This window comes from Carettochelys insculpta, chromosome 27, assembly GCF_033958435.1.
Source record: "Carettochelys insculpta isolate YL-2023 chromosome 27, ASM3395843v1, whole genome shotgun sequence".
Lineage (NCBI taxonomy): Eukaryota > Metazoa > Chordata > Testudines > Carettochelyidae > Carettochelys > Carettochelys insculpta.
In genome coordinates this window covers 2,744,067-2,884,961 of record NC_134163.1, presented here as the reverse complement: position 1 = coordinate 2,884,961, position 140,895 = coordinate 2,744,067, and the positions used below count along the sequence as shown (strand labels likewise).

The 140,895-nt window shown below is 47.3% G+C and overlaps 2 protein-coding genes across 8 annotated transcripts; one reads left to right on the top strand and one right to left on the bottom strand.

Annotated features, from left to right (window-relative positions):
* Positions 1-31,057: 31,057 nt before the first annotated feature.
* On the bottom strand, positions 31,058-38,786 carry LSM7 (LSM7 homolog, U6 small nuclear RNA and mRNA degradation associated). The gene is made up of 4 exons (XM_074978313.1): positions 38,757-38,786; positions 37,011-37,101; positions 33,476-33,547; positions 31,058-31,454 (listed from the first exon to the last, which is right to left on the bottom strand). The coding sequence occupies exons 1-4, from the start codon at positions 38,760-38,762 to the stop codon at positions 31,312-31,314; spliced, it is 312 nt and encodes a 103-aa protein (XP_074834414.1). The 5' UTR covers positions 38,763-38,786; the 3' UTR covers positions 31,058-31,311.
* Positions 38,787-38,911: 125 nt separating this feature from the next.
* SPPL2B (signal peptide peptidase like 2B) lies at positions 38,912-136,753 on the top strand. 7 transcript variants are annotated; one of them, XR_012642639.1, is made up of 16 exons: positions 44,310-45,271; positions 63,626-63,745; positions 71,589-71,771; positions 81,102-81,191; positions 88,062-88,201; positions 89,203-89,345; positions 93,356-93,452; positions 93,730-93,846; positions 112,850-112,931; positions 116,880-116,954; positions 117,089-117,151; positions 118,628-118,727; positions 121,561-121,638; positions 123,887-124,047; positions 126,951-127,551; positions 127,867-136,753. XR_012642639.1 is itself a non-coding variant. In XM_074978225.1 (15 exons), exons 1-15 carry the CDS (start codon positions 38,984-38,986, stop codon positions 127,275-127,277), a joined length of 1,836 nt encoding a protein of 611 aa, XP_074834326.1. In that variant the 5' UTR covers positions 38,912-38,983; the 3' UTR covers positions 127,278-136,753. The 7 variants fall into 7 exon arrangements, 5 of the variants coding, with proteins under 5 accessions (XP_074834326.1, XP_074834327.1, XP_074834329.1 ...); XR_012642638.1 differs by having other exon boundaries at positions 126,951-129,761; positions 130,957-136,753; XM_074978225.1 differs by lacking the exon at positions 44,310-45,271 and adding an exon at positions 38,912-39,043 and having other exon boundaries at positions 126,951-136,753.
* Positions 136,754-140,895: the final 4,142 nt, after the last annotated feature.

Sequence of the window (140,895 nt, the reverse complement as noted above, 5' to 3'; positions counted from 1 at the left end):
GCTGCCACAGATCAACAGCTGCACAAATGAAATGTCGACAGCGCTGCTCTCCGGGAAACCAGACTGGCAGATGCTGGGTCAGGCAAAGAAACCATCTGCCCTGTCCTCTGGAAGGGCTTGGGTTTGTAGGATTTGCTGTTGGGAACAGTTTGCTGAAGTCTGTCAGTACACCCAAAGCTGAATCGGAACGTATTAAATCCTGGAAGCTCTGCACCAAGTCAAGATATGTCAACTTCGTCGGCGCTTGTGCGCCCGCATTGGTGTCATTTTTGGCCATTTTTACCTCATGTGCAGTGTGAGACAGAGCAGAGTCACAGAGGAGGCTGGGAGGGTAATGCTAATTTTCCATTTTCTAAACAATGTAATGACTTGACTGTGAGGACTTCTTACATTGTGTGCCTCAAAGTTTCAATAGTGTTAAGTGCAAAGCACTTGGGTGAGTGAGATTGAGAACTACCTGTGCACCTAATTGTGTTTGGAGTCACACTGCTGAATCCTTGCTAAGGGGTTATGGAAGAGCAAGGGACCCATCTGACTTAACTCCCAGGTGATAAACCCCTAATTGTAGGAATACGGCGTTTGCTTTTTCTTGGCTGGCCCTCTAAGAGGGAAGAGACAGCAGGCCTGTTCTCTCCTATAGACAACCTCCCAACCTTATGTGAATTCTCACCAGCAATCACAGGCTAAACCAGAATAACAACAATCCTGGAACTTTTCCTTCCAACAAGCCCCATTGTTAACTTTGTCCACATACCTATTCTGGAGATACCATCACTGGACCTGACCATGTTATTCACGTAATCACAGGCACATTGTCCTATTCCTCAACTAACATCCTATATGCGAACATGTGCCAACAATGCCCACACACCATGTATGGAGAACAGACTGTAACACTCTTCGACAAAGAATGAATGGACACACAGCAACAAGAAGTCCTGTGGCACCTTACAGACTAACAGATATTTTGGAGCATGAGCTTTAGTGGATGCATCTGACGAAGTGGGTCTTTGCCCAAGAAAGCTTATGCTGTCAGATATCTGTTAGTCTATAAGGTGCCACAGGATTTTGGCTACCTCTCTGATCCTGGACGCTAAACAGACGTCAAAAAACTCCAAACTCACAAGCCTGTGAGCCAGCACTTTAATGGAGTGGGCCATTCTGTTAATGACCTGAAAGTCTGTGTTTTACTGGAAAGGAACTTTTAACAATTGTTTTCAGAGAGGGTGCTCACAACTCTCCTTTATATTCAAATTCGACACATTAACACATAGTTTGAACTGGGAGAGCAATTACCTGGCCCATTATAAGGACTCTTTTACATACTTTGGTTTATCTAACTCTTGACTCCCCCACCCCATGGTCCCCTCCTACTGCCCGTCTGCTCTTCTGATTTGCCAATCTTGATAACAATTTTTCTGATTTGTCAACCCTGATAATTTTTGGACATCTGTGCTTCAGATACTGAGTCTGTTCTGGTATGGCTACGATCTGAAGAAGTGGGTCTGTCCCACGGAAGCTCATCCCCTAATCCATTATTTTGTTAGTCTTTAAAGTGCTACTTGACTGCTTTTCTGTTTTAATGCCCAGGGTGGCTATTGGCCCCCAGTCTTGTGCCAAGAGGACCATATAAGGTATCTAATGAAAGCTAATCATGCCCTGAATCTCTGTATGCTTCTCATGTCTGTACCATGTACGTAGGTAAAGTAATAAGATTTTAGATGTGTAGCTGTATTTGAAAATATTTCAGTGCTGAGCTTCACAATAGGAGGTGTGAGCTCAGCCCCAGCCGGGACATTGGGCTGAACAATTGGGCAGAAGCCAGGTGCTCAGACACCAAACCCACATTCCAGATGCTTGGGACTTGCCAACAGATGCAGCCCGAGGGTCAAGTGAGCTGGGCTGAAAGGAAGGAACAGGTCCATTTCCGAACTCTGAAACTGTCTCCTGGGACTCGTCCAATGGCAGTTTGCCACTACACCCACCTGAGTCAGGCGGGGGAGGCCCTCAAGGCACTACGGAGAGCAGAACGGGCTTTTGTCCCTGCATTGAGAGAGAACATGAGAGACAACATGAGAGAGACCCAGGCTGTGGGCGTAGCAGTGTCCATCTTGGATCCTTTGTCTTTTGGTCTCCAAGGGGCCATGTGGAGCAGGTGGACCCCAGCCAGGTGGATCTCCAGTGCTTTGACAGCTGCACCTATGGAACCTGCAATGAACTTTCAGAGACTTTCAGGAATCAGCAGATAACACCTCTGGCTGCACCAGTAGTTATGGCTGATGTGTGTCAAGTATTGCTCCAAGAAGTCTTTTTGCTACCACTGTTCTTTCTCTTGTATTGAGAAATCTTTAGAGATTAGATCTAAAGAATTGGTAAGCATGTTCTATGGGTAAGATCCAAGTGTATATTGACCAAGGGCTGGGGCTGGGCCCTTTGCGGTCTGGAAGAATCTGTGAGGTGTTGGGTGAAATAGGCTTAAGAGCCTCTCACCTTAAGTTGGGGGTGGCTGGGCTGGGCTGGTACAGCTGCTGGGAAGGCTGTGGGTTTGCTTGTGTGGTGTCTGGCTGGCCAGTGGGGCTGGCAGAGTTGCGGTTGTGGCTGGCAGGATTTGCCTCGGTGAGAAGGGAATCCCAGCCGGGGGCTGTAAGTCTCCTGGATTTTAAGCAAAGATACCCTGGATTGATTTCTCTAGCTATGCCCAGAAACCCCGTCCTATTACAATTACATTCACATAACATGCTAGTGCTGTATTCCCAGTAAACGCAGCGTTGTTGCCTTATCGGCGTGTGGGTAAAGAACTCTCAGCCAGGGACTCGGCTCGGCAGACTCTGTGGACAGTGCCTGGCTCAGTGGGGTTCTCCTCTCCTTTGGTTAGCAGTACTGCACGTATCGCTGTGTGAATTCATGTCAGACTGCTGGGATCAAACACGCTGTGTCTAGCTCCGACTCTGTGCTTGGGCGAGGGGACAAACCGCCCTTACAGGCACCCAGCAGATAGGGTGGGATTGTCCCAAGTTACCGGGCAAGGGCTCCAGCTGGTCAGGTTGCGTTATTGATGGAAACCCCTAGGAACTGGACCCAGCCCTTCTGGCAATCGCCTCCCGTTGCTAGAAGGGTCACGCGCAACCTGAGCGGGTGGGTGCAGATACAGACACACGCCCTCTCAGGGGTGCCCTCTGTTTTGGAAGTTCAGTTCTGGTACCCCTAGGACAAGGAGACATGTCGTTCTGTGATTCTAGACTGAACAGTCCCCGAGTGGGGCGACCCCAGGGAATAGCACAAACTTCCAGAGGGGCTGGCCAGGGGCAGGACATCAGCCCTGCAGGGAGGTGATGGCTGTGGCAGTGACATCACACAGGCCTGGGGCAGGACCGTAGCATATTAGGCAAAGTTGTGGGGGAGGTGGTGACCTCACAGAGAGACTCTGACATCAGCCAGGCAGAAAAGAGGTGCGAGGCCGGGATGAGCTCGGAGACCCCTGTGGCTTTTGCTTCAGCAAGTCTCCCCCTCGAGGTCTCTCTGTGCGAGGGCTGAGAGCTTTCTGGTTGGCGTCTGCGAGCGCCTGGAGGAACCTCTGCCGAGCTTTCTCCATTCCGTCACGTGCTTGATTCTTGATTTTTCCTGTCCCTTACCAAGTGGACATCCCCATTGAGCAGGTGAGAGCCTCCAAGGGGTTGGGAACCTGCTCAGTCTGCTGCACCTGGGGCCGGCTGGATTCAAGGCCTGGTGAGCACTTGGCTAAGGCGGCAGAATGTCCCTCCCCACCTGGGGCTTTGTCGCTTGGAACCACTAGGGCCGTGGGGGTCTCTCCTCTTTGGTTTCTTTTCTCCTGTGACAAAGGGGAGATGCTTCTGTTTGGCCATGACGATGTGCCGACCTATTCTGGGTCCCGTGGGTGCACGTGAGGTTTGATACAGCGGGGGGAGTTGCGTGGCCCAGGACCAACCACCCCACCGCTATAGCAGCCTTATATAGTGTAGCAGCAACATGTGATTCAGTGTATCTACTTTAAAACCTGGGTTTCCACAGTATTATGAGTACCAGGAGCAATAACACTCCGATTGTGAACACCACAATGCCCTGTGGCTGTTCTAAGTCCCAATAATTCTCTATACAGCCCCAGCTTGTCCAGCTACTGGTATTTACCGATAGTGACAGATTCATTTATTCGTAAGTACAACGACTTAACACTTTTCTTACATGTATTTATTTATTTGGCATAGGCTAAACACTAGGTTACATATAGCTGTGTATAATTACAAGTGACTTACCAATAACAGCCAGTGCTCCCACATCTCACCAACAACTACGTTAGCGCGGCCCTTCAAGTCAGAGATACGGCTTGGTTGGGACCTTTCGCGGTGGTGATCAGGCCGGGGTCTGCTGTCTGGACTGGAAGTTGCTAGCCTCCGCCTAGTGTTCAGGAGCCCACCCCCTTGTCCCTGCTAAATCACCTTTTATACTGTTTTATAATTGGGGTTCGATACCTGGCCAATTAAAGCATTTGTTACCTGATTTGGGTTTTCTATCCTCCCGGCCTGTCAGAACATGTTACAAGATTTCCTCTGTCCTTGGTCATTTTCGGAACCTCCCCCCGAGACCCTCTGATATTGCACAACCAAGATGTTCTCTCTGGGGGGCTTCCAGCTACTTGCCCCAGCTGTTCTCTTTGGGGACTTCCTATCCAGTTGTCAGGATGTTCTCTTTGGGGACTCTCCAACTACTTGTCAACTTTCTGATTTCTTTCTCCTGGCCTGGCTTCAGCCCTTCCCACCGTTGTACAATAGCGTTCCAAGATGGAGTGTGTGGTCATTCTGCCTTGCGAGTGAGGCCCGGCCACCAGGTGCTCGTGCTCCCACAGGCCACAAAACATTTGGCAAAGTATTTTCACCCTGGCTGGGGTTTGACGTAACAAACTGGTTTGTCAGAGTGGAATGTGGGGACAGAAAACAGGTTCCATGAAAACGTCCCCACCCAGATGAGGTGAACACAAGGTACGCCTGTTTGTCATGGGTCAGCTGGCACTGGGTACTGTGGGCAGACATTACGCTGGGCTGGATGGAGCTTTGGTCTGACTGTTCGTAGGTTCTGAAAAGCATCTTGGACTCAGGAGATCTGTTTCCCCGGAGCAGGCAGAGTTACTTCAACAGTGGTTGGGGTTCCCAACGCTTTTGAATAGACCAGGCCCCTGGACAAATGGTCTCGTTACCCCTCCATCTGTGGGCCTGGCCATTAAGGAGAGGGGGTCCCCTCCCCCAGAGCTTGTTGCTGCTGGCAGATAAGGGCTAGGAGGAGTCCTCCTCTCAGCCCAGCCTGAGGCAACCTGCCGGCACCCCAAACTCCTCCTCCTCCTCGGGCCAACCCCAGAGCCCCCACCCCACGCCAGAGCCCTCATCGCTCTTTGAGGGAGGGGTCAGTGCTGCACCTGCTCAGGGCCCCTGCATCCACTCGCCCAGGTGCCTGCTCCAGAGCTCTGGCCTCTCCCTAGCAACATGGGGTATCACTGAGGGCCCCTGGCTGGGCTACAGTGGGGTTGGTGTGGGGCTGAGCGGGGAGAATGCTGCAGTGCGAGCCTGGGAGACATCTTCCTGCATGGGTGGCTGGCTCCTGCTGTCTGCTGGTGTGTGGGGTGCAGGGACTGGAGGGAATTCTAAGGGGTGGGGGCAGGCAACTTTCCTTGCCCCTGTCTGGTGTGGGGACAGGGAGCAGCTGTGACGGGGAAGCTGGGGTGCAGGATTGGGGCGGGCGGAGGAGGGATGAGGGGTGGGCTGTGGGACTGAAGTGCACCATGTTGGGTGAGGGGTTTAAACTACACCCACCTGCTCCATCAATCCTCCTGTCTCTCTCCCGTACACCCCCCACCCCCCATCACTGGCCTTGCAGGTTCCTGGGGATCCCCAACCCCCTCCCACAAATCAGCACCCTTTGAGAGTGGGACACTGTCGCCCCCGGGCCGTCCTGTCTACCATCACTCCAGAGGAGTGAGTGTGGGCTGCTGGGGCCGGGGCTCGCATGGCTGGAAGGAGGCGGGGGGAGGGGAGGCTGAATGAATGATGGCTGTTGTGTGGTGGGGTTTTGGAAATCTTCTGCGGGACAGGCTGCCCCAGCCCCCAGGTATCCAGCATGGCTGCCTGTCCTGCATGTAATTTACCAAAATGGGGGAGAGCACGAGGTCCCCACCTCCCTGTAGGTGGGAACTGGGAACCCCGGCCGGGGGTGTGAATAGACTCTGCAGCTCCAGGGGATCACTGGCTGGGAGCAGGGAATCTGGAAGCTGGGGACACGGCAGCACTGAAAGCTTGGAGCCGGCTGGCACAGACAGCCCTGGCCAGCAGCCCCAGCCGTGTGATCCCCAGCCGGGGTGTAGGACCCCGCAGCCCCACAGCTGGGAACCGACTTGGGCATGGAGCTCTGGCAGGCAGCCCCAGTTTCCAGGGCCAAGGGACCCCACAGCCCAGCAGGCTCCTGGACTGGGAGCGGGGCACCCTGCAGTACTACGGCTGGGAACCACCTGGGGCCCAAGGCCCTGCCAGCAGCCCCAGCTGCAGGTTGAAATTTCCCTGACAGGTCCCACAGCCCCCTATTGCGCAAAAATCTCCCGTGGGTGGCAGGACTAGTGGAGGAAATTCAGGAGCGTCCCACAACCCTGTTCCAAGGTGACAAGCGCTAAGGAGTCCAGAGACTGCCCCACACCGGTAACTTCTAACCACCCCTGGAAGCCAGCCAGCCCTGCCCCCTGCGCCTGTCCTGCCCTGTCTGCGTGTCCTTACTTCTCCCATCCGGATGGTGTTCTGGAAGTCCAGGATCCAGCTGTCCAACTCCCAGTCCCGGCACCACAAGTCCTCTGCTTGGTGGATGGTGAGCCCTGGGAGAGACACACCCGGGTCATTCTGCTTGCAGGGTGTGAGTCCTTCCCCTCCCACTGATGGCTGCTCAGTGGGCAGAGCCCTCCCTGCATCCCGGCCCTGTCGAATGGCAGGGGGCACAGCAGGACGGAGACAGAAGTGACACATCCCCCCTCCTGGCTCAGTCTGAGAGAAGTGGATGGAGGTCCCAGCACCCTTCAGCGATCACTCTCGGTGCACCCCTGGGTCCCATGGCCCAGCTGGGTTCCTTACCCCTGTGGTGCAGCAGCAGCTGGTAGAGTCTGTACACACCCTCCTGAGCCAGTCGGTGGATGTGTGGAGATGGGTCTCCAATAAAGAGGGGCAGATGAGCTGCATGGTGGCCCAGCTCTGGGAACTCGGCTGAGTTCTAACGGGGAAGAGAGAAGAGGGGACACCATCAGCATCAACTTCTCAGCTCCCAGTGTCCCTGAGCCAGGAGTCTCCTTCCCTCTGCCCCCCGCAGGACTCCGACTCTGCCTCGCCAGCAAAACACTCCACGGCGCCGCCCCGGCAGCACCTCCAGCCCTGGCAGGCAGTGCTGGGCTCGGAGGTCACTTACGTCAAACGCCGGGAGGGTGGCGGCGACTCTGAGCAGGGCCGCGCTGCAGTGGAGGGCCCTGGCTCGCTCCTGGGGCACCCGGGACACCAGCCAGAAGTCCAGGTGCTGTGGGGGGAGGAGGCAGGTCAGGATCACTGGGCAAGGGCCCGTGCTGTGCAAACCAGCCCGGCCCCAGCCCTAGGGGCTGAGATATTTTGCGCAGGGTGGAAGAGCCGAGGCTGGGATGGCAGAGCTTCACAAGGGGTTTGTCGCCCCCAGGGATCTCAGGTCCCATCGCCGAGAAGGGCTGATTCCCTGGGACGCTCCTGTGTCCCTCCCAAGGTGCCGGTGGCTCTTCTCTGAGCCCAGCTCCTGGCTCTCACGGGGGGGTTCAGACTCTCGCCCCTCAAGCCCATCAGGGGCTTAGTGCTCAGCAGGCCCAGGCAGAGCTCTGGCTGGGCGCCCAGCTCCTTCCTCTGCCCTTGCAAGAGGCTGGGCCTGACACAGGATCGCCCTGACTGACCCGACCAAGGCCAGGCCAGGGAGGGGAGCCAGCGAGGGGGACAGACGGGAAACGGAGCTGCTAGGCTCTCCTGACCAGTCTTCCTGTGAGCTCAGGGAAAAGGGCCCCTTCCCTGCCCCTCCCCTGGGCTCACCTCCAAGAGGTCATGGAGCTTGCCGGTGTGTGGGGACTCCACCAGGAGACTCCCCAGCATGAAGTCCAGGCTCTCCAGTAAGGTCTTGTTCAGAGCCTGCAAAGCAAGGGAGAGCCACGGCTCAGAGTGAGGGACCTGGGCTGCAGCCACCACAGCTGGGAAAAGGGTTCCCTGGGCGGCACTTCTGAGACCCCCAAAGACACGGCCTGGCCCTGCCCATTCCGCCCCATGGCCGGCAGTTAGCAAGGGCGCTGGGCTGGCTCGGGGACATGGGCCCTGAGCAGAGCTCTGCGGAGGGCGCTGTAGGCAGCAGGGCAGGGAACAGCAAAGCTGCTGTGGATGGGAGCTCGGCTGCCAGGCAAAACACCGGAAGGAAGGTCTCCCCAGGAGGGTAACGTGATCCCCCTGGAGGGAAGGGTCCAGCCTGGCAGCCTCGTCCTTCTCAGACCCCCGTCTGTCGCTGGAGCTCCAGCCAATCAAGGGACTGGGGAGCAGCGGCCACTCCTGCTCCTGGCAGGTTGGGGTGGGAGGAGGATCTTGGCTGTCCTGCTGGGTGTCCCAGGTGCACACAGCGTGCAGGGCAGTGCGCAGGAGGTGGGTTTCTTGCTCTCCCTCCAAGGCCGGCTTCATGGTGCTGCCGAGAGGGAAGAGCTGGGATCAGACTGTGCACTGTGGAAGGGGACAGGCATCAACACGGATGTGAGACCCCAGGGAATCGGCACAACCAGGGCGACGTTATTGGAGTCTGATGTGAACATTGAAAACCTTGTTGCAATCGCTCTTCTATGCGCGCACCAAACGCTGGGCCAAGTGCTCCGAGGGAGGTGTCTGTGGAAAGCGTATGAGTCCCTGATTCTCCCGCCGCTGCTGCTGAGATGTGTGTCATTGTGGGGTGTGAAGTTAGCAGTGGTGGCTGTGCACTTGTGTTGCAAACGTTTGGGAGAACATCAGCAGCCTTGGCCAGTGTGCTGTGAAAGGGCGGCTACTGATGCCAACAGAAGCACTTCATGGCAATGCAGCTCGAGTGGTGCCCATCTTCATGTGAGGCACTTTGCCGGGACCAGCATGTCAGTGACGGCTGCTGCAGAGTCCTGCCCGGACAGGTGAGTTCCTCGTGCGACAAACAACATCTTGGGCGGTACTTTCACCCCGGGAGACCAACGGACTTCCCTCCACATGGGCAAGTGTATGAAAAGGGCCCGAGAGGTTCCCCCATTTGCCTTCGTTCCAAGTCATCGCTTGAGTGGGGAGGGATCGCTCAGTGCTTTGTGGGGAGCTCAATCCTGGAGGAGGCCATTTAGGGGCCTGGGGCAAAGAGATTAAAACACTGTCTGTCAGGGAAGGTGTTTGGCCCTGCTGAGAGGGCAGCGACTGGAGTCGATGACCTCTCGAGGTCCCGTCCAGCTCTGTGAGATATAAGCTCTACATGTAGGGAGCGTGTGAGCTCTGAGGTGAGCCTACCGGGACCGATGACCCAGCCTAACAAAGGATGAATTCCAGAAGCTTACACGACAGCCAGTCCTTTTAGCTCTGCTACCTGCCCCAGGAACTTTGCATTGGGGTGTGTGACTGGAGTCTTTTGAAATTTGTTTTTCAAGCTTTTCTTTCTTTCTTTCATAATAAACCTTTAGGCGAGGGCCACACTGCAGCCCTCGTTTGAAATCACGTATGTAAATTGTGTAAGTTGTTCCGAGCTCCCTTATTTCAAACTCACGCTGCCGCCGGGGTTCGACGTAAGTGCTTATTTGTAGCTTCTCGGTAACTCGCGTGCAACAAGGGCCAGGGGGACCAAAAGCCGCCCTTGGAATAGCGGGTGTGTTATTTTGAAACCAATAAACCTCCTTGCAGGAGGGATAAGGCCTATTTTGAAGTAAGCCCCAGGGCCTCCAGCGGCACTCTTTCGAAACAGGCACTGTGTGCCTCGAATGTGATTTCCAAACAGCTGGGCGCCATTGCAAATGCCTTTTGTGTGGAGGGGTATTATTTCGAAACAAGGCCGTAGAGCAGACGCAGCCTAAGTGCCCGTTTAAGCAATTCAGCGTGGAGAAGGGACGTGCTCTGTGTGAGTGGCGTGGTGCTTTCAGGTGGAGGACCCCTAGACTTGGGCAGCACGTGGCCCTGTTTTCGGGTGGCAGGAGATGTTTTGTCCAAGCATCTCCCAGTTGGGCATGTGCCTAGTCAGGGAAAATGGAAGCTGAGGCCGTGAACCAGGGAATGCCAAGGCCTCCCACACAGACAGTGGCAGGGCAGGAGCAGCACTTCTCGCCTAGAGACTGCTGCTCATCTGGATCTGTCCCCAGGAGGTATCTCCTCCCCAAAGCCCCCAGAGCAGCTCTGGAGAGAAGGGAAGAGCCCAGTCAGGAGACAGAGCACGTCCCCGGCCCTTCTGCCAGAGGAGCTGCCTGTGGGAGGAGGGTCGACGGGGGCAGCGATGCCCAGCCTGCGACCAGAGCACCCCGGGGAGGAGTCGGGTGAGAGGGGCTCAGTACCTGTGGCTGCCCGCAGCCACGAGGGCATTGGCCAAGACTGCAATGGATGGAGGGTCTCCAGGCTCCTCGTCAATGATCTCCTATGAGACCCCGAGGAGAGAAAGGAGCGTGTGAGATTCGGGACCCTGGACACATCCCCGTCAGGAGGTCCCACCGCCAGCGCCCACCCCAGCCAGCAGGATCCCCCCGCCCCCGCCTCCTGCTCCTCCGCTCCCTTTCTGCCCAGCACAGGGGGCCTCCTCCCCAGGGTCCTGCCTAGCTCAGCCCCTTCCCCTTCTCCCCTTCTCCTGTCAGAACTGCCCCATGCAGCCCCTTCCCAGCTCCCAAGCTGGGACCAGCTCCTCCCTCGTCCCCAGCTGCCCCCTCCCCCTGCAGCCCCTCACTCTCCCACTGCCCACGAGCAATCAGGCTCCGAATTTCTCCTGTCTCCTCCCCAGGGCTCAGCCCCAGCAATCCCTGTCTCTGTTGCAGCCCCAGCCCCACCCCAAGGGCCGGGTGTCCCCTCCTTTCCCCTTACACCGTCTCGCTCACCACGAGCCTCTCCACCACGGCCGCCATCCAGCAATGCGGCTCCAGCGTGTTGTGGCCTCGCCTCTGGGCAGCCAGACAGACGGGGCCGATGGCCTGCAGGAACCGGAGCTTCTGCACCTCGTACTGCGCCCCCAGGAGTGGGGAGGGGAGAGACAGCCTGTTAGCCTGCGACCTCCCTGCCCCACCCACACCAGCGGCAGGGCTTAGGCCTCCACAGGGGCAGGGGGGAACCGTCCAGTGTCCAAGTCCCCAGCAGTGCTACAGCAGCAGGGGCAGGGCCCGGAGTGTCGGGGGGAGATCCCAGTGGGTGTGTGACAAGCACCCTGTCTTGGGGTCCCACATCCTGGAGGGGGAAGGTCCCCACCGGGGTGGGCGACCCTCAGGGCCCAGTCCCCCTGCAGGGGGTGGGGACGCTGGGAAGGCGTGGGACGCTCGGGCTCCTGCCAGCTGGGGAACGTCTGCACCTTTTCTCGGTCCTGGAGATGCTCTCTGATATCTTGCAGAGCAGCTTCCTCCAGGTCGCCATCTCCCCACTCAGCAGACTGCGCCTGCTCCACGTTGGCCGAGCCCCTGGGGGCCCCCGCAGTGCGGAGGGAAGGGGACAGGGTGACGCCAGCTGCCAGGAGGGCTCCTGTCGGCCACCCATTTTGACCACTGAAGTAAGACTTGGTGACCCAAGGGAATTTAAATGGCCGGGAGTCTCCCTCCTGGCCCCAGGCATAACCGGTCAAAGCCACAAACCGCCCCCCCGTCCCCAGCCTTAAACCCCTCGCAGCCCCACCCCCCCAGCCTTTAACCCCTCACAGCCCCACACTGACCCCCACATCCCCAGGCATAAACCCCTCATAGCCCCACACTGCCCCCCCATCCACAGCCTTAAACCCCTCACAGCCCCACACCGACCCCCACATCCCCAGGCATAAACCCCTCGCAGCCCCACCCCCCCCAGCCTTAAACCCCTCGCAGCCCCACCCCCCCAGCCTTTAACCCCTCGCAGCCCCACACCAACCCCCACATCCCCAGCCTTTAACCCCTCACAGCCCCACACCGACCCCCACATCCCCAGGCATAAACCCCTCGCAGCCCCACCCCCCCAGCCTTTAACCCCTCACAGCCCCACACTGCCCCCCACATCCCCAGCCTTTAACCCCTCATAGCCCCACACTGCCCCCCGTCCCCAGCCTTAAACCCCTCACAGCCCCACACTGCCCCCCACATCCCCAGCCTTTAACCCCTCACAGCCCCACACTGCCCCCCGTCCCCAGCCTTTAACCCCTCACAGCCCCACACCGACCCCCACATCCCCAGGCATAAACCCCTCGCAGCCCCACCCCCCCAGCCTTAAACCCCTCACAGCCCCACACTGCCCCCCATATCCCCAGCCTTTAACCCCTCATAGCCCCACACTGCCCCCCCATCCACAGCCTTAAACCCCTCACAGCCCCACACCGACCCCCACATCCCCAGGCATAAACCCCTTGCAGCTCCACCCCCCCAGCCTTAAACCCCTCACAGCCCCACACTGACCCCCACAAGCCCAGGTGTAAGCCCCTCGCAGCCTCACACCGCCCCGCCGCCCCCAGACTTAAACCCCTCAGAGGCCCACATCGCCCCCGACCTACCTCGCACGAGCACTGTTACTGTCCCCGCCGCATTTCACCAGGCTGCCACCCCTCCTCCGCACGGCTCCCCCAGCCCTCCTACCTGCCCCGCCACGCTGCAATGGACTCCATTTAATGGGTTTAACGTCCAGATCCCTCCTGCCGGACGTTAAACCACTTCCACTGAGTTCTGTTTCAGTGCTGCAGGGCAGGGACTGGGAGCTGGAGGAGTGAGCGGCCACAGCAGAGGGAGCTGCAAATGGCTCCTTAAAGAGACTCACGCGGCTTGGAGCTGCCCAGCTGGCGCCCCTTAGGAAATCACATGGCGACCCATGTTGGGTTCCCAACCCATAGGTTGGGAGTCCGTGCGGGTGCTGGTTCTCCCCCGGCATCTGGGAACCAAGTAGCTGCAGCTGCTGCTCTCCGCTCACCCCCGAGCTTCGCAATTTCCCCAGCTGCAAGGCAGCTGTGTGATGGCTGCAGGTGTCAGTGGGTTCATGGGGCTCAGGCCAGACACCCGATCCCCCAGAGCACTGGGAGAGCCCCATGGCCCAGGATGTTCCCAGCCCCCTCCCCAGCCCTCCCTCAGCCCAGCCCGGCTCCTCACCTGGGACAGAGACGCTGCAGCTGTCGGCCTGGCTGCGGCTGGAGTCCCAGGTGCAGCTGTCCCATGGCGAGTGGGACTGGGCGCTGGGACTAGGACCCTCCAGCTCCTGCTCTGAGGAGGCTGGAAGATCCTTAGTGTGCGGGCAGGGCGACGCCCCCAGATGGGATTGGGGGCTGGGCTCCTGGGGCAGATGTTTCCCTCCACACAGGAGGCCCCAGAGCCACACTGCCCGTCTCCCCTCCTGGTCCGGGTCCCGCCTGCCCAGACGCAGCCTGGGCCTGGCCGGTGCCTCGCCCGCCTCAGCGCCCGCGCTGGCAGCGGGTTTCTTCCGGCAGCAGACTGGGAGCTTCCAGCCCTTAACCCAGCCTGGAGCTGCTTCCCTGCCTGCAGGGCCAGAGGAGCCGTTCTGCTCCTGCGGAAGGTGGGGGCTGCTCCGCGCAGGCTCTGGCGCTGGGGCCACCTTGAGCGTCTCCCTCCTCAGCACCCTCAGGAGCCTGGCCATCCTGGAACCCAGCGGGGAGCAGGCGTGAGGCTGGGTCAGGGCAGCCCCTCACTGATGGGCCTTTTCCGTCCACCTCACCCCTCCCCCAGCCACAGCAGCACCCGCCCCCCATTTCCTGGAGAGTACCAGCAACATGGCCGAGCAGCAGCTCACTGCACGGGCTTCTCCCAGCCTCCCCCTCAGCACCTCTGGGCTGCAACCCCCGGGGAGTCTCCTCCTCCTAGAGCAGTGGGTCAGCCACAACGACCCTCCATCCCTTTGCAGAAGCAGACGCTCCTCCCATCCCCACCCCACCCCCACCCACACTAGAGACGGAACCGGACCCAGGAGTCCGGGCTCCTCCTGGGACACCCGTTCCCCACATCAAAGCTCCAAGTCACAGGGCATCCCATGACCCTTGTTTCCCACTGATTTCTATGCACAGCAGCCCACAGGTTCTCGCCTGCGCTCCCTCCCTTTCCCAAATGCCTCATAACAATTTGGAGCAGCCCCAGAGGCCGGACTGATCCCTGCCGGACCTGCCGGGGCCCCCTCGCACCTGGACTGCCAGACATGGGGAAGCAACGAGGAGCCCTGCGGCACCTCACAGACTGACCGCACTAAGCCCTAATCAGTCTCTCAGTCTGCGAGGTGCCCCAGGACTCCTCATTGGTTTTACAGATACAGATTCGGCGTGACCATTTTTTCCATCTACAGTGAGTCATTTTAGTCACGTTCAGGCCTCCTTAGTGCTCAGGTCGTTGAAACACCGATTTCTCCTTCACACAGGGTATCAACGCTCCTCCCCCAGGCTCACTACCCCTTGGAGTTAGCGACACATGGGGATCCCGAGGTACAGAGAAGGGAAGCCACCCCTGGGTCCAACACAGAAAGGGGATGGCAGAGGCAGAAGGAGAACCCCCCAGTTCTGACTTCTCTTCTACCTGACGTAGCCCACGCCCTCAGGCAGGGACGGAGCCCAGGACACCGAAGGATGAAAATTCATTGCAAAATTACATAGTGGCCAAAGAAATCCATCTCCCCTTTGTCCCAAGGGGTGTCATTGTCTTGTGGCACACAACGAGGAGACAATGGGATCGAGGGAATTCCATGAACTGCTTCAACCTGCTCTGAACAACGTCAAACTAATGAAATGGAAATGACGCCAAATCTTCCAGCTCTTCTCTTACGTCACAAGCTGAGGGGACAGAGCGTGAGGGGACACCTCCTATTGTGCACTGCTGCAAGTGCCACTCTGCAATGGATGCCTCCCTCGCTGCCACCCCGCACCCCCTGAGGTAGGCAGCAGAGGGTTGTGATCCCCACTTGAGAGAGGGAGAAATGTCAGCTGAGAAAGGAGCAGTGACTGTTGCTAGGTCACACAGCCAGGCCATGGTGCTGTTGGGAAAAGTGCCCAGGAGCCCTGACCTTCACAGCAGCCATCCCAGCTGGAATTTCGTACGTTCAATGGGCAGAGGACAGTCCCCCCAAATGAGCTCCAAACCATCTGTTGGTCACTGCGATGACTCAGCGAGAGTTCTAAGAGAACTGGAATGTCTGAGAAACTCACAAAAAGCAGTCAAGTAGCACTTTAAAGACTAGCAAAATAGCTTATTAGGTGAGCTTTCGGGGGACAGACCCACTTCTTCAGACCGTAGCCAGACCAGAACAGGCTCAATATTTAAGGCAGAGAGAACCAAAAACAGTAAGCAAGGAGAACAGATCAGAAAAAGATAATCAAGGTGAGCAAATCAGAGAGTGGAGGGGTGGGGGGGAAGGTCAAGAATTAGATTGAGCCAAGTATGCGGATGAGCCCCTATAGTGACTCAGAAATTTCTCAGTCATTATAGGGGCTCATCCGCATACTTGGCTCAGTCTAAGTCTTGACCTTACCCCCACCCCTCCACTCTCTGATTTGCTCACCTTGATTATCTTTTTCTGATCTGTCCTCCTTGCTTACTGTTTTTGGTTCTCTCTGCCTTAAATATTGAGCCTGTTCTGGTCTGGCTACGGTCTGAAGAAGTGGGTCTGTCCCACGGAAGCTCACCTAATAAACTATTTTGCTAGTCTTTAAAGTGCTACTTGACTGCTTTTGGTTTTGCTAGTGTATAGACTAGCACGGCTTCCTCTCTGTTGCTGAGAAACTCACAGAACTCTAGAACTGGAAGGGACCTTGAGACGCCATTGGGTCCAGTCCCCTGCCCTCACAGCAGGCCCAAGCACCATCTAGATTCTCGCTGAGAGATATTTATCTAACCTGCTCTTAAGTATCTCCAACAATGGACAGATTCCACAACCCCCCAGGCAATTTCTTCCAGTGTTTAACCACCCTGACACTTAGGAAGTTGTTCCTAATTTCCAGCCCAAACCTGCCTTGCTGCAATTGCAGCCCATTGCTTCTTCTCCTATCCTCAGAGGTCGCACAGAAAAAAATTTCCCTCCTGCTTATAACAGCCTCGTAGGTGCTTGAAAATACCTGTCATGACCCCTTTAAAACTTCTCTTTTCCAAATTACAGAAACCTACTTTTTTCAGGTTTCCCTCATAGGTCTTCCCTTCTCCTCTGTTAATTATTTTTGGAGCTCTTCTCCCTGGCTCTCTCCAATTTCTCCACATCTTTCTTGAAATGTGGTGTCTAGAACTAGCTCCAACGCTCCATTTGAGGCCTAATCAGTACAGAGTAGAGGAAAGAATGGCTTCTCCTGCCTTGCTCACAGCACTCTGGCTAGCGTACCCAAGAATGATATTTGCGTCTGATAGGCGGCTTGTGGTCCACTCGGACTCCTAGATCCCTTTGTGCACTACTCCTTCCTAGGCTGTCATTTCCCGTTTTGTGTGTGTGCCACTGATGGCTCGTTCTGAAGTGGAGGATCTGACAATGAAGTCAGAGAAGCACCAACATCAGTGAAACACGGCCTTGCTTCTGACCTCCTGCTTTGGTCTCGCAGGAGTGCAAGGACCTGTCGTTTTACCCGTCAAAAGTCCCTGCTCAGCCAGTCAGGGAAGAGACTGAGAGGTGGGGTGGGCAGAACAGTCGCACTCAAGAGCCCAGCGCGTGGCCCAGGTGTCGGGGGCGACCTCTGTCAGAGCACTATTTCAGCCCCACCTTTAGTGGGTTCTCCCACAATGGGAGCAGCTGCCTCATCCCCTGAGCTCCACTCCTGGTGTGGGGAGGGGAGCAGGGCAAGAGGACAAAAGAGGGAAGAAGAGAAATGTGGGAGAAATGGAGGAAAAGAGAAACCAACAAAGAGAAACCCCCACGGCACAAGGGACGAAGCCCCGGCTGGGGAATGTCCTTCTGCCACCTTAACCTAGTGTTCGCCAGGCCCACAATCCAGCCAGCACGAGGTGGGGGAGACTGAGCAGGTTCCCCGCCCCTCGGAGGCTCCTTCCTTGTCAAGGCGGACGTCCAGTTGGAAGTCAGATCCGATAAAGGAATAAATCGCCAACCAATCGGGTGACGCGAAGGAGAATTCTCTCAGTCCTCTCAAAGAGAGATCTCGAGGAGACTGACTGAAGCCAAAGCTACAGGGGTCTCCGAGGTCATCCTGGCCTCTCAGCCCTTTTCTGCCTGGCTGATGTCAGGGTCACCTGTGAGGTCACCACCTCCCCACCACCTTTGCCTTATATGCTGAGGCCCTGCCACAGGCTTGTGTGATGTCAGTGCCACAGCCATCCCTCCCCTGCAGAGCCGATGTCCGGCCTCTGCACAGCCCCTCTGGATGTGTGAGCTGTTCCCTGGGGTCACCCCATTCAGCGACTGTTCATTCTAGGAAGCCAGCTGGCTACACAGTCAAACCTCAGAGGCTGCTCCCTGAGAAACACTCAGTTTTTCATACATTACAGACTTCCTGGGCTGGAGGAGAATTAGAGCCTCTAATGTGACCCTCCGCATCTCACTGGCCTCCTGCCTGGCAGAATCGTTGTGTGTTATGCAAACACATTCACAGAATCCTAGCATGCTAGGGCTGGAGGGGACCTCAGGAGGTCATTGAGTCCAGCCCCCTGCCTAAAGCAGGATCAACCCCAACTAAATCATCCCAGCCAGGACTTTTTGAAGCCGGGACCTAGAAACCTCTGGGGATGGAGATTCCACCCCTTCCCCTCTGTAACTTGAGAGTATTGTGAACACGATGCTTGCACAAAGTGGTAGATACAATTTGTACAGCTTGATCTTGCACAGAGTGCTTAGATGCAGTAGTATTTCTTCTTTCCTGCCCCTGTTTCCAGTGGTAAGTTGACTTCCACTACCAGGTACAATTAATTCATACACACGATATACAAGAGCAAATCTTAGTCTCCTATACTTAAGTTTGCAACTCCAGTAGCAAGACCCCAATCCTTCTTGAACCCTCCACCTTTGTGATACTAGTAACACCACGTCTTAGCTTGTTTTTTCTCATGACTTTCAAACATCAGCTGCTGAATGTGAAATGATTTTCTACAGAAAATCCCATGTTATGATCTGAACAAACATGTGACTGATTATTTCGATTCTTGTTTCCAATAGCCTGTTGGAATCCAGTGTCTTCAGCAGAGCTGTGTGTAAGCAAAGCAGTTTGATGTTCAGCACTGTAGAGTTTGTATACAACGTCTTTGCTGAATGGAGGGAGCAGGAATCAAGAGCAAATTAGGCAGAATGGTGAATGGAGTAAAACTAATAAGGTTTTTCACACCAAAATGACCTGGGGAATTTCACCCATTTTTCTTGGGTGCATCGATCACCCAAGCGTGCTCACAGAGGCAATTTCTTTGAACCAAAACCCACCCATTATTTTCTGGGAAAAAAACACCCTCTCGGGTTGGGAGGCACTATCCACTGAAAGTCAGCTCACATCTGTGTCCATGAAACTAGGGAAGGTTCTTAAGAGAATGGCATTTCCTTTCATGTGAACTGCTCAGGAGCTAACCTGGAACCATCTTAAACTAGCTTCTTGCTAGAATGAGAGTGCATCGCTGGGCTGGGTGTGACTAGTATTCAGGAATCTGGTATCTTCTGTGCTATTTCCCCAAAGCACTTGCCTTGACTTTCTGCAAGTACTGAGGCCAAGGATTCCGTAGTTGAATTAAAGATTTAATAGGGACAAGTGGTGGGCTCTGGGGCTGGGGTACAGAGGGCGTGGGCTGCAGCGGCACTGGGGTACAGGAACTGTGCGTAAAGGAAGGAGAAGGTTTCTGAGGGGCTGGGGTACAGGCACAGGGCTGGGTTCCCAGGAGAATGGAAGATCTGGGGCACAAGAACTGCAGACAACTAGAGGAGCAGGTTTTGGGGGGCTGAGCTTCAGGGAAAGGTTTGGGGCCTGGGCACAGGAGAACAGGGAGCTAAAATACAGTATAAAACAGGGGAACAAGGGGTATGTGGGGAGGGGCTGGGGCAGGCTGCAGAGGAAGGAGGGAGCAGGTTCTGGGAGCTGGGGTGTAGGGCCTAGTGCGAGTGCTTGCGTTTCCTGCAGTGGCCTGAGGGAGGGATCAGTGGGGTTGCGATAGGGTGGGGTTCTGGACACAGCTAGAGAAATCAATCCAGGATACGTTTGGTTAAAATCCAGGCTACTAACAGTCACAGGCTGGGATTTCCTTCTCACTAAGGCAAATTCAATCAGCCTCCACAGCACCTCTGCCAGCCCCTTGGCCAGCCAGAAGCCACACAAGCAAACCCACAGACTTCTCAACTGCTCTACCAAAGGAGACCAACAACCCCCGACCTAAGGTGGGAGGCTCTTAAGCCTGTTTCATCTAACACTGCACAGATTGTTCCACACCCCAAAGAGCCCAGCCCCAGCCCCTGGTCAATATATACTTGGATCTTACGCAAACAACACGCTCCCCAATTCTTTAGATCTAAATCCATCAGCCTAAAGAAGACAAACATACTCGGTCAGGATGTTGCTGAATCTCCATCAATCAGCATTGACAACTATACGTTAGAAGTCGTCCACGAGTTCGTTTACCTCGGGTCCACCATCACTGACACCCTGTTGTTGGACACTGAGCTAAATAGGAGGATCGGAAAAGCGGCCACAACTCTGTCCAGACTCAGGAAGAGAGTGTGGAATAACAACAAACAGTACACTCACACCAAAATGCAAGTCTACAGAGCCTGCATCCTCAGCACCCTCCTTTATGGCAGCGAGACTTGGACCCTGTATGCCCTCCAGGAAAAGAGAATGAACGTCTTCCACTTGCGCTGCCTCAGGCGCATCCTTGGAATATCATGGAAGGACAGAGTGCCCAACACCGCTGTCCTTGAGCAAGCTGGAATCCCAACCACGCACACGCTCCTCAGGCAGTGCCGGCTCCGCTGGCTTGGCCATGTCCACAGGATGAATGATGGAAGGATTCCAAAAGACATCCTGTATGGTGAGCTAGCCTCTGGCAAAAGACCTCCCGGACGCCCCCAGTTGCGTTACAAAGATGTCTGCAAGAGAGACCTCAGAGAGGTAGACATCGAGCTGGACAACTGGGAAGAACTAGCAGACGACCACGGCAGATGGAGGCAGGGGTTACACAAGGGTCTTCAGAAGGGCGAGATGAAGATCAGACAGCTAGCAGAGGAGAAGCGAGCACACAGAAAGCACACTAAGGACTTGCCAGACACCCACTACATCTGCAAGAGATGCAGCAAGGACTGTCACTCTCGTGTGGGTCTTCATAATCACAGTAGGGCCGTGTCTACATGAGCCCCAAACTTTGAAATGGCCACGCAAATGGCCATTTCGAAGTTTACTAATGAAGCGCTGAAATGCATATTCAGCGCTTCATTAGCATACGGGCGGCAGCCGCACTTCGAAATTGACGCGCCTCGCTGCCGCGCGTCTCGTCCCGACGGGGCTCCTTTTCGAAAGGACCCCGCCTACTTCGAAGTCCCCTTATTCCCGTGAGCTCATGGCAATAAGGGGACTTCGAAGTAGGCGGGGTCCTTTCGAAAAGGAGCCCCGTCGAGACGAGACGTGCGGCGGCGAGGCGCATCAATTTCGAAGTGCGGCTGCCGCCCGTAAGCTAATGAAGCCCTGAATATGCATTTCAGCGCTTCACTAGTAAACTTCGAAATGGCCATTTGCGTGGCCATTTCGAAGTTTGGGGCACGTGTAGACGTAGCCTAGATGCTGTAAATGAAGTCCTCAATTGAAACTATAAAGGGCGCAATCCATAGTCTATGCAGACTGAAGGATGCCTACTACTAGTTCCTTGAGGGTCCGCTCCCACCTGACTCAGGTGGGCTGCTGTGGCAAACTGGTGTTGGATGAATCCCAGGAGACAGTCTCAAATTGGGCGCATCCAACTGACAGGTCCCAAGCATCTGGAATCTGGATTCGGCATCAGAGCACCTGGTTTGCACCCTATTGTTCAGCCCATTGTCCTGGATGGGACTGAGTTCACACCTCCTGTTGTGGAACTTAGCACTCAAACACATCCTAATACAATGAGGAAGCCGTGCTAGTCTAAACACTATCAAAACAGAAAGCAGTCAAGTAGCACTTTAAAGACTAGCAAAATGGTTTATTAGGTGAGCTTTTGTGGGACAGACCCACTTCTTTTTTCTTTTTCTTTTTTTCTGATTTGTCCTCCTTGCTTACTGTTTTTGGTTCTCTGTGCCTTAAATATTGAGTCTGTTCTGGTCTGCCTATGGTCTGAAGAAGTGGGTCTGTCCCACAAAAGCTCACCTAATAAACTATTTTGCTAGTCTTTAAAGTGCTACTTGACTGCTTTCTGTTTTGATACTTTCTAATACAGTAACAGAGAGAGAGCCCTGCTTGGCTATATGCTATCAAATGTTTTGACTTTCTAATACAGCTACAGAGCTAAAATCTCTAACTTGACCTGCATACATGATACAGACATGTGATTACCACACACAGACCCAGGGTGTCTTTAGCACTCCTTAGACACCTCACACCGCCCCTTGAGCAATCTTTGGAGCTAACAGCCACACTGGGCACAAAAATGGCTTCAAGATCCAGTATAAAAATCTGGCAACATGACACCCCCCAACCCACAAAATTGATGCAGGAAGGGATGCCAGTAACATCACTGAATGCATCTCAGGGCCTTCCCAGGCTTGGCTCTGGGTCACTCCAGCCTCTAACCCAATACTAGAAGTACTAATGTTCACTCTGAGTGGTGTGTGGAAACCTTGCTTGTCCAACAGAAGCTTTACCAGTGCAGTTACAGGCTCAGTATATCCTGCTACCAAGTCAAAACAATGCTCATTTAGAACAATAGTGCATGGGATCTGCTTCTGCAGCACAGCTCCCACACCGCCCACGAGCTCATGCCCAGAGCTGCACAATAGAGCAAATTTATCCCCACTTTGTAGGATCTGGCAAAGGTTTGGAATTTAGTTACCATCCAGTACGTGTACATAGAAATGTCTCCCGCAATGTATGATCCTTGGCATCTAGCCATACAAGCACATAGCTGCACGCCTCAGCTTACCTCAGCAACCCTAACCCTAACCCTAACCCTTTCCATACCCCACAGTAGGTTTGGAATTCTTGTTCTCATGTGAGAAGTTACAAGTCTAGTTACAGGCAACAGTGACATTTTAGGATTACAAAGTCCTTTTGCATACATCTCATGCTTATACATCAGTGTCAACATGTTTCATGGTTCTTTCCAGACATCACGCATGTTGTACAATTTTACAGCTTTTGGCAACAGCAACACATCAGCTACAACAGCTGACGTTAGCAGCAAGAACAAATTCATTGCATTTGTACATTTACATCATCGCTGACAAAGACAAACAGATGGAGCGCTGGGTTGAGCACTACTCCGAGCTGTACTCACGCGAGAACGTTGTGGTTGACGCAGCCCTCGATGTCGTCGAGCTCCTACCAGTAATGGACAAACTGGACCAAGAGCCGACTGTGGATGAACTGAAGACAGCCATCGACAGCATTGCATCAGGAAAGGCCCCTGGTCAGGATGGTATACCACCAGAGGTAATCAAATGTGCCGCGGACACACCTCTGGAACCCCTGCATGAGCTACTGTGCCTGTGCTGGAAAGAGGGTGAGGTTCCACAGGATATGCGTGATGCTAACATTGTAATGTTGTGTAAGAACAAAGCAGACAGAAGTGACTGCAACAACTACCGTGGAATCTCCCTCCTAAGCGTCACTGGTAAACTGTTCGCTCGCGTCATCCTTGGCAGACTCCAGAAGATTGCTGAGAGGGTATACCCCGAATCGCAGTGCGGATTCCGTGCAGAGAGGTCTACCGTTGACATGGTCTTCTCTCTAAGGCAGCTGCAGGAGAAGTGCAGGGAGCAGAGAAAGCCACTCTACATAGCCTTCATCGACCTGACCAAGGCTTTTGACTTGGTCAGCAGGGATGGTCTGTTCAAACTGCTCCACAAGATAGGCTGTCCTCCACGGTTACTGAAGATGATCCAGTCGTTCCATGAAAACATGAGAGGAACCATCCAATATGACGGCGCATTATCGGATGCTTTCAGAATCAGGAGCGGCGTCAAACAAGGATGCGTGCTTGCTCCGACATTGTTCAGGATCTTCTTCGCACTCCTCCTGAAGCATGCCTTTGGATCTCCAACAGAGGGCATCTTGCTGCACACAAGATCTGATGGGAAACTGTTTAAACTTGCAAGGCTGAAAGCGAAGTCTAAGGTGCGAGAAGTCCTCATCAGAGACATGCTGCTCGCAGACGATGCTGCTGTAGTGTCTCACACAGAAGACCAGCTTCAAAAACTGCTGGATCGGTTCTCCAAAGCATGCAAGGACTTTGGGCTTACCATCAGCCTAAAGACGACGAACATACTCAGTCAGGATGTTGCTGAATCCCCATCAATCAGCATTGACAACTATATGTTAGAGGTTGTCCACGAGTTCGTTTACCTCGGGTCCACCATCACTGACACCCTGTCGTTGGACACTGAGCTAAATAGGAGGATCGGAAAAGCGGCCACAACTCTGTCCAGACTCAGCAAGAGAGTGTGGAATAACAACAAGCTGTACACTCACACCAAAATGCAAGTCTACAGAACCTGCATCCTCAGCACCCTCCTTTATGGCAGCGAGACTTGGACCCTGTATGCCCACCAGGAAAAGAGGCTGAACGTCTTCCACTTGCGCTGCCTCAGGCGCATCCTTGGAATATCATGGAAGGACAGAGTGCCCAACACCGCCGTCCTTGAGCAAGCTGGAATCCCAATCATGCACACCCTCCTCAGGCAGCGTTGACTCCACTGGCTTGGCCACGTCCACAGGATGAACGATGGAAGGATTCCAAAAGACATCCTGTATGGTGAGCTAGCCTCTGGCAAAAGACCTCCCGGACACCCCCAGTTGCGTTACAAAGATGTCTGCAAGAGAGACCTCAGAGAGGTAGACATCGAGCTGGACAACTGGGAAGATCTAGCAGATGACCGCAGCAGATGGAGGCAGGGGTTACACAAGGGCCTTCAGAAGGGCGAGTTGAAGATCAGACAGCTAGCAGAGGAGAAGCGAGCGCACAGAAAGCACAATAAGGACTTGCCAGACACCCACCACATCTGCAAGAGATGCAGCAAGGACTGTCACTCTCGTGTGGGTCTTCATAGTCACAATAGATGCTGTAAATGAAGTCCTCAATTGAAACTTTAAAGGGCGTGATCCATAGTCTATGCAGACTGAAGGATGCCTACTACTAGTACATTTACATTGCCTTGTGTCATACTGCCAGCTGGGTTTAATATCCTTGGAACTCTGGCATTTTGGGGCTAAATGGCTGAGGCTTTTGTTTGCACCATCAGGTTCTAACCTCCCCCCTTGCCCTGTGGGGTAGAACTCTGAATTTCCTTGCTGTCTGGGTGTGCACCCCCTTCTAACAGTGGCTATAGCTAGGGAGATTCTTCTCTTCCAATCAGTCCGGAAATTTGCATTTTCACAGACTTCAAGCTGCTTCCCTGTGAGTTTGGGACAAAGCACCCACTTGAAGCAATTTCTTTCTAACACTTTCCGGCCCATAGCTGCTTTGTTTTGCCACCTCCAACTTCTGTTCCTACTTGGAATCAGCAGAGGAGTCCATTAAAAGAATACAAGCGCCCACAGTGTCTGGAGATGGGACATTACTTGCCCACTCCTGCCTTTTAGAGAGAGATCAACTGCACAGCTGTTCTGCTCCACATTCTCAGTCACATAATCTGCCCTTTGAACCTGCTCACTCACAACAGCAACCTGGAACAGCCCTGCATTCCCAGTACGCTGATCACACACAGTCACTTGGTCATTACAGGGCTGCTCAAATTCCCTTACAGTTTCCACTATCCCTGGACCACCTCCTACCTCCTGAGAAACCTTTACCCTGCCTGCTCTTGACCCTTCCAGAGCACAGCCAGTGGTTTCACATTCAGGCAGGCCCTGGCCATCAGGAACTGAAACAAACTTCTCCACAAAGGGCTGGCTCCCACAGACAAGCACCTTTCCTGATCACTCTTCCTCACCTCACTCCCATTTCCTGTAGTCCCCACAGACTGCTCAGGAAAACTTTCAGGGGAATTCTTTTCCTCCAGACACCAACTCAGCCTTCTCTGGCTCCACTGCTTCCTTGAGCCACAGCCAACTCCTTCTGGGTTTCACTAGCAGCCAGAATGATTTCTGGCCCATCAGGTGGATTTCCCCACAATTCCCTTTCAAGCAGACAGCTAGTACCACTAGCCCATGATTTTCCAAACTGGGGGGGTGTGAACTTCAGGGGGGCATGAGGTGACCCAGCCCCCCATCATTCTCCCCACCCCAAGAAAGAGCCAGTCTTTGCTTCTGGCTCTCAGCCCCTGCCATTTTACCTGGGTGATCCAGTACAGTTGCGGCAAAGACCCACGTGGAGCTAGCTGCCTCCTGCAAAGGGGAATGAGTGCAGAGGACGACGATGGGGTTAGATGAGAGGCTGGGGATGCCTGGCTTTGTGTGGGGCGGGAGGGGTTCAGGCAGGCGGCTCATGGGGCTTGTGGGGCTGGGCGGCTGGCTGGCTTGCGTGACTTGCAGGGCTCAAGTGGCTGGGGTTGGCAGCTGGCCTCTGCAGCATGGAGCTCAGGTGGCTTGCCCTGGCAGTGAGTGCCTCTGGTGGCTCAGACTGGTGGGTGGGCAGCTTGACCCGGCAGCCTGGGGCTCGGGCTGGCAGACAGGTGGCAGGCCCTAGCAGCACAAGATGGTTGACCCCAGCAATACGTGGCTTGTGCCTCTGGCCTGGACAGCATGAGCTTGGGCAGCTGGCCCCAGCAGCATGGGGCTCAGGTGACTTAGACTAGCAGGTGGGTGGCCGGCCCCAGCAACATACAGCCCCAGCAAGGTGGGGCCCAGGTGAGCTGGTGGGTGGCTGGCCCTGGCAGCACGAGGCTTGGGTGGGCAGCTCAGGAGGCTGGCCCACAGCTGATGAACAGTCTGCTGGTCCTGGAAGCACAGGGCTCGGGCAGCCAGTGAGCAGGTGGCTGGCCCCAGAAGCATGGGGTTTGGGCGGGCGCCTCTGGCAGGGCAGGGTAGGGCAGGGCTCAGGTGGGCGAGTGGCTAGTGTGGGCAGCTCTGGTGGCTAGCATGGCAATCAGGCACCTGGCCAGGTGGGACTGCATCAGGCACCCACAAGGGGCCAAGAAAACTATCTACACTCATTTTTAATTCCAAACAACATTTTATATCAAGCTTTTGTGTTTATTTTAAATTATGAATTGAATGTTTTGTTAAATGGTGGCATGGATGATGGTAAAGAAGAGGTTGGGAGGAGCATGAGGGTTTCTCAAAAATTAAAACGGGTGTGTGATGCCAAGAAGTTTGGGAACCACTGCCCTAGACAAAAGGTTAGGATCACTTCCCCCCCTTCTGTTACAAGCTTTCACATTTCCATCAGACAGCATGACTCCAGTGCCATTCTGATCTCCCTGGGTCCCAGCTAGAGCATGACTCTGGTCAGATAGAGTCCTCTCACCTACTCTGAGCAACACCTCAGCATCACGCAAAGAACAAGCACCAGAATCATCTTGGTTCTGCAATTCCCTGCTGATACTAACTGGATTAGACCGAGTTAATGCATCACCCTCCCTAGAAGACACAGAATTAGGAGCATTTCCTATCTGGGCTTCAGCTGAACTCAGATCCAGCTGCGCAATCTTGAGCCACCACAGGCTCAGAGAAAGGACTGACATCCCTAGATGCCTGTGTGGAGGAAGGACCACACCACTACAATAGAAGGTATTGCCTAGCTGGAGGTGCTTTGTACCTCAGTGAGCATTGCACCCATTACGATAAGGAGATTCTGTGTACATGTCCATATAACGCCTTGATGAATGTGAATAAGGCACAGAGAACCAAAAACAGTAAGCAAGGAGGACAAATCAGAAAAAGATAATCAAGGTGAGCAAATCAGAGAGTGGAGGGGGGGGCGGAAAAGGTCAAGAATTAGATTGAGCCAAGTATGCAGACAAGCCCCTATAATGACATCAGAAAGTTCCCATCCCAGCACAAAACAGACATCAAAACACTCCAGATCCACAAACCAGTTAGTCAACATTTTAATGGAATGGGGCATTCTGTCAATGACCTCAAGGTACGTGTGTTACTGAAAAGGAATTATCGCACCGTTTTGGAAAGAGAAACGGCCGAGCTGGCTTTTATATTCAAATTCAGCACATTAACACATGGTTTAAATCGGGATGTGAACTTTCTGAGTCACTATAGGGGCTTGTCTGCAAACTTGGCTCAATCTAGTTCTTGACCTTCCCCCCCCACCCCTCCACTCTCTGATTTGCTCACCTTGATTATCTGTTTCTGATCTGTCCTCCTTGCTTACTGTTTTTGGTTCTCTGTGCCTTAAATATTGAGCCTGTTCTGGTCTGGCTACAGTCTGAAGAAGTGGGTCTGTCCCCCGAAAGCTCACCTAATATACCATTTTGCTAGTCTTTAAAGTGCTACTTGACTGCTTTTTGTTTTGATAGTGTATAGACTAGCACGGCTTCCTCTTTGGTACCTACTGGTGTTTGACTGCCCATATCGAGCACTCCATCAAATTGAATGGGAAGCCCTGCTCCTCCCCATATCCATCTGCGTGCCTGACAGTCCCTCAAAGGGCAGTCAATCATTGATGGGATGCAGCTCCACCATACTCTGGCAATGACGGGTAACTGAATGTGGGATCCTGAACTGTGCAGTGGAAGTAAATACCTAGAGGAGAGTCTAATGGCCCTGCAGGTGAAAAATTGAGGAGCTGGTGGCCGAGGCCCAAAGGCACATCGGGATCAGCCGTCTGACGTACACACAGATAGGAGAAACCGTGGGCCAAGCTAGGTCCAAATACTCCCTAAACATTGCTGTATTTAACCGGGGGGGTGGGGTGGGGGCTATGGCCCTGTTAGGTTAGAAGAGGGACTATAGGATAAAATTCTGAAGTAGGTCACACTTGCTAAGAACCACTGCTCCAAAATGGAGTCTGGTAAGCCCACTCGCACCCCTGCCCAGCCATGTGGGGAGGTCATCCCAGATGATGTAAACACCCTAGGTAGCCACATTCCAGGAAGGGACCCTGCAGGGAGGGGAACTGGACTATAGTTAAAAAGGCAATTGACAGGATTCTTTCACTACCTTCTGCTTTGATTCTGTAGAGATAACACACATGGTCATGTCCATGAGAAGATTACATCAGGATGCCAGATGAGACATCACCACTTCACACATTAACATATAACAGATGAGACATCACGGCTTTACACATCAGTGGTGACAACTGCACTGTTCAAAACAACTTGTTTATAGATAAAATGTTCTGTAAACTGCAGAAACTCTCTAACTCCCAGATTGTCCATTAATTCATCTGGCTTGCTCATTTCCTTACTGTCTGCTCCTATTCTTTCTTCTGCCTATCAGCTCTCCATATAACTAATCATAACTTGATGCCTGTCAAGTATCAGAGAGGTAGCCATGTTAGCCTGTATCTTCGAGAACAAGTCCTGTGACACCTTATAGACTAACAGATACTTTGGAGCACAAGTTCTCGTGGGCAAAGACCTGCTTCATCAGATGTATCAGTCAGTACATTCTGGAACTCAATCAAGTTCAGAATCACTCTGCCAGCTGGTTGTAATAAACCTTTGATTGTTTCACATACAGTACCTAGACTTTATTCCAATACTTGGATAGGATTTTAACTTGACCCTTAATTGCAACCTGCATCAAAGAAACCTTCTTTGGCTTCCTGCACCTCTCCTGCCTCTGGTCTAATTCCACTCTCCTTTCGAAGGACTTAGGCTCACATGCAGGGATTGCATTTAGAGACACCCTGATATTCTGCACAGACAAGCAGCTAACTTTTTCAGACTCACGGCCAGAGAAACTTCCCCCTTGGCTATTGCAGCACAGGTTAGTCACAGGCATTTCTCAGAGCTACACACATGCCCTTTACCAATCACCCTGTTACATACAGGCAATACAGACACAAGAGTTACATAGATACTAATTTTTAGACACAAACAGAGTCCATACTAGAACAGTTACACACTGGATTTCCAGGGGACTGCTGCTCTTGCTTCTCCTTAATGGCTTTGATTGCAATTCCAGGGCTCGAAATTCAGTGTCCATTGTTTTCATAATTCGAGCATACTCTGCCCTTCTCACTCTCTTGCCTCTTGTGCCAACTCGGCATCTCACTTTCTCAACTTGGCCTTCCACTATCTTGCCTCATGTGCCCAGTGTGGCTTCTTCCACCTTTTTTCTTTAAACACAGGCTTCTTAGTTTTCCCTAATATTCCAACTCCACATTTTCTTCTCTCAACTTAAACAATTTTGCATCACCCATTGAACCTGCACAATACCACGCCTGCAACAAAGCTCCAAGTTAGAGCTGCAATTCATTTGCAAATCTGATACCATCAGCCAAGGACTGAGCAGAGACTGGGAGTGGCTGGACCATTACAAAAGCAGTCTCTCTGCTCTTGATGTTCACACCTTTACCTTAGGTACTGATAATAGGCCACATCCTCCCTGTCTGAACTGACTCTCTTCTTGACTGGGACTCTCTCCTTTTCGTAAGCCTATATATTGAAACCCTCCTCTGGAACCCCTAAGTCATGCATCTGACAAAGTGCATCTTTACCCACAAAAGCTTATGCTCCAAAATATCTGTTAGTCTATAAGGTGCCACAGAACTTCTTGTTGTTGAGGATAAGTCTGATATTTGGCGATAGATTCCAAACTCCCAGCCCATTTTCATAAAAGCAGAAAACTGGAAGGAACCTCGAGAGGTCAAGTCCAGTCCCCGGCACTCAGGGCAGGACCAAGCCAGTGTTCTCCACTGCAGAAGATCTGTTGTAAAACAAAACAAGGACTGGAATGTAGAGGTCATGCTGCCCCAGTCTCTTTCTAAATAAAGTTCAATCTGCAACTTCATACTGGATAAACACAAGCAAACAGCTAAACTGAGGCGCACATCTACGTACTTGGGAATGGATTCAGAACCTGCTAGCACCCCTCTACCTCTCACAGAGAACTGTGCGAATGTATCTGCCCTTGCCATTCTAAATAAGCTAGGCCTTTATAGACGAGGGCATTTCTGCAGTGTCTGCAGATCAGAGCCAGCTGCAGTACAAAGTGCCTCCAGACCAAGAGACATTATCTATTAGCATGACATTTGCAATAATGTTTCTTTAGCAGTTAAGAGCTCTTTTCTGAGGAGCCTGGTTCAGACAGGCACTAAGGTTTCTACTACCTTCTACTGTGAACTTCACTCTATTCAAACTGACAGTATGGACTAAAGTGACCCTGGGTATTTTGTGCATGGAACTCCACCACTTGGGTCACTCTTCCCAAAGATGTCTCCAGGGATGACTCACTTTACAAATTCCACCAAAGCCAAGGTGTGGAATGAGCCACAGATGGATAAATTCCCTTCTTAGTTCTGCAATTCATGCCAACAAGGGAGTATACAGGGAAATGAATTTGAGTGCAAGGATCAGAGTGGGGGGCAGGGAAGAAATCACTAGCATTGAGCCTGAGACGCTCTGTGAAATGCTCCCTTCCTAAAAAAAAATGCAATGGGGGGACCCCAAAACAAACGAGAAGAACTCAGACGTGAAGCAGAGCTCTGTGTAAGCTTTTCTCTCACTAACAGATGTTGGTTCAGTAAAAGATATTACCTCACCCACGTTGTCTCCCAACTATGAAAAACCTGTTTTCTAGTCTTCCAAGACCCAATCGTCATGCAAGCCTGCTGGCTACCACTACTATTAGTTGCAGCCATTTCACACCCAAATTAGAGAAAGGGATGCCTCTACCATTAAGACTTCAGTTTGAACACTGACTACAGTAGTAATGAAGGTTTTCTTTATTGAACAAAATTAGAGCTTCTTTTGTAGTCATTCTGTATTCCTACCACCACACAACACATGGCAAATGGTAAAGTAAAAAAGTCCAGGTCCTTCTGCCTTTTATAAAATGAACATTTAAAAAAAAAAACCTATTCCCTCAAAATGGGAAATTTCTCAGACATTGTTCATTATCTCCAATGATTTGCAACTTTGAGGCTCCAGTGACATTCCCAAGAAAATATTAACCATCCTGCTGTTGAATGAAAGGGTTTGGAATAGCTTCCATTCCATCCTGTGGACAAATAAGAACCACAGATGTTCCTCTGCAAACCACCAGTCCCAGCTGACGGGTATCCTCTGTTAATTTGTACTGGTCATCTGGATCTGAAAGAAAAACATCCAGGAGGGCTTAGGGTTACAATGACAACATAAAGAAAAACAGAATTCAGCCAGCTTCAAAGACTTATGCAACTCCCCTCTGCTTCCACATTTCTCTGAATTTTATAGAAAAGCAGTTAAATTTCTCCATCATTCTTCAGAGGAATGGAAGGGACCTCAAGAGGTCATCTAGTTCAGTCCGCTGCCCTGATGGCAGGATTAAGTATTATAACTTTTGACTCCTGTTAGTATCTCTTGATACTCACTTTGTTAGGTCTTCCTTTCTTTCTGTATTTAACTCATGAGCACATCAGCTATTCTCCTATATCTTTACATTAGGAAGTGTCTACAAGCCACCATGTTGGTTCTTAACCTCAAAATGACCTGTATTCAGGAATTTCAGGTGACTGAGGATTTGGCTGTATCTAATTATCCTTTGGACCTCCGAACTTGTGGGAACTCAAGTGTCCATAGAAAAGACCTATCAAAACAAACAAAAAAGTCTGCAGATAGCTACCCCCAAGACTACAAAAGATTTTTAACTCATTAAAAACTGTTTCCCAATGCTCTTAGTAATACAGGTTGAACCTCTCTAGTCTGGCATGCTCATCTGGCAACTTCCATAATCCAGCAGGGTTTTAGTTAGCTGGCAACCACTTATCATGGCTGTGGGCAAGTTTCCCATGGTCCCATAAAGTTTGTTTGAAGCCATCAGTCCTGGCTCTCGTGCTGCTATTTATTTCTAATTTATGCCTAAGTGTCTTCCAAGATTCTAGTAAGCAGTGTAAGTGTTGGTAATGCTACTAGACAACACTGACCTCCCATGGCCCAGCCAATTCTCTTGTTTAGCATCAGTCAGGTTCCAAGGTTGCCAGACTAGAAGGGTTCAACCTGTAGTAACAAGACTACATATTCCTTTTGGTGTCCACATGACAAAAGAACTCCTCAATCCCTAAATCTTTAGTTTCAAAAGACTGTTCTAGGCAGATTCTAGCACCAATTTAGACTAATCCAAAAACCACAAGACTGATTTTTCCATCTATAAATTCCTCATTCACTCACCCAGTATTCATGCATATCCCTAGCATTTAGTCACAATGAAATAGGAAACATCGGAATCCTTAACTTCTAAATGATAGGAAGAAAACAATGGAGTTAAACTGCAGTCAGGGTTCTTTTGGTTGGATATTAGCAAAACCTTCCTGTCAGGTAGTAAAGTACTAGAATAAATTGCCTAGGGAGGCTGTAGAATCTCTATTGTTGGAGATTTTTAAAAGCAGATTAGGTTTGTCTGTCAGGGATTGTCTAGGCAATTCTTACTCTTGCCTTCCGTGCAGAGCTAGATGACCTCTTGAGATCCCTTCCAGCCTTACAATTCTATGACTAGAAAAATAGGGGAACATTCTCTTTTCTGGATATTGCAAAAAGAAATGCTACACTCCTCTGTTGTCACCACTCTTAGCAATTATTTTTAGCTTTCCAGATTTATTTTTTTAAATCTACTTCTGAAAAAATAAAAATAGCCTCAAACTATGGCCAACTAAATAGGTGATACTTTGTGACTCAAACACATTCTTTTGAACTTGTGTTAGATAGGTCATGAGCATTGTAGCATATGCTAGAATAAAAAGTGAAGATCATAACGTAGCAAGAGCTTTGTTTTTAAGCAAAAAGGGGAAATAGAGATCAGCTGTAGTGGACAACCTGTTTGTGCTGGAGGGTAATTTAACAAGAGTGCCTCTGTGTTCATAAGATAGGAATTTTCATAGAAAATTAATGGAGTATCAGTAGGCACAGGATGTTTGCCTCCATTAGGCTTCTTTCAAAATCCAAGCCTGAAATGCTAGAGACATTTGGGGGAGGAAGTAATATCAGGCAATTAGTTGCTGTGAATCAGTGCCAGCAGTAGAGAGGTGATCTGCTCCGTTGCAGTGGCCCCTGGTTATTCAGTTTGGAGACTAGTGTGAGACACCATGACAACCCAAAATCAGCTTCCATAGTAAGCTTTCAGACAGCATATGACATACCTCTCATATATTCAATAGTGCCATCAAGCACAAGGTTTAGAAGAGGGTCAAATCCTTTCAAGACTCCGCTAGCTGAAGGTCACACAAAAACAAAAACACAATTAGAAAATACAACACCCATTGATTTTTACAAGACGGCAGCAACAGGAAAAAAATGCCAAAGACAAGATGTAAGAAAATGACAATTTTCTAGATTCTACTCCACCCCCATACTAGGATGGGCAATCAAATGGGAGCAGTCACCAAGGCTACGTCTATGCACAGGGAAAACTTCGAAATGGCCATGCTAATAGCAAAATTGGAGAATCCTAATGAAGCACTGAAATAAACATTCAGAGCCCCCTTAGCATGCTGCTGGCTACACCACTTCGAAAGTGCCACATTTTGCTCACGCGCAGCTCGTATACATGGGGGTGCTTTACGAAAGGACCCTGCAAATATCAAACCCCCTTATTCCCGGCACTTTCAAAGTGCCGCAGCCAGCAGCATGCTAATCAGGTGCTGAATATTCATTTCAGCACCCCATTAGTATTCTCCGATTTGGCCATTAGCATGGCCATTGCAAAGGTTCCCCCTAGTGTAGACACAGCCTAAAAACTGCTTGGTAGGGGACTGTGGGGAATGGAGGCTTCCCTTCTCATCCTGTTAAGACGTCGTTAGTGAAATCAGCATTCCACAACTTGCTTCTAGAACTTTCAGGTTATTCAGACAATTAAACAAAGACAAAGCCATTTCAATTAGCAAAACTTTCACGTTCTAGTTGTGCGGTCAGCAAATTAGTACAACTTCTCATTCATAAAATGACCTGTCCGTATGCCTCCTGGAGCAAAAAAGTAGTTCATAGAACCAATCATAGAACAATAGAGCTGGAAGAGACCTAAGAAGTCGTCAAGTCAGCTCCCTGCCCAATTTAGTTGTTTGACAGAAGTCAGAGTAGATTATGGAAATTTATCAGCCCAGACACATTGTGGTTATAACATGACCAGCACCGCCACCACCACCACAACACAAAGTCCACATAAACACCCCAACACATCGCATATAAGCTCTTGCGGCACAGGCATTATTTTCACGTGTATACACTGTGAAGAGGCAAGTACTCTGTTAATACTAAAGTAGACAAAGCGATTTTACAAGGCTGGGCAATGAACACGTTATGCAGAATCACATGGGCTAACATCCCCACCTTGTAACAGCCTCTTTCACAATTTGCATTACCACAAACTCCAAGATCTCTGAGTGTGCTAAGACTCTGTTGTGTTACGTACTGTAAAAAACAGAACAAAACAAAAAAAAAAACAATCGATCCCCCCAAACAGTTTATAATGTAGGGCAGACAAAGAGAGTACAAGAAAAGACATGGACCAAATAACAGCCAGAACACTAGACAGTGGAATCAGTGCACTACTGGGTTAACCGTTAATACTAATAATAAAGAAAACATTAACATGCATCATCATGAAGGAGTTTTACGGAAAGATTTGAAGCAGGATGACGGGATGGCTTTATGGGGGTTTCTGGTGAGTGCCTCTCCCGTGTGAGGAGCAACATGGAAGAAAGCATGAAAATGTTTGCTTGAAAAAGGCAACAGATAGGTGAGGAAGGCTGGCGTCTTTGGATAATGGAGGTGAGGGATGTAAACATTTCAATACTGAACGAGAGACGAGACATAAACTCACAATAGGCTAAAAAGGCGTTTAAAGTAAAGACAAGATGTTCGATGTATTACAGAAAGGGGAGTAATAGCTGAGGGATTACAAAGAGAAGGGCGACATGGTGAAAGCAGTGAGATGTGAGAATGATTTCTGCAGCAAAATTGTGAACGGACACCTGGCAAAACTGCATATTTCAAGGGAAAAGATTAAAAAAAAAAAAGATGCTGTAGTAACTGAGACTTAAGATGAAAGCCTGGACAAAAGCTTAAAAGGTGTCATGCACAAATAATCTCTAGTATTTAGACAGTTCACCTATATCAGGGTTGGCAACCTGCTGCTCTTTAAAGAGTCACTTGCGGCTCCAGAGACTACCACTGCTGAATCCTCTTGCAGCTCCCTGCCCTGCCACACTGAAATAACAAAACTAAATTTAACGGCCAACAGAACAGTCAGGGGGATCTGGCCATTAAACCAATTAAATTTAGTTCCATTATTTCAACGCAGTAGGGCAGGGAGCTGCCTCTGCTACAGGTGGAGGAAGCGAGCAGGAGAGCTGCGGGGAGAGGCAGCCAAGTCTGTCCGTGTCAGAGCTGTGGGGGTGGAGCAGCAGCAGCGCACAGCTGGAGGAACTCTCTGGTTGAGGCAGGTTAATCCTGGGGATTGGGGCAGGGAGGAGGGTGAAGGGGGTTGTGGCAGAGAAGGGTTAAGTTGGAGATCGGAGGGTGAAAGTAAGGTAAACTTTCTAACTGATACAAAGTATTGTGTGTGCACAGTTCTTAAAATGGGGGTTACAAAAAGCACAGTTTGATGTTATTTTTTAAGGACTGTCTGTATCATGTGCATTGCGGCTCTTGAAGCATTGATTTTTGTAACTGAATTTGAAAAAATGGTTTTTCTCACTATTTTGGTTGCAGACACCTGACCTAGATATAAAATACTTAGTAGTTTGAGTAAAAAATTAGGGGTCTGTCACAGGCAGAATGGTGGTATTATTTGCAATGCCAGAAGTAAGGGGACTGGAGAGAGTTTGAGGGAAAGACTACAAACTCTTAAGTATACTGAGCTTGAAAGGATGGATGGCTAGACATCCCTGAGGAGATGTCAGAGAGACAAGCAAAGCTTTTGGACAGAAGAACACAAGTTGAGGGTAGAACTAAAGATCTGTCTCTACAACGACTCTCAGTACAGGTTGAACCTCTCTGGTCCAGGACTCTCTGGCTTAGCAACATCTGTGACCCAGAAGGACAACTGATGTTGCTGGACTAGAGTGCTGTGGGGGCTGGCTGGGAATCTGGAGGCAGCCTGGAGCAGAGCCACAGGAAACAGAGCAGAGATGTGAAGAAGCCATTAGTGAGGTGGGAGGAGAACCAAAATATTTGAAAAAAAGCATGGTTAATTGCACCAAAGATGGCCGATGAGGAGGAGGAGAATGGAGTACAGGTTCTGAATTTTGGTTAGAAAAAGGTCATTAGAGATTTTGGTGAGAACAGTTTTAGCTGAGCATAAGGGATGGAAGCCAGAATGGAGTTTCTTGAAATCAAGGAGAGGAACTTCAAACAGCAATTGTAGACAGACATTCAACAAGCTTGGAGAGGAGATAAAAGGGAAACAGAACAGTCATTGGAAACAAGACAAGGAGACAAGGGTGAGATTTTTAAGATGGAAGAAATGGAGATTTGTTTTGTGATGGAAAAGAACCAGAAGAGGTTAAGTAGAAGAATGCAGGAAAGGGTGTTACTGGACCACTGGTGTTAATGGAACACATGGAGAGATTTTAAGAAAACAAAAAGCACTCAGCATTATGGGTGTGGGATTCATTATATTGCAAATGCCTGATGACTTTAAAACTTACTTAAAACTTATTTTTATTTAAAACTTACCTTCCCTACCACCTTGGAATTTTACTCGAATTGTTTTGTCAATGTATTTTGAGAGATCCAAGATGCTCTCTTTCTTTTTCTTCTCTTTATCCTAGGAAAAGGAAACAAAGACAACAGAACTAAACAGTAAACCAGAATCATCACTTGGTTACATGTTTAGTCAGTTCTTAGCACAAAGAGGTCCTGCAATATACTTAATTATACATTATCAATAGTTAAAAAATGGCAAAAGTGGTCTTTCTTAATTAGAAGAGAGCTCCTCAGCATACCTCAGGTACATTCAAATTATGGCTTAACCCACAGAAACGGAAAGTCTCCATAAACTACCATTGTTTGGCTCTAGATCAGGGATTCCCAACCTATGGGTCAAGACCCAAACATGGGTCACCATTAGATTTTCTAAGGGTCACCGGCTGGGCGGTTCTGAGCCATATGTGGCTCTTTAACGAGCCATCTGCAGCTCCCACTGCCACCACTCACTTCTCCAGCTCCCAGTCCCTGCCCTGCCCTGCCGCGCCATGCCATGCCATGCAGAAATGGAACTAAATAATAGGGTTTAACGGTTTAATAGGTTTAATGGTTGGCAAGAAGAATCCAGTCATTAAACCAATAAAATGAAGTCCCATTTCAATGTGGCAGGGCAGGGAACTGCCCATGCTGCAGGTGGAAGAAGGGAGTAGGCGTGCTGGGGGGAGCTGTGTGGAGGAGGTGGTGGCAGTGGCCTGGTGAAGAAGCAGTTGGGGGGGCGGCAGCAGCAGCAGCACTCATGAGGTAGATGGGAGGGTGCTTTGGGACTGCAAGGGATTTAAGCCTGTTGGCAGTTTGGGGATGTGAAGACTTTAAGCCTGGGGAGAATGGGGGCACATTTTGGGGCTGTGAGAGGTTTAAGCATGAGGGTGGTTTGGGGCTGACGGGGGGTGGGGGGGGGGGGAGGATGAATCAAGATTTATATAAAAAAATTTCCAGGGAGAACCTCCCCCCACCTCTGGTTTTAACTGCCTTGGGTCACCAAGTCTTCCTGAATTGTCAAAATGGGTCATCATTTCAAAAAGGCTGGGAAGCGCTTCTCTAGATGAGCCGCTGCTTGACTTTTAGGCCATGCAAGATGCAACCGGTTTCCTTAGGTAGGGCCTTCAAATTAAAGAATACCAAAAGCCTCCCCCAACCCAGGCCTACGCATTATCCCACCACTCAACACACAGGCCAAATGGAGGAAATAGTCAATAACACCTTTATACCCAAACTGAGCCGTAAAAAACGCCCTCCCCAGCCCCCGCCGCGGAACGGCAGCTTCAGGGCCGAGAGCGGCGATTGGCAGTGACAGATCAGGAGCGTCTCCGCAGCGCAGGGGCAACCTAAGGGCGAAGGGACTATGGGGGTATCGGACTCGTCCCCAAGGTGAGGGCTGGCCCCAGGGCGCCCCTCAGGCGCTCGCCAGACTCAGCTTGTGCTGCCCCAGACGCCGGCCAGACAGCTGCCATTCTCGTCCCGCCGCCCCCCGGCTACAGCCGCCGCCGCCGCAGGACCCCGGATCGCTTCCAGCACTTAGCCAAAGCATCAGGCCCGCGGCGCTCCGAGGACAGCCAGACCCGGGCACCGGCCGCCGCCTCCTCCCCCCGCTCAGGGCTAGGAAGCTCCGCAGGCGCGCGGCACAGCCAGAAGCTGACCCGACCCAGGCCCAGCACTCGGGGCAGACACCTGGGGCCGAGACATCCCTCGCCCAGGGCCAACTCTCCCGCTACTCACCGCCATCTTACGCGCCGCAGAAGCCCCAGACCTCTGCTCTTTCACCCGCCACTTCCGGAGCTGGGTCACAGGCCTGCCCGCTGATTGGTCACTGCCCTCTCGCTCCCCCTCATGGAGGCGGGACTTCCGGGGCGCAGGTGCGGGTTGCTGGGTAACGCAGCCGGAGCGGTGTGGGCTGCACTTTGCTCGGGAACAATAGAGGAGGCTGAGGCGGCGGCGGCCTCGGGATGGCGGGGGTGCTGACGAGCCGGGCCCAGCCCGGGCTGCTCCTGCTCCTCGTCGGCCAGGTGAGTCCCTAGCTGCATGTGGCGGATGCCGCTCCCTTGGACTCCCCAAGGCGCAGGCCCAGCCCGGCCGTGGCAGGGAGCGGCTGTGTCCTTGGCTGGCAGCTCCCGCCCGGCACGGCGCCTGTGTGAGCGGGTGCCCGACGTTTGTCCTCCAGCCCAGCCACCCGCGGGCGCTGCCGAGGCGTGTCGGGGGCCCAGGGTCTGCTCCGCACCAGGCGTTGGTAGGAAGCGAGGAAACCCCATCTGTGCAGTGCACGCAGGTAGCGGGGTACCCTGGAGAGCTCTGCGCAGTGGCGATCAGTGCAAGGGCCGCCTTCCTCCTACACGGCACTAATAAAAGAACAGCACGGCTGGGCCCGCGCTACCGCTTCTCCAGCGATCGCTTGCGTCTCTCGGCTTTGAATAAGTCCCGCCGTCAGCCACAGAGCGCGGACAGTGCTGTGCTGGCGGAAGGGTTCCTCCCCGATGTAGGTCTTGGGAGGCGATTCCTTCAGTCAACGGGAGAACCCCGACCCGTCAGTTTAGAGTGGCTGTAGTGGACTACAAACGAATTCGTAAATTTGTCAGTCTTTAAGGCGCTACAGGACTGCTTGTTGTTTGTTAGGGTACTTCAGTGCAGCTGTGCTGCTGTAAGCTCCCTAGCGTAGCTGTAACCTACATGTCAGACAGAGGAGGGACCATGTCCACGAGTAAGCCAAACTGGGCTTTGGTAAGTCTCTTGTCTGTCGTGCCACGTATATTTTGGGATTTCCCACCACTGTTTTCTTAAGGGCAGTGCACGTTACACATAACAACATAGTTTAGGATAATCCAGTTATGACACTACCTACACTGTAGTCTTCCTCCTTCTCATGTAAGTGCCCTATTAGACCAACATAAAAACTCCACAGTTATGAGAGTTATAAGGCTGATATTGTAGCTGTGTGACACGGTGTCTGTGAATACACCGTGTCCCTTATGTTGATTGTCTTCTCAATTTCACGGCAAATTGACAAAGTGCCTGGCTTCTTTGGAGAGCTCAGTGGCTGGCCCTTGCTCCAGGCCAACCTTATAGAATCATAGAATTCTAGGGCTGGAAGGGATCTCGGGAGGTCATCTAGTCCAGCCCCCTGCCTAAAGCAGGATCAACCCCAATTAAATCATCCCAGCCATGACTACGTCAAGCCAGAACTTAAAAATCTCTAGGGGTGGAGATTCCACCACCTCTCTCGGTAATGCATTCCAGTCCTTCACCACCTTCCTGGTGAAATAGTTTTTCCCTAATATCCAAACTACACCTCTCCCTTTGTAACTTCAGACTGTTGCTCCAAATCCCAAATAATCCCAAATCCCTCAGTCTCTCCTCACAGGTCATGTGCTCTAGCACTCTAATCATTTTCGTTGCCTTCCACTGGACCTGCTCCAGTGCATCCGCATCCTTTCTGTACTGGGGGCCCCAGAACTGGATGCAGTACTCCAGATGTGGCCTCGCCAGTGCTGAGTAGAGGGGAATAATAACTTCTCTAGATCTGCTGTAAATGCTTCTCCTAACATACCCCAATATGGCATAAGCCTTTTTGGCCACAAGGGCACATCGTTGACTCATATCCAGCCTCTCATCCACTATAATCCCCAAGTCCTTTTCTGCTGCACTGCTACTTAGCCCGTCAGTCCCCATCCTGTAACAGTGCTTGCGACTCTTCTGTCCCAAGTGCAGGACTCTATACTTCTCCTTGTTCAACCTTATCGGATTTCTTTTGGCCCAATCCTGCAGTTTGTCTAGGTCACTCTAAATGCTGTCCCTACCCTCCAATGTATCTACATGACCCCCTAGCTTAGTGTCATCTGCAAATTTGCTGAGGGTGTAATCCATCCCCTCATCTAGGTTATTAATAAAGATGTTGAACAGTATTGCCCTAGAACCGATCCTTGGAGCGCTCCACTTGAAACTGACCACCAACCAGACACTGAGCCATTGATCACTACCCATTGTGCCTGTCCATCTATCCAGCTTTCTGTCCATCTTACAGTCCATGTATCCAATCCATACTTCCTTAATTTATAGGCAAGATAGTTGTGGGAGACTGTATCAGAAGTTTTGCTATAGTCAAGGTATAGCCCATCCACTGACTTCCCATGTCCACAGAGCTAGTTAGCTCCTCATAGAAGCTAATCAGACTGGTCAGGCACGACTTGTCCTTGGTGAATCCATGCTGACTACTCTTGATCACTTTTTCCACTTGTAAGTGCACCAAAATGGATTCCTTGTAGATCCCCTCCATGATTTTTCCAGGGACTGAGTTAAGGCTGACCTGTCTATAGCTCCCTGGATTGTCCTTTCCTTTTTTAAAGATGGGCTCTACATTTGCCTTTTTCCAGTCATCCGGGATCTCTCCTGATCTCCATGAGTTTTCAAAGATAATATCAAAAGGCTCTGCAAAGACATCTGCCAATTCCCTCAGTACCCTGGGGTGCATTAAATCCAGACCCATGGTTTTGTGTGTGTCTAGCTTTTCTAAATAGCTCTTAACCTGTTCTCTCCCCCCTGAGGGCTGCCCAGCTCATTCCCATTCTGCGTTGCCTAGTGCCACAATCTGGGAGCTGACCGTGTCCATGAAGACTGAGGCAAAAAAGCATAGAGTACTTCAGCCTTTCCCACATCTTCTGTCACCAGGTTACCTCCCTCATCCAGTAACGGCTCCACACACTCTCTGATAACCCTCTTATTGTTAATATGTCTGTAGAAATGTTTCTTGTTGCCCTTCACGTTCCTTGATAGCTGTGATTCCAATTGTGCTTTTTGTTTTCCTGATTACTCCCCTGCATTCTCCAGCCATATATTTATAATCCTCCTTACTTCTTATACACATCCTTTTTGAGTTTAAGCTTGCTAAGGATTTCCCTTTTAAGACAGCCTGGTTGCCTACCATATTTGCTTTTTTACATGTGCATTGGGATGGTTTGTTCCTATGTCTTCAGTAAGACTATTTTAAAATATTGCCAGTTATCCTGAACTCCGTTCCTCTTTTTAAAAAAAAAAAAAGAAAAAGGCAGGCAGTCAAGTAGCACTAGTACTTGACTGCTTGTTGTTTTGATAGTATAAGACTAGCACAGCTCCCTCTCTGTTTCTTTTCCTTTCCTCTTCTTATTAGTTTCCCAGGGGATCCTGCCTGTAAGTTCCCTTGGGGAGTCAAAGTCTGCTCTTCTGAAATCAAGTGGGGGAGTGGTCTGTATTTTACTGGTCACCTTTCTTCCTTTTTCAGAATCCTAAAAGCTACTGTCTAATGATTGCTGCATCCCAGGTTGCCGCCGACTTCTGTTTTTTCCACCAGTTCTTCCCTGTTTGTGAGCAGCAGGTCAAGCTGTTGGGAACTTGTTGGGAACAGTCTTGTTGTGAAAGCAAAGAACTGGAATTTATAAGATTGGGGATCTCTTTAGTTCTACCACAAGTTTCTTGTGGGGGCCCAGGGCAAATAATTGTATTTCTTTGTGCCTGTTTTTCCCCTGTCTTTGAAAAATGAGAATATCCAGTTATTCGCATGTTTAATTCAGTAACATTTGTGAAGGATTTTGAGACCCTGCCACAGAAGGTGCTAAGTAGATAAACATATTTGAAATGGCATCTCATTCACAGATTAATGTCCTGTAAATAACTACAAAGGACAGATTGATCAACAGCTACCAAAGGGGAAGTTGTGGGAAAAAATACACAAAGAGCTTTGCACCACTAACGCTGAAACTACAGCCCATCACATATCTGTGGACATCTGCAGAATTTATTACTGGTTAGGATGCTTAAGGTAATATTGGACTTTACCCTTGGATTCTGGGAAGACTCTGCAAGGCAGTATGGGAAGGAGGTGGGCAGCTGTCGATGGGGAAGGAATGGGTTAAGCATCAATGGTTGTGCACCAATTCGAGACTTTAAATGGAATTTCTTTCAACTTTTAAGTTTATTATTGTATTTTGAAGCCTGACGTAACTTTGAGAAGATACTGCCATTGTCTTTATCTAAGCTGAATTTTAACAAGTTCAGAATCAATTTCTTCACCTTACTGTATCATTAACTGAAGTTTTTCGTAGTGCACAATAGCAGAGGACCAAATCATGGAAGTAGTTAAAAACTGAATATGCAGCTTATCTTTGTCTCACATGTAGATGTAGGTACAGGCCTCGCAACTTTCTTACTGCCCATTTTGGAATCTCAAAGAACACTAATTGTAGACAGTGTTGTGCATATTTTCCTCCTTTTGCAAAGAGTAATAGTTCTTGCTAAGCTCTGAAGTTGAAATTTGTATGATACAATCAGTGTCAGCTACAATTCAAGTGCTTTTGATTCACTGAAAGCATCAAAAGTGTTTTATGGAAATAAGGTAAAAAGAATCAGGAAAAAGGGACAATAAATGGAGCTTGAGTCCATGAATTACAGTGGGCCTTGGAGGCCTTCTCAATATGGGATCTGATCTTTATGGAATTAACCTAACACTCCTTTTTTACAAATAACAAACAGTCCTGTAATACATTAAAGACTAACAAATTTATAAGGAATTGAGCTTTCGTGGGTAAGATCCATGTCTTCAGGACTGCTTGCTATTTGTGAAGCTACAAACTAACACAGCTACACCACTGACACTGCATCTACACTATGAGATAAATTCGAATTTAAGACAGTTATCTTGATATTAAGGTGTCACTGTCTTCACTGTAAATACCATTAGCTCGATTTAGGGAGCTATAATATTGATATAATATCGTTGGAAACAGGTGGGTGTACCATCAAGTTCGAATTTAAAATTTCAAATAAAGGCCAGTGTGGAAGCTCCATGTCTTTGAATTTATTAGCCTCCAGAAGTGTCCCACATGTATCCCACACAGCTACGTATGCCATGTTTGGCCGCTTCCCTCTCTGCTGCTCTCCATCCAGGTGCACAGGAAAAAGGTCACAGGAAGCTGGCGAATTACAGATTAAAACTGAATTCATCAGCACCCAGGCATGCAAATATAAATGGCGCCCACAGAGAAAAAATTCTTTTTCCCATTGCGTTGCACTGCATCGGTAGCCAGCACACTGCATCGGTAGCAGTGGCATCAGTAGCCATCTCCTATAATCATAAGCACTCAGGGTAGTGATCTACCTAGTAATTATCAGGCTCACAAGAGCGCTCCAGCGTGGACCAATCAGAAGATGCTGGATCTTCTTACAGTTCGGGCGGACAAATCAGTGGCGAGGAGACTTCAGGTGGCTAGGAGAAATGTGGTAATCTATGATTACCTGTCGCACAGGATGACTGCCGACAGTTACTCATGGGACTCTACGAAATGCCGGGTGAAGGTGAAGGCTCTGGCAGGCCTATCGCAGAATCCAGGAAGCCAACCAGCAGTCAGGGTCATCTCCACAGACCTGCTGCTATTACGAACAGCTGCACATGCTTATTGGGGGTGACCCCACCATGGAGCCTGGTATTAATTATGACACTTGTGGGGGCCCTGGTCTGAAGTCCGGAATGATCCAAGAGGAGCTGGGGGCCCAGGAGGAAGAGGTCAATAGGGAGAAGGAAGGGAGCAATGAGCAGGGGCCCAAGAAAGTTCTTCCTGATAGCCCAAATCTCTTCACCCTAAAGCTGGAACAGGTCACATCTCTGCTTCCCCAGGCCCCTGGGACCAAGCTGTTGTGGTGAGTATTTTATTTTGAATGCTAGAAGTGAGTTGTGGGTGGGTATGGGTACAGGTTTTCAATGGATCTGTGCCCCTCAGAACAGTATGTTAATATTTCTGGGGATGGAGCACTTCTCCTTTTTGGAGATATCTTTGAAGGCCTCATCCAGGCACTTGTATTTTTTGCACAAGGTTTTTGGGCAGGCCTGAGTTATTATAGCTTCCACGGTAGCACACCTTGCCATGCCAGGCAACCAGATAGTGATCTGATGTCAAGGTGCCACACAGCATTTTGGCGAATTTTCCAGGCTTGTGGTCACACAGGGTAAGCAGGTGTTCTTTGTCGATATTTCTTAGTTTTAGGAGGGTGATGTTGTCTTTGGCAACCTAAAGAAGCATAGGAATTTGACTTGAATTGCAGGCTCTCCGGGCCTTCTCCCCTTCCCTGTCCCTTTCCCCTTGGCATTTCTCTTTACTTTACAGGGATCCCTCCCCACCCAGCCATCCATGTGGCTGGAATTGAACTCTTACCCTCGTCACGCGGCTGCTGGTCTCTGCGGACCCTGCTACTACAAACCGGCACGTGCAGCACAGGTGGGTTTGCCCTCTTTTACATAGCCTTTCTTCTGTGATGAAGGTTGTCCCAGTGACCACTGTGAACTATTTTTCTCCTGACCTGTCAGACAGCAGGAAAACCCCCCTCTCCCCGGCATTTCTTTTTACTTTAAAGGGATCACCCTCCACCCAGCTGTCCATGCAGCTGGAATGGAATACTTCCCCACCATCGCCTTTTGACACGTGGCTGGCAGGCTCTACGTGCCTTGCTCATTGCAGAGGATTGGGGCAAAGGCACTGTGGGATATGTGCCCCCAATGCGTTGCTTATGCAGTCAAACTTGGATAAGGCAATGGGGACACAAAACTCAACATGGAGAAATGGTGGGTCAAATTTCCAAAAGGTTTGTGGACGCCTAAAATCAAATTCGTAAGAACAAAGTTAAAAATTGAATTTATTAAATGTTGAATTTATCTTGTATTGGGGATGTAGTCGGAGACTTTTTTTTTTCCCCTAACCTCACTCTTTGGCAAGTGGAGCTAGTGCTAAACAGGGATATGTGTGCTCTTTGTTGCTTCTCTGCAGTTTGGACGTTACCAAGAGTCACAGCCCTTTGTAACAGGAGAGAATTAATGGCCCTGTACACTTGCATGACAGTGGCCCCCATGGTGCATGTCCCACTCCAAATTGATTTGCTACTCACCAGTAGAAATCTGGTGTTGCAAGTTCCCAGAGTATCACTGCCCCTCACTTCTCTACTGTCAGTGCAGCTCTCATTCTGGTGTCCTCTATGCTAGAATTCTGGAGCAAACTCAACATGTGGATCCTGGAATGTGCCCTTGTACAGCTGAAAGCTCTGCAACTGCTGCTTATCATTCTTAAAGTGCACTACCTTGCACTGCCACTAGTTAGGCAGGGCCTATACTAAAAGGGAAGGTTTACTTAAGATACACAACTCCAGCAACATCAATTACGTAAGGTAGATTCAATGTACCTTAATTCGAGCTTCCGCTCAGTCTCCGCTGCTGGAGGCCCTGTCAACTTCCCTTGCACTACTGAGGGGCAGAAGTACTGGTGCCAGTGAGGGTGCCCTGCGAGTTCAATTGAACATGTCCCTCCCAGGAGTGCTAACTTGGTCTCTGGAAGATCAACCATGGTAGCATCAGTCTTCCTGGAAAGAAGACCTGTCCTCAGTGTTTGCGTGTCAGGCCTAGAAGCTGGGCTCCACCATCTGCAGCTGCTCCATGAAAGCCAACAACAACTTTGAATTGGTTTTTACTATGTCCCTCAGCGATCTGTCCTCCGAGGAATAATCACATTCTCTACTTCTTCAGTTTTTCTTGCAGCTCTGTATGTGCTACAGGAATATGTGCAACCTGTGCTTGCGATGCTTGTGAGAATAGTGCAGAGCTAAGCAGGCTCCGTGCTTCTTTCAGCGATGACGGACAGTGAGGAGAGCCATGCAAGTTTGTGGAATTTTTTTTTTAAAAGCTGTGGAAAAATATGGGATACAGATAACATTGTGGGACAGAGAGCATTGTGGACTGGAAGTTCACCCCATGCTCTTAATCACCAGAACTAGGAGGTCTTTCTCCAAGCCATGATGATTTGTAGCAAGCCCAAATAGTGGAGGCTCACACCAAAGACAAGGTAAACAGCCCTGTAGCACCTTTAAAGACTAACAGTGTTGTTTATTAGATAATGAGCTTTTGTGGGAAAGACCCACTTCTTCAGATTTTGGAGCAGAACTGAGAAATCTGCTACAGTATCTGAAGAAGTGGGTCTTTCCCACAAAAGCTCATTACCTAATAAAATTGTTTGCCTTTAAGGTGCTACAGGACTGCCTGCTTTGTTTTGTGAAGATACAGAGTAAGGTGGCAACCCTTCTGAGACAAGGTTTCTTTATGCTGTTATAAGATGACCAGAGACAAACCCAGCATTCAAAGTGAGGGCATATGTTGATTTTATGCAATGCTTTTATACTATTTTCAGTACTATTTTTTATCCCTTACATCCCAGAGAGAAACTTTATTTGCAGTTGTTCCTGATGATTCTGTCAATTCAAGTACTGTCCTTTTGGATCTACTTGGAGTCCGTGAGATGGATGAGTTTTTCAGTGAGCCCACTACATCCTTAGTGTGCTGTTGAGGCTTCATCTGGGAGAAGGGTGGTCTTTTTTCAGGGTTTCTTTGTATGATGTATATATTTCCCATAGTGCTCTTAATAGTTTATCCTTCTCTCATGAGGGAAGATTATTCCCTGACACTCTATCTGAAACATAAGGATTACTATCATTTTCGCGTGAAGGTGTCTCATATCAGTAGAGACTGCTGCTGTTCATATGCTGTGCAATAAAACTAATGTGCAAACTCAAGTTTACCTGAAGAAATTCAACGTACTCATGCTGCTTTCCCTTATTTTATTAGTTTGTTTAACCTAGTAGCGTTCTGTATTCACCAAGACTGGTTTGATGAAAATGATGAGGCCATCATGAAGATCTTAGAGGAAAAACAGAATGTATTTCTGCTGTGGCAAAATGATCAGTCCTCAATCTCCAAGTGTGATCGTTTCAAACAGCTTCAGAGCCAGGCGCAAACGGCACTTTGCAAAATGCAAGATGAGTGGTGGGAGAGTAAAGCTGATGAAGTCCAATACTACCCTGACACCAAGAACTCCAAGATGTTCTTCAGTGCTATCAAAGCTATATGTGGACCTTCAGAGCCAAGTACTACACCTGTCCTGTCTGCAGATAGCATGACCCTTCTGAGGGAGAAGAACAGCATCAACAATAGGTAGAGAGAGCACTTCAGCAGCTTTCTCAACAGACCCTCCATTGTCGACGCTGTGGCCCTAGACCAGATCCCTCAGAAACCCACAATAGACAATCTTGACCTGCCCCCTACAATAGATGAGGTCAAAAAGACAATCAGCCAGACCAGGTCTGGCAAAGTCCCTGGGATGGACGGTATCCCTACTGAAATTTTCAGAGTGGCAGGACCAGTGTCACTTGCAGCTTTTTGCAACATCTTGATCAGCATCTAGGAAGAAGAAGACATGCCCAAAGACTTTAAAGATGCCACAATCATCCCGGCCTTCAAGAACAAGGGCAACAAAGCTGACTGTGGAAATTACCGGGGCATTTCCCTTCTCTGTACTGCTGGGAAGATCTTGGCTCGAGTCATCCTCAACTGTCTGATCACCAGCATCTCAGAGGCTACCAGAGGCACAGTGTGGTTTTTGCCCAGGCCGCAGCACCATGGACATGATCTTTGCTGTTCGTCAGGTCCAGGAAAAGTGCATAGAGCAGAACTGGGATCTGTACGCTCTCTCTACAGACCTGACCAAGGCATTTGACGCCGTCAACAGAGAAGCCCTGTGGATTATCCTGGCAAAACTTGGCTGCCCAAGAAGATTTGTTAACCTCATACGCCTGTTGCACGATGACATGACTGGCTTTGTTCTTTCAAATGGCGAGTCCTCAGATCCATTTGAGGTATCCGATGGTGTGAAGCAAGGGTGCGTGCTGGCCTCAGTGTTATTCAACCTCTTTTTCATGTGCATCCTCAGCCACACAGTTAGGGACCTGGACCATGGAGTCTACATAAAATACAGACTTGATGGGTCACTTTTCGACCTTTGTTGTCTGAATGCTAAAACCAAGATGCTTGAGAGGCTCATCCTTGAAGCCCTTTTTGCTGACGACTGTGCACTGAGGGCACCCCAGGAACCTGAACTCCAGCTCATCGTCAACAAGTTTGCTGATGCCACTCGCCTCTTTGGTTTGACCGTCAGCCTAGGAAAGACCAAGGTACTGTTTCAACCTGCTCCAGGATCTGCTGTTTTCCCTGCTTCAATCTTTATTGAAGGAACAGAGTTAAAAGCAGTAGAGGAGTTCAAGTACCTTGGCAGTGTGATAGCCAGAGATGGCTCCCTTGACAAAGAAATCAATGCCAGAATCTGCCAGGCCAGCCGGGCACTAGGACGTCTGAGAGCACGAGGGTTGAATCAGCACAATATCCGACTGTCCACTAAACTGAAAGTGTAGAAGGCTGTAGTCCTGTCTAGTCTCCTGTATGGCTGTGAAACCTGGACCTTGTACAGAAAACATATAAAACTGCTGGAGTGCTTCCACACACGCAGCCTGAGGTCAATACTGCACATTCGATGGCAGGACAGAGTTACGAATCTGGAAGTCCTGGTCAGAGCAGAAACCACGAGCATTGAAGCCATGATTCTGAAAGCCCAGCTTCGCTGGACAGCGCGCGTCATACGAATGGAGGAGTCAAGAATCCCTAAGCAACTCCTCTACGGTGAACTCTCCCAGGGCAAAAGGAATCAAGGTAGGCCTCGCAAGAGATATAAAGACTGCGTGAAGGCCAACATTGCTCGTGCTGATTTAAAACCAGATGAGCTAGAGCAGCATGCAAAAGACCAAACAGACTGTATGACACGCGTATGACAACTTTGAAGAGCAGTGATGCATACGCCTCATTGATGCTTGTGAGAGGAAGAAAGCAACAGCAGCAGCCGCACCAACAGAGCTAGGACAATTCCCTTGCCCCCACTGTGAATGCCCATGCTGTTCAAAGCTTGGTCGTCTCAGCCACATGCAAGTCCACAACCGATGAGCCTGTGAAAGCTCGAGATGTTGTCGTTGGACACGACGGACTACCTACTGTTCTGTATTTATTTACTTGTTTAGCCTCTGCTGCTGCCTGATTATGTACTTCTAGTTACAAATGAGGTGTGTGTTTGACTGACTGGTCAGTTCCTAATTCCACTGTTTGTAATTCTGAGGTTCTGTTATACTGTGACAAAGGTTAGAGAGGTTGACACAGCCAGAAAGTTTTTGGACAAGGGCTTTGATGTTGGGGAGAGGGTGAGAAAATAGAACAGAATGATAAGAAAAAAAGAGAGTTAGAAGAGGAATTGGTCACAATGAATAGGAGTGTGTTAGAAACTTCTTAAGGGCGAGACAAGAAGAGAGTGTCAGTGAAGGGGAGTTCTTGGAGGCAAGGATAGGTTTATGAATTCGGCAAATCTGAGATTGAAAGAAGGTAGTAAAGTCTTCTCATTTTAATTGTCCCCACTGCAGGTGTCACTTGGACCCTTTTAGACTGCTGTGTTGCTTTGTATTTTGGTACTTTGTGCCACGTAGACCCAAATTGGTTAGGCCCTGGCTGATCTCTCACATTCCCCTTTTGTACATGTGTGTGACAGTTGCGTTCTTCTGGAATGCTTTTCTGCCCTGGGTTTTACCTCCTGGAAACAGGAAGGATAGCATGGGTATGTATTGGGAAGTAGGAGTCTCTGCACAAGGATCTCTTTCTTCTTGCCATCCGTTAGAGCTGGTGGGTCCTTTATTTTAAGGATGCCCTGAAAGAAGAGTGTGTTCTCACTGTACGGCTTAATTTAGATCGTAGGTACCCAAATTGGGGGAGCCAGCCCCCCCCCGTCAAACCTCCCGCCCCAAAAAAGAGCCCGCGCTGGCGTCACCGCCTGCAAAATTGGAGGTAGCGCCAGCTTCCTGTGCTATGGAGGGCGGGAAGTCCCACAGTTACACGCCAGAGCCGGTGTCTCAAGAAGTGCTTGCACTACTTCCCCTCCCGAAACATTCAGCACGCTTGCTGTACAGCTGGTTGCCCGCCCAGCGACTTCCTTCCTTCTGTCGGCTGCTTTCCTGCACAGGGGAGGGGAGATGTTTGTACTTAGAAGTACTGCATGGGATCTTTATGAGGGAAAAGGAAAAATGCTGCATTTATTGGTACCTGGTATAACAATCAACACTTACATGCGTATGATTTTATATACATACATATAATTCTCTCTCTCTCTCTTTCTCGGTCTTACACCTGTTACCAAAAGTTGCTCCCCCATACCCCCCGCCACTGCACTGGGCAGGTAAGTTGGACGAGGGAGGAGTGGAGCCAGGCTTCTGCTGATCCAGATTGGTGCTCCAGTGCTGACAAGGCAAACCTGGGAGCCCTGTGCAAGATGCCTTCCATTTATAGTGTCCTCTCTCTCATGCAGCTTGCCACCAGTTATCCATCTCATGCATATGTATAAGCTGGGAGAGCAATCTTATGAATATGCATTAAGACATCTTTGGTGCCTTCTGCGGTGTCAAGTACCGGAGGGGTAGCCGTGTTAGTCTGGATCTGTAACAGCAGCGAAGGGTCCTGTGGCACCTTATAGACTAACAGAAAAGTTTTGAGCATGAGCTTTCGTGAGCACAAACTGGTGTCTCCTTCACCTTCAAAGAGGTGGGGGTGCTTCCAGAAGCAGGCCCTTGCTGGTGACTCCCCAGGCGTCCATATGTTCAGTCTTCTTTCAGTGGGCCCGCTGCACAGGTTCCTTTGTTCTTATTGGTCCTGGATCCAGGTTTCCTCCTCCAACCTTTGCGAGTACCTGCAAGTGCTTGTGTTCCACACCTTATTCATTCACACCTCATTCAGTCAACAGGGCAATCAATTAAGCAATCCAAAAATAAAAGGTACAGAGATTTTCTTTACCTTGCTTATTCCTAGGAACTATTCTGTGAGACACACAAGGAGAAAAGCTTAACAGAGTTTCTACATTCTGTAGAATAGGAATTAATGCTATATATATATATTAAAAGGACTTCATAGAATATCAGAAACTTCATGGATTAAAACAAAGATTCTCACAGCAGGAGTGGGAGACTCAGATCTGCACCAGCTCCAACTGCTTAGGCTGCCGTGGAGAGTGAGGAGCAGGGCACATGAACTGTCCCGTCCCCTCGCCCAGACCCCCACGAGTACAGGTTCCCCTTCCATCCCATAAATAAAAACAATGCTGAAACGTTTGTGATGGACATATTTTATTTAAAAATGAAGCCTAGCCAGCAAGCCCCCAATCAGGACCAAGCCTCTGTCTGGCCACAGCATCATAACATCCTTGCATCCCGACACACCCCTCAATCCTGAGCCTCTCACGTCTCCAGTCTTCTGCCACAACACTACTGCACAACCCACACACTGCAAATCTTTGTCCTGAACCCCTCATACACACCAGTCTGAACTCCTGCACCCTCACATCCACAAGCCTGTGGTTTACTCAGCACCCCAACACACCCCCTCAACCCAATACTCTCCAGCCTGGAGCTCCCTTCCTGAGCCAGCAGCCCCTTCTCAACCCCTTTCTGCACCCAAATCCCCTCCCAGATCTTGCACCTTTCACCTCTTCCCACACCCAAATTCCTAATTCCCACCCCAGAGTCCATACCTCCTGTCTCAACCCAGTGAGGATAGGAATGGACAGGGCAGGGCTGCAAGAAAGGGCTGGGGTTTTGAGTCTTGCCCTGACATTTAAAAAGTGATCTTGGGCGTAAAAAGATTGGAGATCACTGCTGAAAAAACTTTTAATTTTCAAATTTCATACCACAAAATGCAAATACATATATTTTGCCTTTGGATGTGTAGGAATGCTAGTTTGGTCGGTGGGGAGACCAAAGAACAATGTAGGAGGCATTGGAACTTTTTCAAACTTTCTAGAATACACAGGGGAGTATTTGAGACTGTCCTGTTGTGTGAGTAGGTAACCAGACTTGTGCAGCTACTGGTGCCGGGGTATATATAAGGCAGCATGCATCCGTATGTAATTGTAGTAGTAAATAAATGTTCACAATAAATTTAATGGATGCAAGTTACTTTGATAAGTTATTCTAATCAGGAAAAAATTTTTTATAGATTAGTTTAATTAATTTATTTTGTCCTTGATTTAAGAAAAGGAAGTACAATGAAGACTACGTTAAGTATAGCATCACTGTCATGGAATAAAACAGGATCGATTGTCCTCAATGTGTACTATGCCACACAGCTCTCAGCAATGATGCCTTGAGACCTGGTCATCTTGAGCGACACTTGACAAAGAGCCACAGCACTTTGACAGACAATTCAAAAGAGTTTTTTGCTACTAAGCTTCAAATTTGAAATGCATGAAACTGGAAACTACTGGAGCTTTTCAACAAGCCTCAGCCAAAGCAGTAGAAGCATCTTATGAACTATCACGGCTCATCACTAAAGCCAAGAAAGCACAGATAATTGCAGAAGCTCTTGTGAAGCATTGCTTGTTGAAAGCAGCTGATATTTTGTTTGGTGTCGAAAGCAAGAAAAAACTGTCAGAAATTTCACTTTCCAACAGTTCTGTGAAATGTTGCATCAATGACCTGCTGAAAGATCTTAAGCTTCAAGTTGTGGAGGCAGTGTTGGCTTCTTTTTTCACAATTCAGTGCAATACTTTTGGTTGCTTGTTTCCATTCAATTAATTAACAGTGGAACTGTGAAAGAAGAACTGCATTTTACTAAGGAACTGGCAACCACATCAAAGGCTTCTGGTGTTATGAAGTCAATTTCTGACTTTTTGGAACAGAATAGACTTTCATGGGGAAACTCGTTGGTGTATGCATAGATCATTTTCTGGTGATGCTTGGCTCTTGCTCTGGATTTGTGACATTGGTGAAAGGAAAAAAAAATCCAGCCATAACCACAACTCACTGCTTCGTACACAGACAAGCGTTGGCTACTAAAACACTTCCAGTTCACCTACATGACTTGACAACTTTGATGGACAAATTCAACAATTTTGTGAAGAAAAGCACTTTAAATATGAGACTTTCGGTAGCTCATTGTGTGGATTTAGGAGCGGATCACAAAACTTTTGTTTCTTGTGGAAGAGTGGTGGCTTTCCAAAGGGGACATGCTTTTGAGATTATTTGAACTGAAAGACAAGGTGGAAATTTTCCTCAAACAACAGAAGAAAGAAGAGTTATGTCATGCATTTACGGACCAAATGTTTCAACTTTCACTTGCGTACCTTGTGGACACTTTTGAATCTTTGAACACCTCAATTTGAGGCTGCAAGGAAACAATGCTGCAAACGTTATAGCGCACCACAATGCCATCAAAGTGTTTTGTGGAAAAAATCCCACTTTGGAAACAAACACAAGCTCAGACATCTAACTTTTCATCTCTTCTGACATTTTCATCACTCACTGAAAATGAAGGTTTCCAAGAACTTTGTAAAGAGGATGTGAAGAACAAAATTTGTGTTTCATCTGGACTACGTGGCTGACGAATTCCTCTGCTATTTTCCAGACAATTTTTCTGGCAACCCCATTAATAAATTATTACACAATCCATTCAGCATTGATGTCACAGAATCACAGAATCATAGGGCTAGAAGGGACCTCAGGAGGTCATCTAGTCCAGCCCCCTGCTTCAAGCAGGATCAACCCCTACTAAGTCATCCTAGCCAGGACGTTGTCCACCCGGGACTTAAAAACCTCAAGGGATGGAGAATCCACCACCTCTGTAGGCAATGCATTCCAGTGCTTCACCACGCGCGTGGTGAAGTAGTTTTTCCTAATATCTAACCTACACCTTTCCCTCTTCAACTTCTGACCACTACTCCTTGTTCTGCCATCTGACACCACTGAGAACAGTTTCTCACCCTTCTTTTTAGAGCTCCCCTTCAGGAAGTTGAAGGCTACTATTAAATCACCTCTAAGTCTTCTCTTCTGTAAACAAAACAAGCCCAAATCCCTCAGCCTATCCTCATAGGTCTTGTGCTCCAGACCCTTAATCATTTTTGTTGCCCTTTGTTGAACCTGCTCCAGCAAATCCACATCCTTTTTATACTGGGGGGCCCAAAACTGAACACAGTATTCCAGATGTGGCCTCACCAGTGCCGAATAAAGAGGAATAACTACTTTTCTCGATCTGCTCGAAATGCTCCTCCTAATGCACCCCAGTATGCTGTTAGCTTTTTTGGCTATAAGGGCACACTGTTTACTCATATCCAGCCTTTCATACACCATAACCCCTAGGTCCCTTTCCATCATACTGCTGCTGAGCCAGTCAGTCCCCAGCCTGTAACAATGCTTGGGATTCTTCCACTCCAGGTGCAGGACTCTACACTTCTCCTTATTGAACTGCATCAGATTTCTTTTGGCCCAGTCTTCCAATTTATCCAGGTCCCTCTGGATTCTCTCTCTACCCTCCAACGTATCTACCTCTCCCCCTGTTTTGTGTCATCTGCAAATTGCTGAGGGTGCAACCCAGTCCCTCATCCAGGTCATTAAGAAAGATGTTGAAAAACACCGGCCCCAGAACCGAGCGTTGCAGCACTCCGCTTGAAACGGACCGCCGTCCAGATATTGAGCCATTGACCACTACCCATTAGGCCCGACCATCAAGCCAGCTTTCTATCCATCTTATAGTCCAAGGATCCAATCCATATTTCCTTAACTTATGGACAAGAATGTTGTGGGAGACTGTATCAAAAGCCTTGCTGAAGTCAAGGTATATTACATCCACTGACTTCCCCATGTCCACAGAGCTTGTTACCTCATCATAAAAGCTAATCAGATTGGTCAGGCAGGACTTGCCCCTGGTGTATCCATGTTGGCTACTTTTGATCACTTTCCCCTCTTCCAAGTGCTTCAAAATGGATTCCTTGAGGATTCCCTCCATTATTTTCCCAGGGACTGAGGTAAGACTGACGAGTCTATAGTTCCCTGGATTGTCCTTCTTTCCCTTCTTAAAGATGGGCACTACATTTGCCTTCTTCCAGTCATCCGGTATCTCCCCTGATCTCCAAGAGCCTTCAAGGATAATGGCCAAAGGTTCAGCAATGACCTCTGCCAATTCTCTCAGTACCCTGGGGTGCATTAAATCCAGACCCATGGACTTGTGCACACCTAGTTTTACTAGACAGCTCAGAACTTGTTCCTACCCACAGATGGCTGCCCTCCACCTTCCCATACTGCATCGTCTAGGACTGTCATGACTTTGTCTGTGAAGACTGAGTCAAAAAAAGCATGGAGTACTTCAGCTTTTCCTGTCATCATCTGTCATCCTCCCTCATCCAGTAATGGCCCCACACCTTCTCTGATAAACCGTTTATTGTTCACATGCCTATAGAAACCCTTCTTGTTACTCTTCACGTCCCTTGCCAGCTGCAGTTCCAATTGTGCTTTCGCTTTCCTGATTACTGTCCGGCATTCCCCAGCCATATGTTTATACTCTTCCTTAGTCAACTGTCCAAGTTTCCATTTCTTGTATGCATCCTTTTTGAATTTAAGCTGACTAAGGATTTCCCTGTTAAGCCAAGCTGGTTGCCTACTATATTTGCGTTTCTTACTTTGCAGCGGGATGGTTTGTTCCTGTGCCTTCAGTAAGACTTCTTTAAAATTCTTCCAGTTCTCTTCAACTCTTTTTTTTCCCCTTCATCTTCATTTCCCAAGGGATCCTGCTCATCCGGTGTCTTAGGGAGTCAAAGTCTGCTCTTCTGAAATCAAGGGTCTGTATGTTACTGCTCACCCTTGTTCCTTGCATCCGAATCCTGAAATCTATGATCTCATGGTCGCTGCAGCCCAGGTTCCCTTCCACTTCTATTTCTTCCCTGTTTGTGAGCAGCAGGTCAAGTTGCGCACGGTCCCTGGTCAGTTCCTTCAGCACTTGTACCAAGAAGTTATCCCCAACATTCTCCAAAAACTTCCTGGATTGTTTGTGTGCTGCTGTATCGGTCTCCCAACAAATGTCCGGATGATTAAAGTCTCCCGTGAGAACCAGGGCCTGTGATTTGGAAGCTTCACTAAGCTGCCTGAAGAAAGCCTCATCTATCTCCTCTCCCTGATCTGGCGGTCTGTAACAGACACCAACTACAACATCACCTCTGTTACTTCCACATCTAAGCTTAACCCAAAGACACTCAACTGGATTTTCTCCTTCCTAATACTGGAGCTCTGAGCAATCATACTGCTCCCTCACACAGAGCGCACCTCCTCCTTCTTTTCTCCCCTGTCCGTCGGTTCATTGCTAGAAATATTATAAGAACAAGCACTCAAAATATGATTGAAGTTCAAAAGATAATTTTGAAAAATCAAGCTTGGAGGAATTTTGGATAAAATATTTCCCAGTGTACTCCAAAGTTGGAAAAGTGCTGTGTCTTATTCTTCCATTTTCATCAACATACCTCTGAGAAGAGCTTTTCACGTTTAGTCACATTTAAAAACAAAACAAAGGAATTGACTGGATGTTGAAAATTATTTGTGTTGCACAGTTTCATCTTTCAAACTTAAGATTTCCCAACTCATGAAGAAAATGCAGCATCATTCACATTAAATTCATTTTGTTTCTGTTATTTCTTTGGTTAAATTACATTTTTACTAAATTTTTGGGCCAAGAAAAACTGTTTGTGCTTATTTTTAATTTTAAATGGCATTTTTGTACCAGGTGTTTTTTATTTTAAAATTTTAAATTATGAATTCAATTTTTTGTTAAAAGGGGAGTTGGATGACTGTAAAAAAGAGGTGGAGGGGGCTGAGGGTTTCTCAAAAATCAAAAAGGGAATGTGATGCCAAAAAGTTTGGGAACTACTGATTTAGCTCTTCAGCCAGAAGGTAGTTATCTCATTTGGGCCTGAAAGTGATAGATGCTGGAATGAGTTTAACCTGTATCAATTGCTGAAGAGTTGGTTGACTTAATGTTTGTGATTTGTACCCAAATATTACCATGGGTGCAGTACATACAAATATTGCCTTGTAAGTCTTTTTCTCCAAATTAAAAAAAGCTACTTTTGATTCTCTCAAAAGCGATATTGCTGTTACTTTATTTTGTCATACTCAAACTGATTTTATCCAACTTCAGAACACAGCTTATTAGCGCTGAGAATTGTCAGGTCTTCCTTCCCACTTCCTCTGTCCACCACACCAGTTGGTCTAGCAGAAGTACAAAAAATTGTGGAAGTGTAAAAAGCAGGTGTATGCAGTGTTGTTGTTTTAAACCTGTTCCAAACAGAGTTGGCAATGACAGCATTAAAAGAACTATGGCATCGTTGCTGGTGGAGCTGCAGCACTACTAGAAGAGTGGTGGGAGAATTATGTAAAAGTCTCAGTATAGATTGCCTCAAAGACTTAAGTGGCTAAAGCAAAGAAACTAAATTTAATTTTGTTTGTCTCTTTTATGCCTCTTCATAATATTTGGGTGTGGATCTGAAGGTAAGCATTTTCTCCTGCCCACTCCAGGCATATACATAGGATTGCCAGGTGACTGGTGTTTGACTGAAACACCTGGTCAAAAAGGGACCCTGGTGGCTCTGATCAGGATTGCTGATCAGTCTGTTAAAAATCTAGTTGGAAGTGCAGCAGGGCTGTTAGCTCCCTTTCTGGTTACATGCACCTTGAGTCCCTTCCAGCACCCAAACTCCCTCCAAAGCTTGTACCCCGTCCCCCCAACCCGACACCCTATCCCAGCCTGGAGCCCTCTCAGCCCTGGCCAGTAACCTCACATCCCTATGCCCCAGGTCAGAATCCCCTACTACACCCTGAGCCCTTTGTTTCTGGCCTTACCTTGGAACCTGCACCCTCCAATGCTGACACTGTGCTGCCACCCACACTCTGTACCCCTTGGCTGCATCTTCCAGGCTAGAGCTCACTCCTTTACCCTAAACCTCTCATTCCAACACAAAGCCCATATCCCCATTTAGAGCCCTCACTCCCTCCTGCACCTCTGTACCTGCCACAGCCTGATGAAAATGAGCTATATTTCTGCTAGTGAATGAGGGTTTGGAGAACCAAGTGAAAGAGTGAAGCAGGGATGGAGTGAGTGAGGACAGGGCTGCCTTAGGGAAGAGATGGGGCAAAGTTTAATTTTGTTGGTTTGGTTTGGGGGTGTTGGGCTTTTTCCTTTTTGGCAATTAGAAAGCTGGTATTTTATTTATAATGAAGAGTGATTGATTTACTTATTGACAATCCTGTTACTTACAGGTTAGCCGTAAATTACTGGCCAAGTATGTGGGAGGCTTTTGTATGCTTAACTGTTGATCTGCAATAGTAATCTGACTTCAGCTGTGAAAGTCAATTAGATGCTTTCACATTTGGTTTCATACAAGATTCTCAACTTGCAGGAAATACCATCTTCAGCAGATATTTACAATTCAGTGGACTTTCCAAAGTTGTTTCTTTCGAAAGGAAATAGCTTCTGTGATCACTTGATCCATAAAGAAAATTGGATTTTACAGTTACTTCCTAATTCTCAGAGGGATAGCCATGTTAGTCTGTATCTGTAAAAACAAAGTGGAATCCTCTAGCTCCTTAGAGATTAATGGGTTTATTAGGGCATAAGTTTTTGTGGGTAAAACCCCACTTCATCAGATGGAATGTAGTGGAAATACAAAGGCAGGTTGTGTGTGGGTGGGTGGGTGGGTGGGTGGGTGGAAAAAAAAAGAAAACTACTGGGAAAAAAAAGTTACTGTCCACTGTAAATAAGTGTGATCAGTCAGGGTGACTGTGGCAATTCCATGTAGCTGATGGGAAGATGGAGACAGGGAAGTGTCCTTGGAGGGGAAGTTACCTCTGTATAGCGTTAACCAACTCAGATCTTTATCTACGCATAATTGTATAATATTGAATCTACTAATGAGATCCAATTCAGCTGTTTCCCTTTGTAATCAAGTTTTGAAGTTCTTTTGTAGAAGGATCGTCATCATCATTAACAACCTTGGGCTCAGCACCTATTAGTTTCTGATGCCTCCCTATTTCCTTCCATCGTTCCCTGCCTAGTGCAGAGGGCTTAGTTTCTGTAGACTAGCTGTGCACCAATCTACTATATCATCTACCCATTTGCTGTGGGATTTGTCTCCTATCCAAACCATTCGTTATGCCAAATACCAGGGTCTTGATTTTTCGTTTGTTGTTCATTCTGCAGATATGCCCGAATAGCTCTAACTTCCATTGTATAAACTTCTGCAGTAGGTTCTCTTTCGGCTGTATCTTCCTGCGTAAGTCTTTGCTGGTGACCTGCATCCATTCTGTTCTCAAGATCTTTCTGTAACAACTCCTTTTGAATGCCAATATCCTCTTTCATTATCACCCATGTCTCTCATCTGTACAACATGCTACTGAATACACATTTTCAAGATGCTCAGCTTTGTTCCTGAGCTAATCTCTTTGCTTTTCCAGATCTTATCCATCGCCTTCAAACTTGCTCTTGCTATTCTAGTTGCTATTTCCTTTTTACAGTCTAGATCATGCATCATATTGCTCGTGATAGCTTTCTTTGGTAGGATAACGAGCCTTGTGGATAAGGGAGATGCGGTGGATGTGGTATACCTGGATTTTAGTAAGGCATTTGATACGGTCGTGCATGATATTCTTATTAATAAACTAGGCAAATACAACTTAGATGGGGCTACTATAAAGGTGGGTGCAAAACTGGCTGGATAACTGTATTCAGAGAGTAGTTATTAATGGTTCTCAATCCTGCTGCAAAGGTATAACAAGTGGGGTTCCGCAGTGGTCTGTATTGGTACCAGTTGTGTTCAATATGTTCATCAATGATTTAGATATTGTCATAGACAGTATGCTTATTAAGGTTGCAGATGATACCAAGCTAGGAGGGGTTGCAACTGGTTTGGAGGATAGGGTCAAAATTCAAAATGATCTGGACAAATTGGAGAAATGGTCTGAAATAGGTGTCTATGAGGGATGGTCTAGACAGTACTTGGTCCTGCCATGAGGGCAGGGGGCTGGACAGGATGACCTCTAAAGGTCCCTTCCAGTCCTAGCATTCTATGATATGTCAACTTCTCTACATTCTCTAGTTCAATCCCATCTACACTGATCTTCCTTCCTATTTCCTTATCTCCAAATACCGTTGTTTTTTGTTCATGATCGGTCCATACTTCTTCCCTTCCTCGTTTAGCACCTGCACCTTCTTGATAGCTTCTCTTGATCTTCTTCAATGTTAACTTTATAATCTGCAAACCTCAAGTTGTTGATTTGTCATCCTGTGTATAGATATCCCTTCTACCTTTTCCTTGATCTTGTCCATTGCTCTCTCTAGATGTGTGATGAAGATACTTGGTGATATTGGATCTCCTTGTCTCGTACCTCTGCTTATTCTAAACCAACTTCCCTACTCTCCACACATTCTTACCACTGCCTCCACATTGTTGTTGATATCATTCAACAACCATATCAGTCTGCTATGCACTCTCTCCATCTCCAACACCGGCCAAGTCATTTTCTGATCTATTCGTGAAATGCCTTCTGAAAATCGACAAAGCAATTGGAGATGTTCTTATTCTTCTGTTGAGCTTTCTCCACTATTAATATTAGTGCCAATATCTGCTGTATGGTACTTCTATCTTTCCTGAATCCCACTTGCTCAATTATCTTCTGTCTGCAATCTCCATCAGTATCGTCATCAGCACCTTGCCTAGATGACTTGTTAGGGCAATCGTTCTGTAGTTCCTGCACTGCAGTGCACTTCCTTTCTTGTGTATTGTCACTTGCACAAATCTTCCATTCCTTAGGTGCTGTCCCTTCTTTCCGTGCTATATTACATAGTTGGTGTAGTTCCTGAGTGATACTTTTTCCACCGTATTAGATCATCTCTCCCATGATCTCATCATGTTCAGAGCTTTTTTGTTGTTGTTTAGTCATTTCACTGCTCTTTCTACTTCCAACATTGGTCTTGCTCTCTATGCTCAGTGGAGATATCTTTCAATTCTTCAATCAGTCCTCTGAGACATTGTGGTCCAACCGTGCAGATCAGTGCAATATCTCATCCATTGCTGGACAACTTTCTCCTTGTTCATGAGCACCTCGTCATTCTCGTCTTTGAGCGCCGTCTGCTTTGGCTGCCACCTCCTATTAATATTCCTGACCATCTTGTACACCTTCCTAGTCTTACACTCACTGTAATACCTCTCTGTATCTTCACACTGCTCCTTTTAACCATTTTGCCTTATCCTTTCTGGCTTCATTTCATTCTATTTGTATCTGCTGTTTGTAGAAGATGGCTACTTTTAAATCCATTACTGAATGTCCTGGGCAGTTAAAGAGTTCCCTTATACCTTCATGTACGTTCTCTTTCTTGATGTCTGATTTGTGGACTTCTTTTGTCTGTAGTAGTGGAACTTCGGTTATTCAAATTCTGCACAATTAAACTTTCGGTTTTGCAATATCTGGAGCATGAAGCTGCAGTACCCTGTTGTCATCTACATAGAAAATACAGTAGAACCTCAGAGTTATAAACATTAGTTATGAATTGACTAGTCACAACCACATCCCTAATTTGGAACTGGAAGTATGTAATTAAGACAGAGATGAGGGAGAAAGCAAATACTGTACGATACAGTACTGTGTTAAGTGTAATGACTAAAATAAAGGAAGACTTTTTTTTAGAAACATTGACAAAATAAGGAAGCGTTCTATGTTTGTTTCATTTAAATTAAGGTGCTTAAGTAGGGTGACCATCCGTCCTGTTTCTGGCAGAACAGCCCTATGTATCGGGCACTAGGAACTGTGCCTATTTATTTTCAAAATGGTGCTAATTGCTACCCTGCCTGTGGCACTCTCAGGCCAAGCCAGCAGCAGACGAGGGCTGCTCCAGCTGTGCTGGAGCGCCTCCCCACCTGCTCAGCCCTTGCTGGTTAGTTGTAACTGGTAAGCCTCATCTATTTAGGTTGAGGCTTACTGGTTAACCAGTTGCATATTAATGTCCCTAATGCATACACAACTTCAGTTACAAAACTTCTATGTTTTCCGTGTTGGTTTTGCAGTTTCATGTGTATGATGGAGTGAGAGAGAGACACCGACCCATCCCTGTGCCTTCCCAGAAGGGGTGTGTGTATGTAGTTATTGTATGTTTGTGTATCTCTTACTTGCCTCTTTCAGCACAAATTTATTTCAGCAATATAATTTTAAGCAATTAGCAATTCTATATAAAAGAATAATTGGCAAAACCCTACTTACGCCAGCAGGGACCTGCTCTAACCGTTGCCTCGTGTACTCAATTACTATACATTAATATATAGTTAACAAAACTTCTAGTTTACCATTAACAATTCTTTGTTTTGTAGCTCAGTATTATAAATGAGCACATATTGTTCTATGCCAGTGATGTCCGACAGCAATTAAAGGATTGCCACAGCCCCACTCCGCTGCCCAAAGCTGGTGCTGGAGCCAGGCCAGAGCTGCAGGAGGAGCTGCTGCTGCCACCATGCGCTTGTGCCAACAAGTGGTGGGATGCATGCATGGAGGGTGCTACTCATTTGTGGCTCTGAGGAGCCACATTCCACCACACCGCAGTGTCCAGTTCGCCACATGTGGCAAATGACAAGCAGTGTATTGGACACCGTGGTTCTATACTCTCCACAAACAGTTCAAAAGACAAAGGAGAGTTATGGGAAATTGGATGGTTCTTTAATGTCAGTATTTATCATCATCTTTAAACATGGGCTTTTCATTCAAAGTCCAGTTGTGTTGTAATGATTCACAAACTTCATTAGAAGGTGTTTCAATTTTAGGGCCTTAATATTTTATTGCTTTTAATGAAATCCTGAAAAAGTGTTTTGTGTTTTCAGGTGTGTTGTGAGTATGGCATGGTACGTGTTCTTCCAGAGAAGGGGAGCAGTAAAGGAAAGGACTACTGTATCCTCTTTAACTCTCAGTGGGCCCATTTGCCACATGACCTGGGAAAAGCTGTAAGTACTTAAATCAAGTAATGAGAGAGGAGCATATTTCAAAGACTCCCATACTTAAGGGGTTCCCTAAGGTCTCAGCTGGTTCTTGATGAAAGGATTTCCTATTTACTGTGTCTGTCTTGTCACGTTTGCTGAGTTTTACAAGAGTTGAAAATGTTTTTCCACACTGCCAGCTCTACAAACTCCTCCTAAAATCTGAAAACTGAGCTGGGTTTTTCAGGCTCTCACTATCAGCAATACAAGTTCAGTGGTTCAGATTCTGTCAGTTACAGTGGTACAACTCGCATTGATTTAACTGGGGGCTTGACCATAGTAGACAAGTGAAGAAGCTAGCTTTGCAGCTTGAACTTGAATATTTCTGTTCATGATGTGTGAGCTGGAACAGACTCCATGGCTATGTCTACACTAGCCCCAAACTTCAAAATGGCCATGTAAATGGCCACTTTGAAGTTTACTAATGAGGCGCTGAAATACATATTCAGCACCTCATTAGCATGTGGGTGGCTGTGGCACTTTGAAATTAACGCGACTTGCCACCGTGCGGCTCATCCTGACGGGGCTCCTTTTCAAAAGGACCCCGCCTACTTCGAAGTCCCCTTATTCCTGTGAGCAGATGGGAATAAGGGGACTTCGAAGTAGGCGGGGTCCTTTCGAAAAACAGGCCCGTCGGGACGAGCCGTGCGGCGGCAAGCCATGTCAATTTTGAAGTGCAGTGGCCGCCCGCATGCTAATGAGGTGCTGAATATGAATTTCAGTGCTTCATTAGTAAACTTCGAAATGGCCATTTACATGGCCATTTCGAAGTTTGGGGCTAGTGTAGACATGGTCCATATCTCCTGTAAGTCTGTTGGCCTTGCAAATCTAACAGGTTAGGTAGTTAAAGTTTGTTACAACCGCTGGTGTGTAGGGCAGCAACAGATGAGGGAGCATGGGCAACAATGTCAGAGTAAAAAGAGGGCCAGGAAAAAACTGGGGGGAAAGTTCAAATCAATATCTAAGATGCCTATGTACCAATGCAAGAAGTATGGGTAATAAGCAGGAAGAACTGGAAGTGCTAATAAATAAATACAACTATGATATCATTGGCATCACAGAAACTTGGTGGGATAATACATGATTGGAATGTTGGTATTGAAGGCTACAGCCTGGTTAGGAAAGATAGACAGGGAAAAAAGGGGGGAGGTGTTGCCCTATATATAAAAAATGTACACACTTGGACTGAGGTGGAGATGGACATAGGAGATGGACGTGTTGAGAGTCTGTGGGTTAATTTAAGAGGGGTAAAAAACAAGGGTGATGTCCTGTTAGGAGTCTACTACAGGCCACCTAACCAGGTAGAAGAGGTGGATGATGCTTTTTTTTAAAAAACTAACAAAATCATCCAGAGCCCAGGATTTGGTGGTGATGGGGGACTTTAACTATCCAGATATATGCTGGGACACTAATACAGCGGGGCACAGACTATCCAATAAGTTCTTAGACTGCATTGGAGACAATTTTTTATTCCAAAAAGTTGAAAAAGCTACCAGGGGAGAAACTGTTCTGGATTTGATTTTAACAAATAAGAAGGACGTGGTCGAGAATTTGAATGTGGGAGGCTGCTTGGGTGAAAGTGATCATGAAATCATAGAATTCACAATCCTAAGGACTGGTAGGAGGGAAAATAGCAAAATAGAGATGATGAATTTCAGGAAGGCAGATTTTGGTAAACTCAGAAAGCTGGTAGGTAAGATCCCATGGGAGGAAAAACTGAGGGGAAAAACAACTGAGGAGAACTGGCAGTTTTTCAAAGAGACATTATTAAGGGCCCAAAAACAAGCTATTACCCTATGTAGGAAAGACAGTAAATATGGGCAAAGACCGCCTTGGCTTAACAAGGAGATCCTGCATGATCTCAAACTAAAAAAGGAATCCTATAAAAATGGAAACCAGGACAAATTACAAAGAATGAACATAGGCAAATGACACAGGAATGCAGGAGTAAAATTAGAAAGGCTAAGGCACAAAATGAGCTCCAACTAGCTACAGGCATAAAGGGTAACAAGAAGGCCTTTTACAAATATATTAGAAACAAGAGGAAGACCAAGGACAGGGTAGGGCCATTGCTCAGTGAGGAGGGAGAAACAGCGACGGGGAACTTGGAAATGGCAGATGCTTAATGACTTCTTTGTTTCGGTCTTCACAGAGAAGTCTGAAGGAATGCCTGACATAGTGAATGCTGGTGGAAAAGGGGTAGAGTTAGTTTTTGAAATAAAAAAAGAACAAGTTAAAAACCATTTGGAAAAATTAGATGTCTGCAAGTCACCAGGGCCTGATGAAATGCATCCTAGAATCCTCAAGGAGCTGATAGAAGAGGTAGCTCTCATTTTTGGAAAGTCATGGGAGACAGGAGAGATTCCAGAAGACTGGAAGAGGGCAAATATAGTGCCCATCTACAAAAAGGGGAATAAGAACAACCCAGGAAATTACAGGCCAGTCAGCTTAACTTCTGTGCCAGGAAAGGTAATGGAGCAGGTAGTTAAGGAAGTCATCTGCAAGCACTTGGAAGGTAGTAAAGTGATAGGGAACAGCCAGCATGGTTTTGTAAAAAACAAATCACGTCAAACCAACCTGATAGCTTTTTTTGACATGATAACGAGACTCTTAGATAAGGGAGAAGCAGTGGATGTGGTATACCTAGACTTTAGTAAAGCATTTGATATGGTCTCGCATAATATTCTTATCGACAAACTAGGCAAGTCCAACTTAAATGGGGCTGCAATAAGGTGGGTGCATAACTGGCTGGCTAATCGTACCCAGAGAGTAGTTGTTAATGGTGCTCAATCCTGCTGGAAAAGCATAACAAGTGGGGTTCCGCAGGGGTCTGTTTTGGGACCAGTTCTGTTCAATATCTTCATTAATGATCTGGATATTGGCATAGAAAGTACACTTATTAAGTTTGCAGATGATACCAAGCTGGGAGGGGTTGCAACTTCTTTGGAGGATAGGGTCATAATTCAAAAGGATCTGGATAAACTGGAGAAATGGGCTGAGGTAAACAGGATGAAGTTTAATAAGGACAAATGCAAAGTGCTCCACTTAGGAAGGAACAATCAGTGTCACAGATACAGAATGGGAAAGGACTGCCTAGGAAGGAGTACAGCAGAAAGGGATCTAGGGGTTCTAGTAGATCACAAGTTAAATATGAGTCAACAGTGTGATGCTATTGCAAAAAAAGCAAACATGATTCTGGGATGCATTAGCAGGTTTGTTGTGAACAAGACACGAGAAATCATTCTACCGCTCTACTCTGCGCTGGTTAGGCCGCAGTTGGAATATTGTGTCCAGTTCTGGGCACCCCAATTCAAGAAAGATGTGGAGAAATTAGAGAAGGTCCAGAGAAGAGCAACTAGAATGATAAAAGATCTGGAGAACATGACTTAGGCTGAAAGAATTGGGCTTGTTTAGCTTGGAAAAAAGAAGATTGAGGGGGGACATGATAGCGGTTTTCAGATATCTTAAAGGGTGTCATAAGGAGGAGGGAGAAAACTTGTTCTTCTTGGCCTCTGAGGAGAGAACAAGAGGCAATGGACTTAAACTGCAGCAAGGGAAGTTTAGGTTGGACATTAGGAAAAAGTTCCTAACTGTCAGGGTGGTCAAGTACTGGAATAAGTTGCCAAGGGAGGTTGTGGAATCTCCCTCGCTGGAGATATTTAAGAACAGATTAGATAGATGTCTGTCAGGGATGGTGTAGATAGTGGTCGGTCCTGCCGTCGGGGCAGGGGACTGGACTCGATGGCCTCTCGAGGCCCCTTCTGGTCCTAGTGTTCTATGATTTTATGATTCTATGATTCTGTCTTTAGCCATTTTCTCCAGTGTGTCCTAATTGTAGTTCATTCTCTTCATGTCTGCCTCAACAGTACGCCGCCAGGTTGTCTTGGGCCTCCCACATTTCCATCGTCCTTCAGGTGTCCAGTGAAGTGCTATCTTTACAATGGTGTCTGCCTCCTTTCTCACAACGTGCCCTATCCATCTCCAGCGTCTTCTCATTATGATAATGGTCATGTCCTCCTGGTGACATCACAGGAGAGCAGGTCTTGGTTGGAAAAGGTCTATGGCCAAAAGATGCGAAGTATCTTGCGAAGGCTAATGGTCTGGAAGGACGAGAGCTTGGCAAGGTCGCACTCTGTCATCCGCCAGCACTCTGAGCCATCTAGCAGTAGTGATTTCCTCACAATAACTGGGACTTTCCTTGTCCCTTGCTCATCTACGTAGAGTGCAGAGAAAACAAGTCAGAGATATGTTAGTTTGTCTAGGCCAGTGGTTCTCCATCAGGGATAGACAGAGGTCTTCCAGGGGGTACGTCAATTCATCTATATATTTGCCTGGTTTTACAACTGCATACATAAAAAGCATTAACAAAGTCAGTACAAACTAAAATTTCATACAACGACTAGTTTATATGCTCGCTCTCTTGTCTAGTGATATGTCAGCATATATTTCTATGGTAAACATTAAAAGGTAAGCAATTATTCAGTAACATCATGCTGTCATACTTGCTTACACAATCAGCCATAACAATATCACACTCTTGAAAGGGGTTCTGTTCTCCCTTGCTTTGGTCCTGTCCAATTGGACGTTGCCAAAAATAATCTCTTTCATGGATCAGTGAACCACTTGAATAACAGGAAAATGTGATGTGCCTTTCCTGACATTTTCTTATCTTGGATTTCTTGACATCATTGCTACAACCTACTCTGAATGAGCTGGTAACTGGGGAAGATAGGAGGCTTATTAATTGTTGCTCAGTTTAGTGAATATCTTGTATTGGAGGAGGATTGTTCTATTTATTCTTTTAATGCTTAATTTTCTATATCAGTAAAGCGGTTAAATATTTCTTTGGTTATGGGAGTTTCACCTGGTGACTTCTGAGAAGGGAGCCCTACTTCTCCTGCCACTCACTAATAGGTTTGATCTGCCTCCAAGGCTGCATAAAGCAGAGACACATGGACACATAGGTGTCATTACTCCAGAAACCTATTTCATTGATATTAGCGGGTGTTGGATTAGGCCCATAATCTCTATACACACTTGCAAGCACTCCTGGGAAGCGCCTATGGAAAAACAGTTTGATCATGTAATTAAAGGCTATATCATAAGGCGTAAGCTGGGCTAGTCTATACACTATGAAAACAAAACTACTTGACTGCTTTTTATATCATAAGGCATGTGCCCAAGTGGGCTGAATTAAAGTTTCATGTAATTCTTGCAATTCCTGACCTTTTAGTGCTAGATTTTTGTAATCTTAATATTCTTTCAACCTAGTTTTTCATATTTTCCAATCTTTAAAAACAAACTGAAAACAGAAATTCTATCATAGGGAACCACAGTGAGCTTCAGCTTGAGCCACCAATGGAGCTTGGACCACAACACAGACCCTTACTACCTGAGCCAACAGTTAGTGGTACTAGTTTTAGGCCAGGGGTGTCTAACCTTTTTCCATCAGCGACCACACAATCATTTTTTACATATTCCAGGGGCTGAATACAAAATAGTTCCAGCTGCGATGCTGAAAGAATAGGACTCAATTTAATTAGCTTAATGGCCAAATCCCTCCTACCAGCCATTAAACCAATTGAATTGAGTTCTGCTCTGGTGTTTCTTAACCTTTTTTAAATAAAGTATCCCATGTGTTTATTTTTTTTTAAAAGTGCTCCAGTACTCACAGTTTTCAGACGCACAGAATCCCCACTACCCCCTCCCCTCTCCAGAGTCAGGCAGCCCCAGACCTCTGCTTTAACACAGTCCTCCTCCTCTCCTCTCCTCCAGAGCCAGGCACCGCCAGCTTACTGCTTTAAACCAATCTCCCCTTCCATCCATCCTCCAGAGCCAAGCATCCTGATCCTCCTCCAGAGTCAGGCACTCCACCCCACAATCCAATGCCAGTGATTCACCAGAGCTGCTGCTTTCATGCTCTTCTCCCTCCAAGCACTGGGGAGGGACACGTGCAGAGCAGTGCACAGTGCTCCCGTGGCTCTGAGCTTTTATTGCTCAAAGAGCTGCATGGCAGGGGTAGCTCTTAACACCCTGCAGTGGTGAAACAATAGGACTTAATTGAATTGGTTTAACAGATGTTACACCAGTTAAATCAAGTGCTAAGCTTTCAGTGTGGCAGGCAGGAGGAGTCAGCTGGCAGCAGGAGTCAGGTGGCAGCAGTATGAGCCACAAATGGGTTCTTAAAAAGCTACATATAGCTCGGAGCCACTAAGCTGCCTTTTAAAAATGGCATTGCTGCCGGCGTTTTGGGCCAGATAAAAAGGCTCCCTGGGCCAGATTCCGGCCCACGGGCCACAGGTTAGACACCCCTGTTGTAGGCTGTTATCCTCCATAAGCTAGAAGAGGATGAGACTCTCATTTTGGCTATCTCTACACTAGAAGCATCTGTCTTCTGTTGATAGATTGTTGCTACACACAACCTGCTCTGTGGACAGAGCTGTCAGAGTGCACTGCCCTCTGGGGACAGAAAGTGGAATCATAGCTCTGCCAACAGGGCTGCTCAGCAACTGGAAGTCCTCTCTGTTGACAGAAGTGTCTGCAGTGCACTTCTCTTGACAGTGTTGTACCTCACGTTCTGGAGGGAGAACGCTGTTGAGGCAAATGCAGAGTTCTGCTGAGACTCGGTTGACAGAACGCTTTGTGTGTAGATGCTCCCTGAGTGATCTGTCAACAAACCTCTCTAGCAGAGACACCGCCTTTGTGTATAGGTTTTAACTGTTTGTGGGCAAAAGAGGAATGTAGGGAGTCAGGACTCCTAAGGTTATTTTTATGTTCTGTAATGAAGTGTCCTCTAGGGGGTTTAGACCAGTGTTCTCTGTAAGCTGAGCACTTGAGCGGCCACCCAGGTGATGAGCAGAGTGTTCACCGTTGGCAGTGTATGTTTCCAGTGGTGGCACAGATCCACATATGACTTGTTGCATACAGCAAAATGTATTCCACTGGTAGAAAAAATTAGAGGAAACACTGGTGTTTTGTGCCTCTTGCCTGTCCCACACCTCTCTCTGCTCCTGTTCAACCCCTCAGTTCCTTCCTCATATCCAGTCTGCCTCCTGCAGCCCACACACTGCTCTCTACTCCTTGTTCTGACTCTGCCCACCCCCAAAATCTCACTTTTCTCTGTGTCTGAGTCAAGCCACTGCCACATGATCCTTTTCCTCCATGCTCCTTGGGTAACAGCAGGGGGACCATTATCAGCACGGGAGCTATGTTTCTCTGATTGGCAGCTCACCAGCTCACAGTGGCTAGGAGGAGCAGTTGCAGCAGGGCATCAATTTTAATCAACTTTTCATTTTCACTTCAGTTTGTTTTCTAAAGAAAGATCCATTCTCATTGGTTGTTATAAGAATTAACTATGTTGATTTATGACTATATAGAACCTTTACACTAGACATGGTACATCTTTTTGCTGCCTGGGAGGGTATATTACTATAGATGATGCTAATAGTATTGTCTATAATACAAGATGAGCAACATGTCAGAGTTCATACTACTTTGAGAACAATACAGCATGTTTCCTGACTTGAATAGTTATAGTAACCTTGACATGCTTTTAGTTTGTGGTGCGTTTCATTGCAATTTAAATGCAAATATTTTTGTCTGTTCCTTAGATCCCGGAATTGTGGGGTGCGTAGGAGGTGGGCATTTTTTTTTTTTTTTTTTTTTTTTGGTCACTGGCAATTGCCTAATATAAAGAAATTGAGTGATTTCCGCCGTGCCCCCCTCCCCCCGCAGACTTCATTTATAGCTTCTTTCCATGGTTTTTCAATTAATGATTCTTGGTTTTCAGCTACTGTTTCTTCCTCTCCAGTCCCTTTTGCAGCTTCAGGATCAAACAGCCTCTGTCTTGTGTTCCCCTTCTGATGTACCAGATGGAGGATTTCATAACAGAATCCCTATGGTGATGCGGGGAAACTGCACCTTCTATGAGAAAGTCAGGCTTGCTCAGGTCAATGGAGCGCGGGGATTGCTGATCGTCAGTAAAGAGAAACTGGTGAGTCCATTTCTCGTTACTGCGTAAAGTGCTAATGTAATTGATGTCAGTCATGGTTATTTTTCATCTATATTTCGTTCCTGATAAGCTGCATTGTCTCAGTGCTCCCTAAAGTAGCTATTTTTTAGTTTACCTGTGCTTTGGGTTTTCTGACCTGCAGTGTCGTTCTGTGGTCATGTGATGACACAGCTTGCAGTATTTTGGTGTTTTGAGGACCTGTGAAACTAGCTACTCACGTTTTGGGACACTGGTTTTTCGGCAATAAGGAGAAAAAGCAAAATAAAACCCTGGGTGAGGTCTTGTCTATCAGTCATTGAACACTTGACTAAAAAAATGAAGCCGGCTCCTCAACAGAGTATTAGTTCTGTATTGTGACTTAGCATTCAATAGCAGTATGATTCTTGTTTGGCAAAATATTGGTATCATCACTAGAAATACAAATCTTGTCACGGAATCATATACCAGACATGGAGCAGTTGTTCCATGAAGACTGGTTGTTGCCTTCTTCTGTTACACTTTTCAGTAGCTGATATGTGTGTGGTTGCAGACCTACTTGTGTGAGATATTTTGTTAGGAATGCCCTGATTTTTTTTTTTTTTTTACAGTTTTATGAGTTAAACTATAAAAACAGATACATTTAACATTCCATGTTACTAGAGAATGGCAGCTCAGAATGGCCATGAATCCAGGATAGTAGTCTCTTGTGTCATTAGGAGGTTAAATTGAATCTGATAAAAACCATGCCACATTTCTTGGAGCTTAATGCTATGGTTTTGGGCTATACTGTTACACATCCTTATTGTTTAAATCTATATGTCCATATGAGTGCTGGGTCTTAAAATCTCACTATAAAATGCCATTTTGAAAATAAATTTTGCATTTCTAGCCAAATAAATATTTTGTTGCCTGATATGAGATTACTTCTGATTTTTCAGTTACTACCTTTAGGGTTGATGAAGGGTGACCATATTTCCCTAAGTGAAATATGGGACACCTGGTAAAATTGCTTTGAGTTAAGCCAGTTCAATGGCAATCCATTAGAACTACAGTAGACCCCTGAGTTATGCGGTGACTGACTTTCTCTCAACCTCCTCATAACCAAAATTTCACACAAGTCGGGGAAGTTGGGAACCAGGTGGCAGCCTGGTTCCTGGATGCCCTGGGCTTGCAGGAGCTGGGAAACTGACCAACCCATGTGGGCTGGTCAGTTTCCTGGCTCCCAGAGTGGCAGGGAGTGGGAGTTCCTGTCTCTCCACTGCTTGTGGGACCCAGGAAACTGAGCAGCATGTGGCTGGTTGTCCTCTCCCTGCTGCTAACAGGACCCAGGAAACTGACCAGCCATGTGCCAGTCAGTTTCCCGGGTCATGCAAGCGTGGGAGGGGGAGCTAGGAACCAAGCACCAGCCTGGGTCCCAGCTCCCTTCTGCTGACGGGAGTGAGGCATGGCTTCTCCCCTGCTCCCCCAGCTTGGGAGAGACCACGCTACTGTGGCTGTCTGCCTTTCCCAGCTGGGGGAGCTGAGCAGGCAGACAGCTGCTGTGGTGCAGTTTCTCCCAGCGGGGGGAGCCCGGGTGGCAGACAGCAGCTGCAATAGGGCTTCTCCCCTGCTTCCCCCAGACACCGGGCTGGAGCGCTTTCGATTTGCACTTAACTTGCATTAATGTGAGTTAAGCGCAAATCTAAATTGCGCATACTGGTGGATTACTGTATGCAGTACAAACATTCAGTATAACGTTAAGTTGACTGTGCATGCTTTTAAATGATATACTGCTTTATTATAACCAAGATAAGTACTGTGACAAAGTCAGTCCTATTCTTAGGACTCTGGCCTCTGTTCAGCCCATTAGGATCACTTAAGGGCCCTGTTGCCCTCGCTGGGGTGAAGAGTGGTTTGGGGGGAACCCAGCCCCCGCTCACTCATGCTAGGTTCCAGCCCAGGGACCCTGTGCAGCTGCCAGTGGGAGGAGCTGACTCCCTTAGCCCTTGGCACAGCAGCTCTCCTCCCTGGGCCACTTCCCCAGACAATTCCCGCTTGTACCTTCTCCAGGCCGTAGCAGTCATGGGTCCTCACCCTTGATCTGTAGAAGCTTCTGTTTGGTTCGTTCTCGTTCTCGTTCTCGTTCTCGTTCTCGTTCTCGTTCTCGTTCTCGTTCTCGTTCTCGTTCTCGTTCTCGTTCTCTCTCGCTCCCCCCCACTGTGAAGGGTTTTAAAGGCCTCTTATTAGCCCAGTCATTGGGGCCAGCTGGCTTCAATTAGGCTGAGCCATCTCCCACCCAGCTGCCTGTGATTGCAGTGCAGGCCCTTCTGCTTGTTTGGCCTCCCTCTGAGGGGCCCTTCACCCTGGCCCTGCCACAGTACAAATTTGAAAATATATACATACAGTTGAGTGGTTATTGCTGTATAAAAGTGCCTGCCTTGTCCTCATCTTGCTGGCCTCCAGAGTGTGGGCTGGTAGTTAGAGGGGAAGAGGTGCGGGAGCCAGAGCAGGGGGCTGGAGGCAGGTGGGAGAGAGGGCTGTGGTGTGAGTAAGTTGCTGGAAATCAGGCTGTGTGTGTGTGTGCAGGAGGGCAGGAGTCTGGGAGTGGGGAGGAGCCCTGGGGCTGGGTTCTAAAACAGCATAAACCATTGCATGTTTTTTGGAGCAGTATAAAGAGGATGAAACCCACTAGGCCAGTTTTAAACCCCCTCCCCCCATCCTATTTAAATTTCACTGGGGTCAATGGACTTACAACGGGTACATTATGGTGCCTGTTTGTTTCCTAGTTGATGTGTGTAGGCTACACCCCACCAGCCAGTCCTGGCCTAGCTGGTTCCCCCATTTCCCAGGGCAGGGCCAGATTTAGATAAGGGCTGCAGCCTAATGTTCAAATACCCCTCCCTAAACAAATGCAAACACTTGATGGAAATCATTTATCTGGAAATCAAATAACTGAAAAGTCAAACAAATACACAGGATGTATGGTAAAGTTCTCCCAGTTTTTTAGTTTACCATACATCAGTTAGTAAAGTAACACAGCGCGTTTAAAAAATCAGTTTTCAGAGAGGTACAAAACTCCGAAAGAATTATGTTGTCAAAAGGATTCTTTCCCTTCTAAACTATTAACACCAATGCAAAGTAGAGCCACCAAACTCCCTCCCTCCACCCTATTTTTCCCATCACCTCACCTTTTTCCACCTCCTCTCAAAGAGGAAGGTTGGAGTGCATGGCTCTGGCCTTTGAGAAGGGGCACAGGCAGGAAGAATGGAGCAGGAGGGTGTGAGGCTCCCTGGGGTCCTGGGCACTTGCTCTCTTTATGCCTCATTTGTCAGTGGGCTAGGCTGAGCCCCCTCCCACACTCCAAACCCCTGGGCCCCAGCTTGGAGCCTCCTCCTGCTGCACCCCAAACCCTTCATCCCAGGCTCAACTCCACAGCATGCACTTGGAGCTGGAGCAGCCTCACCCCATCTCACACCCCAGCTTTCTGACCCAGCCTGACTCCCTCCCATATTCTGAACCCATGAGTTTTGTGCTCACTCCAGATCCTAGGGGGCCCTACAAAATCTAATAGCCCTGGCCTCCAGCCCTACTAGCCCTCTTCTATGATTCACCTCCCTTGTCCCCTTCATCCTGTCTCTGCTCCCTCCTGAGCCCTGGCCCCCAGCCTTCATGGGATGCCTCCAAACCCCCGATCCCCCATCTAACCCCTGATCTAGGTCATAGAATCATAGGGCTGGAAGGGACCTCAGGAGGTCATCTAATCCAGCCCCCTGCTTCAAGCAGGATCAACCCCCACTAAGTCATCCCAGCCGGGACTAAAAACCTCAAGGGATGGAGAATCCACCACCTCTCTAGGCAACACATTCCAATGCTTCACCACCCTCCTGGTGAAGTAACTTTTCCTAATATCTAACCTACACCTCTCCCTCTTCAGTTTCAGACCGTTACTCCTTGTTCTGCCATCTGACACCACTGAGAACAGTTTCTCACCCTCACCTTTAGAGCTCCCCTTCAGGAAGTTGAAGGCTGCTATTAAATCACCCCTGTCTTCTCTTCTGTAAACTAAACAAGCCCAAATCCCTCAGCCTATCCTCATAGGTTTTGTGCTCCAGCCCCTTAATCGTTTTTGTTGCCCTCTGCTGAACCTGTTCCAGCACATCCACACCCTTTTTATACTGGGGGGCTCAAAACTGGACACAGTATTCCAGATGTGGCCTCACCAGTGCTGAATAGAGGGGAACAACCACTTCTCTAGATCTGCTCGAAATGCTCCTCCTAATGCACCCTGGTATGCCATTAACCTTCTTGGCTACAAGCATACTCTTTACTCATATCCAGCCTTTCATACACCATAACCCCTAGGTCCCTTTCCATCGTACTGCTGCTGAGCCAGTCAGTACCCAGCCTATAAAAATGCTTAGGATTCTTCCGCCCCAGGTGCAGGACTCTACACTTCTTGTTGAACTGCATCAGATTTCTTTTGGTCCAGTCCTCCAATTTATCCAGGTCACTCTGGATTCTCTCTCTACCCTCCAATGTATCTACCTGTCCCCCCGGCAACCTCAGTTTTGTGTCATCCGCAAACTTGCTGACGGTGCAATCCAGTCCCTCATCCAGGTCATTATTAAAGATGTTGAGCAACACCAGCCCCAGAACCAAGCCTTGCGGCACTCTGCTTGAAACCGACCACCATCTAGATATTGAGCCATTGACCACTAACCGTTTTGGGCCTGACAGTCAAACCAGCTTTCTATCCATTTTATAATCCAAGGATCCAATCCATATTTCCTTAACTTATGGGCAAGAATGTTGTGGGAGACCATATCAAAAGCTTTGCTGAAGTCAAGGTATATCACATCTGCTGCCTGCCCTGTGTCCACAGAGCCTGTTACCTCGTCATAGAAGCTAATCAAATTGGTCAGGCAGGACTTGCCCCTGGTGTATCCATGTTTGCTATTTTGATCACGTTCCCCTCTTCCAAGTGCTCCAAAATGGATTCCTTGAGGATTCCCTCCATTTTTCCCAGGGATTGAGGTAAGGCTGACTGGTCTGTAGTTCCCTGGGTTGTCCTCCTTTCCTTTTTAAAAGATGGGCATTACATTTGCCTTTTTCCAGTCATCCAGGGTCTCCTCCAAGAGTCTTCAAAGATAATGGCCAAAGGTTCAGCAATGACCTCTGCCAATTCCCTCAGTACCCTTGGGTGCATTAAATCCAGACCCATGGATTTGTGTACATCTAGTTTTACTAGATCTCTCAGAACTTGTTCCCTCCCCACAGATGGCTGCCCTCCACCTTCCCATACTGCATCATCTAGGACCGTCATGGGGAAGTTGACTTTGTCTGTGAAGACTGAGTCAAAAAAAGCATTGAGTACTTCAGGTTTTCCTGCATCATCTGTCACTAGGTTACCTCTCTCATCCAGTAAAGGCCCCACACCTTCTCTGATAACCTGTTTATTGTTCACATGCCTGTAGAAACCCTTCTTGTTGCTCTTCACATCCCTTGCCAGCTGCAGTTCCAATTGTGCTTTCGCTTTCCTGATTACTCCCCGGCATTCTCCAGCCGTATGTTTATACTCCTCCTTAGTCACCTGTCCACATTTCCATTTCCTGTATGCATCCTTTTTGAGTTTAAGCTGACTAAGGATTTCCCTGTTAAGCCAAGCTGGTTGCCTACCATATTTGCATTTCTTACTATGCAGAAGATGGTTTATTCCTGTGCCTTCAGTAAGACCTCTTTAAAATACTGCCAGTTGTCTTGAACTCTCTTCCCCTTCATCTTCGTTTCCCAAGGGATCTGCTCATCAGTTCTCTCAGGGAGTCGAAGTCTGCTCTTTTGAAATGAAGGGTTTGTATGTTACTGCTCACCCTTCTTCCTTTTGTCCATATCCTGAAATCTACGATCTCATGGTCGCTGCAGCCCAGGTTTCCACACACTTCTATTTCTCCTACTAGTTCTTCCCTGTTTGTGAGCAGCGGGTCAAGTTGTGCAGGGCTCCTGGTCAGTTCCTTTAGCACTTGCACCAAGAAGTTATCCCCAACATTCTCCAAAAACTTCCTGGATTGTCTGTGTGCTGCTGTATTGGTCTCCCAACAAATGTCTGGATATTAAAATGTCCTCTGAGAACCAGGGCCTGTGATTTGGAAGCTTCCCTTAACTGCCTGAAGAAATCCTCATCTACCTCATCTCCCTGATTTGGTGGTCTATAACAGACCCCAACTTACAACATCACCTCTGTTTGTTGCCTGTTTTAGGTCCAGCTGCCCTTTACTCCTGCAGGCTCTTGCAGGGCTCTGAGGGCTGTCGGGGGGCAGCGCCATGGTCCGCTGTTTGCTGCTGCCTGTGGCCTACCGAGCTAAATTCAACCTCCCCACCCCAGCACCTTCCCCTCAAGTGGCTGCCCCCCGTTTCCCACCACCATAGGGCCCTGTCCTCCCCACCCCAATCCTATTGCCTGATAGCAGTGTGCCTGGTGGTGAGTGGGAATATCTGAGATACAGCCTGCCTACTTGGCCTTCCTCAGGCAGCGTGTGCAGAGTGCGCAGCTGCCAGGCAACCTGACCCATTGCCACTCTTCCATCCCCTCTCCCATTGACCTGGGGGCTGCTGGTGAGCCAGCCCGCCTCCTCCAGCCTGTCCTGCTAGCCTCTTTAGACAGCCCCGGCTGCTTACGGACCTCTCTCTGTAAATTTCAAATCCCTGCTTTGCAACAGATGGGAAAATTCTCCTGATTTTAAAAAAGTCGGGATGCTCTCCAGGAATTAAAAAAAAAAAAAAAAAAAGGGGTGGGGGGGGGGGGAACCGTCCGAGCTAATATGGGACAGATGGTCACCCTAGGTTGATGGGTCCTTTGCCCCAGGATCAGGCCTAGTATTCTGTGATTGGGATCCCTGAGGTGCACAGTTGCAACACTCATACTCTACGAAGTCTTGTATATTTTATAGAAATAGTTTTATGAATACATTTAGCACAGTCACAACAGCTCTATTTTTGTAGAGTAGATAGGGAATGCACATCTGTATTTTCATACCATATACTCTCACCATTCTTTCTAGCACAACCCCAGCTGTTATTCATCATTTTCCTCATCACCTTTGCCGTGGCCATAGTTCTGGCACCTCCCAAGGGTTAAATCTTCTCCTACCCCTATGCTGGAATGTCACATTTATAATATATTAGGCTGCCTTCTGTTTGATATATGTTCAGTGGGGGATGTTTCCTTTTCTCCTTGTCTGTATTTCCTCACCTTATTCATGATGAATTGCCCCCTCGCTCGTGCCCCAAGGGGTCAGTAGACCATTGATCTAACTTATTCTCATATATGTCAGTTTATACCATGGGCCTTTTGTAGTTGTCCATCTCCATTAGTTATTTCTCTTCTGCCCAGTTATTTAGCCTGGTCTTAACTGGTTATTTCTGGTTTTTCTAAATAATGATGTACCCATGAAGTTTGAGGGTATTCTTGGAAGTCCTTGTGCTACTGAAAGTGGCTTTATCTAGGTGAAAGGTCATGAATATATGTGCTTTGAGTTTGCTGTCTGGGTGAAAGGCTCAGGCATGTGCATGCGAGCTTTACTTTAGTTCCCCATACAGGATGCAGCCTGTTAGTCTCCTGTGTTACAGCCAAACTGCCAGTATAAACTCAGTGTACATTATTGTAATAAACATCAAATCAAAACCGTGAGGCAGTAATAAATCTATATATATGGATAAGCAAGCAGGTTAGTCCAGTGGGCTACATGCCTTCTTTTGACAGCGTGAAATGTAAGATGAACACTGTCACACAGATGTGGATGTAAATGATCAGATATTTATAAGGATGGTTTCAACACTGTTCTTCCTCCCCACCCCTTGATGGACAAAGAGTATTACGAAAATACTTGCGATATATTTCTGGTATGCACGCACGCACGCACGCACAAAACCAACCGATTCAGCACCGACCAATGATCAGGTAACCAAAACGTTGGGTAACTGGAGGCAGGGAGGAGGAGTGTGGTGAGGTGCAGGCTGAATTATTTTAGTGGCCCTTTTTTAGAGATTGAAACAAGAGGCTTTTCCTGTTTCCTGTTGTAAAACAGTAATTACCAATACAATCTAGCTGTTGCTAATTAGTAAGTTATGGCTGTTGTAAACTTGTCCAAGTGAATTTAATAATGAAGGATTAACTGGATCTCTGATTGATTGATTGGGAAGCAGAGGGGCAAGAGGTGCTATTGTGAGACAGATCAAATATTGATCTTTGTTGGACAGACAATGATTTGCAAGTCTCTAATGCATCTTTTCCTTTCTGGTAAAATATACTGTGATACTGACGTCAGGATATGGCCTTATGGCCATAAAAGAGCACGTGATTCTGTATTGTATGATTTTATCTACTTTGTGGAAAAGGTTTGTTAATCTGCTGTTCTTGCCTATGCAGAATGGACATTGGTTTGAAATCTTGGTGTCTTGTACGGACTCAAGACCACTAGACAGGTTCACGTTATTATGGACAATAAAAAGGACCTCTTGTAATTTTTGTTAAGCATATGATTTATTTTCTGCATAGCCCTACTTCCATTACAATCCCAAACAATACAGTGTGAGATGTGTTAGCCAACCCTGTACCAACCAGAAAACTCTATAAACTGGCATTTCTAATCTTCCTGGAAATTCCAGTTGGCATGGGGCTGGCAGGCTGCCTACCTGGCTCTGCATGGCTCTCTGGAACCAGTGACATATCCCTGCTGCTCTTAGGCAGAGGAATGGCCATGAGGAATTCAGGGTGCCGGGCTGAAGGCTGGGATGTGGGGCAGGGTGCTTGATCTTTGTGTCACTCACCTCAGGCAGCTCCCCATAAGTGATAATCTAGCCTAGCTGCTTCTAGGCAGAGGCCTGATAGGCAGCCTTGCATGCTGGCTCTGCAGCTCTTATTGGCCAAGAATTGTGGCAAATGGGAGCTGTGGGGGCCGCGCTTGTGGGCAGAGGCAGCACGCAGAGTTGTCTGGCACACACCTGCCTGTTAGCCAGGAAAAGTCATAGCTTTTGGGGAGCCACCTGAAATGAGCATCTGCACTCCACACCCCATTCTGTGCCCCAACCTCCAGCTCTGAGCCCTTTCCTGCACCCAAACTCCATCCCATAGCCTCCATCCCACATATCCTCCTGTGCCCCAGTCCTGCACCCAAACTCCTTCCGCTATTAATTAACTTCTGTTTTCCAATTAACCATTTCCCCCAACATGCCACATAAAACAGCTTTTACTATATGTCTTGTTCCTTTCCAAAAACTCTTCAAATGCTCAGATAGAGATCTTTATTTCTCCTAAAGAAATACAGTCAGCTCTACAAAGACTTCTGGTTTGACTTTCAGGCTCCGCCAAAAGGCAACTCAAGTCAGTATGAAGAGATTGACATTCCTGTGGCTCTCCTCAGCTACGCTGACATGTTAGACATTGAAAAGGTAAGCTCTGTAGAACCCTTTCACTTATCCTGTCGGAAGCAGGCCATGCCCAAGCAGTGGGCTGGCCGTGTATTTTAGAAGCTTTTTAAGCTTAACACTTTTCTCAAGAAGTGAATGGTTGCAGTAAACCAATAAATGGCTGCCCCCCAGAACCCCCAACCCCAGCTGGCTGTGCTGCTGATCCAGCCCTGGCTGCTGGACTCCATGCCTCTGGCTGAGCTCCGCTGGCACCCTGGCTGCTGAGATCCTGCCCATGGCCGGGCTTCACTGTCAGTGCGGCCCCAGTCCCATCTGCTGGGAACCCACATCCAGCTGGGCTCTGCTGTTGGTCCACCTGTGGCCCCAGTTGCCAAGCTCCCCAGCCACCTGGATCCCATCCCCAGAAAAGGTCTTCTGCTGGTCTGGCCCCAGCAGTGGGGCTCTTGGAACACCGGGATCCTGTCCATAGCTGGGCTCCATTGCTCTTCTGGCCATAGCCTTCGCACCCCTGGCTGGGCCACGCCGGCCATTCAGCCTCAGCTGTGCTCTGCTGCTGTGTCTGTCCCCTGAACCCCCAAAAGCTGTCTCCTCTCCCAGCCACTACCAACCTGGTCTGGCTCCTGGCTGCAGACACTGTGGGGTCTCTAATCTAAGAGCTCACTGGTCCAGCAACATTCCTGCTTCTTTATTGTCACTTGTGGGACTCCTGGTGTTCAACCTCTTGCTTACGGAGTTTGAATTTTGTTCCAGGGATTATGGAGGGGAGCTGTATAGTTGTCATTCCCTCTAGTCTTTTCCATTTGTGTGGATTTTTTCCATCCATATGGAGAATAAATTTTGATGTGCCCTGAGGCATGTGCGAATGTGCACCACCACTAAAAACAAAAACTTAATTGTAGGCACTCTGTTAATCAGCTAGGTGGCATAGGGCTCTCTTCTGAGAGGCCACACAAACTCTCAGTTTACAGGAAACGCAGGACCCTGGCATGGCTCACAGACCCCCTTCCTTTCCTGCAGCACATCTGGGGGGACCATCTTGGTGAATCATTTCACACCATATCTCATTGGTCTGCTCTTTGCCTTTTTGAAAAAGGTCGTTCTTTGCATCCTGCTCCTACGCCTCTGTGTAACCTCATGGAGAGTCAGGATAGCCTAAAGGGGAAATAGGCACCTTGCCCCCAGGTGACCCCTGCTAACTCTTCTAGCGCCATATAAGTGCTTTCAGGGCACAGTCTACGTGCAAAGCCAGACCAGGAAGAGAACTCCCAGCAGCCCATGCCCTTCAAGGCACAACTGCAAACTCAGACAGCATATACAGTAGAGTCACAACATTCGTGAGGGTTCCATGTTGAGAACCCTTGTGAATGTTGAATCTTGTGAATATGGCAGCCGCCAGCACTCCCTGCCTGGAGCCCTGGCAAAGCGGCGGCTGCCAATTTTGCCCAGAGCCCCATGAAGCAGCAGCTGCCGGCGCTCCCTGCCCTGGAGTGTAGTAAGTACAGGCCCACTATGAGGCCTTAGGCTTGAACTAAAGTAATGGTCAAGACTTTGCTAACAGAAAGCAAAGTTCAGCTGTGAGCTAAAGGAATGCATTGCTCACAGAAGTTGGCAAGAAGAGGGTTGATGTTGCATCAACATATCTACCTAGCATATTGAAGTAGGAACATGGTACCAGAACACCCTACCCTGGAACATTCCACAGATAGGAGAGAACAGGCCAACCCATCCCAATAACAGGGGCAAAAGGGTAATATGATGGATAGAGTTGTTCTGTTCGAACCAACATGTACAAGGTGAGAGGCGGCACCTGACTATGTAGAAGGGTTGTACCTCAGTACGTCAGGAGTGATGTGTAAATTGTTTGTACCTGTGTATAAGAATGTACTCCTGGGATGTGGTCTGGGTCCAGCCAAGGGGGCAGTGGAAAGTCCTGCCACTGACTGAGCCGAGTCCATTGATCGTGGGTGCATATTTGTAGTATGCCCTGACTTAGACTAAGAAGTCTACAGGGAGCTACTATTGTGTCCAATACGGCAATAAACCTGGCTGACGTGCCTTCGCACCTTACTAAACTCTGTGGTCATTGGGGGTTCTCTTCGGGTCTGCTGTCTCAGCTATCTGCAGAGCTGGGGCAGCACACAGAGGGAACACACGCACGCAGCCGAGTGATACCAACATTGGAGAGAGCAGAGCACCACGCTGGTACCATCTGACAACATGGAGCACCAGGGAATCAGCCACTCACAAATAATTGAATTCATGAACCTTATGTTTGCAAATGTGGGGACCCTACTGTACTGCATGCCCCAAAATCTCAGTCTACCCACCTGCATACACACACCGTTTGCCATCTGTGGGACCCACCAAAACTGAGAAATATCTCTCTGGGGGGAATGGTTTTTTTTAGGTTGTCATGGGTGCTGTGGAAGATGAGCTGCTTTGGGTTTTTTTTCTACTGCACTAGCCATGGTGCCTGCAGTGGCCAGACCTTTAAGAACAGAGCCTTTAGCAACAGCTAGCTAACCCAAGGGGAAGAAACAGAAAACAGGATGAAATGTTCATGAACCTCATCACAGATTGCCCTCCTTCTCATCCCAGCCCCTCCAGAAAAAGCAAACGAAGAGCTGGAAGTTTCGTTTGAGCCTGGAGCTTACAGCCAGAGACAGAGTTACAGTGGCCAAAGACATGGGAAAGAGGGACATGCAGAGACAATACAGAAAGAGGATGCTCTGCTGTGGCGCACGCTACAAGCAGGCACACAGACAATACAGTGACAGTGCTCTTACCCGTGTTTGGCAGCCCCTGGACAATACGGGGTACTGGGAACACCAGTATCTATGGGAATTCTGTGCAAAGTATTTTCATCGACTGCAAAATTCTGCATATTTTGTGTCAAAATAACACACTAGTTTCAATTATTTTTGGTCATTTATTTCAAAATTCTTGTTAGCAAGTACAGGACCTTAAAGCGCATGATTTCAAGTTGTGCTTAACTCACATTAATGTGACTTAAGTGCAACTCAGAATCCCGCTCCCTCTGACTCCGGCTCACTACCCCTTGTGCGTGGCTCTGGCTTAACCCTGCTGCCCTGGTTCAAACAACACCACCCCCCATGACTCTGTTTCAAATCCCCAGTGTCCAGGTCTGGCTCAGCTGCCCTGCTCCCATGGCCCCAGCCCACTGCCAGGCTTAACCCTCCCCAACTGCCCTCTTCCCAAGCCCAGGACTTACCTTTCAAGAGGAGCTCAGGCACTCCTGCTGCTTCCGTGGCTGCAGAATGTGTTCTGCCAGGGAAAAAAGACCCCTGACTTGCACGAAATTCAGGTTATGTGAGGGACTACAGTCTATCGGTAACAATACAGACAACAGAAGAGATTCCGAATACATCTTTTTGACAAACCTGTTCCTTACTAGGCATAGTAGTACAGAATCCTGGGTTGTGATTCATTTACACCACAGTATGGAACTGTGTTCCCACCCCTGTCAGTAGTGAAAGGCCAGGAGGGTTCAGGCTGGGGGAGAGGGAAACAGATGCAGGAAAGGAGCCTGGGTGGGAACTTGGAGGGTAGTTGGATACAGATGAGAAAAGTGTGAAATTGGGGGAGGGGCATGGAGCATGGCAGTGAGATGGGGGTGGACTGGTATGGAGCTTCTCCCATGCAGCCCAGGGTGACCCCAGTCTCTCCCATTCAGTCAAGTGCATCTGCCCTCCACCTCCATTCATGCACCCACTTTCCCCATCCCCATGTGGTCCTACATCATCTCCCCATATGTCTGTGTTCCCAGTGCGCTGTCCCCCTGTAGCTCTGCACCACCACCTCCATGCAGCGGGCCCTGCCCCTCTGTTCCCATGAATCCCCAGTGCTAGTTTGTGCTCCCCCCACTAGCCCTGATGGACTTCTGTCTGACCAAGCCACTACCTCCTAACATGGCAGGACAGGTGCACTGAAAAAGGCCCTGCAGGCTCTTTCACTTCCCTAGTTGGCCAGAGCCCCGTTGTGCTCTGTCCCCCCCGCACCCTCTCAAGGGTAAAAGCTGGAACTATGGAAGAGGGGCGCATGGCATCTCTTCTAGTACCACGGTGCCTTCCACTGGTTAAAAGGCAGAACCTCAGCTACAGTCCAGCAGATCCAGCAGAAGCTTTTTTTCTGCACACTCCCCACCACTCCTCCCCCCAAAAATAAAAATGTGGCTCACTCATTATGCACAAACACTGTAGTGCAGAATTCAAGGCCAGGCCTAACCACCATCTATTCCCCACTGTACCACTATGGCCATTTCCCTCCCACCCCAGTCCCATCCCTGGCCCGAACTCCAGGAATGGAGGACGATTGCTCCAGGAGCCCAGCTCTTTTAAACTGTCTAATGCTGCTACCAAGGCATGTAACACCAGAAGAAAGAAGACCACCAAGAAGGGGCAGAGGCGAGGCATATACTTGCCTGTGAATTGGAGCCTGACTCTTAATCCCCGCTGTTGTTGTGTCACTGCATTGTGTCCCATTAAAGCTTTTGTCGTTTCTGGTTTAACAATAAAAGCATTAAAATTAATTCATGAAGAATCTGCAGTGTATAGCGCAGAGAAAATATGTACAGTTTGAATAAGTTGTTGTATAAAGTCTGTGCTCAGTCCAGTACAATACAGATGTTAGTTCTGTAACTTTCAGTCGTTGCTGGTTTTAAGTCCTTCCGCTTTCTGTACACTTTGTTTTGTAGCAGCTAGCTCTATGTGTTACGTATTGTAAGTTAGTAAGAAATTTTATAGATACCCTAAGTCTGTAAGAAATCCTGACTGTTCCTTTGTAAAAGACATTGCTTTCTCTGAAATGAGCTTTCCTGTGTGTGTGTGTGAGTGAGTGTGAATGTGGGTGTGTGAGCAAAGGAATCAGTCCCTGAGCCAGCCTGTCTGGAGATCAGCTGCCAGCAGCACATTGATGGCCAGAGAATAATAGGAGCTGAGCCATGTAAAAGAACCCACCCTAGAAAGAGGCCTCATCAAGGGAGATCTAGGTCCCAACTGCTGTTAGCTGATGACTCATCATCATACAGTCTTGGGACAGTGGGACAGGACAAGAGCTGACAAATATAAAAAGATGGGTGCAAAGCTATCGGGGAGTTCTTCTGGCCATCACCTCTGCAGGAGTTACTCTCGTCTGGGTGGGTAAGATGCTGACAGGAGAGCACCAGCTGATCAACCATCAGCTCGCTGCCATGGATTTGTGACTGCAGGCAGATGCACCAGACCCACTATGCTTTGGCTTCCTCCACTGTCTGCATGCAACTCTTTGCCTGCTGAGGTGTAGGAGTGCATGAGAGCCTCACCCTTGCTGACTGAGCTAACCTTGTTATCCCCACTCTTGCTCTGGCTTATTTATACCTGGCCCTGCAGATTTCCAAAACCAGCATCTGATGAAGTGAGTCTGTGCTCACGAAAGCTCATGCTCAAAACTTTTCTGTTAGTCTATAAGGTGCCACAGGACCCTTTGTTGCTGTTAGAGGTCCAGACTAACACGGCTACCCCTCCGATACACGAGTGCAGGATGTGTGCTTCAAACCTAGTTCCCCTTTTTCCTTTAATTCAGGGGTCAGCAGCCTTTCCGAGGCAGTGACTAAGTTTGACCTTTTGACCTCTATGTACAGTCCCAGTACATAGTGGATGGTACTTTTGAAAGTCACTAAGAGTCCTACTTGCAACAGCTTCATTAATAACTAAATAAAGGCGCAGAGCTTTTCCATTTAGGTGGTAGCTGATAGCATTAGTTGGTCTTTTGTTAATCCACAGGCAGCATGGCTTGGAGCAGCTTTGTGGCTGCATGGGGGAGGTGGGTGGGGAGGAGCAGCTGCCTCATGTGCTGATGAAAATTGGCTAATATGCCACTCTTGGTATGCATGCTGGGGGTTGCTAACCCCTGCTTTAATCCAGCAGTGGTGTTTAATAAAATACATACACGCGTAAACCTGGGGCAGTCTCTAGTGAAAATAAGGCAACATAAGTCATAGGGTTTTGTAAAACTGAGAGGTGGGTGCCCAAGATAAAACAAGAAGTGCCATAATGTGCCACTTCTGCCAACCCTAAGAGATTGCAATGCTTACAATCCATTCTTCACTTCCCCACTCCTACCATAGCAGCTCAGTGTGCATTCAGCTGCACATTTTCCAGCCTGAGACTCAAGATAAGAGCAATAAGCGTCCCATTGCCCTGATGTTTTATTTTCTAGCAGAAGCCTTGCTGTCTGCTCGTATTGCTGAGCACATGACTTTACCTTAGCATCCCCTGTTTGTTAAGGTTTACTCATCATCATCATCAACAGCCATGCATTCAGCTCCCATTGGTGTCTGATGCCTCCCTCACTACCGCAAGCTCACAACTTTTGCAAGTTCAGTCATTTGCAAGTGGCTTGTCATCCCCTGCACTGTTGCCACTGCAAGGTGCAAGGCACTGTAGCCACCCGCGTGGTGCTGCTGTTGCTGGTGCACAGCACGAGGCACCATAGCAGCCCATGCGGTGCTTCTGGAGCTGCTGGGACTTTTCCAGATGTCTCTGCATTTTTGTGAGCATGCCAGTGCTGGTCACCCAGGCCTTGGAGCACCATGGAGAAAAATCCTTCTGTGCCCAGTTTATAAGTATTAACATTGTATATATGCATGAAAGTGGCCCAGCAGTCCATCTTGCTATGGCAGGTTTGTTGACTGGACTGATAAAGTGCCAAAGTGGCCAACTTCCACACAGAAATGACAACACATGTCTCAGTTGTATGGCATGTTGGTATGTTACCTCTGCAGCTCTAGAGCTGGTCAGCAGAGATCTCAATGAAGGTTGCTTTCACTATAGTTCATTCTGATGAGGCTGAAACACTAAAGTGTTTGTAATTTTCACATATTTTTCGTTACAGACTTTTGGCAGATCAGTGAAAGTGGCAATGTATGCACCTAATGAACCTGTTCTTGACTATAACATGGTGATTATCTTCGTAATGGCTGTAGGCACTGTTGCAATTGGAGGCTATTGGGCAGGAAGCAGGGATGTGAAAAAGTAAGTAGACCAAATTGAGTGTCGTGCTGTGCAGATGTTCTTGAGTTCTGTTGCAGTTTAAAAGAATGCTTAGCAAATGTGATTCCTAGAAGCCCCAGGCTGTGAGGTGGCTGTGCATGTGCCTCTGGAAGGAAGTGAGATACATAAGAACAATGACCTTTGCAGTTACTTCAGTATCATTTGAACATATGGTATTTTGATGCCTTAATATACAAAGAAAAATATTGGAGCAGGTTTTTTTAAATGTTAAAGGAAGATTCCAGTGGAAATATTAGTCCTCGTATCTGGGCCTTAATGAGATATTCTTTAAGCTGTTACTGGTGTTTTTTTTGTCCATAGAAAATACTTTGCATGACTTTATTTTCTTTCTGGTGTGATTTCATTTAGAAAGGGATGATTCATTGATCCACCCAATGACAGTTGTTCAAAAATACACAAATATTTTAATCAAATCTTGACTAAAATGTGAATGTTTTACAATGAGATGAGCATCCTCATATTTTGCAAGATTATTTAAATATTTCATACTTTAAAAACCATGTTCATTGAGACCCATTGCTGAAATTATATATAGTCCCTTTCCTAAGAAGGAGAAAAGCGATGTGTAGGTTTTTATTTCTAGTAATTAGTTTAGCTATCACCTGACTTGTTGAGGACTTTATCAATGTTAGTAATCACTTGTTCCATGATAATTTTTCTGGTTCTCTTCATATAAATCAGAAATAATGATAATGATAAAGTCAAGACAGGTTATTGTGTACATGGTACATTATCCATTATGTGTGTATGTATTTTAGGCCTTGCTGCCGCATTGGGTACTGCAAAGGCATAACCCTTGGTGGCACTCTTTTGCTTTCAGTGGAAACCATGCAGGCAGAGGTGTCATCCCATTCTCATCCTCTTCCTCCCACAGACCCCTCTCTGGGCCATGCACCATGAAAGGTTAGTGCCCTTGTCCATTCACTACAGGATCTGATTAACCACATGCTGCTCTCTTTCAGGCGATACATGAAGCACAAGCGTGATGATGGGGCAGAAAAACTTGACGATGAAACAGTTGATGTCACTCCCATCATGATCTGCGTGTTTGTGGTGATGTGCTGCTCTATGCTTGTCCTTCTTTATTTCTTCTATGATGACTTAGGTACTTTTTACTGTATTTCTATAACATCATCTTATTTATACTGTACAGTATTAGTCCTGTAAAGGGCTTGCATAGCTCAAAGAGTGATTGTAAAAATGGCTACTGTTTCAGAAACCGGTTAGATTCTTTTATTTGCTTAGAGTCTCATATGCTTAGTCCCATGCCAGACATGCTTTTTACTACTGCTGCTAGCTTTGAAGGACTTTCGTGTCTCTTTCATGGTTAACTGGATTTTCATAAACTTGTAAATCAACAGGATCATTAATGAAGTTCCCATGGCAGGGCCAAATTCAGCTTTCAGTTTCCCTTCTGTAGCCCCATTGACGTGAATGGCATTGCATCGGAGTAATTGGTGTCAGCTAGAAAGGAAACGATTACTCTCAAATCCCAGGGTTCTTTTCCTTACAAACACATCTTTTTTTTTTTTTAAAAAAAAACTTCTATCCTGAGAACATTTTATTTCATCTTATTGATATATGACAGACATGAAACCTTAATATGCGTTTTCAAGTCACTTCTTAGAGTAGAATTACATGTCAGCAATCAGACTTTGAATTAAAATATATGATGGCTTCTGTAGTCTCATTCTCAGCAGCATTTGCTGTTCTATGATTACGATCTTCAGTTGTGAATCCTTGCCATCCAATGTTCACGAAAGATTTGAGCTACAGTGTTTTGGAGCTGAAGTTGACTTTTATATTAGTTACCTTTTCAAGAACACACACTGATTTAGATTCATTAAATAATTTTATGTTACCAGTGAAAACCAGAGGGGATTTTCTCCTCACCTAAAAGAATCTCATGAAGTAGTTAAGCCCAGAATGTAGATGAAAGATGTTTGCAACAGCTGTTTTTTTTCACATACTCTTGCATTGAAATCTGTATTCTTGCAGAAATTCCTCCCTGTTCTCTGCAGATTTGTTTGCTTCCCTACAAATGGCTTTGCCGGGGAAGCAATACAAGCTGTAAGAGTGGTCATGTGCCCTTCCCCAGCACTATGGGTACATTATTTCAGGTGCCCGGAATAGCTTGTGCAGAGATAAATCATGGTGGATTGACAAGTGGGATTACACCAGCTGGAGGGCTCCTATCCTGCAGTGGACACTGCAGAGAAAGGAGTTACTGCGTAGGGATCTGGCCCATCGTCCACGCTGTAGATCCAAACTCCCCCATACCTAGGTCCCCGCACCAAGCCTCAGCCCACCTACACCTGAACCCGCACCCCACCAAGACTCATTCTCTGAATCTGGAGCCCCCAGCACACAGAACTCCCCCATCTCGTCCCACAGAGCCCCACCCCTTTGCCAAGATCATCCCCTGCACTCAGACCCCAAATCCTACTGAGCCTTTACCCTTTTCATTCAGAGCCCCACTCCTGTATTCAGACCACCTGCTCCTGAGCCCCCCACCCTGACAAGCCCACCCATCTGACGTGGATTACCCTGATGAGCTCCCTTCCCCCGGACCTAGCTTCCTACCTCATTGAGTCCCAGCCAGTTGTACCCAACTCTCACTCACTAAGACCCATCTGCACCTGTACCACTGAGCCTTCTCTGCCCCGACCCTTCTGCTGAACCCCATGCTCTTCTTGAGCCCCATTGAGCCCTCCACTCTCAGGCCCCTCTGCTGAACCCCATCCCCCACACCCCTCTTGAGTGCTGCTGAGACCCAGCTTTCTTCACCTGGACCCCTGTGGAGTCCCATTGCTCCTGCACCAGGAATCCTGCAGTAAATCCCTGTGCATCCACATCCACACTCAGACCCCCAATGAACTGCCCAAACAAAACTCTCTCAACCCACACTTAAGACCCTCCACGCTTGGATCTGGCCAGGCTGAGGACCACGGGTCCTTCTGTGACCTTCCTGGCCCTTGTGCTATGTCAGGGTCAGATGCAGCTTCACTGTTAGGTTCTGAGAATGGAAATTCCTACTTTCATGATAATCATTGAAACTGAGCTGGAAGAAGAACCATTAGGGTGTTCACACACCCACCTTGTCAAGGCCAGATTTCCAAGGGCTATCGTGCCCAGCTAGTGTCCAAGAGATTAAGAAGCCACATTAGCCATATTGTTTTAAAGACTCAACTAGATTAATTGATCTTATCAAAGAGAAGCTTATGGCTTGATCACAGTCTAGATTTCTGATAGCAGAGGGCTCTTTAATGTAGCAGACAAAAGCAGAAAGAGATCCAGTGCCTGGAAGCTGAAGCTAAAAAGACTTAGAAAGGAAATAAGGCGTCATTTTTAAACATCATAATTGGCGTAGTTTTGAGTAGGGCGTGGTGGGTTCCCCATTGCTTGAAGGGTTTTTTTTTTCTGGGTGGGGTTTGCTGTTTCTTTCCAAAATATCTCTGCGCTTTATGTTTACCCATAAGTGCCAGGCGGGATGGAGGAATTCCATGAGAAGAATCTATTGCTGGTGTTATGGAAATATTCAGACTAAATGATCATAATGTCCTTTTTGCTCTTAAAATCAGAGAGTCTCCACTTAGATGTGGGACTCAGTTCCCCCAAGCTCCTGGTTGTGTGTGGACAATTCTGTGTAACTGAAATGTATAATCTCAGTTCTTCATCATTTTAATGTGGAAAGCAGCATCCGATTTTATGCATAGTGCATTTGTTACATAATTTAGTAGGTTACTCTTAAATTATCTGAGTATTCAGAAAGGAACCCGGAAACTTAGCTTGAAAGTTTAATGCACTGAAATCCACTCCATTTCATAGCCATTCATGGCTTCGGTAGACCAACATGGCTTTGTGCCGTATCTTTTTGTAAGGAATGGAATAAGAAAATTTGGTTATGTCAGCATATATACTATAATAAAAAGAGAGGGGTCCATCCATCTGCCCACCCTGGCCAGGTCCCCAGGGCTGGAGCTGCTGGTAGAGCTCTATGCCCCAGCCAGCTCCAAGCCCCAGGACTGCTAGCGTTCTCCTGGCCACAGCCGGGTGCCTGGGGCTGCCGGGGTTCCCCAGCCCTGGCCGGGTCCCTGGGGCTGGGGCTGGGGCTGCCTGTGGAGCTCCGTGCCTCTGCTGGCTCCTGGCGCCAGGAATACAGTTGCTGAGAAGCTCTGCTCTCCAACTGGCTCCCAGCCCCAGGGCTGCTGGGGTTCCCACAGCCCCAGCCAGATCCCTGGGGCCAGAGCTGTCAGCGGAGCTGCACTCCCCAGCCAGCTGCTGGGTTTCCCTGAGCCCCAGCCGGATCCCAGGGGTTGGAGCTCTACGCACTGATTGGCTCTCAGCCCTGGAGCTGCCAGGATTCCACTGGCTGCTGGCCGCAGGTCTGCTGGGGTTTCCCAGCCCCTGGCCGAATCCCCAGGTCTGCAGCTGCTCTGTGCTGTGACTGGCTCCCAGCCCTCACCAGGTCCCCAGGGCTGGGGCTGCCAGGCTTCCTCCCAGCCCTGGCCCGATCCTCAGGGCTAGAGCTGCCAGTGAGCTCCTGCCTCAGTAATTGCCACAAATAGGCGGGCTCTGCTAATATTGATAAAACTGATTAACAAAACCCACATATATCTGTAGTAATTAGATGAATATGTGACCACTGAAATTGTAAATATTTGTCCATTTTTGGTGTAATTTAATGACAGGTTGCTAAATATTTGCAAGATACAGTTTATGTATTAACTGCGTGCAACAAAGTCTGTTGTAAAAGAGCAAATGGGCAGCTGAGAGAGCATGAGCTTGTTAGAATCCAACAATATTTGAACAGTAAATGACTTAGGCTGGAAACAGAAATACTTCAGAATCTGCTTAGTTTAACCTTTTATCAATAAAACTGTAAACCACCTCTTCGCTGCCTCACCATGTGATTGTCCACTGGCTCTTGTGTTTCATGAGCAAGAACTTTTCATTTGTCTGAATAATCCCACTAGATAGCAATGATGGTTTTAATATACGTTTAAATATGGTTTAGTTTTCTGCACTTTGGGGATAAAGAGACCAATATGGCTGAGGGGTGAGTGACAGTCAGTTCTGGTACCCCACAGTCACTTATTAATTTTACTCTTTCAGTCTATGTTATTATAGGGATTTTCTGCCTGGCTGCCTCCATTGGTCTTTACAGTTGTCTGTCTCCATTTGTAAGAAGATTCCCACTGGGGAAATGCAGGTATTTGACCATTTGCATACATATTAAAGGCAAAAATGTGTTTCTTGAAGTCTTAGAGTCAGTGATACTTCCCTTGGGTCTTAGGTTGGAGTTATACTTGGACTGTTGCTGCATAGTTAAAAATGTTAAACTGGAAAGGTGTAATTATGCCAAAAACCAGGAGCAGGTCTGAGTGATTGTTCTCCATTCTGCTTCTGTGCTGTTAAAAGCTTTACCTAACATGCCCTTGATATTCCATTGACTCTTAGTGTTTATGTGGTGTGTTCTTCATTTTCAGAATCCCTGACAACAACTTGCCATATTTTCACAAGCGTCCGCAGGTCCGGATGTTGCTTCTGGCTGTATTTTGTATCTCTGTTAGTGTGATCTGGGGAGTCTTCAGAAATGAAGATCAGTAAGTCCAGGCTTTACTTTCCACACTGAGCTACTGTACTACTGAATACATTGTGTAATGCAAGAGAGCAAGTTAACAGATCCCCTCAAAAGCCTGTGTTGATAATGCCCCAGGATTAAAGAAAGGAGGAGGGGCTTCAGAATTTAGGCATCTAGAAGTTGTCAATCAGAGCTTCCAGGACCCTGGTTACTTTCTGCATTGAGTTCCGAGCCCACTGACCCTGGTTCTTAAAGCTGTGCTTCCTACTAAGCCCAAGTTTTCATAGGCACAGCATATTTTGCTGCCACTGGGCTCCCAGATGGTCATACTTTTCTCTTTCCGAAATGGGAATGGAAATCAGGCAATGAGTTCCACTGCTGGGTGGACTCTTCCCCCTCCAGCTTCAGGGCTGGACAGGGATATAGGAATGGCCCATGAAATGGACATGTGGCTCCAGGTGTTTGTTGGGAATGGTTCATCTGGGCTCTCATTAAAACCATTATTCATTTGGTAGAGCTAGTTTAATTACTTTTTCTCTTTTGAGTTGTTGTCTGTTTGCAAGATCTATTAATGCTGCCCATGTGCCTCAGGCATCCAAACTCAGCCTTTCGCAAGCAACATCTGTATAGTAGAGCTCTGCACTCAGACTGGAATCCTGCAGGTACCACGGGACATTCTGCCAGAATAGTGGGAGCGAGTAAAATATATTATTTTGCTGGCGGGATTGGGTGAGCAAAAAAATCAGACTGTAGTACCATGGGAAAACACCGTATCTGTCTTCAGTTTTGCATTTAGAAGTTGTGTGAATTCTATTTTTATGTATATAATATATAAACTGACTTGAGAGAATTTTTTTAAGTAGCATGGGGTAATCTGTATCCCTTGCTGGATTTGCGGAATCTTTTACAAGTGGGAATAGCATAAAAAGGCAAGAAACAATGCAGGCATGGGTAGGAGCGAGTGAGTGAGGGCAGCACAGAAACGGTATGAAAAAACAGTCCCACAGTGGGTTGCAAGTCCTCATACACCACAACTTTCTTCTTTCTATTTGTAGTTTTAGAGTAGTAACAGAGAGGTAGCTGTGTTAGTCTGTTCTCCAACAAAACAATGCAGCAGATATGTAGCACTTCTTTGTTAGTCTTTAAAGTGCTACATTTCTGTTGCTTTGTTTAGTTTAAGAATAGTTCGTGTTTTATAGACGCTGGTTACCTGTTGCCGCCCCTAAATTCTCAGTTTACAGTTACATATCTTAGAATTAGATCTCTGACTTGAAATGGCCTTTCTGCCTTCTGGGTTTAAGCATGGCTCCTCATTCAAAAGAGGAGTACAATTAGTGAGGCAGATTTAAAGTGCATTTACTCTCTGGGGGAATTGCATGTTCCCGATAAATGTGCATTCTGCAGAATCTTTAAGTCCAGACCCAGAAAGGACAAGGAATCGCACCTACAGATTTTCCACTGGCTACATTGTCAGGCTCAGTGAGTAATGATCAACAGCTAGATATCGTCCTTGTTAGATATTTGTCTAACTTGTTCTTAAATTTCTCCAGTGATGGAGAATCTACAGCCACCCTAGGCAATTTTTTCCCGTCCTTAACCACTCTGACAGTTACAAAATTTTTCCTAGTGTCCAACCTAAACCTTCTTTGCTTCAGTTTAAGTCCATCTTTATTAATGACCTAGATGATGGGATGGGTTGCACCCTCTGCGAGTTTGGGGATGACACTAAGCTAGGGGGAGAGATAGATACACTGGAGGGTAGGTCCAGAGAGACTTAGACAAATCGAAAGTTTGGGCCAAAATAAATTTAATGTTCAACAAGGTTAAGTGCAGAATCCTGCACTTGAGACAGAAGTATGCCAAGTTAACAGTGTGCCCTTGTAACCAAGAAGGCTAGTGGCATATTGGGGTACATTAGGATGATAATTTCCAGTAGATCTAGAGAAATGATTATTCCCCTTTATTCAGCACCGGTAAGGCCACATCTGGAGTACTGCATCCAATTCTAGGTCCCCCATTATAGAAAGGATGTGGATGCATTGGGGACAGTCCAGCGGAGGGCAACAAAAATGGTTAGGAGGCTGGAGCACATGACCTATGGGGAGAGGCTGAGGGATTTGGGCTTGTTTAGTCTGCAGCAGAGGGGGATTTGATAGTAGCTTTTAACTAAAAGGGAGATTCCAGGGAGGATGGAGAGAGGTTGTTCTCAGTGGAACAACGAGTAGTGATCTCAAATTTCAGTGGAGGGCAGGGGTTTATAGGTTAGCTATTAGGAAAAACTGTTTCACTAGGAGGATGGTGAGGCACTGGAATTGATTACCTAGGGAGGTGGTGGAATCTCCATCCCTAGAGGTTTTTAAGTCCTGGCTTGACAAAGTCCTACCTGGGATGATTTAGTTGAGATTGGTCCTGCTTTGGGCAGGGGACTGGACTTGATGGCCTCCTGAGGTCCCTTCCAGCCCTGGGATTGTATGATTAACTTAATGAGTAAATCTGAGTTCAGCTACCAATGCCATTTCTCTAGGCTTGTCTAAATAACAGCCTTCAGAACCTAAGAGCATGAATGTGGGCTCTCTACCTCGAAGTCACAGCTCCAGCCACTCCTGCTTTGGCTCTGAAAATGAGGAGTTCATCAACAGACAAGCCACAGGGTGTGATAATCCCAAGAGGAAGATCTGGATCAATGCTTCCTCAAAGCACAGGTTCACCCCTTGTCTACAAATGTCTTCTGAGATTTTGCGGGCCCATGTAAGTTCCTCCCAAAACTCAACCAGTACTGATGTGGCAGGATCATCGAACAAATCTAAGGCTCCATCCTATTCTAGGAGCTTGGACACAGATACCTCTTCTGCTCTGATGCAGACAAAGCGTGGTTCAACTCCACAGCTCCCAATACTGCATGGCGGGACACTGGCTGATTCTGGTGGCCATTCCAGCACTGACAAGGAAGATTCAGCATTGCCTATATCAATTCATGGCATTTCCATTTCTTAAATACTGTGTGCAGATGTGGTCACCCCATCTCATAAACTTCCATATCCAGCTGTCTTGCGCCCAGGAGGTTTCCAGATATTCAGCTATTATGGATAACAGAGAGGATCCCTTCGCTGCCTGGGGTCTGCACTATAGCAGCACTCCCCTCCCCAAATGCTTGGCAGCCTGGCTCCTGGAGCACAGCCTCCACCTGTGTAGCCTGCTCTGTGATCCCAGCAGCTCAGGTGCCAGCCCATGCTGCTTCCCTGTGCTCTGGCCACCCATCCTACTGCACTCCCACTGGAGTTAAGCTGCTCTTAACAGCTCAGGCCATGGCCTGTGCTGCCTCCCTGTGCTCCAGCCACCTGTCCTGCCACACTTTCCACTGGAGATGAGCAGCTCTCAGCAGCTCAGCTACTGTCCTGTGCTGCTGGGTAGGTGGAGGAGGGTGGGATGGCTCCCCACGCTCTGGCCACCTGTCTTGCCGCCCTCTCACAGGGGTTCAGTGGCTCAGGCCCCAGTCTGTGCTGCTGCACAGGGGGAAAGGGAAGCTGGCACGTGATAGGGAGAGTATTCTCCCCTTCTGCACCTCCCCTGCCCACTGGCGGCAGTTACTGAGCAGCCCTGTAGCCTCCGCAGCCCTGGCCCAGGGAAAAATGGCATCTTGGCTCCCACCTGTGTCCCACTGCCTGTCCCTGCTTAAGATGGGGAAACAGCATCACTGGCTCAGGCAGGACGGGAGGCCTTTGCCGCATGACAGCAGCACAGCTCCCCTGGAAGAGGAAATGAAGGTGCCGGGAATAGCACCTGGTGGCAGTGCCAGCTATTTGAGAGCACCGGTTAATTGAATACCCGTTGAAAGAGAGTGTACTGTATATTGGCATTGGAAAATGTTCAGAAAAGGGCAACGAAAGTGATTGCGGGTGTAGAAGAGCTTCCATGTAAGGAGAGACTAATAAGCCTGGGACTTTTAAGCTTGGAAAAGAGATGTCTGAGAGAGGATGTGATGGAGGTCTATAAAATCATAACTGGTGTTGAGAAGGTAAATAAGGGCATGTTATTTACACCTTCTCATAACACAGGAACTAGAGGTTGAAAATGAATTCTTCTTCGAGTGTCCCCGTGGGTGCTCCACATTAGGTGTCGGGCTCGCCCGGCGCCGCAGATCGGATCTTCCAAGCAGTTTCTGCCGGACCGCGCATGCGCCGGTGCGCGCCTCTCCCTTGTGCGCTCCTGGCCACGTGCGCGATCTGGTCCCCGTCAGTTCCTCTTAACCGCCGTCGGCTGCAGACGGAATCCGACTAGGCTACGGCTAAGTTAACGTATTCAATGGTTTTTAGCTGTTTTCTTTAAAGTTTTCAAGTTCTTAGTCTATTGTTAAGTTAGCCAGTTGTTATTTTCAAAAAAAAAAAAAAGAACAAGAAACAACAAGCGGGACGGAATTCAGTCCAGTCCTAGTAACAAGCGGAGCACCGGAGGCCAGGAGCCTAGGGCCATTAGCCCTCCTGCCGCGGCAGGCTATCCGAGAGGGGGAAAACAGCACAGAGAAGATGCTAGGTACCCCATTAACAACTAAAAGACTCACCAACAATGTCCTCTTCAGGATTCAAGAAATGTGAGTCTTGCCGAGAGGCAATGCCAGTGTCTGATGGGCACAGTCACTGTATAAGGTGCCTTGGGAGTCCCATGTCACGCAGAAATGCTCCTTCTGTGCAAAATTAACAGCCCGAGCAAGGAAGGACAGGGAGATGCGGCTTAAAATGCTGCTCTTCGACAAGGCCCTCCAGCCAGACGTGCCGGAGCGGCCGCAGCAGGAGGGACCCTCCGGGCCCATGAAAGGAAAGCTGCCTCCTTCACCCCATCAGCGCAAAAATGGAGGAAAGTCTCCCCAGCCCGATCCCTGCTGGCAGCGACAGCGAGCGGGACGGGAGGAGCGCACAGCCCCCAGCCGCAGCAACAGCTGATCGGCGGTGGCACGGAGAGCCATGTGGAGGCAGCTCAGCCTCCGATGATCAAACAGCCGCCCCGCACCACAGGCAGGGTGGCGGCTAAACAAGCGGCGGTACCAGCGGCACCGCAGGCAGTGGCACCAACCCCCGGGAACCGGCGGTGCAGAGCGCGCAGGCACGCAGCCTGCAGGCACCGGAGGACACTGCCCGCGCGGCACCGCCCAAGAGCGTGCCGAGCGCGGTGCGGACGGGGCCGAGATCCCCTGCACGTCAGGGGGCGGAGCCACCCCCTCAAGGGAGGGGGAAGGCTGCACAGAAAACAAGGCACCGCAGCCCCTCTCCAGACAGGGCTGCAGAGTTGCTTTCTCTCAGCCCTCCGCTCATGCTGCGGACTCCAACTAGAAGGCAGGGGTCCCCCCTAGCCTACCCAGAGCCCCCGTTTCCATTTTTACAACCAGCCTCGCCCTGGCTGGGACCACCCTCACCCTTCTTTGGGTTTGAGCCGCTGGAGTACTATCACAAATCACTCTCTCCAGTGTCCCATGTCTCTCGACGATCTCGCTCCCCCAGACGCAGGGGGTACGCACCAAGGGAGTGGTCCAGGTCACCTTCCCAAGAACAGTGCCCATGCTGCCATGGTCGCCCCTATCACGCGGGGCATAGACACCACCGGCATTCTACCAGGGAAAGATCCCCACAGACGGTCCCGTATCCCTGAGGGCAATCGCGACCGGGGACAGAGACTCAAGTATCTCAGGGGGAACTGGTTATGGAACCCCGAGATTTTTCCCTCGCAAGCTTCCAGCGAGCGGATGTACCATCGCCAACAGGAACTGGAAGGGTCCAGAGAGGCGTATCCTAGTGGTTCTTCTTCGAGTGTCCCCGTGGGTGCTCCACATTAGGTGTTGGGCTCGCCCGGCGCAGCAGATCGGATCTTCCAAGCAGTTTCTGCCGGACCGCGCATGCGCCGGTGCGCGCCACTCCCCCTCGCGCTCCCGGCCACGTGCGCGATCCGGTCCCCGCCAGTTCCTCTTAACCGCCGTCGGCTGCAGACGGAATCCGACTAGGCTAAGGCCAAATAGCGTATTCAACGACTTTATCTGTTTTTCTTTCAAAGGTTTTTTCAGATACTTAGGCTACTATGAGTTAGCCGGTTGTTATTTTGCAAAAAAAAAAAAAAAAAAAAGAGAACGAACAACAACAAACAAACTACGAGCGGGACAGCTTCAGCCAGTCCCAGTAACAAGCGCTGGAGCTACGGCCATCAGCCCTCCTGCTGAGGCAGGCCATCGGACGGGGAAAACAGCACAAAGAAGGTGCTAAGTACCCGCTTAATACAACTCAAAGACTCACCAACAATGTCCTCTTCAGGCTTTAAAAAATGTGAGTCCTGCCGAGAGGCGATTAAGGAGAGACAGGGAGATGCGGCTTAAAATGCTGCTTTGGATAAGGCCCTCCAGCCAGACGTGCCGGAGCGGCCGCAGCAGGAGAGACCCTCCGGGGCCCATAAAAGGAAAGCTGCCTCCCTCACTCCATCAGCGCAGAAACGGAGGAAAGTCTCCCCAGCCCGATCCCTGGCGGCAGCAACAGCGAGCGGGACAGGAGGAGCGCACAGCCCCCAGCCGCAGCAACAGCTGATCGGCGGCGGCAGGGAGAGCCACGTGGAAGCGGCTCAGCCTCCGATGATCAGCCAGCCGCCCTGCACCGCAGGCAGGGCAGCGGCTTAAAACTGCTTTTCATAAGGCCCTCCAGCCAGACGTGCCGGAGCAGCCGCAGCAGGAGGGACCCTGCGGGGCCCATAAAAGGAAAGCTGCCAAAAACGGAGGAAAGCCTCCCCAGCCCGATCCCTGCCGGCAACAATAGCGAGCGGGACGGGAGGAGCGAGCAGCCCCCAGCCGCAGCAACAGCTGATCGGCGGCGGCACGGAGAGCCACGTGGAAGCGGCTCAGCCTCCGATAATCAGCCAGCCGCCCCGCACCGCAGGCAGGGCGGCGGCTAAACAAGCGCCGGTACCGGCGGCACCGACCCCCGGGGAACCGGCGGTGCAGAGCGCGCAGGCACGCAGCCTGCAGGCACCGGAGCACACCGCACCTGCCGCACCGCCCTCCAGCGTGCCGAGCTCGGTGCGCACGGGGCTGGAATCCCCTGTACGTCAGGGGGCAGAGTTACCTCCTCAAGGGAGGGGGAAGGCTGCACACAAGAGGAGGCATTGCAGCCCCTCTCCGCACAGGGCTGTGGAGTTGCTTTCTCACAGCCCTCCGCTTATGTTACAGACTCCAACCAGAAGGCAGGGGTCCCCCCTAGCCTACCCGGAGCCCCCTTCTCCATTTTTTTGCAACCAGCCTCACCCTGGCTGGGACCACCTTCACCCTTCCTGGGGTTTGAACCGCTGGACTATTATGCAAAATCACTCTCTCCAGCCTCCCCCAGACGCAGAGGGTATGCACCAAGGGAGTGGTCTAGGTCACCTTCCCAAGAACAGTGCCTATACTGCCATGGTCGCCCCTACCACGCGGGGCATAGACACCATCGGCTATCTACCAGGGAAAGATCCCCACAAACAATCTCGTACCCCCGAGGGCAATTGCGACCGGGGACAGAGACTCAAGCATCTCAGGGGGGTCTGGTTATGGAACCCCGAGATTTTCCCTCGCAAACTTCTAGTGAGAGGGTGTACCATCACCAGCAGGAACCGGAAGGGTCCACAGAGACGTATCCCAGTGGTTCCTCGCTCTCCTCCCCGGATGAGGCTACGGCCCCGGGGGACGTCCATCCTCCGGACGATCTCAAACAGTTCCAAGAGCTGTTTTACGAGGGTGGCCTTCACGCAAGGCATCCAGACAGCTAAGGTGCAAGAGAAACACCATAAGCTCCTCAAAAATCTGAGACCTCCGGCCTCCTCCAAAATAGCAATACCGCTTAATGACGCAATCTTGGAGTCTGCCACTATGATATGGCAGACTCCTGCGACTATTCCGCCTGTCCACAAGAGAGCGGAAAAAAAAAAAAAAAAAAAAAAAAAAAAAAAACTTCGTGCCGACAAAGGGCACGGAGTTCCTGTTCAGCCACCCACAACCAAATTCCTTGGTGGTGGAGTCGTCGCAATGTGGGGGAACAGACAAACATGCCAAAAAGCTAGAGCTGTTGGGCAGAAAGGTCTACTCCTCCTCCACTCTACTGTTGCGAATGGCAAATTACGCAGCGCATCTAGCGAACCATAATTTCGATAACCACATTAGGTTAACCTCCCTCATGGACTCGCTTCCAGAGGGCAAGAAACCAGTGCTCAAGGCCATCATGCAAGAAGGCTACGCGGCCTCGAGGACGGGAGTTCAGATCGCCCTGGATGTTGCGGACTCAGCAATAGCGTCCCCAGTACCACAGGGGTTACGAGCAAGGGCGACATCAACAGCACCAGCAGTACAGAACTCCCAGGCGTCGTTCCCAACACAGCCGTGCGTCCTCGGGGCAGGGCCAAAGGCCACAAGTTTGACACACAGATCCAGGGCTGCGCCATCACTACCGTCGCAAGGTCATCCGAAGCGGTTATTCCACCATCGCCTCCGACCATTCTATAACCAGTGACGAAGGATCACCACAGACAAATGGGTGCTGGAGATCATAGCCACGGGGTACGCCATCCCCTTCCAGTCGCTACCACCGCCATGACCTCCACCCAGGCCCCACCTCCAGGAGGCCTCCCACGTGGCGAGGCTCAAGCAGGAGGTAGACCATCTCATGCTCATAGGGGCAGTGGAAAGAGTGCCGGAGCAACTGCAAGGGAGAGGGTTCTACTCCAGGTACTTCCTCACGGGGAAAAAGACAGGAGGTGGGAGGTCCATCTTAGATTTTCGAGGCCTCAACCGGTACCTGCGCAAGCAACGCTTTCGGATGATCACAATCGCCTCCATCCTTACGGCACTATACGATGGAGATTGGTTCGCAGCCCTCGACTTATAAGACGCGTATTTTCACATAACTATTCATCCGGCTCACCTACGATTCCTCTGGTTTCTCATGGTAGGCAAAGAACGTTTTCCATACAAGGTCCTACCGTTTGGCCTCTCCTCGGCCCCCAGAGTCTTCACCAAGCCCTTGGCAGTGGTGTCAGCCTACCTGCACAGACAGGGGGTATTTATATTCCAGTATCCGGATGACTGCCTACTCAAAGGGGCCTCGAAGGAGGAGGTACTACGCATAATATGCGTCACAACAGGCACGTTCTCTCGCTCGGCCTGGTTATCAATCTGACAAAATCAAAGATAGACCCCACGCAGGACATAGAGTTCGTAGGGGCACGCATAAATTCTATTACAGTGAGGGCGTATCTACCAGAGACTCCCTTTCGGGCCGTTGGCTCCCTCGTGCAAGTCTTCACCTTCAGCCCTACGGTGCTGGTTCTGACGTGCTTACAGCTGCTGGGCCACATGGCAGCAGCGGCGTTTGTACAACAGAACGCCAGGTTACACATGCGCAGCATGCAGCACTGGCTGGCGAGCGTATACAACCCGGCAGCACACACTGTTCACAGGGTGGCGTCGCCCACAACAGAGGTGTGCAAATCCCTGCAATGGTGGGTAAACCCCGAGAACCTGCTAACAGGGGTACCCTTCCACCAACCACACATATTGGTTTTTCTTACTACAGACGCCTCCCTCATAGGGTGGGGAGCACACATGGGCGAAGAGGTGACGCAAGGGCTGTGGTCCTCCACGGAGCAGTCACTGCACACAAATATACTGGAGCTCAGAGCAGTGTTCAACGCCTGCAGACACTTTCGAGACCATATAAAAGGCAAAGTAGTCGGGATCAGTATAGACAATACCTCCACCATGTTTTATATGAATCGGCAAGGAGGAGCTCGGTCCCGTGCCTTATGTGCAGAAGCAGTCCGGTCGTGAAACTGCTGCGTCGCCAACAATATAACCCTGGAAGCCTCGTACTTCCCAGGCGCTCACAATGTGCAGGCAGACCAGCTGAGCAGGCGTTTCGCACTCACGCACGAGTGGCAGATCCGTCCCGATCTGCTGCAACCGATTTTTCACACATGGGGTTTTTCCCCAGATAGACCTGTTTGCTACTCAGCACAACAAGAAGTGCCCACGATTCTGCTCCAGGGCAGGACTGGGACGGGGGTCCCTGAGGGACGCCTTCGCGATCTCTTGGAGGGGCCCCCTGCTTTACGCTTTCCCTCCCACAGTGCTCATCCACAAGGTGTTGCAGAAAGCCAGGAGGGAAGGAGCCTGAATGATCCCGATAGTCCCAACGTGGGATCGACAGCAATGGTTCCCCCTACTCCTGCGCATGTCGGACCGGCCACCGATGCCCCTTCCGGTGGCGCCGGATCTGCTCAGGCAAGCCCAGGGGTCCATAGTGCATCCGCACCCCCAAGGCCTGCGACTACAAACGTGGTTAATCCATGGCTCAGCTCCCTAGAGAGCACATGTACAGAGGAAGTGCAGCAAGTCCTAGAAAGTAGCAGGAGGACTTCCACCAGGAAGACCTACAAGCAGAAATGGACTCGCTTCACGGCATGGTGTTCTACCAAACAGCTAGCCCCCCTTTCGGTGCCTATGGCTGTGATATTAGAGTATTTACTGGACCTCAAGAGAGGAGGACTCTCGCTATCCTCGTTTAAGGTCCACCTTGCCGCCTTTTTGGCATTCACACACAGAGAGACAGGGCACACGGTGTTCGCCCATCCCATGGTTACCAGGTTCCTTAAAGGGCTGGTAAACCTATACCCCCCCCCTCGGAAACCGCTTCCACCTTCGTGGAACTTGGACCTGGGGCTTAATGTGAAAAGGGGACCACCGTTCGAGCCTTTGGCCACGGTTTCCCTCTGCCTCCTTATGATAAAGACGACCTCTCTTCTCGCAATCACGTCAGCTCGCAGGGTGAGCGAGCTTGCGGCAGTTATGGCAACGCCACCCTGCGCTGTTTTTTCCAAGGAGGCGGTAACCATACGGCTGCATCCAGCCTTTGTTCCTAAAGTTTCTTCTGAGCTTCATACTAACGAACCTATTGTTTACCCTCGTTTTATCCAAAGCCTCATAACTCTGACAAAGAGGCGCGCCTACGCCTCCTGGACGTGAGGAGGCGCTAGCTTTCTATATGGACAGGGCCAAGTCCTTCCAGAGAATGGATAGACTCCTAGTCTCTATCGCTCCCAAATCAAAAGGAGAATGTCTCTCTTCGCAGAGAATCTCGAAGCACATCGTATCTTGCATTAAAAAGTGCTACAAACTCAAAAAGACTCCTTTCCTGGCCATGCCCAGAACTCATTCCACTAGGGCGGTGGCAGCATCAACAGCCCTTTTTCAAGGGCGTTGCGCTAAAAGACATTTGCAGAGTGGCGACCTGGTCATCCTGTGACACCTTCGCCAAACATTACGCCCTTCACAGGGTATTCCAGGAGGATACCCGTCTCTCGACAGCGGTCCTCTCGGGGACAAGCTGCACATACTCCGATTACCCACCTCCTATCTTGGGTTACTGCTGGGTAGTCACCTAATGTGGAGCACCCACGGGGACACTCGAAGAAGAAAGAAAGGTTACTCACCGTAGTAACGGTGGTTCTTCGAGATGTGTCCCCGTGGGTGCTCCACTACCCGCCCATCCTCCCCGCTTCGGATCTCTGTTTAGTGTTTTGCAGGAGCATCCGAGGCGATTGGTCAAGGAACTGGTGGGGACCGGATCGCACACGTGGCCGGGAGCGCGCAGGGGAGTGGCGCGCACCGGCGCATGCGCGGTCCGGCAGAAACTGCTTGGAAGATCCGATCTGCGGCGCCGGGCGAGCCCGACACCTAATGTGGAGCACCCACGGGGACACATCTCGAAGAACCACCGTTACTACGGTGAGTAACCTTTCTTTCCTCTCTCTCCTCCCCGGACGAGGCTACAGCCCCGGGGGATGTCCATCCTCCGGACGATCTCAAACAGTTTCAAGAGCTGTTTAAAAGGGTGGCCTTCACGCAAGGCATCCAGACAGCAGAGGTGCAAGAGAAACACCATAAGCTCCTCAAAAATCTGAGACCTCCGGCCTCCTCCGAAATAGCAATACCGCTTGACGAAGCAATCTTGGAGTCCGCCACTACGATATGGCAGACCCCTGCGACTATTCCACCTGTCCACAAGAGAGCGGACAAGAAATACTTCGTGCCGGCGAAGGGCATGGAGTTCCTGTTCAGCCACCCACAACCAAATTCCTTGGTGGTAGAGTCGTCGCAACAAAGATCAAAGACATCTCAATTCAAGACAGGGGGAACAGACAAAGATGCCAAGAAGCTAGAGCTGTTCGGCAGAAAGGTCTACTCCTCCTCCACACTACTGTTGCGAATGGCAAATTACGCAGCGCATCTAGCGAACCACAATTTCGACAACTACACTAGGTTGACCTCCCTCATGGACTCACTTCCAGAGGACAAAAAACCGGTGTTCAAGGCCATCGTGCAAGAAGGCTACGCGGCCTCGAGGACAGGAGTTCAGATCGCCCTGGATGTTGCGGACACAGCAGCATGCTCCACAGCTACGGCAGTGGTGATGCGAAGGGAGTCCTGGCTCCAGACTTCGGGTATACCGAGGGATCTGCAGGCGAAGATCGTCGATCTCCCCTTCGACACGCAGAAGCTGTTTGCTGAATCAACTGACCCGGTCCTTCATTCCAGTAAAGATTCAAGAGCCACACTTAGGACCCTGGGGATTTACACCCCTCCATACAGAAAGAAAAAGTACTACCCTCAACAAAGACGGTACCAGTACCAGCCACAGCGTCCCCAGTACCACAGGGGTTACGAGCAAGGGCGACATCAACAGCACCAGCAGTACAGAACTCCCAGGCAACGTTCCCAACAGAGCCGGGCGTCCTTGGGGCAGGGCCAAAGGCCACAAGTTTGACACACAGATCCAGGGCTGCGCTATCACTACCATCGCACAAGGTCATCCAAAGCAGTTATTCCACCATCGCCTCTGACCATTCTACGACCAGTGGCAAAGGATCACCACAGACAAATGGGTGCTGGAGATCATAGCCACGGGGTACGCCATCCCCTTCCAGTCGCTACCACCGCCACGACGTCCACCCAGGCCCCACCTATAGGAGGCCTCCCACGTAGCGAGGCTCAAGCAGGAGGTAGACCATCTCATGCTCATAGGGGCAGTGGAAAGAGTGCCGGAGCAACTGCAAGGGAAAGGGTTCTACTCGAGGTACTTCCTCACGGAGAAAAAGACAGGAGGCTGGAGGCCCATCTTAGATCTTCGAGGCCTCAACCGGTACCTGTGCAAGCAACGCTTTTGGATGATCACAATCGCCTCCATCCTTACGGCACTGGACGATGGAGATTGGTTCGCAGCCCTCGACTTACAAGACGTGTATTTTCACATAACTATCCATCCGGCTCACCGAGGATTCCTCCGGTTCATGGTAGGCAAAGAACATTTTCCATACAAGGTCCTACGGTTTGCCTCTCCTCGGCCCCCAGAGTCTTCACCAAGCCCTTGGCAGTGGTGTCAGCCTACCTGCACAGACAGGGGGTATTTATATTCCCGTATCTGGACGACTGCCTACTCAAAGGGGCCTCGAAGGAAGAGGTACTACGCATGATACGCGTCACAACAGGCACGTTCTCTTCGCTTGGTCTGGTTATCAATCTGGCAAAATCAAAGATAGACCCCACACAGGACATAGAGTTCATAGGGGCACGCATAAATTCTATTACAGCGAGAGTGTATCTACCAGAGACACGCTTTCGGGCCATCGGCTCCCTCGTGCAAGTCATCACCTTCAGCCCTACGGTGCCGGTTCTGACAGCTTACAGCTGCTGGGCCACATGGCAGCAGCGACGTTCGTAGTATAGAACGCCAGGTTACACATGCGCAGCATGCAGCACTGGCTGGCGAGCGTATACAAACCGGCAGCACACACCGTTCACAGGGTGGTGTCACCCACAACAGAGGTGCGCAAATCCCTGCAATGGTGGGTAAACCCCAAGAACATGCTAACAGGGGTACCCTTCCACCAACCACAAATATCGGTTTTTCTTTCTGCAGATGCCTCCCACATAGGGTGGGGAGCACACATGGGCGACGAGGTGACGCAAGGACTGTGGTCCTCCACGGAACAGTCACTGCACATAAATATACTGGAGCTCAGAGCAGTGTTCAACGCCTGCAGACGTTTTCGAGACCATATACAAGGCAAAGTAGTCGGGATCAGTACAGACAATACCTGCACCATGTTTTATATAAATCGGCAAGGAGGAGCTCGGTCCCGTGCCTTATGTGCGGAAGCAGTCCGGTTGTGGAACTGGTGCATCGCCAACAATATAACCTTGAAAGCCTCGTACTTACCAGGCGCTCACAATGTGAAGGCAGACCAGCTGAGCAGGCGTTTCGCACTCACGCACGAGTGGCAGATCTGTCCCGATCTGCTACGACCGATCTTTCACGCATGGGGCTTTCCCCAGATAGACCTGTTTGCCACTCAACACAACAAGAAGTGCCCACGATTCTGCTCCAGGGCAGGACTGGGATGGGGGTCCCTGGGGGACGCATTCGCGATCTCCTGGAGGAGCCCCTTGCTTTACGCTTTTCCTCCCACAGTGCTGATCCACAAAATCTTGCAGAAAGCCAGGAGGGAAGGAGCCCGAATGATCCTGATAGTCCCAACGTGGGATCGACAGCAATGGTTCCCCCTACTCCTGCGCATGTCGGACCGTCCACCGATGCCCCTTCCGGTGGCGCCGGATCTGCTCAGGCAAGCCCAGGGGTCCATAGTGCATCCGCACCCCCAAGGCCTGCGACTACAAGCGTGGTTAATCCATGGCTCAGCTCCCTAGAGAGCACATGTACGGAGGAAGTGCAACAAGTCCTAGAAAGTAGCAGGAGGACTTCCACCAGGAAGACCTACAAGAAGAAATGGACTCGCTTCACGGCATGGTGTTCTACCAAACAGCTAGCCCCCCTTTCGGTGCCTATACCTGTAATATTAGAGTATTTATTGGACCTCAAGAGAGGAGGACTCTCACTATCCTCGTTAAAGGTCCACCTTGCTGCCATTTCGGCGTTCAGACACAAAGAGGAAGGGCACACGGTGTTCGCCCATCCCATGGTTACCAGGTTCCTCAAAGGGTTGGTAAACCTATACCCCCCTCGGAAACCGCTTCCACCTTCGTGGAACTTGGACCTGGTGCTTAATGCACTAACGGGACCACTGTTCGAGCCTTTAGCCACGGTTTCCCTCCGCCTCCTTACGATAAAGACGACCTTTCTTCTCGCAATCATGTCAGCTCACAGGGTGAGCGAGCTTGCGGCAGTTATGGCAACGCTACCCTGCACTGTTTTTTCCAAGGAGGCGGTGACTCTACGGCTGCATCCAGCCTTTGTTCCTAAGGTTTCTTCAGAGTTTCATATTAACGAACCTATTGTTTGACCCTCGTTTTATCCAAAGCCTCATAACTCTAACGAAGAGGCGCGCCTACACCTCCTGGACGTGAGGAGGGCGCTGGCCTTCTATATAGACAGGACCAAGCCCATCCGGAAAACGGATAGACTCCTGGTCTCTCTCGCTCCCAAATCGAAAGGAGAAGGTCTCTCTTCGCAGAGAATCTTGAAGCACATCATATCCTGCATAAAAATGTGCTACGAACTCAAGAAGACTCCTTTACTGGCCCTGCCCAGGGCTCACTCCACTAGGGCGGTGGCGGCATCAACAGCCTTTTTCAAGGGCGTTGCGCTAAAGGACATTTGCAGAGCGGCGACCTGGTCATCCTATGACACCTTCGCAAAGCACTACGCCCTTCACAGGGTATTCCAAGAGGATACCCAGCTCTCGACAGCGGTCCTCTCGGGGACAAGCTGTACATGATCCGATTACCCACCTCCTATCTTGGGTTACTGCTGGGTAGTCACCTAATGTGGAGCACCCACGGGGACACTTGAAGAAGAAAGACAGGTTACTCACCGTAGTAACGGTGGTTCTTCGAGATGTGTCCCCGTGGGTGCTCCACTACCCGCCCATCCTCCCCGCTTCGGATCTCTGTTTAGTGTTTTGCAGGAGCATCCGAGGCGGTTGGTCAAGGAACTGGCGGGGACCGGATCGTGCACGTGGCCAGGAGCGCGCAAGGGAGCGGTGCGCACCGGCACATGCGCGGTCCGGCAGAAACTGCTTGGAAGATCCGATCTGCGGCGCCAGGCGAGCCCGACACCTAATGTGGAGCACCCACGGGGACACATCTCGAAGAACCACCGTTACTACGGTGAGTAACCTTTCTATCAGTAGGCAGCAGGTTTAAAACAAACTAAAGGAAATATTTCTTCACACAACAGTCACCCTGTGGAACTCCTTGCCAGAGGATGCTGTGAAAGCCAAGACTAAGCAGCGTTTTAAAAAAGACCTGAATAAATTCATGGAAGTTAGGTCCATTGACGGGTTTTAGGCGGGATCAGTAAGAATGGTGTCCCTAGCCTCTACTTGTCTGAAGCTGGGAATGGGTGACATGAGAGCGATCACTTGGTGATCACTCGTTCTGTTCATTTGCCTGGGTTACCTGGCATTGGCCACTGTCGAAAGACAGGATGTTGGAGTAGATCAGGCATGGGGAACATTTTTTGATTCAGGAGCCACAGACCCATGGAAAAGTCAGCCTGGGCCACACAAAGGTGAGAAGCAAAAGAACAAATCCCCAGTCTCCCTGGCGTTGTCCCTGACTGGGACATCTCACATCCCTCATGCTCCAGCCCTATGTGGGAGAGGGAGGAGTGAAGTTCAGGTCTTTCTCCAGACCAGATTAACTCTTCTGTGGCCCAAGGCAAGTAGATTTCCCCCACTGCCCCTCGGGGCAAAAAAATTAGGGGTTCAGTGTGTGGGAGGGGGCTGCTGTGGAGAAAGATGGGGGTGGTGGATATGCTTGGGAGGAAGGGCGTGGGGTTTGGGCGGAGGCTGGGGTGCTTACCTGGTGCAGTTCGCCGGGGGCACACGTGGCTTCACACTCCTTGCCACTCCCATAGGCTGTGATTCTGGCCAGTGAGAGCAGCGGGAGGAAAGCTTCCAGGAAAGTGTTTCCTTGCGCTGCCATTTGCGCCAGCTGGGGCGAGGGGAGTGAATGGCAATGTGCAGAGACAATTCCTTCCCCACCACTCCCACCACCAGGCAGAGCCCATGGGCCAGATTCATCCCCAGCTTGCCTGATCTGGATGCTTTTGGGTTCCCTCTCTGCAGCAGGAAGACAAGGCTCTGGCTCTAGCCCCCTGGAGGAACACCTAGGCTAGGTGGACTTTTGGGGCGACCTATTTTGACCGTTCTTATGTTTTCGTAGTGTGCTGAGACTCTCTTCTAGTTGTGTGTCTGATTTTTGTAAGCAAGGGATTTTAAAGCAAGATGAAATTTGGGATATCCAAGATATATCAGCCACCTGAAAGGCATGCAGTAGACTGGAAATGTTTAGTGGACATTGAATTAAAGCACTGCAAACCTCTGTGGGTGTTTTCTATGCAACCACTAGACACCTGCAGATGAGCTGTGTCAGCTAGCTCAGACTCATTGAGTTTGGGCTGCGGGTCTGTTTCATAGCTATGTAGGCTAGCCAGAAATGTACACAGCAGTGAAAGACCCTCACGAGCCCAGGGGAGCTAGCACAGGCCAGTTGCAGGATTTTCTTTGCTGTGTAGATATACCCTATGTAGACATTTTTTTCAGTCAACTTAAACGTGGCTTGTAACCATGTCCCCAAGTCGGTTCCATATACGCTGGAATTGGTGTAAGGTGGGTTTACGTGTAAGAATGGCCACACGGGATTTGTAACAGTTTAACTAGATCAATTTGAAATCACGTTTTTCATTATACTGGTGTAATAACCGGTAATGTGCGGTGGGGGGTGTGAAGAGATTTGGCTTCTTTCTACAGTGGAAGCAGATTGAACTCAAAGCGAGAAGAAAATAACCAGCGCACATTTGCTGCCAGCAGTGATGCTGTCTGCCATTTCTCTGGGGACACATGGCTGGCTTTTTTCCCAATGTAAAATTATTCTTGGCTGTGTAGACAATTGGAACATTAACTCAAGTGATTTGATTGCATAAAATAAAAGTATTTGGCTCTCTGTAACAATGTAAGCTTTCACAGCATGCAGAAGAGCCAAGGGAAGACCCGGTGTGACTGATCTAAATGTAGTTTGCCATAGATAACAGTTCATTCTTTTTAATAGAGACAAACTTTTGTGCAGCTTGTTTTAAGTGTTCCCAATTAACACATACATCTGAACCTTGCAAATTGTCAGTTACTTTGTTACTTACTTAATTGACAGACTACACTAAGTCCCTCCACAAAATATCCTGTGGGGTCTCTCTATTTCTCAACAAATAAGGAATTGTTGTGATGAGGTCTCACATTACTCAGAATTCAGTACTGAGGCGCATTTTATTCTTATGCTTGTTACTTCCTTGCTAATCCTCAATAGATGCAGGTAAATTTGTAAAATTGAATTTGAATTAAATACACACAGAAATATAAGTTTTTCCTAGGTTGTATCAATGTAAGTACATGAAACTATCCAGTTTGATATAAGATACACATTTTAAATACATGCTGTGATGTAAAGCTCACTATATACATTATAGTTTCTCTTCAGTAGCAACCAGCAATATCTTTTCCAAAGACACTAAGAAAGAGGCCACTGTGATTTAAAATAGTGTACTGGCAATGAGTTTAGTAGTCATTCTCTGTCTGTGTTGATGTCCAGGTTCTAGACTTTCAATAGAAAGTGGAGAAAGTCTGATAGGTAGAAGAAAATTACAGAAGTGAATTGGTTTTTATAGACATAATTGGCAAGCACAAAATGCAACCTGTCTACTAAAATTATTTATTATTATTATTTAAATTATTAACATTAAAGTCATAACAGATAAGACATTAGGTATTACATTTTCTCTGTTTATTATACACATTAATTCAAAAGAGAGAAAAAGACAGCACTAACAATATGTCTGTGTAGCTTGCGTTCTTTGCCCAAGCTGGTTATGAGTGACTATTTTTAACCTGCTTGAGAGATCGTGATTTGGATTGGCTCTTCTTGTGCCTCCTGCAGAGAGGTAACATTCTTCTTTTTCTAGATGGGCATGGGTTCTGCAAGATGCTTTGGGAATTGCCTTCTGTCTTTATATGTTGAAAACAATCCGACTACCTACATTCAAGGTAAGGAAACAATGCAAGTGCCAAACTAAAGAACCTTCTCAGGCATGGGATATAAAAGGGCAGTTTTTGATTGCACATGTTGATATGGAAACACATTTCTGGTTTTAACTGGTGCTGTGTGTGGATCACCAGGAGCAGATTTAAATAACTTAAAGTGAACAAAGAGCTTTCAGAAATCAAATGGCTTGCACAAAGTTGGTAATCTTCCATTCAGTAGAGAGCTGGCTGCTGACAGAAAAAAGTCCGTGTCTGAAAGTACCAACTACTGTCCTATGAATGTTACTCCAGGCACAACTTCGCACATATGCGAAATCTATGTCCCCCTCAGGTTTCTTTGCTTTCCTGCTGAAGAATGTCCTTCTGATGGTGAAGCAAAGGGAAGACAAAAGAGTGGTCATGCATCCCCCCTGCCCTCCCCCAGCAGTATGTTTTGGGTGTCCAGGGCAGCTAACAGAGAGGTAAATCACTGTGGGGCAAGAGTTGGGACTGGAGAAGGCCCAGCTCATGGCTCCTACCCTGTGCCATGCTCAGCTACTAGTTATGGCTGGGTTGGGGAGGGCAGGCCTTCCTCTCCTCCTGCACAGCACCCAGAGCTGTGTCAGACCTCCATCCCCAGCTGTAGGAAGCTCTGCAAACTCCCCCCGACGTGTGTCCTGCATCCAGCATGTCTCGGCTGCAGGGGGAGGGATCACTGTACAGGGAGCTGCTTCCCCATCCACCCAAACCACCAGGCATCCAGATCGCTTCATACCCAGACCTTCCCACTGAGCGTCAACCTCCACCCCCTTCACCCAGAAACCACTGCCCCCAACGAGCCTCACTCCCCCTGCATGTAGACCACCCTAATGAGCCACCTGGATCCCCGTCCTACTAAGCCCCACCCAGCTGCACTGAAACGTGAAGGTGGTTCGAGTTCAGAGGGGAGAAGGGGTATAGCTTTACATAGTGCTTGGTAGGGGGCTCAGTGAAGGAGTCCAGATGGAGGAGTGGGGCTCTTTGGGATGGAGATCCCACGTCCCATTACCATTGCACCCAGAACCCCCAGCAAACCTCTGGGTATGCAGATCCCCCTGCCACACACACACCTGGATTCCTCGCTGAGCTGCCCACAGCCAGATTGGTCCCCTCAGAATGATCTTGCTCCATGCTTGGATCCATCCACCCTAGCTCCTCCACACATGGATCCTGCCTGCCCTCACCTGGTGCTCCTGACATGGAGGGCCAGAGCCCTGGAGTATTTCTGTGGCATGCCTTGTGCTTGTGCTGTGTCAGGCTTGGGTGCAGAACCACTGTTGAGTCCATGTTCCTATGGAAGCTGACCAGTGGCCTCCAAGCTCTGTGCACCCAGTGACCTCTGCTCCCTAGTGCCATGTGGGAGCCTCCACATTTATTTGATAAATAAAATTTGCAGAATTTTAAAATATCGTGTGCAGAATTTTTAGTTTTTTTGTCACAGAATGCCCTCAGGAGTAATTAAATGTGAGGTAAGACATTGGAAATGGGATGTCCGTGAAGGAATAGGCTAAAGGGATAGGAACAGAATGTACTTGTGCCCTCTTCACCAGTGATGCAGTGTTCCCACTCTTGGATCTTTCACAGCTGTCAGACTGATTAAGACAAAGAGACACTGAAAGGACAAGAATATTCATATTGGCCCTTGGCTTGGCCAAATACACCAGTGTAGTTGGAGCTGTACCTGTTGAGGTTTTTCGATTATCTATACAGACAGATATCTGCAGATGTCTTGAATCTTGATGTCTGACCAAGATGACCCTTTCCAGAGTTTCCAGCACAGTTAATTAGGCCTCAGACTATTACACTTAGAGGAGCTTCTAGAGGAGGAAAGAAAAGCAAATAAATCCATCATTTCATGGTGCAGTCCCTCATGAATGTTCTTCCCCAGGGCCCACCTAAGCTTTTATCTCTAGTAATATTCATTACTTTCATTTTGTTTATGAAGAGTTTGGCCAGTTGATACAGATTGCCTCTATGATATATCGTTGTATTGCACTTCTTTGTATCTTGGCAACATGCTTATTGTTTGGAGGACATGAGCATGCAATGGGGTTGGAATGTGCTTTGGTTTTTATGGTCCCACACCTCTGAATTGAGAACTATCCCAGATCTTGACTGTTCTCTTCCTTCAATGGAATGTTTGCATCCCCCAGCTGATCATTCTGGGGTGGAATGTTCCCTCCATCTCTTACCGTAAGTGGCTGTCATAGCAAAATTTCTCAATGGGGCAGGAAGATGGACAACTTGACCCTGAACAAAACTCTGAGGCCCAGCATGGATTGGTCAAGATAGTGTTATAGTTACTGCTGTCTAGAGGAGTCTGTTCTCCAGAGCTTTCCCACAATTCCTAACAAATCAAAATTACAGCATATTTAAACTTCATAGAGCAAGCAAGTTTCAGGAATTTTACTGGGAGGAAGTGTACAGCGTTCTGTCTGAAGGATAGCACCATTATACATTGTGTGCAAGGACAGATCTTTCCATGTGACACACTTATAACAGGGTTCCACAGAGACTTTAACAATCTGCACCCCACCATGAACTTATGCCTCGATTACTCCACGCAAGAGATACATTTCCTGGACACTACAGTACAAATCAAGGATGGCCTGATCGGTACCACACTGTACCGGAAACCTGCTGATCGCTACACTTATGTGCACCCTTCTAGCTTCCATCCTGCACATGTAACTAGATCCATTGTTTACAGTTAAGCCCTTAGGTACAATCCCATTTGCTCTGATCCAACTGACAGAGACCAAAAACTGCAAGATCTCTACCAAATATTCATAAACTTGAATTACCCACCAGGAGAAATAAAAAAAACAAATTGACAGGGCCAGACTAATACCCAGAGACCAGCTACTCCAAGATGGGCCTAAAAAAGCCAAGAAAAGAACACCACTGGTCATTACCTACAGCCCCCAACTCAAACCACTGCAACGAATTATTAAAGACCTACAACCTATCCTTAATCAGGATGCCACACTCCAGAAGGCCCTGGGTGACATGCCTGTTCTCTCCTACAGACAACCTCCCAACCTTCTGAGGATCCTAACCAATAGCCACAGTCTGTACCACAGGAATACCAGTCCTGGGACTTTTCCTTGCAACAAAGCCTGCTGCCAGCTTTGTCCACGTATCTTTTCTGGAAATACCATCACTGAACCTAACCAGGTTATTCACAGAATCACGGGCATATTCTCACGTTCCTCAGCTAACATCATATATGCCATCATGTGCCAACAATGCCCAAATGCTTTGTATATTGGACAGACCTCAGACTCTCTCAGACAAAGAGTTAACGGTCACAAAACAGACATCAAAACATTCCTGATCCACGAACCAGTTAGTCTGCATTTTAATGCAGTAGGCCATTCTGTTAATGACTGAAGAGTTTGCGTCTTATTGAAGAAGAATTTTCAGTCTGCTTTGGAAAGAGAAACTGCTGAACTCTCTTTCATATTCAAATTTGACACATTAATACGTGGTTTGAACCGGGATGCAAACTTTCTGGGACATTTATAGGGGCTCTTTGGCATACTTGGCTTAATCTAATTCTTGACTCCCCATCCCTCCCCATCCCTCTGCTTTCTGATTTGCTCACCTTGATAATGTTTTTCTGATTTGTCAACTTTGATTACTGTTTTTAGTTCTCTATGCCTTAAATATTGAGTCTGTTCTGGTGTGGGTATGGTCTGAAGAAGTGGGTCTGTCCCTCGAAAGTTCACCTAATAAATTATTTTGTTAATCTTTAAAGTACTACTTGACTGCTTTTTTGTTTTTATACAGGGTTGAATTCGGGTAATGTGTGTGTATATATTGAATAGTTATTGGAAATGGAATACTTGTGAATTGCCAACTATAAATTTATTTCCATTAGCTAGCACAGAGGACATAAACTATCTGCTGAAGTTCTCCTCTTTCTCCCAGGGTTGCACCTTGCTCCTGATGGTTCTTTTTGTATATGATGTGTTCTTTGTATTCATCACACCTCATCTAACAAAGGTATGTACAGTTTGTCTCCACTGTTTGTGTTACTGTCTATTCTGAACAGCAACAGGATATTTTTGTGTGTGTCCTTAAATTATCCAGATTTGCTGACAGAGGTGCTGGTTTATAATTTCCTCTCTTTTCTTTAGACAGGTCAGAGTATAATGGTGGAGGTGGCTGCGGGCCCAACTGACTCTGCCACTCATGAAAAGGTACTTGTATGCCTTTATAAATATGAGACTAACTCCCAGCCATTAGCCTCTGGGCTTTCAACTACTGAAAGGGACTAGACCACAAAGAGCTGCTGAAATGGCCTAGTACTTATAGGGCTGCTAGTTTCAAAAGCATTTGGAGTAGAAATATAAAACACAGCAAAGATCCCTGGGAACCCCAGCATTCTCAAACAGAATTTTAAGCAGTTTTCTGCAGTAGGTCCACTTTCATCACATCTTGAATTGTTAAATTTTCAGTGTAGGGAAATGTGTGCGCTGTGTTTGCAAAGAGACATGTAAACCTAGTAATATTTTAATATTGTTAATGTCTGCTTAGGTGTGTGTGCGTGTTCCTTCCATTTGCGTGGTCAGAAAAATATGCACACTACCATGATGTGAGCGAGCCATGTAGAAAGGAAAATACAGCTTCTGCTGTGCAGAGAAATGAGTGGAGGAAGCTATTCATCACTTACGCAGTCCATTTAGATAAAAATAATTTAAAGTTTAAAAACATCTTCAACCAGTACATTTTTCTTCCAAAGATTTACAGAAAGACAAACCACTGAATTGGTGGAAGTCGCTGCTAAGCACCTAGACTCAAAATTGTTGAAGTGCTAAACTAATGTTTGGGCAGAGTCATCTCTGCAAGTGTAGAAGAGTGTTTCCTCATTTTGGTTTAGTCAACAAGTTCTGTTCAACGGGAAAGCTTATTTTCTTCTTCTTCCCATCTGTGAATTAAGGTGTAAAACAATGAGATCTACTAGTCCTAAACTCTTGAAGGCATATGGGGACCAGAAACAATCAGTTCAATTCACTAGCTACAAATAATACTTCCTTTATTTAATAAATGAGTTATTTTTAAATGCAAAACATGTTTTGTTAAGGAAAAAAAAGTAAGCTTATCCCTAGCACATTTGAGTTAGTTTTATGTAACTTAGGGATTTTTTTGGTTTTTTTTTAATTGAATTCCGATTTCCATACAAATGCAGCCTGACACAAATTCCAAGTTTAAAAAAAAATGTAGTAAATTAAGCACATTGTTCACCATTTTCTAGCATAACAATAAATGTAACATTTAAGAATCTAAATAGCTGTTGAGGAATATGTCTTTAAATATGTGTAGATACAATGTGTCCTATTGGTTAGCAAAAATACCAAATTATTTGAACTATCATGAACTAATTTTTCTTTAGGAAAATAATTATACAATACGAATAGGATTAAACTCAGTGAATTAAAGCAAGATTTTCTCTTTGCTGACTTAAATGATAAAAAACAGTGATTTTAATCAATCCATGCTGTTCTTGGGAGCTATGGCAAATGAAAATAATGCTCCGATAATACTTTTAAGTATAATACTTTTATGTATGTTTCATCAGTTTAAAGTCTGCATGCCCAGTGTGATGTATTTGGTACAGTAAATACACAGAGGAAACTTTTCTACTTTGTAAAACATGTCTTCTCTTATTTCCAAAGCTCCCCATGGTCCTGAAGGTTCCAAGACTGAACTCTTCACCATTGGCTCTTTGTGATAGGCCTTTCTCCCTCCTAGGATTTGGAGACATCCTAGTTCCAGGTATTTCTAATTATTTGCTTAAGTGGCATGGAGCAAATGGAAAAGTTCTTACAGACATGTCATCCCTCTCCTCTGATTTCACTCCAAGCGGTAACTGTAACCTCGCTCCTTCCTAAGCTTCATAAACATATGCATTTTTCCTTTGGCTCTGCTGTTTGTTTTTCTTAACATACAAATTAAATGAGAAGAATCTACATTAATTTAGTGTTAGGATGAGATTTACGTACAATAAACGCCTTCATATCCAGCAGCCCTGGGACTGGGAGGTTGCCGGATATTCAAATATTCTGGATAATAGAGGTATACCTAGTAATGCATAATACTAGAGAAAAACAAGATGAGATATTAAGAAATAAACAAAAATGTGTGGAGAGTACTTTATTTACCAACAACAGTAGAATTGTACACTGTAAACTTATACTGTATTTGCTGTATTTATTTCTATTTATGCTCACTATACTGTACTTATGGAAAATGTAACTAAAATTTACTTATGGTTAAAATGCCAGTTATTTGAGAATTCCAGATGATAGAATGCTGGATATGAAAGAGTTTACTGTATATGGGGAAATCAAGAAGTGTTAATGGATGCAGTTGGTAGTTGGCTTGTGTCCTGAATCATGAATATTGATCTTCTTAAATTTTGTTCCTTCTGTAATGAAACTGGATGTTTTTCTAAATACCTCGTCTTTTAATTGTGTTTTTAACCTTAACGATGTCTTGTTTCACTGGCTCCACAGGTTAATTGCTCTCTGTGTACTTGATTTAAATCCTCTTGGAATTTAAAATTTGTTGCCTTTCAGTTTCATTGTTCTTTTTCTGTTCATTTCACCAAAATTGATTCATTCATTTTTTTACTCATGTATATGTGGTTTAAGCTTACGATATAATTCTATAAGAAATTTGCACACAAACAGTGAGAATAACATAATAGTGTGACACCTGGTTTGTCTAGTTGATCTTGCTATGATTTTACAGAGGTGAATTTCAAGAAAATTAGTATAGTTGTGATTCAGGTAAGAGAATATATTGTATTAGGCCAACTTCTGCCAGTGAAAGAGACAAGCTTTTGAGCTTACACAGAATTCACCATGAGATCCCAGGGACCCTCTTGAAGAAGAGCTCTGTGTGAGCTTGAAAGCTTTTCTCTCTCATTAATAGAAACTGGCTGAATAGATGATACTAACTCACACAACTTCTCTTGCTAATATCTGAGGACCTACAATTTAATGAGGAAAATTTCATATGTACATTATGAACTCTGCTATTCAGTATTTAGATCATTCATTGGAGATGCTGTCACTTCTCCTCATTTTCCTCACTGGGGAAGGCTTGAGTTGTTAAGAATTTGTATTTCTTTGTATGGTAATATGGCCCAGATCTTGAAAAGGGCCTTAAGGAGTCTTAAGTCCATAAATTCCCACTATATGAATCAATACGCACATCTACACCTGTGTAAAGGGCACAGTCATGTTGGCTGTCACTGTTAATGATACTTGTTTGCAGTTCTTTATATTGCATATGAACTGTCGGTTGTTCACTTGAGTGGTGTTTACTTACAGATGTCAAGTTGCTGACTCATTAATTGATGTAAACCCAGTACAGTAGAAGTACACATTGTCTATTCTGGGAGCCGTGCACTCTTGTGAATTATGTCAGGGTGACAGGTAGTGTTCCCCCTAATTTGTTCTATCCCTGTGCGGAATGCTTTTCATTTTGTGCCCAAGAATGGAGGTGTGTGTCACATAATGAAAGTCATTCCACACTCCCTGTGTGCTGGGGGGTCAGGACTCTAACTGGGGGGGCTCTGGGTGTGGCAGGAGGCTCCAGACTGAGGCAGGCAGTGGTGGAGCAGGCGGGGGTGAGGGTTCTGGGGTGAGGCTGGGGATGAGTGGTTTGGAGTACAGTAGGGGGGCTGCAGATTGCGGTGGGGGGGGGCTGAGGCATTCACAGTACAGAAAGCGGCTGCGGGTTAAGGGAGGAGGAGATGAGGGCTCTGAGGTGGACCTGGTGATGAGTGGTTTGGGCTGCAAGAGGGGGCTCCAAGTTTGGGAACTGGGGTGCAGGGATGGGTAGAGGCTCTGGACTGGGAGTGTGGCTGGGGGCAAGGGGTTTAACGGTGGGTCTGGGGAGGGGCTCAGGCCTGGGGGCTGGGGAGCAGGGATGTGTGCAAGCTCTGGACTAGGAATGTGGGCTTTGAGGTTGGGTGGGACATGAGGGGGTTTGGGATGCAGGTGGTGGCTGTAGGTTTGGGGAGGTGTAGGGGGTTGGAGATCAGGCTTACCTGGGTGGCTTCTGGTGCCTACCTGTCCTGGGGCACCATGCTGTGCCTGGAAGCAGCCACCAGGTTGGGCTCTTGGGAGCTGACATGCATGCTGCTCTTGCTTGCAGGCACCACCCCAGCTCCCATTGTCTGGGAACCAGCCAGTGAGAGTGTAGAGCCAGAGCTCACATGGGGGCAGCACAGAGACCCATGGCTCCCCAGCTAGGAGTCAGACCTGCTGCTGACAGCCCCCACACTGCTCTCTACCCAGAGCTGCTCTAGACCTCTCTCCCAGCCACAGCAACTTTGTGCTAGATCTGGCAAGGAGTCAACTGTTCTCCAGCCATGGCAGCTTCAGGACTTGGAGAGACGCATGTCTCTCCGCTGCAGCACCAAGCCCCTGCACAGGGCTTAATAGGAAGATGTGTGGCCATGTAGCTTGGAGGGAATTTAGATGATAGGGCATAGCGTAGTGAGCAGGAAATCTGGCAGGTTGGTGGACCATTTAATAATCACCTAGATGTGTTGTATATGTGTTTTAAAATGGCCTAACTCTCTTTTCTTCTCTAGGCTTACTGGTAGCCTACTGCCATAGATTTGATATTCAGGTGCAATCCTCCAGAGTCTATTTTGTAGCTTGCACTATAGGTATGTATGACCCTGATGTTTCTACCCAGCAGCCAGTGCAATCAGTCCCTGGAAAAGCCAAGACAGAGCTCTCCTATTACATAGCTTACTTTTCTGTTCTTATCTTGCTATCAACAATCAAGTAGTGAAGCAGTTTAAAATAAATAAATAAATAAATAAAAGCTGTACTACCTTTGAAGTTGGACCCATGAGCCACAGCATAACACATGTCTGAGCTGTTTTGTCTGTTCAAACTAGAAAGTAAGCTCTTTGTTATGGCTTATACCATTGCCAGAACCCTTTGGTTGAATTACAGTGTCTTTGTGTATGTTTGAGATACACTTATTCTTTCTTATCATTGTAATTTGTGTTAGTGGAATTGTCAAACTGCATTTATTACATGAGAGAATTCAAGTATAGTATTTGTCGTCTTGACTTCAGACTGAAATTGTGTGCCTGCAAAAATGTGTAATTGACTTCCATTAAATTAAATTGTGGAGATGACCATGTCTTCCTAGATACTACTAGCTTTCTTTTAAAAGTGTGATTTTTCACAACATTGAGAGCACTAGAAGCACTTCATCGGTGCCGTAGTGCATCTGGTGAAGACACTCTCTGACTCCACTTCCACCAGAAACAGAAGGCATGTCTGTACTTAAGTCTCTGTAGCTTGCATGGCTCACCCCAAGTAACACAAGTTAGACTGACTTAAGCGGTAGTGTAGCATGCCCTCAGTTGATTGACTAACCCAATCAGCTGAAGCTTCTTCTTTGTGGTTCTCTGCTGACGGAGGGGGAAAAAGTTTCTTCGAATTTGAAATAAACAGTTAAAGCACTTGTAACTTTACAGTCAGAAAAAATCAAGAGTTCACTTTCAGAAAATGGTGTGAATGATTTTGCTGCCACCGAATCTGACAAAATTTTGTCTCAAACCTCATTTTTTTAATTATTTTGTCAGCATAAGGACTGATGTCTGACACTTGGATAGCTGGGTTTATTCAGTACATTCATCTAATACTAATACAGGTTGCATCTCCCTGGTCTGCCACCCTCTGGACCTGAGTGGTCCCAAATGAGGGATTTTGCTGGACTGGGGGACGTTAATGTTCATGGCCTAGCCTGGCATGGCTGCCAAGGGATGCTGGATGCCAGCACTCTGGCCTCAGCACTATGCAGTTGCCAGGGGATGCGAGATACCAGCGCTCTGGCCTTGACCCTATACAGCTGCCAGGGGATGCTAGTGCTCTGGCCCAGGCCTTGGCTCCGTGCAGCTGCCCCCCATGTAGCTGCTGAGATGCTGCCTCTGGCTTGCCCTCTTGCCCCCTCTCTGTGGTCCAGGAGCATCTGTTGCCAAATCAGAGAGTGTCAGTTTTAGGAGGTGCAGCCTGTAGCTAATAACTGGTGGCATCCAGAAAGTTGAGGTGCTTAATGCTTCTTTTGCTTCAGGCTTCACTGAAAGGTTCATGGTGACCACATATTCAACAAAATTAATATTAGCAATCAGAGGAAGAAATGTAAAAATTCCAAAATTGGGAAAGAACGAGTTAAATGATATTTAGACATTAGATATGTTTGTATCAGCAGGGCCTGTTGAAATTCATTCTGTGGAACTAACCAGTCTCAGAGCCTTTAGCAATTACCTTGAGTACTCCTGGAAGATGAGAAGTCCCAGAAGGCTGGAGGTTGACAAACATACTACACACGTTTAAAAAGGAGCACAGGGATGAACTGGGGTAGAATAGACCAGTCAGGCTTACTTCAACACCTGGAAAGATTCTGGATCCAATTAATAACCAATCAGTTTATACTTACCCGGAGGCTAATTGCATTATAAGGAATAGTCAGCATGGATTTTTCAAGAACAAATAATGCCAGATCAGCTCAGTTTCCTTGGCAGGCCATGGGACATTTTGTTTGACTGTCCACAAGGACAGCATAACCTGCCCTTGCAGCTCCCAGTGGTCGCAGTTTGCCATTCCTGGCCAATGGAGGTGGTGCAGGCCACAAGGATGTACTGGCTGCCACTTCCCACAACTTATATTGGCTTGGAACAGCAAACTGCAGCCACTGGGAGTTCAGGGGTGGGGTGGGAGGCCATGCCTGCAGATGGTCAATGTAAACAAAGCAGCAAATCACCCTTGTGGGACCATGTGCCAAAGGTTGCTGGAAAGGGAGTCATCATTAGAATGTTTTTCTAGACAATTGTGCTGCCATTTTTTACCAGAACTGTATCTGAATTATTTTCTTTTGCTATTTTTATCTCCTTTTAGCATATGGAATTGGCCTTCTAGTGACCTTTGTAGCCTTGGCATTAATGCAGATGGGACAGCCAGCTCTGCTTTACTTGGTGCCCTGTACACTAATCACTAGCTTTGCCGTGGCTCTTTGGCGAAAGGAGCTTGCAATGTTCTGGACGGGCAGCGGCTTTGCGGTGAATACCAGTTTGATATGAGTGTCTTCAAGAAATACTAATATAATAAACCCTAAATAGAATTAAAGTTGAGTAAAATATTGTAGTACTATCCAACAAAACAAAGAACTTTGATGTTTTGCATTCATTTAATGTTGATGTTTTGGTTCTAAAGAGTTTTGTCCAGGCTTTAGCAATTGTAGAACACCGGCTGTAGAATCTTCTGCTTTAATGTTTGTAGCCACTAAAACTGACTAATATAAATAGATCAGTCCCTATCTGTCCACCCTGATCCAGCTGTGTAAATCTTGGTAGTTATGACGAACAGCTTTATTGTGTGTGTTATTAATTGTAACTTCAGCATATAATGTCCATGAATAGTAAGAATTGTACGGATCTTTGTTACATGTTAACAAAATGAGGCAGGGAGTTAATTTAGGATCCTAAATTGTCTCCTTTAGGCTACTCTGTTAAATTCTTTGTTAAATGACTTTGTTGCAAGTCAAATGCATCCATTATGAAGGGAGTAGCTACTCAGTAAGAGAGCATTCACAGAACAGATATTTAAGATAAGGGTAAAGATGAAGCAGACTAATTCTGCATGAGGAGCCTGGATTTTTTACAGCATGTCCACAAACGGCTTTTGTCCTTTTTTTCCCCTTAAATCAAAACAATTGTGGATTTGTTTTGGTTTCTTTTAGAACTACAGTTTTTTTTTTATTCAAAGTGTATAGGCATACAGAGTGGAGTTTATTGCATGTGCACACGAAAAACTCTGTCCAGGAAATGAGAGTTCAGTGTTTAGAGTGAAAACTAAAGTCCAGTATTAAAGCAGTTCTTTTTCTAAGAGCGAATGTTGGTTGATTGATTTCATCATGAACTCAGTCCTCGTCTATACTAGAAAGGGGTTTGCCAATATAATGACCAGCGTAACTATTTGTCAAACCCACCAATGGAAACGTAACTTATACTGATGGGAGTTCTTTACCCATAGCTTTTAGCAGTTCCCTGACTGAAATGAGTTATCGAGCTGTCTACACCTGGGCTTAGTTAGCATTGGTCAGTTGGAGCTGTTTTTTAATTCATATACCAAGCTCACATAGTTATACTGTCAGTGTTTTTAAGAAACAAGAAGTCCTGTGATGCCTTACAGACTAACATGTTTTGGAGCATAAATAGGTCTTTGCTGGTGAAAGCTTATGCTTTGGAAAAATCTGTTAGTTTATAAGGTGCCATAGGACTTCTCAGGTATTTTGTTTTGTTTTGTTTTGTTTTTTTGCAGATACAGACTAACACAGCTACCACTCTGATACACCCAAACTTTACTCAGAACATGTACAACCCTCCACTCAGGGAAGTATGCAACCCCTGGGTCTGACGCTGGCAGTAGTGACACCAACACTATGTAAAAAACACTTAAGGGTTTGGGGTTTTTTTCTGGCTCCAGAATGTTTTGATAGAAGCCTTACTCTGCAGGCAATTCAGAGCATGAGAATGAGAAGAGAATGAATATCCATAGAGATGCATTTTGGAATTAAAAAGGGTTTCTTCCTTTGTTTAAATCTGATGAAACCCCTAGCTTATGTCTAATATCTATGCCCTGGTGGTTGCCAAATTTTTCATAGCTGAAGACCCCCTTAGAAACTTGTTGAACAGCAAAACTGCAGCTGATCTTGTAAAAGAATGCAGTCACTATCATCCTTAAAACAGGAGGGCACTCCATTTCAGATCAGTGCAACTTGTCTGTTTAGATAAAGATGGTTTGTTAAACTCTGTATTCACTACGTCAAGGTTAATGGTGGCTATGGATTGGGCCTTGACCTATCTCTGGTCTACAGAAATGTCAGGAACAAAGACAATAGGCAGTTGAGTCTGAGTTGTTAATGTACAGGCAGCTTGACCTTTCAGTTTGAAAAAGCTTGTGGGAATGAAATGTACAAATCGAATGGCAATTGAGGTAGAATAACTTCCACAGAAATCATAGACCATGGCTGAAAGGAAGAGAGCTCAGTTTCTATTTAAGAGAACGTACTACAGGGACCCAACTGAGCCCTCATGATGCAAATGAAAGAAATGAAATGCTGTGGGGAAAAAAACCAGACCATCTTACCAGTAACCTGCTAGAGACCCCTAATCACATAGAAGACAAATAACTAGTAAATGACTGAAACATATGGCCCCAGTTCTCCAGATGTTCAGGACGTTATCTTGGTTGAATATGTATCCTTACATTTGCTTACAGGAGAAGGAAAATGTTAGAGGTAGGACCTAATGGATAGAGTGGAGGGTAATTTCTCATCTCTGATACTTTATGACCTTGGGTCATAACTTAACCTTTTTTGTACCTCAGTTCTTCAACTGTAACATGAGAATGATATGCTTTAGGGGAACTGTGAAGCTTAATTAATATTAAAATACTTTTTGATCCAGGAAACTGCCAGAAAAGTGCCAGCTGCTTATTTTTAGTGAGGCTTGGCAGCAGCTTGTCACCATTGCAGATAAACAACAGAGCTGAGAGGGCGTCCCAAGTCAGGCAGCAGTAATGAGCCTATGAACCTCAAGGATTTAGGTTCCTGTGGAGAGTATTCTCCCAGTCTCGTTGTGACTCATTGGGACCTGTCCGGAGAATAGATGTGCAGATCTTTTAACTACGAAGGATTATTTGAATTAACTGCTGTTTTTTGGCAAGTAATCCCTCTCCTTTCAGATCAGTTCATATTTTTAATTTCTTCACCGCTGGTCACTGTGTGATTGCTGTTGGCCTTCAGTATGATGATTGTTCTGTAAACACAAGCATAACTTGAGCACTTTTAATATTAAGCGTTTGGTAACAATAGTGGCTTTTGTTTCTCACTCCACATCTTAATTTTTTTTTGTTTTTTTTGTTTTGTTTTTTTTTTTTTTGTTTTTTTTTTTTTTTGCAGAAAGATCTACCTCATCCTTCCTTGGTGCTGGCTCCTGTCAGCTGCCCCAACCCACCCAAAGATCTGAATGCACCTGCATCTCAACAAGAATCAGAGCAACAGATGACCAACCCCACGCTCCATTCAAGTGATCAAAATAACCCTGCTGTGTGCGCAGAGAAGCTGCCTAACTTGAGTACCAAGGAGCTGACCAATCCCAGCACGCAAACAGAACAGCTGCACATTTCCATCCAGCAAATAGAACAGCAAACCAGTCAGAACGTGGATGATCCTGAAAGCAAGAGCCGAAGAGTAGAAAAGAACCAGCAGGACTGGATGAAGAAATAAGAAATCCCTTTTCCTTCTTCTCACCTCTAAACATCCACTTGCAAAACCAGAAAACCAGTATGTAGACTGTTTCAGTAGTGTTCACATCATTGAGGAACCTCACTGGAAATCTGATCATCAAATACAAGATTATTCTGCCTTTGACTTCAGAGATAGCTATATGTTTCAAACAGCTTTCTGAAATATGGTGCTTTACAAAGATTCTAACATATGAATTTCCATGATCATTTTATTAGATGGATGCCTTTTACTTTTACTTTTTCATTATACCAGGGTAATATTAAGAAATTTTATTTATCCAGTGCTCTGGGCTTGTGTGGCTGTTGTGCTGCTTTACTGTAGTGTAGATTAATGTGGAAGAGAAACATTGGATAAGTCTTCTACAGAGCTAAGCAGGGAGAAATACTGTAGTTTTGTAGAATTTTCTCTCCTTGATATTTTTAAATTTCTGCTTGTAAAAGCCATTGTCGCAAGTGAATGGTTTAGGAAAAACTGACACTCAAGAAATGCTGAGAACTGGTTAAATTACTGGCCTTCTGAAAGGATTTATATTACCATGCTGCATCAACATTTCTTTTTCCACTTCCAGGTGCCCGAGTTGGATGATATTCTAAATTAAAAGGCAGGATGCACGAATCTACAGGAAGCACTGTAAGCACACCTATGGATTCTGGGGGCTGTCTTGAAAGAAGATGTTCACTGAGTGGACCGTGCAGAATAATATACAGTAGACAAGTTTACTCAAAGTATCTTCACTTTTTTTGTTTTTTAAAAGCACCCCAACCCCTTATTTGCCAGATAAATCAGCTCATAAATAGTAACATTCTGCACAGCTTAGTGGTCAGGCAGAGATGTCTGCTGGAGACTTTAAGGACTGACTTAGATATAGGAAGTTCTGCTGGTTTCTCTAGCTCTCTACTTTCTGTTATTTCTATTACTATAGTTTTGTTTTCTGTTGATTTTGTTTACATTACACATATTTTGCTGGCATTGCCACCATAGCTGTAGTTGACAAAAACCTTTAGTGTAAATGCAACATATGACAACAGAAGGTTTTTTTCTTTTCTGTTGGCATAGTAACACCCTCTCCCCCAAACCGATGCATTTACACTTTGGGTTTTATTGGTATCACAGTGTTGACTGCAAGGAGGTCGTTCACACGTTGGTCAACCTATCTATGCTGAGAAGACTTTGTAGTGTAGATTTGGCCTACTGCTGAAGAAAAGTCTGAAGGTCTCTTTAAAGATAATATGTGGTGCAGCTATTCAACTTCTTTGTATCTGGTCAGCTGCTTCAAGTCAGATCTTGTTTTTGTCCTAGGAGTGTTCAAAGTGTGATATGAGGTCACAGCCACCTTCACTGTTCCTGGAACTGCAAAATAGATATCCTGCCATGCAGTGGGAGAGCTGCGTCTACACAATGAAGTTTAGGGGACCTGCAGTCTATTCCACTTTAGTCAGATTAGGTGCAAAACTCCTCATATATTGCTAATACAGCTTTTGAGTATCCAAAATGTAGGCTTCTCTTGTGTAACCTGATTTGTTTCTTTGCACACCTGTGTTGCACATGCAGAGGGACAAAATAGTCAGGCTAACTTTTGTTAATTATAAATAATATGTAGACTCTATTCTGTTTGAGAGTGTTCTGATCAGAAACGTCTGATTAATTTCTAAGATATGCACATCTTTTTTTCAGTTACAAACATTCCAATCTTTCTTTTTTTAAAAAATTTAAAAAAAAACTTTGCATTTTAAACATAGTTAACAAGGCTTTCAGGAAACTATTAATATCCTGGAAATAAAATAGAATATCTTCAACTCAATGGGGAGGCCATCCCTCGGCCTCTCAATAAATACTGTTCTGAGGGAATTATTGCAAGACCATATAGTGTGTCACTTTCAAGAGCAGAGTCTCAATGTACCCAAAAAATGCATTAAGAGTAAGCTCTAGTTGATCTTTGGGATCAAGTTTTGACAGGCTTTCATTTGGCAGCTGTACATGATTATTCTGTTTCTGTTTTCCTTCCTTTGAATAGACCTTCTGAAGGTTTATGTGGTGTCTTTAAGACTGTAACCACTTCCTCTCTACTTTTTCATGTTAAATGGGCAATATTCATTTTCCAGTATATTAGAAGCTGTCTGTAAAACAATACTGTGGGTTCAGAAGTTTACCAGCTTCTGTCTAAGCCTTGATGACCTTAATTGGGCTCTGTCTGCCAAGTTGACTCAACTCTGGCTGAAATGATGGTGAGTTTCTTGAAAAGTTTTCTCCATTCTAAAGTCTGTAGTATGTTCAGATTTGATTTTCAAATGAACTAAATGCAACGTGTTGAGCAGTACAAAAGAGATTTTTCCCATTTTATTTCTTCTCCTCCTTAATGGGCAATGTTGCTCTGGCTGAGGTTAAGCTGAACCAGCCTTCAGTCATGCAGAGTGACAGAGATGCTTGTGTTGGACACTTCAGCTAGCTGGATGATGCCTTAATGTAAGCAATTTTATAAATATGTATATTAAACAATTATTTAAACAAACTGTGTTTAACTAATGCACTTGATGGACAAAAGCCAAGAAATTCAAAGTTAAGGCTGTTGTGTCATGACATTTGACTTTGCTTTTTCCTTGATTTTCTTTCAACCATAACATTACTCATAATTTTATATATTTAATATTCAGCCTGTTTATGGAGTGTAAAGTATTAATTTTTATCACACTTCCTGGAACATACATTTCTTTTTATTTGCTGTGGTTATGCTTCTGAAGGTGAAACAGAGATCTGATGGGAGAAGTAGGCCATTGTGTTGCCTCCAACTAAGTAGGAAGAATTCAGAACATAAAATGGCTACTTTAAATGTCACTTTTATTGTGTAATCTTGGCTAATATGTTTTAGAAGAGAGCATTTGCCTTGAAGTTTGTGAATTACCCCACAAATTCCATGTGCACATTTTACTTACTGTAAGAACTCATGTAAGGAAATTAATATGTTTAGCACACTAATGCTAACCCTCTGGATAAATACGTGATTTGGAGATATGTCCCATATTTCAACCATTAAAATACTACTTAAACTCAGTCACCCTGATAGTTCAGTAACATGCTCTATCATAAGAAACTAGTTGGTTTTAAATATTTCATTATAAGGCTATATTTTTTCCCTTTTATTGTCTTTAAAAAGCTAGGTTTTATCATTGTAAATTGCAGTATTGCATTGAAAAGAGCTTTTATCTTCATAAGTTTCATTTTTATTTTATCAGACATCAGTCCAATGCCAAATTCTTGTTGAAATGCACATTTTAAAGTAGTGCTGATGCATTTAATGTTTATATCCTTCAGTATCTGGTTAACTGAAAGTTAATTTTCTATAATAATCAGAGGACAAAGAATTTACTTCCGCAGATTTATGTGTGTTCGGTAGTTTAAGTGACACTTCTTTGCTGTTTCATGTTCCTTTAGAATCATTAGAACAGTGGGAAAGGAAACTAAATGTATTCTGGCTCACGCATCATTAAATTTTAATCAGCGCACCAGATCCTGATTTCAATTCCACACGGCCCATTGAAGACAGAAGGGAGGCACAGATGGAACGCGGGACAGAATCTGGCCTGCCGAATTTTGAGTAGAGGTGATGAATGAGTCAGAAACATTCAGAACACTATTTTAAATGAGCCTTCTCTTTCTTTAGTCATATTACACGTGAAGAGTATTGAAGGCAGTCCATTCAAGTATGAGAGAGAGTCCTGCTTTTTAAGACAACAGTGAAAGATAAGACAACTCCACAAGACTGATGGTGAAGTTATTATCCAATCTGTCAATGAATTTCCTAGAAAAAAGGAGGAGGAAAATCAGCAGCATGCTTTCCATTTTTTTCGGCATCTTTTCCACTGGAATCATTTAATGCAGCTGTAAAAGATTGGCAGTTTGTTATTTTTGATGCCATTGTTTTTATCATTTTTCTTTATTGCCCGTGTCTGCTATGTTTGTTGTGGATTTCTTTAACTCTCAGCAGAATTTGCATGCTTTCAGACTCTCCCTCACATTGATACTGCCTTAAAAGCCTTGAAAGCATTTTTATCAGCAGTGCAGCTTTTCATGAGCCAGATTTGCTTCTGCACTCATGATCTGTGTATCTGAGACTGAGAGCTGAATGTGAGCAATGGCAGTGCCTTTAGAAAGGCACTTGTCACTAGGTGGTTGCAGAGAGAGACAGAGCAGTGTTACTTTGGCTCACAGTACTGAGGCAGCAGGAGGCAGGGATCTGAGGTAGTATCTGCATTCTCTGAGGAAGATTGTGCATTGCCATCTGCTTCCAAGTTTGACTTCTGTATCATGTACAGTCTTGGAAGCTCTATTGTTCTTTTTAGTGATGTGGGAATTTAAAGGCTGTTTTATATTACAGCAATGTTCTTCTATAACTCACTCCATGTTGAAACACCTTTCCAAATAAAATGATTGAGCAGACATGCAAATTGACCCTCTCATCTCTGTGGACCTCAACCTGTAGTTTGTAGAAACCTCTTCTGTTCCTTTCTCTGCTTGCTTGTAAGTGTTCATACCAGGAATGGATCTGGACTGAGTCTCCTTAGCTGCCATACTTTTTATTGAGCTCTACTTGTGTTAGAGATTCCTTAGTTCTTCCATGTAACTCTTCTTATGGCCTCTTTGGCATCACCACAGAATCATTTTTCTCAGTTGTTGTCACTCCTCTATTGAGTGTCTGGAAAAGAAGTTGCAAAATGTGAGCCTTGTATGCAAATATCTCATGAACAACAGTCAAGTTCGGTTTTTTCTCCTTTTGCCTTGGTAATGGATGGACTGTTGAGATAATTATTTTATGTACTAGGGAAGGCCTAGGATGTAAAGCTCCAATAATTATCTTTTTTCTGCAGCTTTACTGATAAATAATAAACAAAGCCAAAAAATTTGGCAATGGCTTTTACCAAATGCCACAAGGAATAATATATTTTTATGCACATTCCCCACTTTGGCCATGCTGCCGCTACACAGCAGTAAGTCTGTGTTCTAAAATCTGTGGTCAGGCCAAATGTTGGTAGAACTCTGCCTGGCATTCTCACTCTGATAAGCTGGTAACACAGTTGGCCTGATTAAATTTTTTTACCATGGTGACTCAGGTGACACAGCTTTATTTAAGATTTATACTCCTATATTACCATCCCAGATTCCTTAGCTCACTTTTTAAAACACTGTTGATTGTGGACACATTCTATTAAGGAAACCAACTGCTCAATGTGATAATCTTTGAAGGGAGACCTTCGGTTTTCTCAGGCCATCAGTGTAAATGATCACAGAGACACATTCATGACCGGCTTATAACTTAGCTTTGTGCCCATGTTCTATTTGACAGTTGGTATTTCTGAAACCAGTCCTGTAGGCAGACATCTTGCTGAAATTATGATTTCCCCTTTTTTTAAAATGCTTGTTAGAGCAATTTGGAAAATGCTTTAGGAATCTGCTTCATGGGCACTTGAACCATCTGAATCATAAATACCATGAATCTTCAATAAGGCTATGTCTACACTACAAGACGATATCGATTTTAAGGCGGTTAGCCTGATTTTACCAAATGCCTGTCTTCACTGTAAAATTCCATTAGCTCGATTTATAGAGTACTAACATCAACATAACATCAATATCATCATATCTTCGTAACCTGATGGGTGTAGCATTCAGCTAAAATTTAAAATTCTGAATGAAAGGTAGTAAGGAAGCGCTGTGTCGTTAAATCAGATTCATTATCCTCCAGAGATGTCCCATATGAGCCCCACAGTTCTCAGCTCTGGCCTTTTCCATCTCCACTGCTCCCAGGTGCAGAGGAACTAGGCAACAGGAAGACCATTTCAATTCTGCACCTGGAAGCCCATGGCTGTAGTGTCATGCTTTTATGAGAGGCTGGAAAATCTTTTTCTTTCTTTCTTTCTTTGCTGTTAGCGTGGCTGTGGGGTTTGTGGTTCTGTGTCTACCTCTGCTTGTTGTTCTCAAAGCTACAGACTAACACAGCTACCTCTCTGATACCTCTGCTAGTGATCTTCCTTTTTTTTTTTCCTGAACTTCCTGGCACCAGCCGTTGTTCCCCCACACCCCCAGCAGCACATGGCCCCTAGACTGTGGGTGGGGGCTGTGCTTGTATGATAGGACAAGAAACTTCTTTTCAGCCGTTTACATTTTGTCCTGCCCCTGAAGTCCCCTCCCTTCCCTCCACGGGAGGTGCCATGCAGTCTGGAACTTTCCCGCGCCCAGCCTCATCGCGGGGCTTGACCCCGAGCCAATAAAAGAACATGCTGTGCAAGGTGCCAGGCATCTTGCGCATGGTCAGGGTCCTGGAGCCAGCCAGGGGAAGTCTCCCTCAGTGACTAGAATATTGGGGGGGACTGGCAGCTTTTCGGGGGCCTTGCAACCGCCCGGAGGAATTCTCCCTTGGCAGCCACAATTTTGGGGGGCTGGAAGTTGCCTGGGGAAAGTCTCCAGTGGCTCATATAGTCAGGGGTCTTTTAGCCATCTGGGGGAAGCCTCCCTAAGCAGCCACAATTTTCAGTCAACAGAAGAAAAAACTTTGTCACAAGATTGACAGTCCTTTTGAGAGCAGATTTTTTATGGGCTTGATCCAAAGGCCATTGAAGGCAAGGTTGTGGCTCTACAATTACCACAGTTTTCCAAGTAAGGCTTGGAGCGACCAATTGAGTCACAACTTCTTTTGTGATACATTGCATTTTCAGTGTTGTGCTCATGTCTGCTACTTACACAGGCATTTCCGGGTTTTGCAGTGGTTGCAAGGATGAAAATTCTTGTTCTGAGGGTCTCCTTTGCCAGGAGGTCTAAACTTAGATTCAAGCCTGGACATGCTGCTAGTAGGGGCAGGTACCAAAGCAGCCGTAACTGATTCAATGATCTATTGCATTTTCAGCATAGTGCCTATGTCTACTTATGCATATGTTTCTGGAGCAAATTCTTGTTCTAAGGGTTGTCTGTGCCAGGAGGCCTAAACCCAGATGAAGGTGGTAGGTCCTGCCCCAGAATGTCAGCCAGCATCCTGGGCACGGATGTTGCACTGCTGGGCCTCCTTCAGTTTTGCCTGGACTTCCTCCCTGCTGCATTCGGAGGTGGCCTCATTCTGCCAGGGTGGTGACCATCCGGTGTAGGCTTGGGCATGACTCCTTTTCACTTTGGGGTCTTGGAGTAGATCCTCCTCACTCCACAGATCCAGGAGGGTCTGCACCTTTCACCCGGTCCAGGAGGGACCCATCTCTTGGTGCCCTGGCTGGCTCTCAGGACCCCTCTGGCGGGTTCCTTGAGGGCCCAGGGAGTCTCGGGTTCCTTGCTGGTGTACCATATAGAACACTGGCTGGAAGGGAGTGGCTGCAAGGGCGCTTGCGCAGCAGCTTGTAGCTCTGCTGTTCGCGCATGCTCAGAAATGTGTCACTAGGGTGGGTGGCCTTTGAAACAGAATTATTGATCTGAGGCTCTTCTTTGCCAGGAGGTCTAAACCAGAGCCAAGCCTCCAAAGAGCTGTTGTTTCTTCATCCTGTTTTGAAAACCTGTCGGTTGGGAAACCTGAATTCTTTTTTCTAAGTTTTCCTAACGCGCTTTACTACCCCATCCTTCCCCTCGCTTATAAAAGGCACCTCTCTTACAGAGGCGAGCCAGATCCCGCCTGAGACAAGCAACTTTTGGTTAATATGGCAGGGGAATGAGGAAAATGAAATGTAGGAAGAGGTCATCAGATACCCGCAGCCACTCACAGGGCATTTTTTCCTATGCTGCACCAGTGAAATAGCCAGAATTCTATGGGGCTGAGGGGATTGTGGGATCAGCTCCCACAACACGCTGCTGCGACACTCAATTTTAGTCGTGTGTGGCAGCAATATGTCAGGTTTGTGGAGAGCGTGTGGGAAGGGGAGGAGGCACAAATCGAATTGATAAAACCCGGTGCTAATAAATTGATTTTAATAAAATCAGTTTTAACTCATAGTGTAGATGCAGCCCAAGAAAGCATTTTCAGAAGTGCCAAATGTGTGTGCTTTGGGTAAAAGAGATTTCAAAAGTTATTGAGAGTGACCAGTTCCTACCCTGTGAATAATCATCATGCAAAGCTGTACAAAATGGAGTGTAGTTTCTCTTTAAAGTACTGTACAAGTCATGATATTTATCGTGGTAAAGGATACTACACTGTACAGGTCTAAGTTGGTAACGGAATGTGGCAAAGTGCTTTGGAGCAGAAGTTCGGTTCTGTAGAAGTTTCAAACGCAGGAAGCTGAGACGAGGCTGGTACAAAAATTTCGCATAGAATGAAAGTTTTCTCTCTTAGATCCCACAATGCTGAATATGGTGCGAAGGGGTAGCCTGGGCAAAGGAAGGGGCAGGGAGTAGTTTGTGATGAAGATCATTTGTACAAGAGCTCAGTGGCAGCAAAAGATCCACTTAGTTTTTATTTCTAATAATAATGTGGGATTTTCAACAGCACCAAAGGATGCCCATCTCCTAATTATTAATGTAAGTTCAGTGCTTTTGGAATCTCACCTGCTATGTATTATGACTGTATTCAATATATCATGATATTTCATGTTAAGTTGCTAATATATTGTCATGTTCTGGGGCTCAGAGTAACCTTGTGAGTAACCTTGGATGCCTGACCATGCTTTGCTGCAGCTTACAACCAGCCTACCACATGCAGGTCACACTGAATGTGTGTAGTAGACAGCCCTGGACAAATGGCTGTGACCTCAGCAGCCTGTCTACAGCCCCAAAGCCTCACTCCTGGGTTCACTGGCCTGGTTTACAACCAGCAGGGTGCCCCCAGTCTCATATTTCCCCCACACCATGTGCTTTGCAATGTCCACCACTTCTTGACAGTTCAAAGAAATGACATAGTTTGCAACTTTAATGGAAATTGACACCCACTTTAGTACAAAGAGAGCACTATTTGTTTAGCTTAATAATGTAACAAGTTTATTAAGAAATGGAGAATTATATTTTAAGCAAGTTTTTGTATAAGAGAGAAAGTTAAAATGGATAGAAGCAAATATAATTGAAAACTCACATCTAAAAGTTGAAAACTTCATCTAGCATCTAGGCTTTGTTTGAGAGCCTAGTCTTCCAGCAGGCCCCCTCTCCTTAGTCAGCCTCTCTTTCAGAGACCCAAAGGTGTATTTATCTTCTTTGGTAAAAGAGAACTTGGGGGTTCCCTGCCCCTTTCTTTAAAATGGATTCTTCCAAAGGATTACCATCATCATCTCCACCCGCCACCCTCTCGCTAAACAATTTTTTTTTCGAGCTGAGAGGAGGGCGGTCTGGAATCTGGTGGTAAAGGAAAGTCTCTGATCTTTTACATCCATTAGTTTGCTGAAATTCAGTGTTGCTTCTTACCTTTCCTCTCCCCCACCCCACTACCATCCTGATGATCCTGTTTCTCTGTATGCTGTGGATGCTCCCTGTCTTTGCCTGAATATCAAGCTAGACTGAAGTCCTGTGGCACCTTATAGACTAACAGATATTTTGGATAAGCTTTCATGGGCAAAGACCCACTTCATCAGACAAAGCGGGTCTTTGCCAACGAAAGCTTATGCTCCAAAATATCTGTTAGTTTATAAGGTGCCACAGGACTTCTTGGTGTTCTCAAAGGTACAGACTAACACTGCTACCTCTCTGAGGCTAGACAGAGAATCGAATACACGTTACTTTGTCTAAGAAAGACCTGTTTTATGTACACTTGAGTCATAATTCCAGCATGTATCCATAATTCATAATACCCATTGTGTATATACATCATGCACAAATATTTATGATCACAAGATGTGTTTTATGCAGTGGCGATCCCAATAGTGTGTAGGGTTTTGATAACAGGTATTTAGTACATTGCTATGTTTCAATCATGCTCTTCCTATAATGAATACTGAGAGAAATAGAATTTGTTCATTATAACAAGGTTGTCTTTAAGAACCATTCACTCCCTCAAAAAGGAGCTTTGAGACCATTGCCATTACTGTAAAGAAGCGAAGGGAGGTGTGTAAGCCTTGGAGCTGCTTTGTCTCTCGTTAGGGGAAGGTATAGGATCTTGCGAGTGACGCTCCACACTGAAATTTCTTTAGACTCATGACTAAAGAATAGCTGCGGTCTCACTGGCAGCCCTCAGCAGGACTTAACATGCTTGAATGAAGTGTTCACTGTAATGCAATTTATAGGGCTGTAAATGGCCACAGATGTGGGAAGCACAGAATCATGTGTCCAGTTAAATAGATACAAAGTTTCTCTTTGGCCCTTTTTCAGGCTTAGAGGATGTTGTATAGTGTCTGGAAACAAAGCTCTCCTAAACATATAGATCTGATATTTCTTCAACAGTTACCAGTCCCATAGAAATTAATGGTTGATCCTAATTAGCTTGTTTCTCACTTTCAGAACTGACTAGCTATAAGAGGTACAAGAGTGTGTCTAGGCACTGAAACAAGAAATTTGGCTCTTTGTTGAGCCTCTGAAGGTTTAAAATTCACATGGCATGATATCAGAGTACAGCACAAAGATAAATAAAGCAGATATTCATCTGTCAGACTCTATACTTCTCCTGTCTTCCTTCTGCAATTCCTCAAGGGAGCAAGGTGGGGGCTGCTGCCATCTATAGGGTTATTGGAAGGCAAAGGAATGGGAAAGGAAACATATGGGCCTTGGGTTGACCACTGAACCAGTGGTTGTGTTGCTACCTGGAAGAAAGGAATTTAACTGTAGACCAGCTGCTGAGACATGGCCACCTTCTGTAACACACCCAAGTTTAGCCTGGTTGTCCTGACCAGCCCAGAAACTCCTGCAGAACACTGCTGTCAAGATTGGTTGTGAGGGGCACAGACGAGGTAGACAGGACACAATCTGTTTGAAGACTTAAAAGAAGATCAAAACCTGACCTCAAACAGGATCTGAAACAAAAAAGCAGCCCAGTAGCACTTTAAAGACTAGCAAAATAAATTATTAGGTGATGAGCTTTCCTGGGACAGACCCACTTCTTCAGACCACAGCCATACCAGAACAGACTCAATATTAAAGGCACAGAGAACCAAAAATAGTAATCAAGGTTGACAAATCAGAAAAATATTATCAAGGTGAGCAAATCACAGAGTAGAGGGGCAGAAGGTGTGGGGGGCAGAAATCAAGACTCTGTTAATGACCTGAAAGTTTGCATCTTACTGAAGAGGAATTTTCACAACAGATTGGAAAGAGAGGCTGCTGAACTCTCTTATATTCCAATTTGACACATTAACGCATGGTTTGAACTGGGATGGGAATTTTCTAGGTCATTATAGGGGCTTTTATGCATACTTGGCTTTATCTAATTCTTGACTCCTACCCCCACCCCCCTTCTGCCCCTCTACTCTCTGATTTGCTCACCTTATAATATTTTTTTGATTTGTCAAACTTGATTACTATTTTTGGTTCTCTGTGCCTTAAATATTGAGTCTGTTCTGGTATGGATGTGGTCTGAAGAAGTGGGTCTGTCCCACGAAAGCTCATCGCCTAATAAATTGTCAGTCTTTAAAGTGCTACTGGACTGCTTTTTTATTTTGATAGTATATAGACTAGCACGGCTATCTCTCTGTTACTATTCAGGATCTGAAAACTGTGTGGTGCACAAGAGTGTGCTGATTTGATTTTGTGCCTGTGTTAATGTAACATGTAGCAGCTCTTGTACTTTCAATTGTAATCATGCCTAGGAAAGACAAAAACATGTACCATAGTAGCCCCGCCCACATTTCAGTTTTCTAGTCAGCCAAATATTAGGGGTGTTAACCACTGGTGCTGTAATAGCTCAAAGACCAGCAGAATGCATTCTACCTGAACAGTTAGTGGACAGATGCCTTCTGAAGACTGTTATGATCTCAGCAAGTTCTTCAAACTATTTTCGTTTTCCCGCTAGCATCATCTTGCCCTAATTTAGTCACAGCTGGCAGGTCTGCATCCCAGAGTTGAGTGATGGTGCTCACCATTTGTCAGGCAGAAAATTTAGGGTCATTTTCTAAATTCTACTGGCACTGAAATGTTCTGTCTTGTCTTTGCTATGAACTTGATATGTGTGCTGAATAGGGTGGAGAGGAGAAAATTTAAACTTTGCAAAAGAATGTTGCCTAAGTACATCAGTAGCTGCCCCTTACAACCCAAAGGAAGGGGTAGAGTCCATACAGTTTTGGACTGCCCAATCCTGCCATAGCAGTAACACCTACCAGCCAAAGCTGAATAAAGAGTAGTCTGAATATAAGCTTTTGTCAGTGTTCACTTACTAAAGAGAGATCTGTCAGTGATCTAAGCCTGGCTAGGGTATTGGCAATTTAGCACTTGGTTCAAGAACGGTAGATTATATGCAGGGCAATAATTGGTGAGATTATTCCCAATGCAGTATTTTTTAGCTTTATCTTTAACTAGTGTATTATCAGAGAGGAAAGCCTCTGTTGTCTTAAGTTTGACTATAGTTTGGCAATTCTGTAAAAAAGGCACATCCGCTCTCTGCATGGACCCAATTTTAAGATGCTTAATTGTATACTCAGCAAAGATATAAAAGCAGTAGAGTTAGCCTGAGGACTCCACCCACACCCATTTGCCATGTGTCTTTAGGTCTCACCTGCTTGCTTATTGTCACTGACACACTTTTATTCCTAAAACTCCTACAGTCTCAACAGTATTAATGCGACAGCAAATGGATTCTCTTCTGCCTAGTGTGTGAGCAGTTGCATTATCAGTTAAGTTCATCGCCATTAAATAAAGGTCTACAGTTGGAAATCAGCAGGAACCCACCTTGATGACTGGCTCACAGGTTAGGTTTATCGTGTTGTCACTTGGATAATATTTTGAGTTTTCAAATGATCACATATGATCTTGGAAGATACTGACAGAATGAATATGGGATCCAGTACTTTCATTCTGGGTGCATATTAATACAACATCTTAAAGAAAAATGTCACTGCACTAGGAGAGTTTGCTGGATAATGGTGAGGGGTTTTAATCTTTTGTGTATGTTCTATTCAGTATGTATTAGTCATATCCATATGGATTCTCCTGCCACTACCACTTTGAAGGTAGTGAAGACAGACTTAGTTGTTCCTGAGTTCAAATGAAAAAAAAAACAATTCTGCTCTATCCAAAGAGAACTGGTGCTGCTTCCTGCATTGAACAGATGGAAAATTTAGACCAAATCACAGCATTCCAACCCAATATGGAGAACATTTAAGAGACTAGATATTGGAGTGTTTGTATTAGAACTTGGTGCATCTTGGATACCTGACAGGACCTGCTTTTGGGAGACAGCCTTCTCTTGGGTGTGCATAATCTACAGACCAGTTCTGAGGTACTCGCTTGTATTAATGTGTAAACATGGCATATCTGTTAGTGCTGTGAGGATTATAAACACTAAAGGAATATTAAACTTAGTTCCTTGGGAGCAATACATTTAACTCTGAACATGTAAATCTGAACCAAACCTTTAAACTAGTATTTCACACAATATACTCAGAGCTAGAGGTTAGCTTGGGGGCCTTATTTTAGTATCCATACAATGTTGTTGCTTTTATGGGGTTCTTAATTTCAGTATCTTAAATTCAAAACAATTGCCTTACAACACCTTGGCACCATTGAG

What these genes read in the sequence shown, in the direction of transcription:
- SPPL2B (XM_074978224.1), top strand. Translation starts at nt 45,185, where the DNA reads ATGTGGCTGGAATTGAACTCTTACCCTCGTCACGCGGCTGCTGGTCTC. An exon ending in AACCGGCACGTGCAGCACAG is followed by an intron (nt 45,272 to 63,625) that starts GTGGGTTTGCCC and finishes TTGTGTTTTCAG; the next exon opens with GTGTGTTGTGAGTATGGCAT. An exon ending in GGAAGCAGGGATGTGAAAAA is followed by an intron (nt 88,202 to 89,202) that starts GTAAGTAGACCA and finishes GCTCTCTTTCAG; the next exon opens with GCGATACATGAAGCACAAGC.
- LSM7 (XM_074978313.1), bottom strand. An exon ending in ATTCCAAGGTGGTAGGGAAG is followed by an intron (nt 33,548 to 37,010) that starts GTAAGTTTTAAA and finishes TGTGACCTTCAG; the next exon opens with CTAGCGGAGTCTTGAAAGGA. An exon ending in CACTATTGAATATATGAGAG is followed by an intron (nt 31,455 to 33,475) that starts GTATGTCATATG and finishes TTTTTCTTTCAG; the next exon opens with ATCCAGATGACCAGTACAAA.